Source organism: Mirounga angustirostris, unplaced genomic scaffold (genome assembly GCF_029215605.1).
Source record: "Mirounga angustirostris isolate CCGP_5_RB_7025 unplaced genomic scaffold, mMirAng1.0.hap1 SCAF_4, whole genome shotgun sequence".
In the NCBI taxonomy this organism is placed as follows: Eukaryota; Metazoa; Chordata; class Mammalia; order Carnivora; family Phocidae; genus Mirounga; species Mirounga angustirostris.
The window spans coordinates 125,012,813-125,156,991 of NW_026991712.1; the positions used below are offsets into that span (position 1 = coordinate 125,012,813).

At 36.2% G+C, this 144,179-nt stretch overlaps 1 long non-coding RNA gene across 3 annotated transcripts; it reads left to right on the forward strand.

Annotated features, from left to right (window-relative positions):
• The first annotated feature begins 12,868 nt into the window (after positions 1-12,868).
• LOC129046453 (uncharacterized) lies at positions 12,869-101,447 on the forward strand. Of its 3 annotated transcripts, XR_010410888.1 has the most exons (6): positions 12,869-13,124; positions 13,857-13,967; positions 45,948-46,171; positions 61,325-61,391; positions 100,003-100,152; positions 100,478-101,447. It is a non-coding gene; the product is annotated as an uncharacterized LOC129046453 (long non-coding RNA). The 3 variants fall into 3 exon arrangements; XR_010410887.1 differs by lacking the exons at positions 61,325-61,391; positions 100,003-100,152; positions 100,478-101,447 and adding an exon at positions 46,553-48,649; XR_008507794.2 differs by lacking the exons at positions 61,325-61,391; positions 100,003-100,152; positions 100,478-101,447 and adding an exon at positions 46,553-48,649 and having other exon boundaries at positions 13,857-13,923.
• Positions 101,448-144,179: the final 42,732 nt, after the last annotated feature.

Consider the following 144,179-nt stretch of genomic DNA (forward strand, 5'->3'; position numbering starts at 1 on the left):
AAAGTAAGAGATTTCATCAGCATCTGATTTCCTTAATGCGTTTCATGCAAAATATTTAATACCTGTATGGTTTGGGGTAAAGTAGCTTTGCCACTTTAGGCATCATTTTTTGTCATCGGTAATGTGAGAGGTGGATGTGAAGTGGGCTGAGATGAGAATATACAGCACTGTTGTGATAATTAGCCAAAAGTGTCTCTCTCCTGATACAGGCAAACCCTAAGAGCACAGCTTGGTTACATCAGAAGGCATTCTTTATGCTGGGAAGACATAACCCTACAACAGAGTAAAAGACTTGACCAACAGAGTGGAAATTTGGCTTTACTCATCACTTCTTCCCTTAGCTGGACACACTTGCGCAATGAGCAACCTGCAGAAACGGGTACAGTGGCTCGATAAGTGTTAGAAAAGTAAACAGCCCCTAGTTTCTTCATTTCTCCCACTATTCGCTCTTTCTGTGACTATAATATGGAAACTACGTGTTCAGAACAAGAGAACTTATGATCAGACCAGACATGGAAAACTGGGTACATTTCTGTGTACCTCAGAGTATACTTGGACAGCCTGAAGCATGCATCTACACATGGTGTAAAATAACTACAATGGTGATAGTCACTAAACTATTCCATAGAGAAGAAGTGGGTAATAGGACTGAAAATTCTAGCATGACAAAGGAATAAATAAAGAGAATCAAGGAAGAAGAAACAAAACAAGAAGGTGCATCTTTTTTTCTAGATGTAAATAACAACAAGGCAGATTTTAATATAACATAAGAAAGAAATGTTAATAGAACTCTTCAAGCATGAATTAAGCTAATTCCAGGAATAACAAGCTACAAATGATTAGAAGTGTTCAAAGTAATGATGGCTGGTCACTGGTTTGGAATACTCTAGAAGGACTCTATTTAATCAAAAGAGATCAATTTTTGTGCAAATGCATTAAGATAAACACAAAGCTTTAAGAGATAACAGTTCTACTCCACAGCACTGTTTGAATACATGAATATTCCAAGTTCTCTACCATCTGCTAATAATATGCACATAGATAAGAACAAGTCTTTATTTTTAAGATACAATAGAACATGAAAATAAATATATACAAAATTAAATATGCTATCAATATAAACAATACTATTAGCTCTTATACTATTAGAAGAAAGCAAGAAGGCTTCTTGAAATAGTTAACATTTGGTTGAATCATAGGGACGGCTGGACTAGAGTCTCCCAAAATGGGGAATACTAAAAAAGAAGAGATTGGCTGCACAAAATGAGATGGCTTCCTAGATAGGAACCTACAATTTAACATTTACCTTGACAAGTTCACTGTTATGCAGTGACCAGTGAACAAAACTATTCACTATGTTACTCATTTGACATTAATAGAATACCCTACATAAAAACAGAGAATATACATACTTTTCCAGTGCATACAATATATTTACCAAGACTGATCATATCCCAGACCACAAAAGAGGTCTTTATACATTTAAATCCATTCAAGGTATTAAAAGCATGCCCTGTGACTACAATTGGATAATTTAGAAATAAAAAATGGAAAGATGTCTGATAAATTCCTAAATATTTGCAAATTAAATAGCATACTGTAAATAATCATGGGTCAGAGAAGTGAAAGAGATGTTAAAGATTATTTTGTCTGAGTGAAAATGGAAACACAGTATATCAAAATTTGTGGGGTGCCACTAAAGTGGTACTTAGAGAAAATTTTGTGTCACTGAATTATTAAAATCAAAAAGGATCAAATCAATGATCTCAGCTTTTACTTTAAACTGGAGAAAGAAAAGTAAGTAGGAGAAAGAAAGATAATTGTGAAATCAATGAAATAAATGTTTAAAAAAGAAAAGAAAAAATAGGGAAAATCAATATAACCAAAAGCTGACTTTTTGAGATTAATAAAACTGATAAGCTCTAGCCAGACTGGTCAAGGAAAAAAAAAAAGTTACAATATAAGGAATGTGAAAGGTGATGTTACTGCAGATGCAGATTCTACAGATACTAAGAGGATAAAAAGAAAATATTTTGAACGAACTTATGCCAATAACTTCGACATCTTATAGGAACTGATCCAATTTTTAGAAAGAGACAAGCTACCAGACATCTTTTCCAGGACAAACTACAGAAGAAGCCATATTGGTAGCTTTCTTGGTGAGTACGAAATTAGAAAACATCATCTTAGAATTCAAATGATGGCTTCTCTACAGGAATGGAAAAGCTGCCAGGAGGGTAAAGAAATTTTGTCAGCCTCGGAGATGAGTTTTGCCCCAGGAAGATAATTGGTTGGACACGCAAAACATTTGCCTCTGTGATTCTCTTTTTTTATAAATACCTCTTTTGGAAATCATATTCATTCTTTAGATCTATATGGACTATCAGATTAGGACAAAGTTTCTCAATCTCAGCACTACTGACAGTTTGAGATTAATACTTATTTGTTATGGGGGTTGTTAAGTGCATTTTAGGACGTTTACCAGCCCTCTGGCTTCTGCCTATTAGAGTAACCCTCTCCCAACTTGTGAGAAACAAAAATGGCTGTAGACATTGCCAAATAACCCTTTGAGAGCAAAATTGTATTTTAGGGGGAATCACTACGTTGCACTCAAGTATTGCTGACTTAGGAACTAGTCTCTAAGGTAGCCCTGTATGGCTTTATTATCATGCATTGTGTTGATTTCTGAGTTCAAGCTTGTGAAAACAATATTTTTTTAATCCTTGTTCTCCACATTTCAACAGTAAGTAAGAATTTCCCTTTTAAGGGGCACTAGTAAATAGTTATAAAAGACATTTCCATCAGAAAGATCGAGATGAGCAAAAGAACGTGGAAGCAATGTACAGTTGGAGAAAATCCAGAGCTAAGAGAGATTAGAGTGTATCTGACAGTATTAAATCCTTGATTTAAATATTAACCCTTTCCATTCTGTACTGATAAGTAGCAATAATTAACACTGAAGTTTAGAACATGTGAAGGGAAGTGTCAAGAGTTACATTTATTACATTCAATACTTACCCTATGAAGTAAGTACTATTATTATTCCCATTATGTACATAACGTAAGTTATGTACAAAACGTAAGTAACTTAACCAAATACATATAATAAGTAGCAGAACTAGTTTACAAATTCATCTTGTCTGTTTCTATAATCTGAATTCTAGACAATGTGCTCTACTACAGGGATAAACAAAGACAAATAAGACAATCTTTCAAGAAGCTCATAGTCTAGGAAATCCTCAATAATCCAGTTTTATCTTTATATACTAGTTTATCCTTTTAGAATATCTAACCATTAAATGTCAACTTAAATAAATATTAATTACAAATTACTCTGTATTTTATTCATTTCCTAAGCCTTGACCATAATATAGCCTGAATATTCATGTCTTTGGAAATTTTCATTTCAAATACCATACCCCTGAAATCAATTGCTTCCCATCATGTCTGCAAGAGGTAAAAGTAAACAAACAATGGGGGGAATATGTGGTGATGTGACTACGCCTAGATTTCAAAGACCCAGTGGAATCAGCTACCTCCAGTGCAAAGGCATTGGCCAAGAACATTTTGACTTAGAAAATTATTTGACAAACTTTAAAGGAATGTTTTACTTAGACTGGAAAGCAATGGCAGTAAAGAAAGAATGTGTAACTCTGTATGTGGATGATTTTCTGTTGTTGTTAAAGGTAAGGCATCTTTATGTTTTCTTTTGCATTATTTTGGGAAACAGGTAGACTGAAATTGGAAAACTTTTTTTTTTTTAATTCACATTGATGTGAATGTGTTTTCATCACCCTAAAGTATCTGTTGTTTACAATTTAATCATGTAAGAGAAACAGGAAAAGGCATCCAGCTGAGACAAGTGGTGCTCGGGTCCCCTGTTTGATGAGAAAAAGACTATCTGTTCATACACTCAAAGATTTTTTGATTGGCAGACTCCTCTCAACTGTTTGTATTTGCATCCTAAGTTATGTGCAGGGTTCACCAGATTAGTGCCGGCCTCTGTCATTTCATCCTGTACAAAGTATGTCACTTGCTGTCAGTACTGGTAAATAGGAAGCAATGATTCGAAGGAAAAGGTCACATTTAGTTTTTTTAAAGACAGTATTCTTTAAGGAGAAATTTTCTGTTCTGCAAGATAGCAGGTCCACAAAAATTGTCAGATTTTTTTCCAGAAAAGGGCATGGAGGAATGTGACTAATAAAAAAAGGTAAAGAGACTTTGTGTGTGGTGTGTGTGTGTGCGTGCATGTGTGTATAATTTTATAACTGTCCTCCAAAAATGTTTGAAGAGGCTACCAAAGGAGTTATATCAGATGTGATGGCTTATGGACAAGGACAGACAACATTCTTGTCTTCAGGATCCTTTTGAGAAGACAAAACCTTTTTCTTCACTGATGCTTATGTACTAATTTTCATTTATTTAGTATTTTAAAGTTTTCCCCTACCTCAGAGTAATATCAGTAATAGAAAAAAAAAAAAAAAAAAGAGGACAAGACCTTTCCAAAGATTCTCTAGTGTTTACTATGTGAAACCCACCTGCGGTATTTATTTAAAATATAGGTTCTTGAGTTTCATCTCAGAGGATGCATCTCAGAGGAGTAAGTAGGTCTAGGATGAGGTCCAGGAATATTCATTTTATAAGTCACCCAGTTGATGAGTTGATCCCAGACCACAATTTGAGAAACATTTGTGAAGAGAGCCCAGCAATATGGTATAAGATATATAAACTTTAAATCCTTTAGGAACTAATTATTCACTAAGGCCATAATGAAAGAAAAACATTTACTATTTCTAAACAAAAATTCCAAGTCAAAAAGAACTTATTCTGAAGGCCCAGAGGTCTAGAAAAGCATGCTTGAGGCTAATGTCAGACCTAGAATCTCCTCTGCCACAGCATTCATGAAAAATTCAGCCACCAGATGGTGGACTCAATCAACAGATCAAAGAAAGGCAAGCGTCTGCATGAAATCACAACATATCCAGTGGTAATTTATTATCTTTTTTCCAAAAATCTTAGAAAGGACAATCAAGGCAGTAAGATCCCAAGCTTAATTTGAACATCCCAGTCTGAAATTCTTGCTTCCCCTATGTTCCTTCAACAATAACAAAGGCTGCAGAAATTATTTGAGTGAAGATTATACAGTCCAAATTTACTTTCCCCTCTTCTTTTCAAAGCAAACCATTTTTGGGTCTGTCAACTTAGCTCTCGTCTAGCTGATTTTGATACTTGTCTAAAATGATCTGGGAAAAATAGTCGTATTTTGCTGTTTGTGCAAGTAGAGTTGGTGCATGTATTTTTTAATGGATTGTGTTTGTGACAAGAGCTTTCCTTTACCACTTGATTTTAAGACATTTCCTTAAGTGACAGAGAAGTAGTTCCAGTGGAATCAGCCATTTAAAAGAACACAAGAAGATTGTATGCTCCTGTAACAAGTCCTATATAAAACTGACCAGAACACTCTACAACAGGCTAAAATAAATTAATCCTGAAAGAAATCACGGGACTGGAGAGGCACAGTGGTTAAGGGCACAAACCCCACAGCTGAGCTGCCTGAATGGAATTCTTGTCACTAGCTTGTGACTTTGGTCAAATGACTTAACCTCTATGTGGAGAATCACCTTAGTACCTATTTACTGATGGTTAGGAGGATTACATGACTTAATACATGTTAAAGGGCTTAAAACAATGGCTGACTCAGGACAAACAATATTTTATTTATTTAACAGCACTTCTGTAGTGTTCCATGTGCAAAGGCTGAGGAAAACTGTGAGGGGATGGCTGAGAGAAAAGTTATTATATGGTAACTACAACTAAACATTTGAATGTCTTTATCAACCAAACGCAATAATTACATCATAGCAAATTCCAAATGAAAAATAAAAAAGAGAGAGAGAGAAAAGAAATGTTTTAGTATTTAGATTATCTAACTCCAAAGAACTACTCTTGGTTAAGACAAATGCATGAATAGTATCGAAATACATTCAAAATTTAAATATTTAATCAGACATTTAAAAAATTGAGAGAAAGGAAACCAGTGGGGTTTAAGTGAAGGCAAAAAGAATAATTTGAAGTGCCCTGCTAACGAAGCAGAGCTCACACGTGGTGCTATGCCCACGGTTCTCTGGAATACCTGCCTGTTGCAACCGAGTAAGCCTCAGATCCTATCAAATGGTATCTAACAGGTCCAGTGTCAATGAGTACATGGCACCTTTTCCTGAGGCAACACACTGACAAGCTCCATGTCAGTTTACTATAGTCGAGGGGAATAGTGAGAAAGAGGATACTTACCAGGGAGTAATCAGCCTCTATGAGGTCAAGAGACAGAGGAGAGAGAACAGAGAAGGAGGTAAATGTCATTTCCCACCCCCAAAGAATGCATTCAGATGGCTTTGCTTATGGTTATTGCTAACTAGGGATCGGGGGTAGGTTGAATAAGACATGATTCTCTCCCTGTACTTGACATAATGGCACAGATGGTTCATTGGTAGAGATAGGAAAAAAACCAAAGCACACAATTTTATCAAGTACAGTTGACTTCACTCCTGAATCTGCAAAATTTGGGTTGAAGCCTTGTGAGACTCAAGTTTCTTGTGAGATTTCTCTGCTTTCAGATTCCATTCAAGTGGAAAATGAACAGGCTCCCTCTCAGCAGCATACTGTTTCTGCTCAGGGTAAATCAGAGCCATCTGGGGTTGAGGGTCCACGAACCCGCCAATGCTAGCATACTGTATTTAGTTTTATATACTCTAAGTTCCAAGAAAAATCTGCCTTCCCAACCTTAAAGCTCTTGTTCCCTTTATTTTGCTAGAAATGCCTTCATACCATTTGTTCGACATTGACAGCCATCGTTAGTCCCTTTTGTTCTCAGAGTAGCATTTGCTGTGGAGCGACAGAGAAAGGAGAAGGGCAGTCCACGTAAGAGAAACGGCACGTGCCCAGATGTCACAAGGAAGATTTCTGGATTAAAGGATTTGGAACAAGTGATACTGGATGTGAATAAGAGCACCATCCTGAATCAACATTCAATGTGAAGTACCTAAAAGAAATACTTCTCTTTAAACAGCGATTGTAATATTCATTTTCTTCCATTTCCTTTCCCCATCAATACCTAGTTCTCCCAAAATTGCTGTTGTGAAACAGCAACTAAGTTTTCTCACACCTTCTTCCTTCACCTTCAGGGTTTTAAAGCATCCTTTAGCCACAAGACCAGTCTACTTCTTAACCTAATAGCACAGATGGTCCATTTGTAATGATCACATTAAATACACACACTGGAAAAGAGCGGTGGCTCCTTCAGGAAGATAGTTACTGTGAATACTACTAAGCATAAACAGCTCTGAGCTAGTGACAGACAACTGCATCTCCTTAGGCCCACGAAAAGTCCACGACTGTGCAGTGACTCAGATGAGAATGGAGGTAATAAAGCTGAAGGAGAAAGCAACAGGGATGTTAAGGAAAGGAAAGGGGTGGGGGGATGGTACCTGCCAGACGAATGAGCTTCCCATGTAAATAAAGTCTATGAACAATCCTAACCTTTTTATGTGTCTGTCTGAAAGCCCATTCTGGGTCCCATTTCTAGCTGGGGCCCACAGTTAAAACAAGGCCTTGAATAAAATCGCACTTTATTTTACTAGATAGACCAGTTTGGAATAAGAGCAGCATGTGATCATGAAATTTGTTTTAACAGAATTGCTTGTTCTATGTATCTTTTAAGTTGTAATGGGGAATTACGTTTGTAAAGTGGTGTTTATGAAACGAGTCTCTTTTTCTAAGATTAAGCAGTTTAGTGAAGCAGATCTAACTAGACTGCTGTTTGGTACACCAATGACCAGACCTTAGGAAAATAAGGCTCGCTGACATTTAGAGTTATATGTTAATTGCAAGGAGTTTTTTGTAAGGTTCATTTTGGGAAGGGCTTTTCACTCTTGTAAGTCTTGAATCTATTTCTTGAAAAAAAAAAAAAAAAACTTTCACGAAAAGCTACGTCTGGCAACTGGGGGTTAGGGAAGGATTCTTTTCAAGTTTTCATGTGCACAAGAGAGCTAGGTCATTAACAATGGTTATATACACCTTTCAACCAATTCTACAGAGGCAGATAAATAGTTTAATGTGCATTTTGACAAGACTGCATCTTGAAAGAAATAGATATAAACCAATAAAATATCACTTCTATTTTTCATTAACGAGGTTATGGGAGGAGAACAGGACATGAGAAGGATTGGGGAAGTCATTAACTGTAGATACAAAGAATGGTGGGTGGGTAGTTAAGGATCTGCAAAAGTTTTGTTTTGTATGTCAGTTTTTAAAAAATAGTTAAATTTACTTTTTAAACCATTGCATTATAAAGTTTGTCATAGTAGGCTTTCTTAGAAGTCAATATATAGAGTCGTTTAAACATTTTTTCATATTGGACCAATAATATATAATGGAGTTTCTGAGGAAAATTTGAACTTTTCTCAGCACGTATGATGTGACTTTTAATAGACAATATAAAAATATTTCATTAGAGTTCCTTGGAACATTCTTGTGTTTAAAATGGATTGTCAGAAAAACTAATATTTTTATGGAGACAAGCAGGAAGAGAGTTATTCTGGACTAAAGCCAACACACAACACATCGAAGAGGTGTGGCTTTTGTGATAAAGATAAAAACTGCACACTTGCAAAGGTCATTTTTTTTTCCTTTCTTCCAAAGGTCAAATGGTGTTATATTTATATTGCTCTTTAAAACTGTGATTAAACATTTTTTTTAAAGATTTTATTTATTTATTTGAGAGAGAGAGAATGAGAGAGAGAGAGAGAGAGCGCACATGAGAGGGAAGAGGGTCAGAGGGAGAAGCAGACCCCCTGCTGAGCAGGGAGCCCGATGCGGGACTCGATCCCGGGACTCCAGGATCATGACCTGAGCCGAAGGCAGTCGCCTAACCAACTGAGCCACCCAGGCGCCCTGTGATTAAACATTTTTATTTGTACTGTCTGTAGCTGTTAATCAACATCTGGGTAAAATGTCAGAATCACTTTTCATCTTTCTTAAGTGCTTTTCTTACTACTCAGCAGCTGGGATAAGAGTCACACTGAAGGAATGGTTGTTGTCTCTGCCTTGCAGTGTGGGCTGCCGGGGGTGGGGTGCGGAGGGGGTGCTCAAGGCAGATGGTCTTTGTTTTAAACCCTCATCCATGCAGTTCACCTCAATATGGTCAGTCTGACAGCATGTTCCGAAAGATTGATTCGAAAACAGTCACTTAATGATCAAGGTAAAAGAAAAATACATTTAATACTTAAGGGAGTGATTTTAAGGACTCAGACTTTAATTATGATTCAATTGCATGGTTGTTGACTTTTTTTTTTTCCAGTGTCAGAAACAAGACCAGGATATAAGGAAGTGGTTTAGACGGGAATCATCAACACAGAACAAATCTGCAGTCGAGTCCTATTTCTGCCCTAACCTGTGACTCACCAATGATGAGTGTTCAAATGAATGGATCTTTTGCTTCATGTTGCTCCATGAAAATAACAGCCCAACATAAGAAACGGTAACTCTATTTTTTTTTATTCTAGTAAGAAGCAGAATCGCTTTTATTTAGGCAAATAACACAGAAGGTAAATGGTAACTCTTAAGTGAGTTGCATTCTTTAATTAATGCTCAAAGGATAGTTTAATATATTTAGACACAAACCTTTATGAAAACGCAAGGTAATATGATAATGCGTTTTAATTGGTCAGGCTAAATTAGAAAATTCTAATTTAATTGTAGCAGTTTTCTCAGTGCCCTTTGCTAACACTCACTGATAAATCTATGAGATATCCTTTTATACTTGGGCTGAGCCCGGAGGGGACTGAAATGAGTAAATGACTCCCTTAGCACACAATGTTCAACCATGTGAGGTAGTTTTCTGCTTCCAGTCCTCCAGAGTACTCTCCATCGTGTCAAATGAAATAATTCCTCCGAACTGTTCCTCAGTGGCCTAAAAAAGTGAAATCTTTGCATACATAGGGTAGAGACTCATAAACTTATGGTGAATAGTGGTTGCTCTAAATTTCCAAAGTTAACACTCGATGTTGAAGTTGTGGTCAAATCAAAATAGACACTGAAGAAACATTTACATTTCTGAGAATGCCTAAAACCTTCAGTGCTATTTTCCATCTGGAACAGGACTCCGTGACAGTTCAAGCCTTTTGGACAAAAAGAGGAATTAGCTATTGTTTGCCCTTTAAGCCACAAAGGAATGCCGGACTAGGGTCCTGTTCTCAACCCTCTTCAAGAGGAACCAGGCCATCAGTGCAGTGACTGAAGGTTACAATGATCAAAGGTCTCTCGCACACACAACCAAACGGCTTGTCCTATGGTGGTTCAATGTGCATGTCTTAGAACCTAAAGGAAATGCTTTTCCTTTAAGAAATTATTTTATGAAAATAACAAGTGAGAACATTTTCCTGTCATTTACCTTTTTGGCCTGAATCATGATATATTTTCTCCCATAGAAGTTAAATTTTAGTCAAAATAGGATAAATTATACTTCTCGAGGTGGTCCTAAAACGCAATCCAACATCCCAAATTATTTAAGTTCGCAAAATGTTTCCCACTCTTTCCTCCTACCAAAAGCAAGAAGCGTTAATAGCCTCAAGATTTATGCTATCCACATAAGCATCCTAATTCTGTCTAGATGTCAGCTAATTCCTCTTCATTATGGATGGACCTGTGCTATTCTAAGTAAGTAGTGTAACTAAAATTCCATATAGCACTATTATACTTACAAACTACAAATACCCGAGGAGCTAAGTCCCCAACCAACTCAGTGATTTACCCAGTACCAGCACTAGTTCAATTCATGCCAACTTATTTACACATCAGTCTCGGCTGAGTCAGCACACTCGCTCCATCATGCAAGTGGAAACACATACTCAGCCTACCTGTTCTGTCATGAACCAGAAGATTTAAAAATATTTCTGATTAACATACCTCAATCCGTATTACTTCCACATCATAGCAGGCTTGCCAGAAACTGATCTGGGGTCTTTGAAGCAGAAAGAGTTAGAGACAAAGCTGGAGAAACCATGCCACTTGTGACTTGAGTGGCAATTTACAACACTGAGTTAAAACATCTCGAACTGTCTGCAATCCAGGGTGAACTGGACAAGTTTTGTCTAATGCCATAACAGATCGACACGCATGATGCTAAGCAGGGCCATGTAGCGAAGCCTCAGCTTAGCAATGACTGCCCTTTCATAGACAGATTTAGGACAACTTGCCACCATCGTTCTAAGACTGACTTAACTTTCATTTATTTTAGAGAAGTAAACGCAGACAAGGCACTTCCACCCACTGAATGTGTCCTACTTTGGTGACACTGTTGGGACTCTCTTTCAGTCAGTCAGTTGAATGTTACCTAAAAGCCCCAAGGAGTATCTGCTTTCATCTTCTTTACTGATTCGATCCAATATAATTAAGAAGAGTAATGGATTATTTCTAACATATAAGAAAAGAAGGTTTTTTATTTTTAATATCTAGTTTTTTTTTAATTTGATCATCTTCATTGTTTAAGGAAAAGAATCATAAATGCTACCCTACTAACCACAAGAAAAACTTCAATGAAAATCTAGTCAAAATTAAAGAACTCTGCTGTTTATGACCATGATTCTTGACACCAAAAAGCTTGGAGAGAAGGAAGTGTTAAAGATTAGGGTTTTATTTATTCAGTTGGTTGTTATCCCATATCATCACACATTGATACCTTTCAGGCATGCAGTTACAGAGTTAACCTCTTTCTAGCAAAGAGTGGAATTTAGGTTACTCAGCAGCCACTCCCAGGAATCCATTCACTCTTGTTCTGGAACGGGTCTTCATCCTTTCTATTTTATCCAGAGATTCATCCTTCCCTTTTCGCTCATGACATCAGAAAGGAGACCTGTCAACTCTATGCTCTAGGATGGAGAATGGGATTTGGGCCCAAGTTGATCAGGTCACTGCATTCCACTCATGATGGCAAATGGCTCTAAGGACAGCATATAATATAAGACAGATCAATTAAAATAGTGAATCTTATGACTTTTGGTAAATATATCTAAAACTAAGATCTACCTTTTATACTGCAGTTTCTCCTGGATAAATAGAAAGGGATATGAAGATCTGCAAGAACATTTTTACATGACAAATGGAAGAAGAGGCTCCGAAAGCACCAGTACAAAGGAATGTGCTAAGATACACAGAGAGAATAACCAGAACCTTGTAACCTAGTAACATTGCTTGAACCCTGGATCAAGCTTCCCACGAAGCAGAGTTATTATTACATTTAAGAGTTATGAAAGCCAATAAGTATATTTCCTTTTCTATAAGCTATTTTGAGTTTTTTGTCACTTCTTTGTCACTTCATAATTGACAGTTTTATTTATCTTCACAGCAATTATATGGTGTAGATAGTATTATTCATATTTACAGAAGTGAGGAAACTTAACCTTAGTGAACTTAGGCAAACTGCCAAAGGTCACCCGTTGGTAAATAGCAGAGTTGAGTTTTGAAGCTATATTCACTTCACTGTAAATTATACCTTCTTAAACATTACGAAATAAAGGCTTCTCTGAAAGGGGGGCGGGGATAATGTGATTTCAAAATCAACTCCTTACAACTGATCTGTCACCTGTTTTTACTGGCTTCAAGTATGTGGACAAATAACCCCATAAAGACTGAAATAAATATGATTGAATAACAAAGTCAGAGAGCTTGTGAACAGTTTGTACAACATATGTCATATGATTCACTTGTGCTTGATATAATTTATACTTCTTATAATTGCATAACCTTCCTCCCAATAGTAGAATGAATCCTAAACTGACGCTTTCCTCTCCCCTCTGCCTGGCTCATTCTGAACTGGATATGACTCATTCTGTTGATCTTCGCTTCACCATAAGTCTTCCCAAGGAAAACTTGTTTTGATTAATATTTAAAGTACCTTGGGGATTGTTTCCTGTTTTTCCTCAGCTGTCTACCCCCTTGTCATTATCTCACAGATGATTTGTTAGGTGTGCAGGTTTGTATTGTTTCTGATACTACAAGAAAAACAAGTAGGGCAGTGTTTTTCCAACTGCTATGCCCAGGAAGCTGTGGAGAGGAGTGGATGTTACATGGTAAGTTCCTGAGTACAATTTCAAATTTTTTTCAAAACAGTGCTATGTTTCTTTTTAAAACATTTAAAATTCCTAACTAAAAATTTCCTTTAGAATTACATTACCTGTATGCATGTTATGATTTAGATTTTCTCTGTCCCTTAGATAGTAGCACAACAAGAACAGGGGAACACCAAGCAGTACAATTTAATTTATAGCTTGCTATGCAACCTGGAGTAAACAGCTCAACTTCTCTGATTCTGAGTTTTATTCCTGTAAATTGGAGATAATAACAGAGTGCAGTGTGATAAATTCTGGAATACAGATATGATGATGACATTAAGGGAGAACATTTAATCCCCACCCCAGAAGGAGAAGAAAGATTTCTGAATTGATGTAATAGCTAATATGAATTTTATAATTCAAGTGTAAATTTATCTGAAGGAGGTGGGGGAAAGAGTAGGACAGTTCCAAGTTGAGTGTACCAAGTGCAAAGAACCAATATATTTAAAAATCTTGTGCAAGAAAGAATGTAGGGAAAGTAAATGTCTAAACCCATTGTGCATTAGTAAACTACAAGTAATTCAGTGTAAAAAAGTCAGGAAGTGGATGATAAATCAGGATGGGCAGAAGAATAAAGATTTCTTAGAAATCAGATTAGAGATTTTTATCCTCCATCAAAGAAAGAGGCATGGAAATAGGATAAAGGGTTGAGAAAATTTATTGAATTTACTTTTCTAAAATATTACCCAGGTGGCAGTGTGCAAATGTATTGGATGGACCTCAACTCTTCACGACATGGTGACTTGATGAGACGAAGGTGATTTACAAAAAAGACTGGAGGCTCCTAACTTGGTCCTCAGGGTAAATGATGATGCTATTCATTGAGAAAGTGTCATTCAGGAGAAGCAGTAATATTTGGTTGGTGTGAAGGGACACCTTTCATTCTTTTATTACTTTGGTAGCTAATCACTTTGAGTTTTTTTTTTTTAAAGGTTTTATTTATTTCTTAGAGAGAGAGCACGAGTCCTGGGGAGGGCCAGAGGGAGAAACAGATTCCCCACTGAGCAGGGAGCTGGATGTATGCATGTGAGGCTTGATCCCAGGTCCTTGAAATCATGACCTTACCCAAAGGCAGATACTTTACCGGCTGAGCCACCCAGGTGCCCTGGTAGTTAATCATTTTGTCCTAAGTAAATAGTTCTTCATTTTGAAGATCCCTTACTCAAATAACATATTTTTTCTGTCTCCTGAATTGACCCTTACTGCTATTATATGTTTAATTACATAACTATTAAAAGTATAAACAAAGAAATAATATACAAATAAAAATAAGTAGCTATGATAACTAACAAAATAAGAAAACGTTGTGTTTTAGGAGAACCTTTAAAAAATTATTAAGAACTCATTAACCAAAGAAGAAATCAAAATGGAAATTAAAAAAAAAAAGAACTAAACTAAATGAGGATTCTTTATGTGAAAACTTCCCTATGCTAGAAAGCAAATTCAATATTAATGATCTAAACTTGTAACTTAAATTAGAAAAAAATAGCAAAATAAAAGTAAGATGATGGAATGAATGAAAGGATACAGCAGAAATCAACAAAATAGAATACAACCCACAATAAAGTAGAACAAAGCCAAAAGTTGGTTCTCTGAGACAACTGATAAAAATTATAAATCTCTAGTTAGGTGAGTAAGACAAAAAGGAAGAAGGTACACATGCAAAAGTAGTAATAAAAATAAAATCATAATCATAGTCATTAGTGTTTAAAAATGAAACATAAATATCTTTGTTTTTAAAAAACTGAAAACTTACATGAAATGGATGAATTTCTAGAAATGTAAAACTTAACAGGCGGTGCAGCATGGAAGCTTCAAAGTTTGGATTTTGGAATCAGCTGCCTGGGTTCAAATTCTGCCTTTGCAAGCTGCTGCCAGAGTCCCCTTGAGGAAGTGATAAACTCTCTAAGCCTACATTCTTTAGGTGTAACATGGAGGCAATAATAGTTCCTAAGACCGATAATTCCAAAGCAGATTAAGAAGAATTAAAATATTTGATTGGCCTTATAACCAGCAAAATAAATCAGTAATTTAAAAACTTTCCAAAAAGAAGACTCTCCATCCTAATATCTTCCTGACGAAGTCTATCAAATACAGAAGAAAGAAGTAAATGAAATTTTACACTTTTTTTGTTTGCTTGCTTGTTTTTTAGCTAAGAGAGAAATAAAAACTTTCTCCAATTCAAATTATGAAGCTAGCATAGACGTGATAGCAAAATAAGACAAGGTTAGAATGAGAAAGGAAAATTACATTCATGGATATAGATGCAAAAATCCCAAATAAAATATTAGCAATCTGATTCAGCAATATGTAAAAAGAGAATTCAGCATTGCTTAATTAAAGGCATTCGGGAGAACAGTATTAGTTTAACACTATGAAATCAGTTAACTTGGTCTACAATGTCAACTGATTAAACAAAAATAAAAACATAAATTATGACAAACTGACATAGATAAGGCATTTGATAAAGTTCAACAATATGTTCTAGAGTCAAACGTTTTGGGTTCAAGTTACGGCTCTGTGTTTACTATGTGTAACCTTGCAAAGTAGTTTATCTTTGTCTCTCAGTTTTCTTCTCTGTAAAACAGAGTTCATTATAGAATCTTCTTTGAAGGAATGTTGTGAGGATAAATTTAGATAATTCAGGTAAATCCTTTAGAAAAACACCTGGCAGATTATAAACCAGCATTGTGATTATTTCATCGTTATCAGTATCTGTGGCATTACTACTCCAAGATGATGCCTATCATCAAACTCTAATCTCCCAACATTAAAAAGTTACCTCTTGGGGTGCCTGGGTGGCTCAGTGGGTTAAAGCATCTGGGTCTTGTTTTTGGCTGGGGTCATGATCTCAGGGTCCTGGGATAAAGCCCTGCCTTGGGCTCCCCGCTCGGCAGGGAATCTGCTTGAGGATTCTCTCCATCTTCCTCTGGCCCTCCCCACCCTCTAAAATAAATAAACATCTTAAAAAAAAAAAAAGTTACCTCTTGGGCCACAATTTCTCTTCATCTACTACCCTACCACCAGTTTCTGTTATAGCAACACTAAGAATTTTCTATATTGGGGCACCTGGGTGGCTCAGTCGTTAAGCGTCTGCCTTCGGCTCAGGTCATGGTCCCAGGGTCCTGGGATCGAGCCCCGCATCGGGCTCCCTGCTCGGTGGGAAGCCTGCTTCTCCCTCTCCCACTCCCCCTGCTTGTGTTCCCTCTTTCGCTGTGTCTCTCTCTCTGTCAAATAAATAAATAAAATCTTTAAAAAAAAAAAAAAGAATTTTCTATAAACTCTCCACTCTACCTTTATTCTATTTCAATTTCAATCATGTTTTGTCAAAGTTAGCCATGACCTCTATTTTACTAAATCTGATGACACTTTTTCTGTCTTTGTCTTGTGTATACTCTCAACAGAATCTGATACAGTTGGGTATCTTTCTTTCCTTTCTTTCTTTCTTTCTTTCTTTCTTTCTTTCTTTCTTTCTTTCTTTCTTCTTCCTTCCTTCCTTCCTTCCTTCCTTTTTCTTTTCTTTCTTTCTTTCTTTTTTTTCTTTCTTTCTTTCTTTTATGATATTGCTCTGATGTCACTTTTCATTCTCCAGATCTGTATTAAATGTAACCTTTGATGCTCCTAATCAGGGATCTCCCAGTCATTCTACAGCATTATGCTATCATTTTCCCATAACACTTATGCCATCAAAAATGATCTTAATTTTCCTTTTTCTTTTTAATTTCAACTTTACTAGATTGTAAACCTCACAAGAATAAGATCTCCTCTATCTCAGTCATTGCTGTACTTCCAATGCCTTCAACAGTATGCCTAGTGGATTATAGGCACATGCTGGTTAAATAAATTGATAGAGTAAATGACATAACACATAAACAGATGTCTGACATGAAGTAGACACTTAAGGAATGATAATTTTTTTATCTTTCTAGTTTATATACATCTGAATGAAAGTTATTAATGGCTTGTTTAGTTAAATGATCGTGAGTGGTATGGCTAGATTCTCAAATATAACTCCAAAATAAGCATGGCCCAATGTCCCTATTCTAAACCGCCATCCTGTATGTTCCTTTCTTTTCTCAGTCAGTCAGAAATTGCCATCTCATTTGGATTATCAGCTCTTTTCATTCTCTCCGCAGAGCAGTCGGTTCTTCCTTTATCCTAGCCTTTGCCTCCCAGGGACGCTGTGCCTAGAAACATCACTCCTTCACCTAAGCAGATCTGCTGCTAGCTTAGTCCACTCAGCCAGATGTCTCCTCATGCTCATGATTTTTTTTTTTTCAAAACACCCATTGTTTCTCTGGCAAGCTTCATTTCTTTGAGCAGTGTCCATTCCCTTGCTTAAGTTTGTACTTAAGAAAACTGCAGTAATGGACATGATTCAAGTTCTCATCTATGAAATTCCATAAACCCATGTAAATTTAAAAATATGACCAGGCATGTGCTCCAATGAACATTCTGTGATAGGTCAAGGAATTCTCCAACCATTCTGTAGTAGTTAGGCTTGTCTACCAGCGAACACTGAGGGATGGAAGTAGCTTCATTCCTTCACACGCTAGCCGAAGACTCTCAGCTCTGACCCCCCAAACAGCGTTACTGCTGTACCTTTGCAATATCTTAAAAATCAGTCAATGCAGTAACATGCACAATCGTTTTTATAAGAAGTAAAACTGCTTTGAAAGATTGAATTGAGTACTTGTTTTATTTAACTGATCAATAAGAAAGAACTGACCATCAGATGGCCTGAACTGGACACTTAAACAAAACACTATAATTCAAATTACGGTTACATACATTATTTTATTTCATTTATAGCATTATGAGAAAGTTAGAACTACCAAAAGCTATTATCACCAGAAATGACCTAAGTTGTCATCTACTTCAATTTCTTTATTTCTATAATAGTGGTGATAATGACACCACATTACTGATTTGAGTTATCTTATTCTTTTGTTAAGATGCTTAATATAGTTTTAAAATTAACTTTAAAATCGACTTTGACTAGTCAGTGTTCTTCTGTCTCAGTAATATTGCAACCCATGTCAATTATTCCAGATACGTGATATTCTATCCTATATGGCAGCAGATTTTTAATACTGTTTAAATTAAATATAGGAAGAAAATGTAAATTAGAAAATTTTAAAGATGAAGATGCTGTAACATATTGGCAGTTGTCATACATGTATTATCTTTTATTTGAAGACATGGCAAATGCACAGAACTCGTACCATATTCTGCTAACTCTGATACCAAAGCTTGACATGTGCTAAAATGTTAAATCTACCAATGTCATTTAGTAGTACCTTCTGTGAAAGTGTATTCAATTTTTTTATATCAGTTTTCTTTCTTTACAGATATGATTTTGGAAGTTTCATAAGGTATTCATGACAAAGAGAACTCTATTAATTTATTGTCCTGGTAATTTTTAACATGGCTTTATGGAATCTGTTCAGAAGAATATAAGTACCTGGAAACTTACAAGAAATTTTGTCATTTTTCTGTATACCAATTGCCTATCCATAAAAGAGAGACCGTTAGCTTCCATTAACAGCTACGACCAGGGTAATCATGGAGTCATCCAGTAACCCTAAGATACTATGGCAGATTAGCTTTGCCAGTCTAACTGCCACATCCTTGCTGTGAATCTCTACATGCCAAACAGACCTTTTCTGGGGAAAACTGAAAGGGAGAACAAGGTTAGAATCCATGGGTTCATTTGCTTCCACGATTGTTTTGAGGGCGTGGGGCTGGGCTCAGGTATGTTTCATATTTTAAGCAACTTCCAAGAAATTATTATTTTGTTGAATCATAGATGTTACAGTTTGAAGAGTCCAGAAAAAAAGTTTCTCCATACTGATTGTTCTTACCCAGGTAATAAATCATAATTTCACTTTATGGATGAAGTAGTCGAGTCTCTGAGAGTTCAAATGCTTTGAAAAATAACACACAGTTAATTCAACTAGAAATGGGCACTTAGCACACTGTCATAATTGCCTACTTAGTTCTTATTTGTTGGCCTCCTCAAAAGATCCTAAGCACCAAAAAGTACACATGAAGAGATCACGTTCATACTTACCACTTTTGAATCACTGGCTCCTAGCATTCTGCTTGGCACAAAGGAGTTTGATGTTATTGGGAAAAAACTAATAGAGAATGGTAGCTCCAGGACTGCCCACAATACACTACTCATGGGTGGGTGTGAACAGGTATTTGTTTTAGTTAGGAACTGTGAATGATGCATCTTATTTGCATTTAATAAAATTGTGAAATCAGATAATTTAAAATAGGAGAGGACCATATCATACCATACCCCCCCCCCCAAAAAAAAGAAAAGAAAAAAAAAGTTGTTTTTTAGTCTTTCAAACTATAAAATGGAGTATGGAAATTGAAACAAAAAATGGGCAACAACACTTATTTCATACTGTTCAATGGAGCCCAAATGAGGCTTTATTTCTTAGGGTGATTGATACCCTTTATGAATAGAATTTAAAAAACATTTTGTAACCCCTTCAGGAAGTGTTATGTTTTCCTTCCTCTCACCAGAGGAGTTTCTTTCTGAGCCAGAGTACCCAATAAATTCACATTGAAAATTAACTTCAGAACTATCGTGCCTTCCTACCATCATCATTATTAAAGGCCTCCAGGTGCCCAGTCCTCAGCCTCTTTCAGGCAGGAAAACTGTTCAGGTCTTTTTGAAAGATTTCAAAACAGAGAACCAAAAAATCCATCTGTAACCTCAAAGATCTATCTGTCAGTTGCAGACTGACAGGCCTTTGTTTTCTTTTGTTTTGTTTTGCTTTGCTTTGCTTTCCTTTATCCTGGGGGCACTAATGGCTGCTAATAATTGGGACATAAAGATAATCAAAGAAGAGACACAAACAGCATCATATATTAGAGAATACTATCAGATCGCCCTAAGCATCATTTTTTTTTTCTCATCTCCCACTAACATGCATCGGTTTACATAATGTTTCTTTCAAATACAACTGTCAGAAAACATCAAACCAAATTGATACAATTTAGTATTCAGGTGGTCATTTATTTTGCCAGAGAAGAATGGAAACAACATATGAACAGAGTAACTTTCCTGTAGAAAACACCTACTCTTTTAACATACTCTTATTTACCAGAGTTCTATTATATGAAAAATCTCTTGGGTTTTGAATAATGATTTATCAGATCAACTTTGTAGTGATTTTATTTATCAGCCAACTGGAAATTCATTCATATTCACAAAGTCATTGTTCTGTCAAGTATATTGACTCTAAAAAAAAAAAAAAAAAAAAAAAACAGGAAAAGAAGGAGAAAAAAAGAAAGAGAGATGTTGCTTCATGAAATGTTTTATTCTGATGCACAGATGATTAGGTTATTCTCGGGTCTCTCTTTCTGTGTTCTACAATCCAGAAAATGAGCTTCCTATATTATTCTATTCTTATAATTTAAAAAGTCCTGACTTCTAGAGCAGAAACTTGAGTTGTTTTTAGTTTTGAAGATAATATATAAAGTTTGCATAAATATCTATTTAATTGAAGAAAATTGCTCAGCAATTTAACTTTCTTGAAAACCCTGAGGAAAAATATTGGAGAATAATAATAGAGGGCTGTATTTGATTTTACATTGGTTGGCAGTTCTTCCTTCTTAATTTTAATAAACATGCAAGCATCATGGGTCATCTCATTTCCTTGTTTCTACTCTGTTGCTATAAATTTTAATGCAATAGCTGATCTGAGGGGGCATTCCTATGATCAAAGGCAAAACAAACTTTAAAGAGATTTCTCTTTTTCATTAAAGACGATCGTAAAGGCCTCAGTGGAGTAAGACCATTTTTTTCTTTATCTTACTTGGAGGTTTCTTATTTGAAGCTAACCTAGAGAAACCAACTAAATGAGAAGTTTATCTTCAGATTTCTTGGATTGTCCTACGAAAGGACATCTTTCCTGGTCACACCATGACATCTGAAACAGTCCGTCATTCCCAGTGTCCACCTCTGTAATGCAATGCAGGTGTATGCTTGTCCTTTATGGAAGTTATTGTGAATTGTAATGAGGCTCCATTTACCTGGCTATACCTGACTATTCTAGAGATCAAATTCTGATGTCAACATGGACATGGAGGCAGTGACCTATGATGAATCCTGCCAAGTACAAAAATTTGCTTGTGAGAGGTGCTCTGTACCATACAGTGACTAGTAAATAAATTGTATCTTCTCTCTCAGGGCTTTTAATTATGAGACAGACAGACAGACAAAGACAGTAAAGTGGCTTAGAAGCCAAAAAACATTTGGACTATTATGATTTTGGATGCTGACTGCAGCTAATAAAATACTCTGTCCCAAACTGGATTGAATAATAAGGAAACTATATTTTCTTCCAGAAAAAATCCAGAAGCAGGTGCGGTGTAGGGGAAACATTTTAAGGCTCCAGCCCCACTTCCCAGTGCCTCATGCTCTGTCCATGGCTCTGGTCTCAAGCTGGAAGCAAAATGCATGCAGTGGTTTAACAAGCAAAATTCCAGAGCCAAGAATACCAAAAAAAAAAGTAGATATACCATTTCTTCTAATACTGTGCAAGGAAATACTTCTAATAGTGCAAGGAAACCTTTCCAGAATACCTCCATTCACCCTCCTTCTTATACCCTTCATAGCCCAATCACCAGCAGAGGGAATAGGATTATCATGATTTACCCAGTTTAGAAGATTCATTTGGGGAACATTACCATTTAGGGGATTCAACTTCAAGGAAGAGGGAAATATCAAAAACAGAGAGTAAGAAAAAAGGGTTAGAAGAACAAAGCTGAGTCAGGATAACAATAAGAATTGTTTTGTCTTGAAAACCTATCAGATCTCCCTAAAACCTTGCTGATGGTATATAAATGATTCTATTTTCTAAGCCTACTTCCCTGTGTATCTTTGCAACAAAATTTCATAAGTTGAATTAATTTTAATGTATTCCTATCAACTTCTAAAGACTCCAGCACAGTATCTTACTTACTATAACACCCCAAACTCCAGACCTTTTCTTACTGCTTATCCTGTGTTGTAAAGTACTTTTTCATATCTTATTCCTTTAAGCCTTACTCTTTAATATTTAGAGTAAAATGCCATTAAGTGCCGTAAGTTCTTCCTAGATTCAAAAGGTCCTTGGTCTAATTGGAACCTAAAGATAAGTAGTAAAGGTGTTTGCTTTAGGCCTCTCTACCTTACTGTAAAAGATACTCCCTGTTTCAAACATTCTTTCTTATTTTCTTACTCCTTAGCTGCTGTCTCAGTTTGTTATTGCTTTCCTTCACTCAGTCATTGCTGGAAGGAAATCCATCATCATGCCACCTATGATTCTACTGTTGTTGGTTATTGTTGCAGTTTTCCTGCAACCGCCATCATTGCCATGGCCACCACAAGAAATCCTATAAAGGGAGAGGCTTCTCCTGTGACTACAGTTCTTTCGACCAACTCAACAAACTACAGCTCTTTTAGCAGTGTAGCCTTTAAAAAGTCTATTCCTTTTCTGGTGTTGTGCAATACATTGTTGCAAATGTAACACACTAAAACAATACAAATTTATTATCTCAGAGTTTCTGTGGGTGAGAAGTATAACATAGTTGGCTGGGTCCTGGGCTCAAGGTCTCAGGAGGCAGTAATTAAAGTATTGTCTTGGACTGAGTTCTCTTCTGCATACTCTTCCAAGCTCACAAGATTATTACTAGAATTAATTTCCTTGCAGCTGTCCTTTTCCATGGAGCTTCCTTTTTCAATGACAGCAGGAAAATTTCTCTGACTTTAGGAAAGCCCAGTTCCTTATAAGTGTTACATAATTAGGTAAGTCTCATCCAGGATAATCCCCTTTTTGATTAATTAAAACACAACTGATTTGGGACCTAATCATGGGGGTGATAATCCATTATATTCATGGTCCTATCCAGACTCAATGGGAAAGGATTATAAAAGGTGCACCAGAGGGTGCAAAAATTGAAGAGCAAATTAAAATTCTGCCCATCACAAAAGGCATCCTTCATTTTCACTTTATAGTCTTTATGTTGGGATAAAAAGATGAATGAGAATTTATCTATACTCTTAGAGAGTTTAATACAGAAGGCATATGTAAAGATATTAAATAAAGGCAATGGGATAAGTATTATGATAAAAACAGTCAAGGTATGCAATAATTCAGCAGAGGAGAAATGCTAATCCAGTTTGGGGGAGGAGAAAGAAAGAAGGGTCATGACTTCAAGAGGTGAAAATTCTCTTTAAAATTTGCTGCTCTCAGGGATTGGGTAAGCATTGTTCAGGTTAAAAGTTAGAGAAAGGAGAAAACAAGCAAAAGTAAGAGAAAAGAGAGAGAGAGAGAGAGAAAACAGTCATAGGCCTTGAAGTACATATTGTTAATTAAACAAAGAGGCCATCAGACTGAGGTGCTTTTAGTACCTTAGCAGCCTACTAAGCAAACCAAAGCCTTAGCTTATAAATGCATTAAGATTGAAGCACCTGGGTGGCTCAGTCGGTTGAGCAACCAATTCTTGTTTTTGGCTCAGGTTGTGATTTCAGGGTCATGAGATTGAGCCCTGAGTCAGGCTCTGTGTTCAGTGGGGAATCTGCTGGAGATTCTTTCTCTCCCTCTCCCACTGCCCCCTTCCCTGCCTCTCTCTCTCTCTCTCCAAAATAAATAAATAAATCTTAAAAATGCGTCAAGATTAAAAAATCAAAACCTAAGGACAACAGCCACAGATAACTAGACGTTCCCAAATAATGCAACCTCTTAAGCTATAGCCAAATAACTTTCTTGCTTTGCTTCTGCTCCTTTCTGTTTAAGTCTTTTCCTGAGTTCTTTGTGGTGGAGAGTTAACCACTTCATGTTTGACACTGGTCAATCTGGATCAGTTTACTCAAATAAAACTTAAAAATCTGTAACATGCTCTAGTTTATCTTTTAATGGTATCAACATGTAGCATCCCGTAAAAACAGTAGCCATTTTTCATTTTGCTACAGTTTGAGGTTGGAGGCAGGAAATAGAAACTATTATAAATAGTAACATTACACTGGGAATAGTGAATGCCCCTGTGTAGTGTGACCACATAGCCTATTGTGAACAGGAAACTATTTAAGAGACTTTGCAGGAAATTATTATTGTATTTGTGTTCTTAGTATATCATATCATCTTGCTGATCATATGAAAGATGGCTAGCAGAAAGAAAAGAGGAAAACATGGAGCAATAGATTATTGCAGATTCAGGTCAGAGATATGAAAGTATTACAATAGCATCAGAGCTACGGAAAACAGGAGGAATCGTGGTATGTTGAGGGGCAAAGTTGGGCAAGATTGACAATTGACAATATTGAGGGAAAAATGCAGACAAATTCCCAATTTCGCATCTTGGCAATTAAGTCTTTAGTGGTGTACTATAAATAGTAGAAAGCACAGGAGAAGGATTTATGGGCCTGGAATTGGGGAAGAAAAGACTAGTGCAGTATAAGAAAATTCATTTTGAGGTTCTTATGTGATGTCCAATTGTAATGTCCAAAAAACCATTTTATATACAAACTAAAGCATATATATGAAGCATAGAGGGAATTCAAAGATCTGGACTTTAGAGTCAACAGCATGTAAGTTTTAAATAATCATATTGAAATGCCCAGGAAGAATATATGGAGGGAAAAAAACAATAAGCCAATAACTGAAAAACGGTTAAATGGTGGGAGAAGAAAGATCTTCAAAGCTATTAGAAAAACAATAGCCTAATAGCTAGAGGAAGTTGGACAAAGAAGAATCATAAGAGTCCAAGAAGAAATGTCAATTATGTTATATAAGACTGCATAGAATAAGATAAAGACCAGAAAGCCCTTTCCATTTGATATGGCAACTAGGTCATTGAGTACCTTCCTTAAAGAAATTTAATGGAGTAATGGAGAGAAAAAGCCACTTGAAATTGTCCTAGGGATAACAGGAGGTGACAAAATGGAAATAAAAGAGAAGACTATTTTTTAGAAGTCTACACATGAAGGAAAGAAGTTTAAGAGAAAATCTAGAGGAGATAAAATTTTAAAAAAATGTAAAGTTTGGAGTATTTGTAGGTTGCATGTAATAAATCAACACAAAAAAGTATTAAAGTAAAGGACTCAGAAAAAATGATGAAAATAAATCATGAAAGAGAGAATGGAAATCAGAAGCACTGATAAAGGGGATTGGTCTTGAGAAGCAGAGATGGTATCTCTCCTACTGAGACTAAACAGAAGCAGGAATGGGGGGCGCCTGGGTGGCTTAGTCAGTTAGGCGTCTGCCTTCAGCTCAGGTCCTGATCACAGGGTCCTGGGATCGAGCCCTGCATCGGGCTTCCTACTCAGTGGGCAGTCTGCCTCTCCCTCTGCCCCTCACCTCTGCTTGTACTCTCTCTCTGCCCCTCACCTCTGCTTGTACTCTCTCTCTCTCACTCTCTGTCTCTCTGTCTCTCAAATAAAAAAAGAAAGAAGTAGGAATGGCAGAAATATAACTTATATTAGACAATAATATTTTGTTAATGGAGCTCGGACCACATTACAACTTGTTTTTTGTTTGTTTTACTAAAATAAAAGTGAGATTAGGGTAAAAGATTTGTTTAGGAGACTTGGTTTAGGTAAGTTTTTCAGAGGAACAGGAGAAGAGCTTTAAAAGAGACAGAGAGAAAGAGAGAGAGAGATGCATTGGGGATCCAGGTGTAGATTACATTTAGCATCTTATGATTCCGAACAGAACAAGCCAACAAGATGAGTTATTAAACTAAGGAAATAGATCAAGTAGCGTGAAGGTCCTACTTAAGGTTATGAATGTAAAATTACTCCCGTCGACATGATTGTGTGTTTTTATCCAGCCACATTCAGCCATGTTGGCACAAAATTAAATGGACAGAGACTTCGAATCAACCTTGAGCCTTGATTATCTTATTGACATTTTTACCCTTAGTGCTTAAATAAGATTCCAGTTGCCACCAACAGAGCTGTTGGTATTCAAATGCATTCATCTTTAGAAGCTGGATATCATGTCATACAATTGATCATGACTTCCTTCCTACAACATGTGCTATTGATTCTTTCTCCTAAGTATATCTGGAATCTAATCAAAATACCTTCAGTTCCAAGCTGCCACATTGGTTCAAGGAAGTACTATCTCTCCCATAATCCAATTTGTATCTCTCTTCATGTTCACCCTTCTTTTTCTCACTTTAATTATGAAGTATTTAAACATCCAGAAAGCTGTTGAAAACAATGGTAGGCATTTATTTTGTCATATATACTACAGAGATCTAAAAGGAACATGAGATTAAAATACAGCTAAAATCTTTTCTACTTCTTTCTAATTTTATCCCTAGCTTCTCTTTCCAAGAGTAAGCACTGTCCTGAATTTGAACATATCACTTCCATGTATGTTTTTAAAATAAATTTACCACATGTTCATTATAAATTAAAATATATGAATATTGTTTTTCATATTTTAAAATCTTTTAAATGATATCATACTTCATGCCCATACTAGGTTTCATTTTTTAAAATATGATTTAATTTACAAGAAATTCAAACACATAATTACTCAAGCATTTTTAGCAAAATATGCAAAATATAAGTACATGTTGAAAAGAACTGTTATGTTGGGGCGCCTGGGTGGCTCAGTTGGTTAGGCGACTGCCTTCGGCTCAGGTCATGATCCTGGAGTCCCGGGATCGAGTCCCGCATCGGGCTCCCTGCTTGGCGGGGAGTCTGCTTCTCCCTCTGACCCTCCTCCCTCTCATGCTCTCTCTCTCTCATTCTCTCTCTCGCAAATAAATAAATAAAATCTTTAAAAAAAAAATTAAAAAAAAAGAAAGAAAAGAACTGTTATGTTTATGAATTGGAAAATTCAATATTGCTAAGTGTCAATTCTCTTTGAGCTATAGATTCAACACAATCCTTTTCAAACTTACAGTGTGATTTTTTTTTTCAAATACAAATGGCCAAGGTGAATCTAAAACATATATGAAAATACAAATGATCTGTAATAGCCAAAACAATTTTTAAAAGAAAGGATAACAATAGAGATGATATCATGTTTCAATATTTACTATCTATCTAGATACATTAGTCAAGACTCTGGTATTAAAAAAATAGGATAGACAAAGGAATTAATTCAACAGAATAAAGTCCAGGAATAGATCCACAGTTGTGTGGTCAATCATTAACTCAAAATATATTATAAATCTAATAATAAAAACTAGAAGAAAATCTTTGCAATCTTGGAGTAGGTCAATATTTCTTAGGACACATGCACAAATAATAAAAGAAAAACAATACAATGGATTTTCTCAAAATTATAGACTTTTTCTTTAAAAAATATTCTTAAGGAAATGCAAGACAAGACCCAAAATGATGGAAATATTTCTAATACCTATTTATATTTACATAATATTTAATACATATATCTTTAAAAAGAACTTGTATTGAGAATATTTTAATAATTCATAATACAATAATTAAGACAACTCAATAAAAATGGGCATTGTAAAACATACTTCATAAGAGAAAATATATGAATGGTCAAGGAGCACCTAAAAAGAGATTTAATATCATTAATTAGAAAATGAAATTAAAATTACAGTGAGATTAGAAATTTGTTAGAATTGCTAAAATTAGAAAGATTGACAATAGCAAGAATTGGCAAGCATGTGGAGGTACTGGAATTCTTACTGGAAGGAAAAATGGCATAACCACTTAAGATAACTGTTTGGATTTCCTGAGTCCAATACATCCCCACCATACAACTCAGAAATTCTATTCATTGGCATTCAGACTAATACCAATTATTATATTATTGCTAATAGCCAAGCTCTCAAAACAGCTCAAGGGTCCATGAACAGATGAAAAGATAAACAAAATGTGATATGTTCATATGGAATACTACTTAGCAACAAAAAAGGAAAGAAGTACTAAATTACTCAACATTATAAATGAAATTAAAAATCATTTTGTTAAATAAAAGCAGCCAGACATGAGCACATACTATATTACTCCAGTAGTATAAAATTCAAGACAATGAAAACTGACATATAATGATAGAAAGTAGATTATTGTTTGGGAAAGGGGTTGAAAGGAGTTGTAGTCTGAAAAGGTGCACAAAGAATCCACCAGAAATGATGAAAATGCTCTGTATTTTGATTTTACACTTCAAATGGGTGCAGTTTATTGTATATAAGTTAAATGAAATAATACTGTTACTAAAAATTTTAAAAGAAAGAAATTAGAGACACAACTATACAACTTTACTGAGTTAGCCAACAAAAGAATTTTAAAGCAGTAATAAAGCTTTCAAAAGTGTATTCAGGAAAAGAGGAAATAAGGACTTGAGTGAACAGATCTTCACCTGCATTGCACGTATGAAAATTAACAGACTAAGAAACAAATATGTGTATTTTTCAAAGTTATGGAACAGAAATACCCAAGAGTTTAAAGAAGGGAATATTTCTATGCTCTCCTCTAAGAGCACATTTGGAGTAAATGTTTAACGGAGCAATATATCATACTTATATTATTACTTGTTTGTTTTTAATAAATTCTTCATGACCATTTCACTTTTTTCTCCATGCAAATCTATTATATGATTTTTAAAAGACATTCCTCTCAAATATTGATAGTTTTTCTAGACATAGTACATGTCTTTTCTTTCTTAGCTATAAGCTCTAGACGTTCACCCACACACCTTGTGCCTTGTTTTCTTTACAGAACATTAATCCTGCCTGTCCAGGGAACTGAACAACAACCCCAAAATAACCTTCATCATTTTTCCCAAGAAGCCTTATAATAGATATTTTTATGCAAATAAGATTCCTTGGAGCTTTTTCTCTGTAACCTTGTGTGTATTCGTAAGAGCTATATCACTTTTGTCTCCCAAGCTATGAAATTAGAGCCTCATTCAATACCCAGGTGACATAGAAATTCCCAGGTGGAAATTCCCAGATGACAAAGGCAAAACAGCAGAAGAGGGGCTTTAGGTCAGAGGCAAAAGCAGTGGTTTAGGCTACATGTGCAGAGATATAGTGAGAACATAGAAATATAGTTTAACCAAACATAGGATGCTAGAATTGGAAAGAAACATGTTGGGCCCAACTGATGAAGCTGTCTCAGCTGGTCCTCGGTGATGCCCGTTGCTAAAAAACATCAGCAGGTATTAGAAATTGGCTTTTAGGCCTCAATGTATATTCTCATCTGAATTTCACTATAAAACCCAAGTTTCAAATGTTCAGAAAAAGATGGGTTTAATTCTTTTATTGAGTTTCACAAATATTTTTATTTACCATTTTTGACATCCACAAACCCCTGAGATTATTCCAAAATCCCTAATAATATTGCAAGCATGACAAAATGCTAACAGTTATTTTGTCTGGAGCTAAAAGTGGGGGGTGGAGGAGTGGAATCTAAGGATGTTAAGCTCTAATAAAGTTTTTTAACTCAAAAAACAGTGACTTTAACACAAAAATTTTTAACAATGTATCCACTGGGAAGAATCTATTTCTGTGCTCATTTCTACATTCTAATAGAAACAAATAAACTGATCAGATTGTAAATCCACATTAGAATGAATAACTTCTATGTATAGATATTTAAACATAAATTCCAACTGAATGCTTCATTTTGTCTAAGAATGAACAGATAAAAAGACTTTTAATGTTCAAACTTAGTTATTGATATCCTTTAAAATGATGATAATTAAACCTCAGAGGAAGATTCCTATGTCTTCATTCTGAGTCCATGGTGGTACCTGGGAAAAGTATTTATCAACTAGTATTTAGATTTACTTCTGAGAAAAATGAAAGTTTTTAGTAATATCCATCTCTCTAATTAAATTATGTTTAGGGGTGCCTGGGTGGCCAGTCAGTTAAGCAGCCAATCCTTAATCTCAGTTCAGGTCTTTATCTCAGGGTGGTGAGTTCAAGTCCTGTGTTGGGGCTACTAAAAATAAAAATAAATAAATAAAAATAAAAAATTATACTAAGTTAACCTTTCTTAAAAGCTTTGACTCCCAAGTTCTAGCCAAATGCCTGACACAAAGGTCTAATGACACAATAAATGCCTGATGAATTACTGAGTGAATAAAAGAAAACAAATATATTTAAATTTTTTAAAATGTTTATTTATTTTATTTGAGAGAGAGAGCGGGGAGAGGGGCAGAGGGAAAGAATCTCAAGCAGACTCCCTGCTGAGTGGGGAGCCTGACGTGGGACTCCGTCTCAGGATCCTGAGATCATGACCTGATCCTAAATCAAGAGTCAGCTGCTTGACCAACTGAGCGGAGCACTCCAAACATCTTTAGTTTTTTATTTGGAAGTTCTTCATGCCTAAATTATTCTCTAAAATAATTTAAGCACCATCAGTAGTCACACTAGCTTTCATAGAACTTAGAACATGAAATAAAAAGAACTTCAAAAAAAAATTCCTACATGCCTGAAAAAGTCAGTGGAGCATGTTTCTATTGTCAAAACCCAAGTATTTTAAATCAACCTGTTAATCAGAAATTGCCTTTTGGTTCTTCCTATGGATGAACACAGTGATATTGACAACAATAATACTGTGAAGTAGTTATGCTTTATATTTTGTCTACATTCGCAAATATCCAGATAATTTGAGTGCAAGTCAATGACTATTTTACTTTGCATTTTCAGTGATTTGCCTTTTATAAATAGCCACTGGAAGAGATTTAATCTGATAGAGGTTAGGAAAGGAGAGATTGTTAAATTTTCAGTTTAAAACTTTCTAATCCCTCTATGGAAGAAGCAGCACATTTTTTTATCAGAAGTTTTTAAGGAATTAAATCAAAAGGGGAAAAGTTTCCATTATCTCATATTCAGTATTCAAAATGAAGAAATGATTTATAAATTTTATTACAGAAACTTTGACCACATTTTTAAAAAGTTTCTGAAAGGTGAATCAATTGACTGATAAGAACCTGAGCTTTTCCATAAGGAATATATTTTAAATTAGGGCTTAGATTTATCTACCATATAGCTTTTATATAAAAATGTAAAATTATAGATTTCTTAAAGCTTGTGGAATTAATATTGCTGTAAGAGCATTTTTCTCTCTGGGTATATTTAAATACGTCAATTTCATGTAAATGTCCATCTTGTTTTCATTGTCAGTGGTAGAATGGAGAAATGTAACATTTTACAAAACAACAAATCTCCAAAATAATCACTACTGAGAAGAAATCTGGCATAATATAAATAAGATGTCTGCCTACTAGGTAAAATGATACGGGCTACGATTAAATGTCACCTTTATTTTTGTAGATACAGTCTAAAAATAGGGATCAGAGATGTTCATAAATTGACCCATTGAATATACAAATATCATTGAGAAAACCTTATCAGGCACATTCCATGAAAACCTTCTAAACTTTAATCATACATGGATAATGAAAAATTTGTCATAGAGTTCATGAAGTGAGATTGTGATTTAATTTGAAAACATGTAATGAGAGAGGCTTGCATTAGATAGTCATTAATTCAGGTCCTGAAGATGCATAACCAAAGACACCCCTCTGCAAATTTTCCAAGATGTATACTGTATCTCATTCATTCTGTCCCTGGATGTCTTGCCTAAAGACATGTATGGTTTTTCAGTTCCTCCTTCAACTCTGTGAGCTGCGCCGTTTTTTCCCCATAAATTACTCTTTTCACTTAAGTTATCTTAAAATTTGTTTAAGCTAGCTAGAGTTTGCTTCTGATTGCTATCAAATAACCATAATGAATATCAAAATCAGTAACAAGAGTAGGTTATGGGCAACATAACCTTGGAAATGTGGAGCATTTGGAATTGGTTACTAGGTTGAAATGAACCAAAAGACTGAAATGCTAGTTCATATTCTACTTCCTTTGTTGACCTGAAGCCACATGCCTACCAAATATTTAGCTCCTGGTATCAATTTTTGTATTAGAATCCTTCACTTGCTATTATTAGAGATAAATTATATTGAATTGTAAATAATTGGAAGGAAAAGTATAATTCATAAGACTGGCAGGTGGGGAGACAGTTGACCAACTAGATCAGGGAAGTGACAGGAGCTAACCTTCTGTCTTCACCCAGTAATCATTCTTCTTTTGATATGCACCTCTTGGCTTGACATTGAGAATTTTTGGAGAATGAATGCTTGATAACAAGATGTAGGAAGGAAAGGTTTCCTTGACCCTCTTAGGGTCCCTGGCTGAGTCCGAAAATTAAACTGACAAAGACAGATTAACAGGGAAGAGGCATACATACTTTATTAAAGTTTTACATGTACATGGGAGGCTTCACAAGACAATGAAGACCTGAAGAAATGACCAGAGCAGGAAACTTTTATACCTTTAAGACCAAGAATAAATTTGTGAAGAATAGTCAAGACAAATGGGTTTGGGCTAGAGGTAGTAAATGGTGAAGAAGTAACTAAAAATATAAGGGTTAGTTTAACAAGGTTTGTTTGTACAGATGTCTTGGCCTGAAATTCCCTGTCTCTGATGATAAGAATGTCTTCCCTCTTCCTGGTATAGAGAAAGCACCTTTCACAGGGGAGTTTTATGGCTTGTTTCAGGGAAGAAGGGTGGGTGGTGGAGGGTGGGTATCAGAGTGACCTTCCTTCTTCTGCTGTTTTGTTTTGTTTTGATTTGTTTTAAATTCCTTCAGCTTAAGCTATACAATATGCCATATTTTGAGATAGCATATCCTGAGCCCCATCAAGGACACCAGCAAATGTCCATCATAAACTAGGCACTATCTGATCAACTCCCAATAGTACAACATGTTAGCCCTAAAGGCAGAAATGTGAATGAGGAAGTTGCTCAATCTACATATGTGCTACTATTTTCATATTGTCACCTGTCCCACAGTCCAAAATATGGTCCCATGAAGAATTTCCTATGACTTCATCATTGAGGGTGAAAAACCTCTAGGTTTACAAAAAGCCCAATAAATTGCACCAATTCTAGTTGGAAGTATGCTGCTTAGATCTTGCGACTTCACCAAGGAACGGTCTTCTAAGGACTATGGAAAATGATAGTCTTGCAGTGGGTTTATTTATTTTCTACTTTACTGAAAAGTGATATGACCATGCTCAATTAGATGTTACCAATCTTGGAATAAGCAAGATTGGGGGATTAGTGACAAGACTTGGGAATGGGAAATTGAACCTCCTAGAGTAAGTCTGGAGTTTGAACATGACTGTGTTTGATGTGATCACTCATCAAATCCTTTCTGCCCACATCCCCCATTCTCATTAAAGAAGCCTCTAGGAATCAGGTGACCAGGCACACCCTCTCTGAATGTTGTCATCTTCTTCACTCAACCAGATGACCAATTAATTATTAAAAGGGCACACCACAAAGCAACTATGCAAAAAAAAAAAAAAAAAAAGGCAATGCACAGACTAAACAACATATATTTCCCTTCAACGCTGAGCTGCTTACTTTAATTGCCAAATTTTTTATTTTCTTGGAATAGAAACTAATTTTAAGTTCCTTAAATGTCAAAAAACTTGCAGAATATCTGGTGTCCGTTTGATTAATTGAAGGAGGCAGAAATATACCTTCATTGGAACAATGCCTTAGAGTCACTTAGATTATTCTGAATTTGGATTTGTGTACAGAGTTGAATACTGTACTCTCAATTATAAGGTCACACATAATTAGTAATTAGGACAAGATCATACTGGATTAGGGTAGGCCGTAAATCCAATATGACTAGTATCTTAATAAGAAAATGTGTACACAGAAACGGTAATATTTTGATTTATAATAAAAAATTGTTAAACTGAATCAAAGAAACCTCATTTAACATGGAGTTATTTAGGAGGCCGACAGGGGGCGCTCTCTTCCCGGACAGGAAGAAGCCTACTTTCCTACGCCACCGGGAGGAAGGACGATTCCACCCATACCTGTTCAGGCTAGCCAATGAGAAACCGCCACAACTCAGCCAATCAGAAACAGTCACCATCTGACTCTCACATTTTTCCAATAAATTTTCATTCAAAACAGCCTCTTCCAACTTTCTCCTTTTTTCTCTATAAAGTAATATTCCTCTCCTGTGTTCTCTGGATTTGCCTAGGCTTTGCCATAGCTTGCATGTCCCAAATTGCAATCCCTTTGCCATTTCCCAATAAACCCAATTTGCTGGTAAAATAGCTGGTGGTTTCATTTTTAAGGTCAACAATGTATTTGGTCATCCTCTACTGTTGCTAACATGTAGCTCCTAAAACACTGTAATTCCCTATATAAGAACCATACAGGCATCTTTTGTAATAATACTTAGCTTTGTTCCCAGTTCCTAAAATGGCTCCAGAGCAATAAAGATTAAATGGGTGTCTTGTTTTTCATATAAAAAGCCCCTTTCAACTTCACCTGAGTTTATATTACTGAGGTGAATTTAAAACCCCTAAAGTTGGAGCTGGTTGCCAGGGGAACCAACTGGGTATTTAGAGGGTTGGAAGTTTTAACCCCACCCCTAGAGTTGGGGAGAGGGACTGGAGGTTGACTTAATCACCAATGACCAATGATTTAATCAATCGTGCCTAAGGAATGAAGCTGCCATAAAAATCCCAAAAGGACAGGGTTTGGAGAACTTCTGGGTTGGTGAGGGTGCTGGGAGAGTGGGGAGCCCAGAGAGGGCATGGAAGCTCTAAGTCCCTTTCCCATGTAACTAGCCCTATGCACCTCTTCCATCTGGTTGTTCCTGAGTTACTTCCTTTTATAATAAACCAGTAATTGAGTAAGTTAACAGTTTTCCTCAATTCTGTGAGCTGGTCTAGTATATTAATTGAACCTGAGGAGGGGGTCATAGGAACCTATGATTCATAGCCACACAGAAGTACAGACAACAACCTAGATTTACAATCAGTATCTGAAGTGGGGAAGGGGAAAGGGCGGTCTGTGGGACTAAGCCCTTAACATGTGAGATTTGATGCTAACTGCAAGTAGATAGTGTAGAATTCAGTCAAATTGTAGGACACCCAGCTGGTATCCAAAGAATCTGAGACTTGTTTGGTTTGGGACTCCCCTCCAACACACAGGCACGCATGCATGGGCATGCAGGCTGAGTGGCCCAGTAGCGCTGTGAGTGTAATGTTAAGAGTAGAGGAGACAGACAGAGGAGTGGTTTTCCTTTGTGGGAACACAGACCCAAAGAGAGAACACCATAGGAGAATGGAGACAAAGCCTGAGTGTTGTGTCTACAGCCAAGGAGCGCCAAGTTTTGCTGGCAACCACCAGAAGTTAAGAGAAAGACATGAAGGGGATTCTTCCCTAGAAACTTCAGAGAGCATGGCCCTGCCAACATCTTGATCCCAGACTTCTAGCCTCCAGAAATGTGAGAATAAATTTCTGCTGTTTTAAGCCACCCAGTTAGTGGTACTTTATTATGGCAGCCTAAAAAACTAATAAAGGTTTCTTTACATGTCAGATCTCTGCTCGTATCCCCATCTATGGATCAACAGAATCAAAACAAAATTTCCTCTGAGCAAAACAGTCACTTCAAAATGAAAGAAACACAAAAATTGTTTGATTCTCGGAGGATTTATTGTAGTGGTTGGGTTGTCTCTCACTGGAAAAGGATTGAATGCATTTTCAGTTGTGATGGGTTAATGTGATAAGACTAAAGAAAGGTGCATTAGGGCACGTTCTGTTGTGAAAATTGTAGAAATAAGCATAAAAAAGAAAGGCCTTCAATGTTTATTATAAAATGCTGTGTCCAAAAGGAGAAGAGAATCGGTTTATTTGCTTTCCAGAGATACTTGGATGATTTAGGAATTTAAATATACTGCCTTTTCGGACAAGAGCTGCAATCCCATATTTTCAACTGTACCCCACTGGAATTGCAAAGTTTTGAGGCAGAATGGAGACTTAGCAAGAGAAATAAGTGACAAAACAGATAAGAAAGAAACACGGTAAGCTACAAGAAAGTAGGCATTAGGAAAATGAAAACAAACCTCAAGGAGGTTGTGGGAACAAATAGTAGTCAAAGCAGAATAGAGGCTGTATTTTATACAACACAATATAGGCATTTAATAAATGTGAATATGTTTTCATTATTACTTTTCCCTTGCTATCATTAATGTTATTAATTTATGAATCACTGCAAACTTAGGAAATAGATGGTAATTGTAATGCTTAATTAAACTAGGCAAAGTGCTACCAAAGTAAATGAATAAGTAAAACTTCCAAGTTCATTTAATGAAAACCTCAGCAGTTTTATGTTATTAAAATCCATACTAGTCGGTTCTTTTTTTACAGATAAATTTTCTGATGTTTTTCTACATCAAATATTATATTAGTCTCATAATTTATATAACTGTAATGTAGGTAACCAAAAATATGTATTTTAGCACATTGGTATGTATGTGTCTTAGGTTCTACAGAAATTGAAGCAAATCAAAAATTGTTTGATGAAAATATTTTAGAACAAAAGAAAGAGAATTGGAATTTAAACAACATTCAAGGTTTTCTATGTTTTGTTATGAAACTGTTTTTTAGAAAACACATTTCAAGGGAAACTGGATTATAGGTTTATTTATAATTTAAGATCTCATCCCCCCAAAGATACAACTAGATTGTAGCAAATTACTTATTATAAAAATACTTCATGTCTAATGAGCACTTCCTATGTGCAAGGCCTCATTCTAAACTCTGTTCATATATGTGTGAGCTCACTTACACTCACAGTTCAATGAAAGAATTACTGATATTATCCTTATTTTGCCAGAGGAAACTATGGCATAAAGAGGTTAAAAATAATCTCTCTAAGGTCATAGAAAATTGAAATTTAATATTAACTGCTTAAAACTGTGTAGAAAATTTAATATTAACTGCTTAAAACTGTGTAGAAAATTTAATATTAACTGCTTAAAACTGTGTAGAAAATAAGATTTCCCACAAAACTCATAATCTAACATGGCATTTCTCCAAGTATGTTTTACTTCCCCATTACAAAATAATAGGCAATGTAAAAAAAAGAACTCCATGAACACAAAACACCAAGAGATGTTAGTTTAAACAAAGAGAGTTGTGTGTGTGTGTGTGTCTATTATATATATAGGGGTGTGTGTGTGTATTCGTGTGTGTGTGTGTGTGTGTAAATACATGACGATTCTAGTCCTTTAGTCTTTAATAGACTAATGTATATTGCGATTCATGAAAAGAAAGATATGGACAATTATTTAGCCAAAATATTTATTGAATTCCCACTACATTCTAGGTACTAGGCTAGGAACTAAGGAAGCAAAAATGACAAATATCTATTTATATATATCTATATATAGTATGGACTCCTGGAGAAGTCATGAATGATAAGGGCCATGAAGAAATACAAGGTGTGGTTTAAAGATATAAAAAGCAATCTCAGGGCGCCTGGGCGGCTCAGTCGTTAAGCATATGCCCTTGGCTCAGGTCATGATCCCAGGGTCCTGGGATCGGGCCCCACATCGGGCTCCCTGCTCGGCGGGAAGCCTGCTTCTCCATCTCCCACTCTTTCTGCTTGTGTTCCCTCTCTAGCTGTCTCTCTCTCTCTCTCTCTGCCAAAATAAATAAATAAATCTTTAAAAAAAAAAAAAAGGCAATCTCAGGGAAGTTTTGGTAGGAAATGACATTTAAGGTTTTTGGAATAAAATCAGTAGAAAAATGAGTTACTTAGCTGAAGAGAAGGGAAGATGTTCCGCTCAGAAATACATCACGTGCAAAGACGCTGAGGGTAATAGAATAGATTCAGTAATTATGAAAATTCCAGTATAGCTGGATTTGAAGAATGAAAAAATACTGCCAAAAGGTGAGCCCAATGAACGTGACTTAGGTTCAGAGACTTAGTGAGATCTGATAAGGAATTTTTTAAATTTTATCCCAAGTGTAGTTAGTCATTAAAAAAATTTTATTAAATATATGCTAATATTAATTATCTATTATATAAAGATAAAGAGTAGTAACCACTTACCTCATGGTCTGACTTAATAATAGAGGTCATATTCACTTTGCCTCCAAAGTATATTTTCAGTCTATTTGCTTCTCTCTTTATCTATTGTTACTACCCTAGTCTAAATCACCATCCATCTTTTTTCAACTTTATTACTCCCACTTCCCACCACCCTCAATTTCTTGACTTAACCCAAAGATCATTTCATCACATAAACATTAGATTATATCTCTCCCCTGCTCTAATACCTCCCGTACTGCCCATTGCTGATAAAGTACCAATGTCTCACCATGGCCATCAAGCTCCTTCATGCTTTCATTTTTATCTATGCTTTGATCTTGCCTACTCCTACTTTAGAGCTTTTGTACTTACTGTTTTGTCTTTAGCCAGTCCTTAGTATAGGCATGACAGGGGCACCCAGGCAAAAACAGGAGCAGATCAGAATTCATTTTTCACCCAGTAATATAAGATTTGTAAAGTTGTTGCTTTGTCCAATTGTATCATCTCTTTGATTTCTAGAGCTCTACCAAGAAGAACCAAGGTAACTCAAAATTCTAAATATTTCAGGCAATTTGAACAAAGACTGACACCTGATTTTCCTCAGAGGATAAAACAAAGTTTGGAGTTGGAGAATACATGAAAGTTATAATTACCTCAAACTTCTATTTTCCTTTTTATATGTGGATATATGTGTGGGGAGAAATCTGGCCATTTCTTTTTTAGTGAGAATTAAGAACCTTAATTCCCTGGTTAATGCTGAAACATACTTTCCACTGCTCTTGTTAATTATGATGCCTTACTCTTAGGACTTAAAAAAAAAGGCTTCTGTAAAACAATAGATGGATTGTTCATGTCCTTGAATGTGTCTTTCTACAGTGGGTGCTGGGATCTGGGTGTGGTTCCTGAGTTGATTACTCAGTCTAAGTGAGTAGCGGATTTTTTAAATAGCAAGCTAACACCATCTGCACAGGCTGTGTATTTTGACTGTTCATAAACTACAGGAAATCAACTCTGCCCTAATTTCCTACATGATTCAAAGGGTGGAAGCCAAGGGAATACAAGCTAATGTGACCTTTAAATACATTCCTATGATATTAAGCTTCAGATGAAATATTTTGGGAAGAGGTAGACTGCCCTTTAATATTAGGAATATGCAACTTTGCTGGTATTAGTAAATAAAACTTAGCAATTTTGAAGTCATCAGTCTTAGCCACAGGAATTGCCTCAAATTCACAGAATTTATTTATGCAAATCTTGTAAAGCTTAGAATTGTAAAGAGTATTTAAAAATAATTACAACCTAGTCATCTAGATTGGTGGCCAAATTTAATATAATATGCTTACAGTGTGACTGTTTGCAATATTATTTCTAATTATTCTTTATCTTTACATAGTTCCCAGATACTTCTTAATAGTTTTCTTAGAAGCCCTCGTATTATTAGATCTCTAATATTATTAGAGATGGCTCTCTCTATTATTATTATTCTAAATTTATAAATTTGGTGTAACCATATATTAGTTGCAAGGATTGCCTGATAAAAATGTAAGAAATTCTAAACTAAAGAGTGAATTTTCTAAGAAAATGTTGGTAATATTGATGGATGTCTATGGCAATAATGTTGTTGCTCATCAGAAAAAAATAAAGAAAGAAACAAAAAATTGCCCAAACCACTAAAATGGCAACCACAGACCTTTCAAGCACAGCTGAAACTTCAAAGTAGAAAACACTGGAATGTCACTTACATTTTCAGGTAAACATATCTGAAAAACAGAATGCAAAAGAGGTTGCAAGTCTGAGAGGAAAAATTGGACCATTCCTCTATCTAGATAGAAAGAGGTAATAACACATTTATCCCAATCCTAAAATGAGCACATGGCAATAATCACATATTTCTCCTCTATTAAAAAAATGTCATTTTTTTTAATGTGACTCCAGAAAATTGTTAACCCAGCAAAAAATTTTAAACAACTTTGTTAGAATGCCATCATGGTGCTGGCAAGCCAATTGCCCTTTCTGGTTATGGCAAAGAAATTAAAACCTGAGAAATCCTTATTCAGGAATACAAATACTAGTGAATGCAAGAGAGAGTTGATTTTTCTCCCAATTCATTTATTCAAAAACATTTGAAAGGTATATGCCAAGATTGTGCCAACTGGAGGTTCAACGATACAATATTGTCTCTGGATTCTAATAAAGAGATTCTGTCCAACTTTTACTGTAATAATGGGCGCTCAGCAGTCATGTTTATGTTTTGAGCCCTGGTCCCTGAGTTTGGCTGATTAGAGTAGTGGTGAGTTCTCAGTCTAAGCTGGAATCATCAAATTCTCTCCCCAGCAAATTTGGGAAGGGAGTTCAGAGGTTTACTCCATGGAGCTGGAACTATAATGTATAGACTCTTGAGCTCCAGGTTAGCCATATTGTATTCTGTCATGAGGATGGTTTACAAAGAGAGAAAATACTGAAGGAAATGAAGACCAAGAAACAAAGACAATAGTGAGAAAAACCTCGGTTGACCTTGGTTAGAGTTTCAGATCCTTATGCCTGTTTTTCTTGATGAAAACTTGCTGTACTCCAGCCCTTGGGTTCCATTAAACATTTCTCAATCTTTACATTAGAATCCTCTATTTTCCTCAATCCAGTTTGTATTGCTTCTGTTAATTGCAAGTAAAATCCCCTTGTATAAGTTAACTCTAAGGGCATTTTATTCTAGCGTGGAGCCAGAAAACTAAGCCCATAATTATAATACAGGTGCTAACTGGTAAATAAAGCACATGGAGAGGATTATACACCAAACTAAGCTAGAAGGGATGATGCGTGTTGAAAGCAAGGAAGAACGAAGATAGAGATAAAGACAGAAAAATGCTCCTGAAGTGAAGGTTGCCATAAATTTAATGCATGGTCCATATGCTAATAAATATAGCAGAAAAACAAAGCAGGCACAAGAAAATATATGCAAGATTTGAGAGTGCATATGATTGATATATACTAGATTTGGGTTCTCTCTGTGTCTTTATAATACATGTGTGGGGCAAGACTTCCAGGTAACAATTATCCTGAATCAGAGGGGACTAGTTTTGTTCTAAGGTAAAATGAGGGGGAGCACAGAGAAAACTGTGTACATGCATGTATCTGCACACACACACACACACATGCACACATTCCTGTTTGCCAGGGCATCAAGCCAATATCCAAAACAGTGACTATTAATTCAATATCTCTATTTCTTTGAGATGCAACAGATATTCAAAAGAGTTAGATCAGCATAGGTGTTATCAGTGGAAAATAAAAGGCCTACTGACTTCATTAAGATAAACTTTGCCATTGATGTTAAAGAAGTAAAATCTCTTTTTGAAATAGTTATTAGCCAACCTCTATAAGGAATGCTATTCCTGTACCAGTTTCATACTTAAGAACTTAACCTACTTCAGTTGGCTGTAGATTTCCTTTGCCTCAGGCTTTCTAGTTAGTTGGTTATTGTGACAAAAAGTCTTACTGCAATTTCCCTTCAGAACCTATAAGAAGGACTCAAGTTAAGTTCCATCAGGTCTATTTTAAATGCCTTGATATCATATCAACAAGATCTACTACTTCCCATTTCATTCATAAAAATGTAATACCACAGGGGGACGCCTGGGTGAATCAGTCAATTAAGCATCTGACTCTTGATTTCAGCTCAGGTCATGATCTTAGGGTAGTGAGATCGAGGCCCGTGTCAGGCTTCACACCCAGTGTGGAGACTGCTTAGTATTCTCTCTTTCTCTCTCCCTTTGCCCCTCCCCCTCTCCTCTTTATCTCTCTCTAAAAAAAAAAAAAAAAAAGTAATACCACAGGAACATTGAAAGCAAAACAGGTTGGCTTTTATAATTTTTTCAAATTTCACCACATTTTTTTCCCTTCTGATATGAATATGCTATTTGGGAGCCAAAAGTTTTATTCTCAAAAGAAATATGGATAGTAAAACAAACAATTCAATAAACACACACACAAAACAAAACCAAGGAAAAGAATAAACCTACTGAAATGAATTGAAGAAGTCCACACCTTCCCCACAGTCAACGGAGCTACCAAGTTCCTTTGACCCAAGGAGTCTCAAAATACTGAAACCATCCCTAACACTCCACAAAAGTAACCCGATATGGAGAAATATGCACAGATCCATTATTTGCAGTATTACTAGCTTATCTATCATAAAATTTTAAATCTAAAAAAGTCCTAGAAATTATTTTTAGTCTTCTGATATTACCAGAAATGGACGCCCAAAGAGGTTAAAAGATTCTTGGAATAATCTATGTCTTCTTGTCTGCCAGCAGTCACAACTTAACGTTCCAATGACATCATCTCTGGACCTATAATAACCTCCTTAATATCTGTATTCTTCAATGATCTCCCTCTCCATAAAAAGTATAGAATAATTACCATAAGTTAAAATTAATGTTTTTCTGTCTGTAAAATTTTCTACGATACATCTCTTTTATGGTATGTTACCCAGAAGTGTACGGAACCTATCTTACCTTTGCTTTGATACTGTTTCTTTAGGAGTCTGCACTATTCATGATCACCTCCAACATAAAACTGAAACCACTTTTTTAAGGCTGGAATTAGATTGCTCTCTACATAACCACTCATCCACCTCCGTCTTTAATAGTATCTTTAGTTATTGACTACCCCACTACAACTTATTCCATCTCCAAACATAACAACATTCTTCTGAGCCAGTTAACTGAATAGTTCCTTCAAACCTTTTCATCTAAAGTCCTGATGAAATCTCTCTTTTCTGTTCTTCTAATGTATATTTGATTTATTTATTCTGGGAAGATGACCCATAAAAATCCTTCTGGACACCATTGTTTTATTAGTCCCTTTCTCTGTTCAGCATTTTTTAACAATGCTATTCATATCATTGAACCACAGACAGTCCTTGACTTAGAATTTTTTCCCCAGCAATGGCTGTGGATTACACCACGCAAGGCATAGATGATGGAAATTACTGGTAATACTGCATAATTCATAATTTGTGGAACAGTTTTTCTCTATGCCAAGCAAAAGGGCCAGTACAATAATAGACATCATGACTTTAATGTTATTAACACCATTAACCAAATTCTAGTCAAATAAAAAATATGTTGACCCATTGGCTGGCTTATGTTTACGTTTGTTGTTTTGCCATTGTTTGGTTATGTTTGTTTATTTATCTGGTGGTGTGTGTGTGTGCATGCACGTGCATGTGTGTGTATTTATGTGTTTCAGTTTTAGACATATGGCACACCTAAAAAAAAAAAGTCTGATATTTTTATATCATGCAAATTCTAAATAATCAGATGACCATGCCAAGCATCACTTCAGTAACTGTCTCTAGCCCCTTTGACTATATCAGAACTGGCAATTGTTCTTGTCATGAGATGAGTTAAAAAGCAATGAAGTACACCAATACCAACACCACACCCACCGTCACTCACAAATGTGTGTGTGTGCATGCCTGTGCACATTTATAATCTCATCAGCCTACAGTTAGATCTAACAATTCTGCTCATAGAATTAAAGGCTCTAAGAAAGCAGACTTCCTAGTCTTGTTTTAGGATAACACATAGCTCTGGATATAATCCTCCTTGGCATCTATAATGCAGAGGTCCACCTTGGTTTTTTAATTCTCTCCTTTAATAACTTAGTGTTTTTTAAGTTACTTCCTGCCATCACAGAGAGAACTACGATTGCAAAGTGTCCTTTTCCTTCCCCCTACATGGATCATCTTTAAACATTTATATTAATAAATGATCTCCTACACTCTGAAAAACTTTTAAATTTGATATATTTCAGTCTCACTGAGTTGTAAACAGTTCCATTTTCCTTCAGCATTTAGATTTTATTAGCTTTCAAAAAAATATTAAATTAACATGTTGAATAATAAAAGAGTCAATAAGATGTTTTTTACAAGCTTTGCATACAAATTTAAGGAAAAGATTGTTGAAGAGCTGACAGACTGAAAACAGTAACAGTTAATGGACACATAGTGCAGGATAAATCACGTTCTTTATGGAAATTCGCAGAAAATAATCTTTGAAGACAATTTCTTTTCATCAGGGTAAGCCATGAGCAAAGATTATAAAAACAAAAGAAACTTTTGTGTCGCACTCACATGAAGGATCCAAACAGGGATTTTTAAAAGTCAGACTGTAGTCAAAGTATGATGCATAAAAACATATTTTGTTAATCTGTGGTTTGAAAGAACCACATGAACTTCACTTGCCCTTGAATTTCGGCACCTCATTTTTAACTGTACTTAGTTTACATTTTACTTACAGAGATTAATCTTCTCTTTTGCTAAGTGCATTGGAAATCATGAGCACTCACTATGTAAATGATGTAGGAAATGTATCCCCCAAGTATGAAATAAAGCTCTAAGTAGATAATGCTAATAAATATTAATATGTGAAGATAGCAAAGGAATATTAAATGATTAAGCTGCCCAAAATAAGAATAATAATATACCTAAACTCTCAAGGAAGCCATTCAGTATTTTAGGGTTCTACAAATACTAACAAAAGCAGAACCTGCAGAGAATCGTAGATCCTAAAAGCTTTCTGACTGGAATCACCAGAAGAACAAGAATGGGCAGTGGTTACAACTAACCAGGTGAAGAGTTGACTCAGTTGGTTATGGCTGATAGTTAATTCTCATAGACATGGTCTACTTTATCATGTCTCATAATCAGGTTTTCCTATAGAAATTACCACACGCCAGTCTTTCTCTTAAAAAAAAAAAAAAAGAAAGAAAGTACTTTGTAGGGCTTGGGAGTCTCTGGGGATTTTGGCTCCATCCTAACCATATTACCCATTTTCGGTCTTCAGAAAACTGGATAATGAATACTGAAGTCAAGGGAATAGACCTTGTTTCACAGAGTGTAGAAACCTTTGTCATGCAAAGAAGTGAAGTCCACTGCCCTGTATCAGAGTTCTTTCTAGCACCCTCTGATATTACTATGAAGTGACCTGACTGGTGACTGGGTCAGTAGGGTTTTCTAAGAAAGAATTTGTACCAAGCCATAAAGGTTTTGTTTCCATATTTAAGAAGGGGAGTAGAGTAGATGGAGGATGGTTCCTCGGGACACCACCCCTCCCAAGCCCCATCTCAGTTCCATCAAGGAAAAGACAAAAATTGTATACTGTATATATTAGCAGCCCGCTAACAAGCTCTGAGTGTGGTTGTAAGGTGATTTCTCATCCCTGCAAGATTTGAAAAGGATGCCTGTCTACCCACCCACATTAGCAATGACTCCGTGGTCTGTACGATAAATAAGGGAACTGAGATGGAGATATTAAAAGTCAGTATTCTTAATCACAGAACTTCTGCAGCAGTTTAAATTGCACTTCTTGCTTATGAGGATTATGTAAAACCAATAGTAAGAGAATGACCTGGAAACAACTGAATAGCCGCAGCATGATTGTTACCCTGCTTGCAAAAATCAGAGAAACACAAGAAAGGGAAAAGGGAGTTATGAGAGGAAGCAGTACAAAGCAAATAGCACAACGCAAAGAGTCTATAGATGTGATTTCAAGTAATTCAGTCAGTTTCTATACAGCGCATAGCTTTCAGCCTCAATAAAAAGCCAATTATTAATCCTGCAATTACCCAGCCTTATCGCTACTGCCCACACATGCTGACTATGGCTAGAATTCTAGATGATATTCTTTTCATTAGTGTGGCCAAAGGGAAATTTAATTAGAGACACATCTCTTGAATGGACAAGGGAAAATATAAGGATTAACAAATTAATCCTAATGCTTAATTACATTAAAATGTTTATCATTCCATATAGGAAATATTGACACTCTAGCTAACCTCCTCTTTATCTGTCCTCTCTTATATAACAGTGAACACACTATTTTTGAAGAGGAAAAAAGGTGGGATTTCCTTCCTGCCAGTGTGTGCACTGCACAGGAAGAAATAATCAACCCAGTTTATTCTGGACCCTATCAGTTCCTGACCACATTCCGTAAATGCAGGCATTCGGAAGAAAACAAACTGATACACAGGTAACAGAAACCAAACGATGTACTGATGGAGAGATAGGGAAACTGTGACTAAATGAATTCAGGTAAGTCTAAAATAGAGCAATGGAAAGAAACGGGGTGGGTGGAGGGGGGCTATTTAAAGAGATAGTCATAATTGCATCACAAACCTCTATTATCCAAGCCAATTCCTCTTCCATAAATTGTAATCTCTGCCTGCCCACATCATTCATTCTCAGTTTCCTTTTTCTGGCCTTCTCCCTGTACTGCACGTGTGCGCAGGTAAGATAATGTGTGTGCTTTCTTGGGGGATTTCTCAGCTGTGTAAAAATAAGGCCCAGGTCTACGGTGGTAGGACACCCACTCAAACCTTTACGTGTGTCTGCTGGAACTTTACTGTTATTGTTTTGACATTTAAGAAAGAGATGCATGTTTTTCACTTTGGAAGGTGGACATCTGTTTTTCAGAATTCTCTCCAGAAGCTGGAGCTTTCTAGCAGGAGCATATTAAATTAAAGAGGCTCTGCCATCTTGCCCCCTACTTGAGTCCCTCGATCAAAACTATTTCAAGAAACAGAACAGAGAAACTTATGAATAAGCTTACAAGCACGAAGAGTCTCCTGGCGTTGATTAAAGAAGTCTATACAATGTTCACTCCAAAGTAATCTATGCTAATGCAATTTACTAGGAAGAAGGAAGTTGAGCTCTGAGCTGTGACATATGGAGAGTTGCCTGAGGAGCCAGGTAGCCCAGAACTTCAGAAAAAATTGCGTAATTCCCATGAAAATTAATTCTGTCTCTTTTTATTAAGAAAAATCTAACCTAAAATGCATATAATCATTTGTGTCTGGTTCTGGCATGTTGAACACCATGGTGAAAAGGCAGGACAATGTTTCATGAAACGTGCATAGGAGAAACTCTTTTTGGTGTGTTGTTTCATTTGGGCTTTATTTTAGGAGGGGGTTCTGTTTTGATTTTCCTCTGGAAAGTAGACATTGCCAGCTACATCAAAGTGTAGTTTCCAAAATATGAAATTGCAAAGCCCTCAGAACATATCTAGTTCATCTGGAATTTGTAAATATATTCACTCGCTATTCTCCAGGGGGAAAATGGTTTGTTTTAGATGAATTTTGGATGTAAATTCTAAACAGGTGGACAGAACAGCAGGAGATATCAGGCTTTCCGCAGGGGGGCCGTGCCACATAGTTGCAGAAAATGAATCACGGGGATCAGTGGTAAAAGAAATCAGATTTGCCAAGCCAAATATTTATATATGAAAGGAGCGTGAATGCTCAGTAAAATATAGACCAGGGATTCAAAGCCATGTGTCCACAACCACAATCATGCAGACTCATTGCAAGCCACTGACAGGACTTCACAAAAACAACACGCACATTTTTAATTCAATTTTCCAAATTTTGTGTTATAGCCTGAGTGTTCACATGGTGAAAAACATCTCTTCCTATAGACAGACTGCACGTGCACCTGGGAGTAAAGTTGTTTCTTAATTACAGACATTTGTGAGCTTCCCGCTGACGACACCATTTGTGACACCGACAGGAACAGAGTTCAAATGGAGAGGTGATGAACTTTATATCCCTCCAAGTTAAATAGTACAGAAGAGAGCGAGGGAGTCCCTGTGTCATTTTCTAGCAAGGTACAAATTGTCCCGAGAATAAATAGCGGATGTTGTTTTTGGTGCCATACTCCCAGGGGGACATAGATATTTTTGTGGAATTTCCATTTATTGCTGGCATTCCAAGAAATGGCAGTTTGTTTGTGTTCTTCCTAGTTGGCAATTTGCAGGAAGCTTGAGAATTTTAATGAAAAAAAATGCATTTTAGACCTTTCAAAACATTGGAAGTTCGGTGTTTAGTGGCCTTGGATTACAAGGCTTCTTGAAAAGTCGTGTTCATCTGTGTCTCCCAGCCGTAAATGAGGAAGGCTCCTCGGCAATGTTTGCCTTCTCACAGCCCCCCCTGATTGTCCCAGGTGTTTTGCTCTGCATGACAACCAATATAATGATAATAATGTCATTAAGATTTACTGAGCATTTACTACTTACAAGACACTGGATTAAATGTTTTGTATTCATTATCTCACTTAATCCTCACTCTAACTCTGGGAGTTAAGTAGCATTATTATCCCCTTTACAAAATGGATGAGGAAGCTGTAGTTTGAAGAGGTTAATTAATTTGTCTGAGATTATTCATTCTAATCTTTGGTACCACCAGACTCAAAAGTAGAATTCTCTGACAATAAAGCCATGTGAGGCCTCTCAGTGCAAAGTGACCTGACTATTCTCCAAGTTGATCATTTTAATTTTCACTAATTGCAGTTTTAGAGTATCAGCCTTCAAAAATTACCTCAAAACACTGTGGTAAGCCCATGTTGTTTGACTTGATTGAACTTGCCTTTTCATGGACCCTGCAAAAGATATCTGCTGACTTTTCTCTCCAGCAGTTCTCTTGTCCCAGGTAAATGACGAAGGTGATGGCTTAGTACTCATTCCTCAGCCCTTAGGTGTTTAACTGCCAATTTCTTCTTACTGGAACCTCCACTCTAGGCAGCCCAATGAGATAAGACCTACGAAGACCATGTGCATGGTCTATTTTCCTAGTGGTCCTCATCTAATTGACAATAACTCATTCATCTTTACTTCACCCAAGTCTGGGCTTGTAAGTTCCCCCATAGAACAGTGCTCCGATCAGATTAACCACCAAGGCTGTGAGTCAAGCCACATTTATCCTAGATGTTTGTAGGTGGGAGTTAGACCATCATTTGTCCTTACCTTCTAATGGCGGAGGGTCACATGTAAGTTCTTTGTGGACCTCCATAAAATATCTCCACTATAAGCTTGATGAAAGAGGGCAAGAAATTCTCTTGCAACGGGGATGAAGGAGAGAATGAAACTCAAAACACAGTCTTTACAAATATTATGTCCTCCTAAGAATTATCTCTCATTCACCCTCATGAAATCTCAAAGTGGCTGAGGAAACTCAAAATTCTTAGACCAGATTCTATAGAATTTACATTGTAAACATGCATGTGGTGATAAGGCAAACATTTTAGCATGTTCAATGTCAGTGACTGGTAAAGATTTTAATTTTTTATATCCTGTTATATCTGTAACATTATATTTATGTAGCTATGTTTTTTATTTGTACCAGTTTCCTCAGCTTATTATATATCTTTCAAGGATTGTTCTTTAAATTTACTAAATATTACATTTGCTGGTACACCGTAATTAATTTAATGTCTCCTCTATTGTTGTTCATAAAGTTGTTTACAATTTTTAAAATAATATAAAACAATATTGATTTATAAATATTTAACCAAATCCCTAATCAAAAACTAAGGATAGTCACTTAGAAATGCAACGATTGAGTCTACATGCTTGAATTGTAGGGTTTTGAGCATATAGTATCAAATTTACCTTCTAGTAAGTAGTATGATAGTATCTTTTTTTCTTTTCTGTACCAGTAGGAACATTGGGTATTATAATTTTTAAATATATTTGATATTTTACTAAATTAATTTAAAAATGTACGGACTACCATGGTTATATTTAAGACTTTTGCCTTCCTTCATTATAATTTAAGGTTCACAGTATTCAAATTTAACATATTATTTCAAAAGAAAAAAACATGTTTAATGGCATTAAACTATCACTTATCTTTTTGAATACCATTCTAATATTGGATTATTTTAAATGAATAGGTAAAATGATAGTAAATACTTGTTGTTAAGATAAAATAATCTATAATTACTTATTTCTTACCAAAACAAGGATAAAAAGTGAGATTCTTTGTGCAAAACATAAAATATCTCCCATCCTTTTTAAGAAATTTCCATTCTTTAGACTGGAATTGCCCATTTTATTTCTTTTCTTTATTTTTTTTTTCCCGAAGTGTGCAGGACTTATTCTGCCAGAGTTATTAATGTGTCAGCATTTCCATCCTTTTTGAGAGGTTTATAAATCAGCCATAAAAAATGTGATACTGGCGTAAACTTGGCATATATTCTTAGCCCAGAAGCATTATTTTTTTTCACACTTTTTAAATGAAATAGTTTGGCTGCTATGAACCTACAAAAAGGCAAAATCTAAATGTTTTCTGACTCTATATATGTTATGCCCTTTTCCTAAAAAGATCTGTTCAACAAAGAGGAAAGGAAAATTTAGAGACAGTTCAAGATAACAGCTTCAGGGAAGTCATTACAAGTTTGCCCTGTCAAAGATTTCTGTGTTAATAGCTTCATGTATACATCAATGCATACATAATAATAACTTCAGAACTTGTTTGACTCCCACTTAGGCAGCAGTGGGAAAACATAGTCAAGAGAGAACAGGCAGCATACAAACTGAGGTATTTATTTAAACATTTTAACCACTGAAATTCTTTCTTTTTATCACCCACATTTTTGTAACCAAAGCTCCCTGAATATAGCTAATAGAAGATAACATAGCAGAAGTGGCAACATGTTACAAAAAAGGAAAGTATACAAAGCTCACTTATAGATCTGCTCAACATCTTCTCTCTCTACACAGTGCTCTGGTTTCTTGGAGTCAGGCGGTTGGGGGGAGGTGGGGAAACAAAAGGAAAAGAAAGATTTCATTATTGTTGCTACCTAACGCTTTTTAAATTTCAGAAAAAGTCTGAGGCATTTTTTTATTTGATTATTTTAACATGTGAAGACATTCAAATAATATTAAGAAAAATTGCCTTATATCAAATATTTCTGTAATTATCTCACTTATAAAGCTTTCTTGAAGTAGTAACCACATAATCATTGAAAAGCAATTATGAAGAATTAAAATATACATTTGTTGTTTCTTTTCTTCTTCCTACTTGTAAAATAAACATTGCCCAAATAGTAATAACTAAGAGAAATTTTATAGTCTTACCACATAGCTGATAATCAAAAGTAAGAATAAAGTAAGTCTAGAGTATTTGTTTGAAGTGTATCCTCTATATCTTATATTTCAAAGGGGAAACTGAGGTGAGTGTTAATAGGTAATCATTCCCTAAGGGAACCTATTTTTCAATGAAATATTTAGTGTCTCACACAAAAATCACCAAAAACCTTCTTGACAGAGGTCATTGACCTTGAACAGATGATATTTCACTACCAAAGACTGCCAGGTTGTTTTACCAAGAATATACTCCAAGTAATATCTGATTTTATATTTCTACTCTAGAAAATGTCCTCCCTATTAAAAGCATAGGAAATAAAAAGAAAACCTTGGATGGAGGATAATATTTAAATGTAGAAGCAAAGAAGTTTCCTAGTATGATAAAATATTGCCCAGTTCCTGTATCTCAAAGAACAAATAAGATATTTCACGTCCATATCCAGATGGATTTTGACTCGCTCTCATTTTATAATGATTCAACCATTTTCAAATCACAGATTCTATTCTCAGATCAAAAATTATTCATCACCAATGTCACATAGCTTTTTCTATAATATATACTACAATTCACATAAATCATTTTGGAGGGCCATATGAAAATAACTCTGACTTAAGATTTAATTCATGGTTATTATAATTTATAAAATTTCTGACAAAGAACTTCAATAGCATACTCATCAGCTTTGTTTTCCTCTCTCTATTTCTTCGTAACAGAAATACTCAGGTCTACAGTACAAAAAAAATATTTAACTTGTGTTTCATTTAAAATTAGATCCATTATCAAGATTCTCTTGGGGCTACAGAGCCTAGTAACAGGTCAAGAAATGTTTATCTGCAGGGAGAGCAAGGCTTTGCTCCAAACTCCAAAGGTCCTGTGCTACAACTCACCTACAAGGACATCCCAAGGGCCCCTAAGGGCATCCCTGTCTGCCACCGCCACTGTAAACCTCATTGGATCTGCTGGATCACACCTGGACCTGCTGCAGATCTCTCTTCTGTTCTGGGCCTTACTCAAAACCAGCAGCTCTTTGGGTCTATCAAGAAATGGGCCAGTGGGGCAGCTGGGTGGCTCAGTCGTTAAGCGTCTGCCTTTGGCTCAGGTCGTGATCCCAGAGTCCTGGGATCGAGCCCCACATCAGGCTCCTTGCTCAGCGGGAAGCCTGCGTCTCCCTCTCCCACTCCCCCTGCTTGTGTTCCCTCTCTCGTTGTATCTCTCTCTGCCAAATAAATAAATAAAATCTTTAAAAAAGAAGAAAAAGGGCTGGAGTAACATACCTAGATGAGGAATTTGTTCCTTCCCAAATCCAAAAGGCTCCCTAAGCATTGTCCCTTGTGTGCGTGTGCACACTTACAGTCCTACCTTTAAGAAATAGGATCATCCCTTTCTTTAAGAAGAGGAAAATGGATTTGAGAGTTTAAATAACTTACCCTGAGTCACTTAGATAGGAAAGAGCAGAACTAAAGTTTCAACAAAAGATACATTTCGTCTGTTTGAAAGATTATGTTCTTTCAGTGACATCCTACTCTCCTTCCCTTGTACCCTCTCCCCTCTCTGGCTTTAAGAAAAACTAGGCACTGTTGTTGTAGCAAATACAACAATGATAAGTGCATCCATCCACTCATTTCACATATTTTATTAATAACTTACCATGTGTTAGGCCTACACTTAGTATTGAGAATATAAATATTAAGTTATCATCATTTATATCCTCCAGTAGCTGAATCTAGTGCAGAGACAAATAGTCAGACTAAAATTATATATTAGTTAGTTATACAGATTAGCATAAAAAGAAATGTGGTCCCAGATTTAGTGGTGGGAGAAGAGAGGAAGGAGGGTTTGTGTGTGTGTGTGTGTGTGTGTGTGTTAATTGAAATAAGGCAGGTCTGTATTAAAAGACAAAGAAAAGTGTGTAAAAGTTGCTAACATTATAAGAATTATAAGTACCTTGGTATTGCTAGAGTGTAAGTACATAGAGGAAAGAGATAAAATTAACTAGATAGATAGGCAGTGGCCCCATCATACAGAGCTATATATATGCAGTATGGATTAGAAGGCTTGAAATATTTAAAGCATAGGCATGGGGAGAGAATAACAGAATCTAGATACTAAAAATAATATTCTTTTGGCAATGTGGAGCCTGGTTTTGAAAGCATGTGATCTACTACAGGTGAGCTATGCCCCTTTTGACAATTAAAAAGACATGACTACAGGGGTGCTGGGTGGCTCAGTCACTAAGCATCTGCCTTCGGCTCAGGTCATGATCCCAGGGTCTTGGAATTGAGCCCTGCATTGGGCTCCCTGCTCGGCGGGAAGCCTGCTTCTCCCTCTCCCATCCCCCCTGCTTGTATTTCCTCTCTCACTGTCTCTCTGTCAAATAAATAAATAACATCTTAAAAAAAAAAAAAAAAAAGACATGACTGCAAAATTCTTTGCTACTCTTCTAACCAAGAAGTTCAATCTCTTAAATACAGAGAACAAACTGATGGTTGCCAGACAGGAGGATGGTGGGGGAATGGGTGAAATAGATAAAGGAGATTAAGAGTACATTTAATCTTGATGAGCACTGACAAATGTATAGAATTGTTGAATTATTATACACCTGAAACTAACATAGCACTGTATGTTTATGATAGATAGATAAATGATAGATAGATAATAGAGAATAGATAGATCGATCAATCGATTGATAGATAGATAAAAGAAGTTGAGTCTCTTAATCATCCCTTGTATCTGAGAAAAGAAGGGGAGATAAAAACTTGGTAGGCTAATGTAACCATCCAGTCAAGATTATTGTGAGCCTTATCTAGGACAGTAGCCTTAAAAATGGAAAGGAGGTGTTACATGTGAGAAATGTTTAAGACATAAAATTCTAAAGAAGCATACAATTTGGTGGTGACAGACTTGTAGATAAGAATCTATAATGAAAAGCAGAGTGTAATAAATAGAGTTATAGTAACAGACACTATGCCTTGAAGCATATGCCAGACACTCTTGGTGCATTACTCATATCCTCTAGGTGCTCACCTTTCCAGACTTGCAAATGATGTCCACCCTGCCTGAGGACTTTGGCAGAGCCCTTCTGCTAGAAGCATCCAAGAGTCAGTGCCCCTATGAGCAACCCTCAGCCAACATTAGAATTTCAGGATAAATAAATACTTCATCATCCTCATGCCCTGGGTGTGATAATGCTGAGGACTTTTCTATTCCATCTCCCTCAATTCCTAGAGGAACTGAGGCTCAATAGCCCACAGTGGTGACCAACTCATTAACATACCCTCTTCTCCCTTTTGGGGTCTCCTTACAATAAACTACTCTCACACAAGTCCTTGCCTTAAAATGATCTTTTGAAAATTTCTATAAACCAATAAAAGGTAAAGAGATTGAATTAGTAATTTTGAGACTTCCCACAAAGAAAAGTTCAAGTGCAGATGACTTCATTGGTAAATTCTGCTAAACATTTAAAGAAGACTTAATACCATTTTTTATAAAATCTTCCAAAAAATGAAAGAGGAGGGAAGCCTTCTCAATTCCTTCTATGAGGTCAATCAGTATTACCATGATACCCAAATCAGACAAAGACATCATCAGGAAAGGAAACTATAATATCCCCTATGATTATTGCATAAAAATCCTCAACAAAATATTGCAAAACAAAACCAGCAACATATAAAAAGGAATATAGACCATGAAAAAGTGCGATTTATCGCAGAAATGGAAATTCGCTTAACATCGGCAAAATGATCAATGTAATACACTATGTTAATAGAAAGAACAAAAACCACATGATCACTTCAATAGATGCAGAAAAAGCATCTAACAAAATCTGACACCTTTCAGGATAAACATCCTTAACAAGCTTGCATTTGGAAGGACCTGTGTCAACCTGTTAAAGGACATCTACCAAAAAACCCACACTAACAATCCACTTGACAGTGAAGACTGGATTCTTTTCCCTTTATAGCAGGAACAAGAATGATACCCAGTGTCCTCTGTTTACATGGTACTGGACGTCCTCACTGGGGCAAAAAGTCTGGGGAGTGATTTCTAATGGGCATGGGATTTCAATTCGGGGTGAAGAAGTGATCTGAAATTAGACAGTGAAGGTGATTGCACAACACTGTGGATATACTAAATACCACAGAATTATAAATGTCAACAGCATGAATTTTATTATATGGGGGTTGTATCTCTACAAAGGTCTTATTAAAAAGGAATGATAACGACTTGACAAAATTCAGCATCTCATTTTTTATTTTGAAAAGCTCTCAGCGAACTAAAAATGTCCTCTATCTGAAAAACATTCTTGAATAAACTTAAGCTAACACCATAATTATATATCTAATATTGAAATATTGAATGTTTTCTTCTAAGATTAGAGACAAGCAAGGATGCCCACTGCCACATTTCTATTCAACAATACACTAGAAATAAACTCTTTATTCACAGATAACATGATACTATTTTTCATATAAAATTGTAAGAAATTTACAATCAAGCTGCCAGAAATAAAAAGTGGATTTAGCAAGGCAATATTCCAAAAACAACTGTATTTCCATTACTTCCAGCATAAATTTAAAAAATGTAATTTAAGAAATACCATTTACAATAACATCGAAATCTTAAAATATTACAATTACGTTAAATGATTTAACAAGATACAGAGAAGGTATCTACAGTTAAGATTATAAAATGCTCTTTAGAAAAATTAAAGACCTAAATAAATGGAAAGATATGCCATACTCATGAGTTGGAAATGATTAAGATGTCAATTCTTCCCAATTTAGTCCATACTTTTAATGCAATCCTGATCAATATCCATTTCTTTGTAGGAACTGAAAAATTGATTCTAAAATTCATATGGACATGCAATGACCAAGAATAGCCCATAATATATTTAAAAAGAAAAATGTAGTTGGAGGACTAACACTGATTTCAAGACTCACTCTAATGTGACAATAATATACCAGTTTGACATGAGCTTAAGGATAGGAATAGGTCAGAGGAACAGTATTCTGAGTCTGGAAATAGAACAACACAATCGATTTTTGGCAAAGACTCCAGAACAAGTTATTAAAGAAAGAAAAATATTTTCAACAAATGTTACTGGAACAAGTAGATAGATAGGAGGAAAAAATATACCAAAATATACAAAATCAAAAATCAATTTGAGATGGATCATAAAATTAAAGGTGAATGTTAAAACCATAAAACTTCTTTTAGAAGGAAATATAGGAGAACATCTTTGCAGCTTGTGGGTCCGCAAAATTTCTTAAAGGGAACACCAAAAGTAATAATCATGAAATAAAGCAATGATAAAATATTTTCATCAATTTTTTAAAAAAACATCAACTAAAACCCCAGTAATAGAAAATGAATAGGCAAGCTACATACTGGGAGACACTATTCACACTACCTATACTTGCAAAGAATTTTTTTTTCTTCCTGTGTTTTTGTTTTTTGTTTGTATTTAGAGAGAGAAAGAGAGCATGAGAGGGAGGGCAGGGGAGGAGCAGAGAGAGGGAGAGAGAATCCCAAGCAGTCTCCATGGCCAGTGCAAGGAGTCTGTCAGGGGGCTTGATCTCAGAGCCTGAGATCATGACCTGAGCCAAATCAAGAGCTGGATGCCTAACTGACTGAGACATTCAGGTGCCCCCCCTACAAATGATTTTTATAAAGAAAGTTTACAAATGCTTACATAATAAAAAAAAAAATTTTAAGAAAAAAAATGCTTACAAGTCAGTACCAAAATATAAGCAAAAACAAAGGCAACCCAATCAAATATAGAGACAAAAGATTTGAGCAGGTACTTAACAGAAGAATATAAAGAAATGATTAATAAACGTTAGCATCACTGGAGAAAGGCACACCAAAATCACAAAGTATCACTTTATGCCTGCTAGAATAGCTAAAATTTAGATTCTCGATAACAAACATTGACAAAAATATGGTGCAATTTGGACTTTCCCATATTGCTGGGAATATGAAATGATTCAACTACACTAGAAAATTGTCCATTTCTTATGAAGTTAACTATATACCTCTCCTGTGGTCGGATCATTCCAAATATCATCTCCATAAACAAAGACATGAACTAGAATGTTTAGAGCAGCTTTATTCATAATAACCAAAACCCACAAACAACTCCAAAGTCCAAGAGAATGGATAAAGAAATTCTGAGGTGCTCTAACAATGGAACACTAGTCATCAACAAAATCACATGAACAACACATCCATGATCACAGGCTAGGTCCGTTGGGAAGCAACTACTGAGGATGTAGGACTGCACAAAATTATTGGAGAGTAACACCGGAAGAAAGAGGAAAGAGAAAACTTGATTGGTCAGAACTTTTCATGCCTTTGCAGTCCTGAAGTTCTCCACCAGCTCAGTGGGAAGCTTATGAGCAAAGACTTCCCATAGAGGGGCTCTGCATAGGGTGTAAATGTCTTACATCAAGACTTTACTGCCATTGGCTGGAGGCCACCTCAGTAACAGCATGATCTCACCTACTTCTGCCTTGATGTGCCATTGTATGAGACCAGCCCTCAAAGAAAGTGTAACCCAGACTCAAAGCTGAGGTCGATCATGAAGGAGCTTCAGGTAGAGGTTATCAGCTGACCACAATTCTTGCAGTTGGACAGTGAGTTCTTTCTTGTTGGGGGACTCAGAGCAGAATATTCTATATCTGCTATCCTCAACAAACATAAATGAATCTGAACCTCATTATTTGAGTAAATGAAATTAGACACAAAACCAGATGTACTATATGAGTCCTTTCATATGACAATCAAAATCAGGTATAACTATGTATATAGAAACCAGAATAGTGTTTGTCTTTGGGAGGGTGAGAAATGTCTGGAACGGAGCATGAGAGAATATTCTGGGATGATGAAAATTTTTATCTCATAATTAGTGTACTGAATGTATCACTCTATTTGTCAAAAGGCATCCACTTGTACAATAGAGTTAGACATTTCACTTCAATTTTAAAAATCTCTTTAACCACTGTCCCTCCTTCTTACAGTAAATACAAAAGATATAAGCATCTGAAACTTAAAATAGCCATCAAAATTGCTTATAATTCTCTATTCATTTACAGTTGCCAACCAATGATTAGCTATTAGGATAACTGGGTTTGAACACAGGCAGTTGAATCTTGATTGTCATTTAACTGAGCATGATGTGAGTGTGTGTGTGTGTGTGCACGCCTGTTTTCTAGGTGAGTACTGTTGTATAGTTGTATGTATATAGAGACAAGCCTAGGTCTGCATTACTAATCAACTGCACATTTTAAATAAGTTCAAGTATGACTATATACAGAGTATGTCCAGACCTTATTTTGAAGTCTCCATGAATAGCCAGTGGGGTGGTTATACACATGTGTGCATGCATTCAAATTAATTCTATACTCAAGTTATTTTACTGAAATAATACAAGCGTTAAGGATTCATGTAAAAGAGCAGCTCTGCCCTTCTGTTCTCCCCAAAGGAAAGTATTCCCTTCTACTTGTTCTTGTATTTATCTTAAAATTTGTTTATGATTTTCATATATTGCCACTGATTGATTCTGTATTTTATTTTATTTTTTAAGATTTATTTATTTTAGAGAGAGAGAGGGAGAGAGCATGATCCGGGAGAGGGGAGAGAGAGAAAGAGAGGCAGAGTATCCCAAAGCAGACTTCCAGCTGAGTGTGGAGCCCGTGGTGGGGCTTGATCTCACCACCCACAAGATCATGACCTGAACCATAATCGAAAGCCGATTGCTTAATCGACTGAGCCACCCAGATGCCCTTTGACTCTGTAAATATTATCTAATGACTTGTTTTTATGGTAGATACAAATTTAGTCCTTTTACACCAATAATCCCATTCTGGATTTTTTTTCCACCTATCATTCTAACGTAATCTTCCTACTATTTACTTAATATTCATACTATTTTGAATGTACAAAAATAATACATTACTAAGTCAAGTGACATATTTATTTTTTCTTTCCTGTATGATTAGTAGTTTCTCCTATTACTAAAAATTGCCTTGTATTCATCTATATTAATCTATAGTTTCCAGTAGATATTAAGCGCAATTTCTCAAATGTTCAGGTATCTTCTAGAATTTATCACTTCGATTTATTTGCAAAACTCTTGCTCCTGAATACTTATATCTTCTGCTCCAATATGAATTGGTTATTCTTATGGTCTACACATAGCTCTTATCCTGGAACTTTTTTTTCTTGACCATCTTTTGCCTATCTTTTGGGATGCATTTCCAGTTTCTTTGATCTCATGTTCTTGTCCTTTCTTATTTAACTTTCTCAATTTAGTAAATTCCTGATCACATGTGCAAAGATGGTAATTTTTTGAGAAGTTGCATATCTGATTATGTATTTTTTGTATCTTCACATTGGATTCATAATTTTTCCCAGTATTGAATTCTATGATAAAACCAAGATTTCCTCAGAATTTTTCAATCATTACTCTTTTTGTCTTCTGACTACCATTACTACTGAGAGTCTCTTGACTATGTGTGAACTTCGCTTAATAACAGTCTTATTTTTCTTCTCTCTACAATCTTTGAGCTCTTCATTTACTCCTTTTGATTATGCAAATTTAACAACAAATATGTATTTTAATAATCATTGTTTTAACACATATATTGTAATACTTATTTGATCATTTTCTTCCATCTCTTTTCTCTATTTTCTTTCTGAAATTCATTAGTCAGATTTTTGACCTTCTAAATCAAATCTCTAATCATTTCAAAAAATTTGGTTTTCTCCTATTGTCTCATTGTCTTTTTTGGTTATTCTCTGCAAGATTTCCCTAAATTTATCTCTCATTATTCCCCCTTGAAGTAAATTTTGCATATTACATTTCAGTAATATGATAGAAGTAGACTGATAGGAACACCTGTGTGTTATGATCGACAACTCCACTAACCTACATGCATCTAACCCTATATGCGTTTCTTCCCTCCTGTGACAATGAAGAAATTGTCTGTCCTCCCATCTAAGGCCATACTACTGCTTCATTTGTTTATTTTTGTTTATTTATGTTTTCATTCATTTATTTGTGCCTATGTTTGTTTAACAAATATTTATTATATGCTGGTTTCCTAGCCCTCTTGTAGGTGGGACAAATGAAAAAATGCCTTCATAGAGTCTTATTTGAGGAGCCAAGAAGACAATTAAGAACAACAACAAATTACACTGGATGGTTAATTAGAATATTATAACTCAGTCCTTTGCATGTTTTGAAGGATTTTGCTCCTGCAACCAATCCCCTCATCTCTTGCATCATCAACATCAGTATCTATTGAATCGTTTCTATTAGCGAGTAAATACTCCATAACAAATTCCAAATTAAAAAAAAATTCTTATACTTTGTTGCTCCCCTTTACCTACTGACACATTTCTCTGCTCCTAGAATTTGTTGTCTGTGCTCAGTACCATCGCTTTTCTGTGTCCTTGCTTCTTTCTCACTCCAACACGTTACGAAACTGCTATTTCAAGGTGACACTTTTGCCAACACTAATGGACAATTCTTAATCCTACCATCACCTCCTCTTCACAGTGGAAATAGTTGATCACTCTTTCCTTTTTGAAATATTTTTTGCACCAGATTTTCAGAATACTCTCCTTGTTTCCTCCAATCTTGTCAGCAGTACTTAGTCTCACTTTCTGGCTAAACCTCTAAATACTGTCTGACCACTTACACGTAGTCTTGGCTTACTTCTCTTAGCCCACTTCTCTTCACTAGCCAGACTCCTCCAGTCTCAGGTCTAAATGCCTTTTGTATGATGACAAGCCCAAACACATATAACCAGGTGCCTAGTTTTGATACCTTCACTAGGATAACAACTAATAATAAGAGCCTAACAGTAACTGAGTAATTTTTATGAAACAGAAACTGTTCTAAGAAGAGTTAGAACATTAATTAATACATCTTATTTCCCAACAACTAATTTTACAGATGATGAAGCTTAATATTATATAGCTAATAAATGATTTAACCAAATTTAAACCTAAACAGTCTGGCTCCACCTGCCCATGCTCTTACCTACTACACTGTATTTCTTTTGGCTAATTACCAGCTGGCATTTCAGACTAAATACAGAAAGACACTTAATTTAATTCAAATTTAAATCAGATTTGTTTCTAGTAGAAACCAATGCAATATGTATGCATGTTTATACGTAAATATACAACCCATATTTAAAGATTAAACAATATATGCTCAGGGCAAAAATGAGGTAGAAGCTGATTTCCAAGACAGTCAACAAATGTACACTCTCCTAAAATAATATTTTGTCTGCTTTCTGCTTTCATTCAGCTGAAAATGTGGTCACTCTCAGTATTAACGTCAAGGAATCAGCAGTGAAGAAAACCTAGAGTCTGTGGTAAGGATGTAAGAAATATTTATAAATATGAAGGTAAAAGCCTGTTATATATGTAAATAAATTGATCATCAAATCTAGATTATTTCTATCAGCTTATTGCTGAATGAAACTTAAGATGACAAAAATAGGCTAAGATATTTCTACAGGATAAATGAACATGTTTCTTACTTCACGTGACATTTACTATTGATTTGATATAATGTGGAATGATATCATAACTGAAATAGTAATAGACTATACCAATAACTGAAAGTGGCACAAATTGAGTACAAACAACATGAAAAGAGAGAGTCACCAGTTCACTTAGTCAATAAAGATCACAGCTTTCCAGATCATGCTTGAATTGCTGCTATTAATCACACTACCCACTTACAGCAGACAATATTGTGCAGCCAATGATTGATAATCATTTTGGACATAATGGCAGGTCTTCCATGAACCAGGAAGACTGGGCCACATATTTGAGATCTCACAGATTGTCGGAATCCACCGTTCAATACCTGCTCAAATCAGTTACTTTTTTTTTTTTTATTGTCATTATTGAATATATTGGGAGAAAACAACTGAAGAGCAATTCTTTAGATTTCTTATGTCATTTTTGAAATTCAGGTGAATTTATGACACATTGATCATGAACACAAAAGTTATTAGAAGCAATTGTTCTATAATAAAAATTGAGTGTACATAATGTGGTTATAGCACAAACATCTGCCACTCGTGCAGACATCATTCTGTAAACCCATCTAACTAACTCTATTTTCCTTTCTGATTGTATCAGGGTGGCTTGCGGCATGACAGTGATTTGAGTGACAGGCGTTCACCCTGGCACAGTGTGATGCATACTTATATTTTGTTTGTGGGAATCATCCCTCCTTGAAAAATGTAAATTTTTAAATTGGTTTTTATTGAAAAGAAGTATATAAGGAAGCAATGTTGTTGTCTTCACTCCTTAAAAAGCCGAAGTTATTATAGGCTCCAGCTTTCATAAAAATTTTACTAAGTTTTTAAGTTGACTTTTTGGTTTTGTAATGAAAAAGAGCATGAATTATTAAAAAAGCTCCAGACAGGTTTTCTTTAAATATATATATATATATATATATTAGAACCATACAGTACAAGGGAAAAGACAATGTTCAAGAAAAAGCATAGCACTCACTACATTTAAGAGAGGTTAACATCCTCACATCTACCTCCACAGAAACAGCCAAAATCATTTTCAAATTTTAAAGTTGTGTTGGTGTCAGGTTGACTATATGTCATATACAACTGTGGTAAATATCTGTTATGGAATCCTTATTGAGAAGTTAGCATGTTAGATTTGAAAAGGACTTTTGAGGACACCTAATTTGGTCCTGGAAGCAATGTGGAAATTTCATAATGGTACTCCCATCAGAGGATCTTCCAGCATTTGCTCAAACATTTACTTTTATAGGAAATCTATAACTTCATAAGGCAACATTCTATATTAAAATTCTATATTAGAAATCTACTGTTGTCAGGAGACTTGCTCACATTAAGCCAACATCCATCTGGCCTTGACTTCACAGAGAAGCCCTCCAAGGCTACAGGCACAACAAAAGAACTCACAGAAGAGACCCTTAAAATGTGTGTAAGTATGTGAAATGTTATTTTGGTGTTGAAGTGCAACCAATTATTTCCATCATTCATATAAATATCATAATGAAAACTGTTAACAAATATGAACCTTAATAGCACTTTGGTAAAATAATTGCAATGGCTTTATATACTGAAATTACTTTTATCAGAACAAATCAATTCCCAATTTTGACAAGACTGTGAAAAAGAATCAAACGCGAATGGGGAAAAGATGCGTGAGGATTTGGATTCCTGAGCTTTTCTTTGGTCCCATTTAACCATAGCTTCATTCCTTCACAATGTAGCAGACGTAATGGATCATATATCAAACATTGTAAACAGCTCTCCACCACCAGAGCTGTCATGGAGGGAAAATGTGGTCCCTTGCCAATAAACTCATGCTCTTCTTTCAATTTTATCAATCTGTAAGTTGGCTTTATACATTATGTGTGTATTTGCCAAGCAGTAAATTGATTTGTGAGGGGGAGAGAGAATTTTAAAAGGAGAAAACAATGCCTACAGACTCCAATAGTCATGCATCATTATATCAGTGGGCTGTGCAAAAGAAGAAACAAAGATCTCTTTTGCTGTTTTTCTTTTTTTTTTTTTAAATCCAGTTGCCTCAAAGACAACTTGGCCCTCATGACTGTATTTTGTCTTTGGATATCTGATATTCTCTGAGTATACTTATTAATCAGAAAATATTCTAATGGATAACCTAAAAGAGAAGACAGGGATTTAGCACAAGCATGTCATTTTAATGTGGATTAAACTAAGAAGCCAAACCTCAGTTTTGACTCAGAATTCTGATTATTTGAACAATGTAGAGAAAACAACCGGGGGTTTAATGAAAAATTCCACCAAGTCATGTATATTGTAGCTTTATTCATAGTCGAATAGGTCTTATCTTAAGAAAAAAGGGCAAATTCTGACACATTTCTCCTAAAAAATGTTCTCTCCACTTTGAATTAGGAGGAAGGGGACAGTGGGTAAGGAATGGGTTAAAACCTACCCATTCCTTTGTCAAGCTTGGGTAATTAAAATTTAGCTTTTTTTTTTTTTTTTGCTTGGTTATGTACCCCAAATACTATACTATATTGACCCATGTAAATTATACATCCTAGGCCAGAAAAGAAATACATTACACTCTTCTATCAGAATGAAAACATGAGAAAAAGATGTCAGTAATTTAAGAGTTTATTTTCTAAGAACGACACCCTCATAAATGAAAAACCTGTCAGGGACGTACATAATAGTTACTATGAAATCATTCCAGTTACCTAAAAGAAAGTTCTTTCTGCATTGGATCTGTGTGCTTTCAAGTGATTCAGATAGTCTGACCTATTGTAGGGTGACTAACCATCCTGGTTTGCCAGGAGCCAAGGGATTTCACTGGACACAGAACTTGCGGCGTGAAAACTGGGAAAAGTCCTGGGAAAACTTGGACAGTTGGTCACCCCAATGGATCCACAATTACCAAGGAATCTCTAAATTTAACCCATAAAAGTCAGTGGAAGAAAAGAAAGATACAATTCCATTCCTGAAAAGCCCCAAAATTGATCATTTCCCAGCTTACCTCATAGATGAAATAGAATAAGGAGTAACTATTTTTAAAAATAGGAGCTACCTTAGGGGGAGTGTTTTGTTTTGTTTTAGTTCCTGGTAGTACTCCAGTTAAAAAATAATTATTATCCTTTCAGAATGATGGGCTTTTTTGAACGAAAATAAATACTGTTTTTTTTCTAGGCAGAGAATTAATTAAGAGAAATCTAGAGCCAACCTATCCATTATGCTGCAATTTGTTAGTTCAGAAAACAAAAACTTAACAGACTAAAACATAAAAATAGAAGAAAAAAATTAAAAGTGCAAATTTGAATTCAGGGAGAGAAGGCAGCTAAAGAAGCATTGTGCATTATGCTGTGACCGAGAATATTTGCTGACTGAAAGGAAAAAAAAAAAAGTGTTTTAACAGAGAGAAGGAGAGAAGTTGAAAAATATCCAAAGAAGAGTGAGAAAAAATATAGTAACTCCTATAAAATTTGAGAGCTAAGGTAAGCAAGTGAGTAGAAAGAAAGGTTGTTTATAATTATTTCAGGAAAGAAAGCAAAGATACAGAAAAATAGAAATAATTTGGAACTTAGTCACTGTTAATAGAGACCCATAGTTCTGAAATCCCTAAACTATATGGAGTACAGAAGAGTTTTTTAAGTGGCAGTGGACCAAGAATGTAGATGTGTTTATTAAGAACTTGCAAGTTTTAAGGAATAGACACATGCACTCTTCATAAAGGATCTTATCAAATCTTTTGGCCTTAAATAGCATCTGTATGCTGACAATGACCAAATTCATATCTACAGAAAAGACCTCTCCTCTGAATTCCATACCTGGTTTAAAACAAATACTGACCTTAACGTCATGGCCCAGTGTCCATCCCCACGAGCCTGGCCCCCTTCCACCATTTTCCATCTCCTTTAAACTTTCACTCTCTGAAGACAAGAGTAGAAAGGAGAAAGCTAAAGAATCCCAAATGTAATATTTTCAAGAAGGAAAACCTGCTTTCCACTCTCCCCCTCACCAGCTCTCCACTGCTTCTTCTCTCTTTTAATGGTCCCACTATCCACATACTTGATGACAACCAACATGGGAGTCTTTCTCCTTTTTTCCCTCAGATATAACCTTCAGTTTATCATCAAGCTGGTTGTATCTCCAAAATATATACAGGATATGACCTCTTTCCACCATACCCACTTCTAGTCCCCTCTCTCCTGCTTTGCTCCCAGGGTCTACTTCAACTGCCTCTGCATAGTCAGGACCTCAGCAGGAAAGAGATGGCATCCTCAAGCTAATTGAGAAGACTATTTGCAAAGGCGTGGGGAGGGTTTAGGGAAGTAACAAGGAATGGGATAGTGACAGTGATAGGGACAGTGGGAGATTTTATCACTTTGGGCCTGAAAGAGTAAGAAGAGAAGGAAAGCAAAGTGGTTAGGGCCAGCTGATGGGACTTTTGACTTTTTATAGTAGGATAAAGCCAGCTCACATAGACCCATCAGGAAAAAACAAAGCCCCTATATGTCAGTCTCCCACTTTACTCTGATCTCCTGCTAGTACTCCCCATTGGCTAAACACTGGATGTCAGAGGGCAACGTGCTTCCTGATACAGTCTATGCCAATCTCCCAAAGCACACATCAGGTGAGAAGGGGTGGACACAGGGTAAAGAAGAGTAGCACACCTTCTGACATGGTTTCCTAATCCTATCTTGCCTCACTCCAATCAATTCATCATCCTTCACCTCTTCAGAAAAACCTTCCTCCGTGCCCTGTTGTCATTAGCCAACCCACTATTCTTACTTTTCGTCTTATTATCCAGTTCATTCTCTACCATCATGGTCACATGTAACTAAATTCATTGTACACATGGAAGGATGGATGGATGGATGGATGCACAGAGAGGCATATGGACAGATGAATGAATCAATAATGATGGGTTAATGTTCTGTCCCCTTCCACAGGAATGACTATAAATTCCATCAGAACAAAGACTTTGTATGGCCTGTTCACTGCTGAATCCCTTGTATCTGAAACAATGGTTCACTCAATAAATACTTGTTGAATTAATTGAAGGAATATTTGGATTATTTTGGATAACAAAATTGAATAATGAGACTCAGCATATTTGGGAAGTAAAATAAAAGAGAATACTTGTGAAGAAAGGGAACTCAGACTAACAGAGACCTGTGACCCATTGTTAAAAATGCACAAAAATGCTCAGCATAACAATTTTAAAAATTTTTATAACCTGACCACTCTTTTTGTTTGCTCAAAACTAAGCATCCCCTGCTTTGCCATCATGGCAGCTCATCTATTTTTATGTCTTAACTGTTTAATGACCTCAGTTCATTTATGTGCAGATATATAAAACTTCTCTTCTATGATTACTGACTATATCAATCTTAAGGAAGGGATTATTTCATATTATGGGTTGTTTATCAGACATTTACATGAATTATTTAATTTTGTTCTTACATTGGTAAATATAATTATCTCAATTGTATAAATCATTAATCTTGAAACTCAATGAAATAACTGGACCAAAGACATAGGCCTATATATAATAAAGCTAAGATCATCCCAACAAATTTTTTTTTTTAAGATTTTATTTATTTATTTGACAGAGAGAGAGATAGCGAGAGCAGGAATACAAGCAGGGGGAATGGGCAAGGGAGAAGCAGGCTTCCCACTGAGCAGGGAGCCCAATGTGGGACTCGATCCCAGGATGCTGGGATCATGACCTGAGCCGAAGGCAGACGCTTAACGACTGAGCCACCCAGGCGCTCCCCAACAAATCTTTTTTTAAGATTATTATAAAATATACCTTGCATCCTAAAAAAAAAGTAAAGAAAAACACAATTTCCAGAAAGATTAACATCAAGCACAAAGGATGCCTGGGTGGCTCAGTCGGTTAAGGGTCTGCCTTAGGCTCAGGTCATGATCCCAAACTCCTGGGATCGAGTCCCGCATGGGGCACCCTGCTCAGCAGGGAGTCTGCTTCTCCCTCTACCCATCCCCCCTGCTCTTGATCTCTCTCTCTCTCAAATAAATAAATAAAATACTTAAAAATAATAAAAATAAAATAAAAATAAAGCACACAAACAACAAAAAGAAAAATCAAGAAAACACTTGTGTATGTGGGCCCATCTCAGGTTGAAAATTCTCTTGTTATTTATAACTTATAATAATTATACATCCATAAAGAATATATTGTTTAATTTTGAATGTTTTGAACCTTATAGAAATAGTATCATGCCTTATATATTCTTCTATGACTTGTTTCTTCACCTCAATATCATATTTGGGAGATTCATTAATGTTGATACCTATAGTTGTTAATCATTAATTTACACTACTGTATAATATTGTTTTATAATATTCACAATATATTTATCCATTCTTCCATTGATGAGCATTTGGATTTTTTCTACTTTGGGGCTATTAAAACAATTCTGCTAAAAAGATTCTGTACATGTCTCCCTATGAATATGTGAAAGAATTTCTTAGGGTATATACCTAGAAGTAAAATGTCTAAGTCTTAGAACATGTGCTTGTTGAACTCTTCTAGGTAATGCAAATTGTTTTTTCATAATTCTGTTAATTAATGTTCCCCTCAGTGGTAGGCATAATAATGCTCCTCACACCCCAGAGATATCCATGTCCTAATCACTGGAACTTGTAAATGTTTACCTTACATGACAAAAAGAATTTGCAAATGTATGAATAAGAACATTGAGACTGGGAGATTATCCTGGGTTATCCCTACAGTGGACTCAACAAAAAAGGGCCCTTGAAAGTAGAAGAGGGAGACAGAAGAGTTGATTCAACATGGGAAGGATTTAACCTACTTTTGCTGGTTTTGAAGAAGGACGACAACACGCAGCCATGAGCCAAGGAATTTACCCTTTAGAAGGTGGAAAAGACAAGGGAACAGATTCTTCCGTTCAGCCTCCAGGAGGGAAAGCAGCCCTGCCAACAACTGCATTTTAGGCCAGTGAGACCCTGTTGGACTTATAACCCACAAAATTGTGAAATAATAAATTTATGTCCTTTTAAGTTTGTGAGAATCTGTTATAGCAGCAAAATAACTCTAATACAATGAGCAATCATTTCTGTTATACTTTATCCTTACCAGTACTGTGGTTTGTCTTGGCCAGTTTGCTGGGAATGTCATCCCATTGTGGTTTTATTCTACATTTATATAAATGTAGGTGTAAATGTAGATGTAGATAGATAGATACAGAGGCTGGCTGAATTCCTTGGCTCCTGGAGCCATCCTCCATCTGTAAAACCAGCAATGTGTATTCTCAACACTCACTACCATCTAACATGTTTTATTTTTTTTAAGTAGCTTTATTCTTTTTGAAAAACAGAAATCCATTACAATTTACATAATACAGAAAAGTTCAGTAAAAAAAGTCAAAATCACCCCATATTCTGCTACCAAGAGTTAACTATTAGTAATGTTTGGTATACATCCCTCTAGACATCTGTCTGATGGTAAAAGTAATGTATACTTATCATTGAGAATTTGGAAAGTACAGAAAAAAACCACAAGAAATAAATAAGCAACTCATAATTTCACTACCTAGAAATAAACATTAATTATATTATAGTAAATATCCTCTTAGTCTTAGGTATATGTATGTGTGTGTGTTTGTATACAATATTCTATGTTATATAATAGGATGTGAGGGCGATCTGGCTGCGACATCTGTCACCCCATTGATCGCCAGGGTTGATTCGGCTCATCTGGCTGGCTAGGCGGGTGTCCCCTTCCTCCCTCACCGCTCCATGTGCGTCCCTCCCGAAGCTGCGCGCTCGGTCGAAGAGGACGACCTTCCCCGATAGCGGAGGACCGTTCTTGGGTCAAGGGTACACGAGTAGCTGCGCTCCCCTGCTAGAACCTCCAAACAAGCTCTATGTTATATAATAGATCTCTAAATATACATTAATAATAAAATAATACATATATAATATTTATTTTATAGTGATTTGCTTCCTATAAATACCATTTTTAGTTTGATAAGGTATGAACATATCTCTACAACATTAAATATTCCTCTCCAGAATGAGCTTTTCTTTGTTTATTGCCTTTCCCCTCCATGAGAACTACGACCTTACTTGTCTTATTTACTGCAGTATTCCTAATGCCTAAAACAAGTACCTGACACATATAATGTACTAAGAAATAATTTGTTGAATGATGAATGAATGAAGTCAATGTCTGTCCTGTTGGCCTGGGATCTTTCTCTTTGTCTATCTCTGCTCTGATCCTTTATATGTTTTATAATATAACCATCAGAGAGCATTTTTAGTTCTCTCTATATATTTTTTAGTTCTCTATTTTTTTAAGAAAAGTTTACTGAAGCTTTTACATAGAGTAAAATTCACCCTGCTATAGAAAGAAATGGAATGTTCCTAAAAAATTATTTGTATATGTATTTTGTGAAATAATTCTTGTTTTTTTCTCATGTCTGTTTTTATTTATTTAACATTTTTTTATTTAAATTCAATTAACTAACATATAATGTATTACTGGCTTCAGAGGTACAGGTCTGCAATTCATTAGTCTTATATAGTACCCAGTTCTCATTACATCACATGCCCTCCTTAATGTCTATCACCCAGTTACCCCTTCTCTCCACCCCCTCCCCTCCTGCAACCATCAGTTTGTCTCCTATGATTAAGTCTCTTATGTTTTGTCTCCCTTAGTTTGGTCTTGTTTTATTTTGTTCTCTTGTTCTTTCTCCCCACTTGAATGTAAACACCGTAACAATAAGGATTTTCAACTATTTTCTTCACTGCCGAATGCCTGATATATAGCACATGTTCAATAACTACTTATTGAACAAATTAATGAATAAATTGACCTTGTTCTTAGATGTACTTACTAAGTTTTAATTGCAAGTTGCACATTTTCCATGAGGCACATTGTAAATGTGAGTTCCCCTGGAGAGGATTTACACTTTCTCCTGGGAGGTGGCTCAAGGCACTACCATTCTGAGACCACTTTAGCATAACTGCTCACTCTCTTTAGCATAATTGCCCAGTCTCTTCAGATATGTTCTGGGTATTTCAGATACTCTAACTATAGGCTACAAATCTATGAGGTCCTCCTTACTGTTACAATTTTTCAGATACTTCTGTTGCTCAATACCAAGACTCAAGTACTAGTTCATCTTCTGGGTGAGATGGTGCTAAGGGGATAGATAATTCTTAGTCACTGGTATACTGAGGATGACAGTGTAGCTTTTTAGGATAAATCATTTATAATGATGTTTTCCTAATAGACATCCTGTTGTGATTAGGTGCTGAGCATTATCTCCTGTCCCCTGTGTCCCACAAATCCATGACAATCAAAGTTTGAGTTCATCAAATTTAGCAAATGCCCTCAAGGCTAACCTCCAGCTTCAGTGCTTAAGGTGTTGAGTTGGGCTTAGTCTTCCCTTAATCCTAAATCTATGTATTTTTTATTTTCTTGTTAGTACACATCAAGTGCTTCTGAGGGAATGTTCTCCCCTTTTTTGTGTGGTATGTGTTGACAGAAATGGAAATCCTCAGCCCCCAAATGATTTCATCAAAACCACTATCCACCTGAGAGAGAGAGGGCAATGTTGCATGACTGGACCCCAAATGGAGGTAATTACACAGCTACCAATTAGAGGTAATTGCAAAATACTTCAAATTGGCTAAGCTTATTAAATCTTCTAGTAAAAAATTCTGCTATATTCCTATAAAATCGACTAGAACCACTTTTAGTGCTGCAATCACTTTCATGCTTTTCCATGTCAGTGGAATGTGAAAAGGAATGCGTGTTCTGTTTATCATTATATCCCCAATGCCTAGAATGGTGATTAGCACATTCTAGGTGTTCTAATAGTATTTGAACAGATTTTGTGTATGAATGAATAATCTAAATGAATAAACTGTTGTCTGTGTCTAAGCTGATTGTTTTCTCCACATGTTGGTGGAGTTGTTTCAGGTTCTAAGAGTCTCTAACTCTGTAATAAACACTGACTTCAGAGGAGCTCATTTTGTTAATAAAGATGATGTAGGAGCAAAACCAATTTATATCCAAGTATAGAAAGCATGTTATCTGACATTTTACTAGTAGAAAGCTTTGAAATTTATAATTTTAAGTCTTTCAATAATAATACTTTAGTCGTGAGGAAGTTACAAAGAGTTTTTGATAAGCAGTACCACGCTGTAGACCATTTACATCCTTGTGAACTATGAAAGGGAAGAAACTTTTGCTCAGAATTTAGGCAAGAAAATCTAATACTTTATGGCTGATTAGTGGCATTGCCAGGATCATATATTAGTTCTTCTATGTCCTATCGCAGGTTCTTTCCTCCCTTGTTTCAATATTGCTTCACTACAAATATTAAACTCAGATCCCTGGTGATACAGAGATACTAATGAATTAATTATGTAGGTTCTAGCTTAGGATTAATAAAAAATTATCAATTAACAATGGCAATGTGTTATATTTGGAAAACATTACAAATATCTCCTTTCTGAAAAGAATACTGTCATTTCTAAAACCTAAAGATTCTTTTGTTCCCCCCAAAGAATAGTAATTTACATGTTGGAATCAATTGCAATGTGTTATTTCACAGAAGACTTTCAAAGATAAATTAAATTAGCCATTCATCAGAATTTCTGATTATAGGTACATGAACTCTGATATGTTGGATATCAAATAATTTGCTTCAATCTATATTCTTGGGGAGACATTATTACTGAACTTATTCAAATCCTTTCTATAACAAAAGAGGTTTAGTCATGTAAAATGAGATAACAAATTAACTGTTTATCTTTGTTCAAAAGTTTATGTTCTAAAAGAAATAAAATGAGTAAAAAAGGATGTGAAGGTCTTATACCACAATAATTTAAAATAACAGATACTTAAACATTAAGTACTTAAATATTAAAATAATAAATCCTTAAACATTAATACTTAAATATTTAAAGTAATAAATACTTAAACATCAAGGTATTAAATAATTTACAAATTATTTAATTATTTACAAAGTAAACAATTTACAACTTGTTCACAGTCTTTGGACTCAGGTATTGATTTCTAGGAATATATCCTGAAGAAAAGACTTACAGGAAATAGTTACATTGCAACATCTTTACCTAGTAATAAGAGAATATTTAAATAAAGCATGACCATTCATTTAGTGGAATATTTTATAACAGATATAAACTAGAATAAGACTATGTGGTAGTGTGGAATATAGTTAAAAATGTAAAAACACTATGGGTGTTCATCATAAGTATAACAATATACACACACAGAGTTTTATTTTCAATGATTTATATGTACATTATTAGAAAATGTAGTGTTTAATGCTACCTTTGAAATAAATTGATAGATTAGCCAGCCAAGCCTGAAAGTTCAAATTTGTAACACTTTGAAAGAAAAACAGATAGTATTTGAAGCTTGATTGAGTTCCACATCAGAGGGCAAAAGAGTAAACATTGATTATTGGTCAATCATTCCTGTAGATGGATGGATGGATGGATGGATGGATAGATGATTGATAGATGATAGATAGATAGATAGATAGATAGATAGATAGATAGATAGATAGATGATAGATGGATAGATAGATGATAGATTCCTTTCTCTAGGCCAAATCCTATGGAAACACAAAAATAGGTATGTTACAAGTTCTCAAAGAGCTTACATTTTAGTGGGGAACACAGAATTAATTAGATAATAATACAAAAACAGTAAGACCTATACTAAATGTGATTATGGGAACTTTTTTTTGGTAATGTACTTACTTATTCATTAATTTATTCACTGGTATAGCTCTACAGTAGCAAGGTTGAAATTTAGATTCAGAGATCTTTGGTGGGCAAATTAGTTATCTGGGGTTATTGTTGGACAAATTACTTAGATTTTCTAAACTTTGGTCCCCCCACCTGATAAATGTGTTCAATAATACTATCGTCAAATTTTAAGGTGAGAATTAAATAGGACATATGCAAAAGGCACCCGGCACCAAGGTGCATATAGCTGCCCCCAAATTACTAATTCCCTCCATCTTTTTCCCTTGATTGCTCGGTCATCTTGAAAAGGGATTAAAGTTTCTGTAATAAAATACACATTTTTATTTATGGATTTATTTTTTATATTAAGAACACTTAAATTTTAAAGATTCTAACAAATATTTTCTTCAGTAAAATACAATCTTTTTTTTTTTTCACTAGGTGAAGGCTTTACTAGGTCTCTTCAGTCTTCTTAAATATCAAAACGTAACAGTTTTAAGAATTCAGTATAAGGGTGCCTGGATGGCTCAATCAGTTAAAGGTCTGCCTTTGGCTCAGGTCATGACCTCAGGATCCTGGAATCCAGGCTCCTTGCTCAGCTGGAGGTCTGCTTCTCCCTCTCCCTCTGCCTCCTGCTTGTGCTCTCTCTCTCTCGCTCATAAATACATAAAATCTTAAAAAAAAGAAACAATTCAGTATAAATGAATCCAAGCATATTAAACTTTCTTTGAAATACACTAAACATCTAGAGCTAACGAAAAAATATTAAAGACAAAGGAGATTTTCAAAATACATGCTAAAGCCTCAATTTGATACCAAAAAAGAGGATGAAGAGTTAGCAAATAACTACCCTTTTGAACATTATGCCAATGAAATCAATATATTCATTCTTCAAAGGGAAGTCTACTCTAGGATCCGTACTGATTTCTAGCCCTGAGTATTATTAAGGAGCACTGCATTAACTTCCAATTCCAATAACGGATAAGCTTTAGTTGTCTCTTTCTTGCACTGAAAGGAACAAATCCTTACTTTTCTCATTGGATGACTTCCAACAGAGTCAGAGAAAGAGAGAAAGGGAAAAAGATGACATTAGCCATATCACACACTCTAGGGATTTTAATATTACTAAGGGTATTATATTTCTTCTGAATGAAAACACCCAAAGAGCATGACACGTTATTTCTTCAAAGAAGCTTTTCCTTTAACCTTCAATTGACATGGCTGAGAAATTATCTTATAATTCCTCATAAGTGGATATGTATCCTGACCCGAATGTACATATAAATTAATATTTTCACAAAATGTACATATCTTATCTGTAATTTGTTTGGAATATTATATTGTTCGCTGCAAAAACCCCTTGACAAGGACTGAATCGGTTGTCAGGTTAAATGTTTAAGTGATCAACAAGACAATTCTAAGTTTTTCAACTTATATTTGCATTTTTATAACTAAAGAAAAAAATCCTAGGAGGAGAAAAGGACTCTTCCTGGTCCTCAAAGAAGCTAGGAGTCATTTGCTTTCATATACTTATAACGTCTCCATTATTCCTGCAAATAGAAGAAGTAAATTCATGCATAATTCAAAAGTATGAATAATAACAAATTGTATTATATTTGGCTTTGTGCTACATAATTTGGGGGCAGAGACTTTACCTTCCTGACATGTAGGCTGCAACCAGAATGATGAGCAGGACTTGGGTGGGTTAAAGTGATGGCACTTGGTACAACCTGGAAATGAAGTAGTTGAATAAATCTTATATAAAGTCCAACAGCCAAGCTTTCTATTATATTGGTAGCTAAATCAAATACATTTTATTCCTGCTTGCATGAAAAAAAATTAAAATTATAACCTAGCTGACCTTTTCAGTAAGATATAAATAACCTTGAATTAAGATTCAGAAAATTTCGATTTCAGTCTGGCTCTCATTAACTCATAAGCTTTATGTTCTCATGCAACTAGTGTTATTTTCCTGGGTCTCAAGTATTTCATGGGCAAAATGATGGAATTGCATTAATTCATCTTTAGGGTGCTTTCTAGATTTTAAAATCTGTATATGTGCAATTACTTCTAACGCTGAAACTCTCTATCAAGGAAAGAAAATGGGCCAGAGCACCAACTTAAACTTGTTTCCACTAGACACACATTAAATGAGATGTTTCTATGGTTGTTGTCCCCCACCCCCAACTTCTCTCTTTCCCATCTTCTTTGCATCTACCCCACTACTCCACCAAAACTACCTATTGAGGACACCAATGACTTCCACGTTGATGATACAATAATCAGTACTTTGTCCTTACCTTACTATACCCTTCAGCAGCATTTGACACAATGAATCACCTGCTTTCTTCACCTGGCTCCTGGAAGATCATTCTGTCTTAAACCTCTTCCTACCTCAGTATACTTGATCCTCTTTTTCTTGACCTTTAATAGTTGCAGTGTTTCAAGCATTAGTTCTCAGATCTTAATACTTCATCTACATTCACCACCTGCGTGATCTTCTCCAGCTGTATGGCTTTACATATGTAGTAGCAACTTATAATAGTACTGTTAGTCCAGAACTGTCCCTCTAACAACAATCTCAAAATTCAACTGCTTACCTGATATATTTATTTTGGTTTTGAATAAGCATTTTAGACTTCACCTATGGAAAACCAGTATCTCGATTCCCGCCATCAACCTGTTTCCAAATTTTCTTTCCTTCTAATCTTCCCACCTAAGTAAAAGACATCATTCTTCCAGTGGCTCAAAACAAAATTTATGACTATCCTTAACTCATCTCTTAAACAGAAACTCTATTTTATAATTAGAAAATCTTATTTCTTTAATCTTATAGGTGCCCAGAATTTTAATAATCCTATTTATTGATTGATTACACTCTCACTCATACAGAGACATTTTAAAATTTATTTACATTTTACTCATTTGTTGGTTTTGATAGTGTAATAAGCTCATGAATTTATCATTCAGTATAAAAACTGGCACTCAGTGGATATTTTAGATATGTGCTCCCCATCCTCCATCCCATCCTCCAGCCACTCTTAAGCCAAAGTAACAACTATCAAGAGGTGTTGTTCATCACTTCCTTTCTATAGTTTTATATATTTTTAAACTCATCAATATGCATTATTCTATATTTTAATTATTTATTAACTTGATAAAGGGTTTTTCGGTATATGCAAATTTATTTTTTACTTGATATTTATGTTGCTGAAATTTATCCAGATTGTTGCATGAGGCTGCGGTTAATTCATTCTGACAACTGCATAATATTCCATTATGTGAATATCCTACAGTTGATATATCTGCTCTCATATCAATAAACCCAGAGATTGCTTCCGGTTTTTGGCCACTGTGAGCAATGCATGTATGAGCAATCTTGTACATGTGGAAAGTTTCTCTCAGGTCGTGGGAGATGCTGTGACTGCCTTACCCTGATTTTCAGGGATTCCTTTTACTGGTTGTGGCCAAAAGCTTAGACCTGCAACCTGCCCTGGAGAATTGCTCTTGGAAAATAGATGCAGCATCAGCTGAGTTGCCTGGATTGTGCCCCTTCCCCAACCCCATCTGCACCCAAGACAGCTGGGAGTCAATGAAAGTGTACAAATACGAGCTACCTTGCGTTTAGGCAAGAAAGACTGCAGAGACATCACCTCTATTACATCCTTGTTCGGTTCCCCAGCTTTCCCTATTCTGCATCCCAATTCCCTTATAAGCTTCTCCTAGGTGCACAGGCTTAACAAAGCAGCATTGCTCCAGAACCCCTGCCTCCTCCTGTCGAGGGAATTTGACCCAAAACAAACCTAGGGTTGTAGGGTGTAAAAAAAAGTACAATTTTACAAGATGGTGTCTGCGTTTCCAAAGAGGGTGTATTAATTTACATTCCCACTAAAATACGGAAGTTAGTGGATCCATATCTCCATCACCTAGGATTGTCAGATTTTTAGAAAATTTTTCAGTAGAATAAATATAAGCTAGTATTTAACAGTTATTTTGATATATTTTTTCATAATCACACATTTTTTATAACATGCTGGCATGTCTTTTTCACGCAGTTTTTAGTTGGTTCTTAAACCTCAAATCCACAAAGTTCTTTGTATGTTACTGGTATTAATAATTTTTTAAAAGATTTTATTTATTTATTTATTTATTTAGAAAACCAAATTATTTCTCTTTATTTTCTAGTTAAAAATACTAGAAAAAGTAAAACTGACAAGTTAAAACTAGGAAATACTTACAATGCCTACGAATAAAAACAGATTGTTACTATCAGGGGCATCTGGGTGGCTCAGTAGGTTAAGCCTCCAACTCTTGGTTTCTGCTCAGGTCAGGATCTCAGGGTCCTGGGATCCAGACTCATGTGGGGCTCCATGCTCAGCGCAGAGCCTGTTGGAGATGCTCTCTCTCCCTCTTGGTTCTAAATAAATAAATAGATAGATAAATAAATAAATAAATAAATAAATAAATAAATAAAATCTTTTTTAAAAAATATTAATACTAGTAACATACAAAGAACCTTGTGGATTTGAGGTTTAAGAACCAACTAAAAAATACGTGCAAAAGACATGAACCAATCATATTATAAAATAATTTTAACATTGTAAAATGTAATTTTTTTTAACAGCCACATAATTTTGTTTTGATTTTAAAAAGCTTTGCCTACCTTGGTCTAAATTTTGATATGTAGTGTGTTTTTTATTATTTACTTCTGGGTAATTTTAAATTCCCATTAGGATTTCTTCTTCAGTTATGATTTATTTAAATATTGGTGTGTAATTTCTAAGTATTCAGGAAATTTTCATGTATCTTTTGCTATGTACTTCTAACTTAATCATTTTGTAATCATACAATATGATCTGCATATACCTATCCCATACCTATCTTAACTCAGAGTTTTCTGAGGTCTGCTTTTTGGCCTATTTACACAATCGGTATTTGTAAATGTTCCATGTAGGTTCGAGAAAAATTTTCTAGTTGTTAGATGCAGAATTTTTTTTTATGTCCCTCAGATAAATTTTGTTGTCCTGATTTTTTGTCTGTTTCTGGGTGAGTGTTTTTTTTTTTTTAAGGTTTTATTTATTTGAGAGGGAGAGAGAGAGATTGAGAGAACAAGTGGGAGGAGGGGCAGAGGGAGAAACAGACTCCTCACTGAGCAGGCAGCCCAACATGAGGCAGGACCCTGGGGTCATGACCTGAGCCCGAAGGCAGACGCTTAACCGACTGAGCCACCCGGGCTCCCTTTTCTGTTTCTTTGAAATAAAAAAAAAAAAAAAAAAATTGTACTGAAATTCCCTAAATTATACTAATCTTTCTAATTTGTCCTGGAATTTTTGTTTCATATTTTGCAAAGCCTTTGTATTAATTACATATATGTTTAGAATTTTTATATTTTCTTGGTGAATTGGACATTCTGCTCTTATATAGTGACCCTCCCTGATGCTTATGATGCTCTATCCTTAATATCTCCTTCAGTCCATTTACCACATAGCAGCCAGAGTGATCCTTTTAAAATCAGAGCATGTTGCTCTTCTGTGGGAAATTGTAATGTTTGCCCTTTGACTCAGAATAAAATTCAAGACCTTATAGGAGAATCTCCCTGCTTACCCTGACAACAGCTGCCCCATTTAGCTCTTCTCTTACCACTATCCCCATTGCTCATTCCATCCAACTTACAGAAGCTTCTTCACTTTTCTCTGACTAGACTAAACATGTGCTTAGTTCAAGAGCCTTGATTGCCTGGATGACTCCTCCACGCACAACTGCGCATTTCTTTCTTTCACTTCAATCCCCTTACTGGAGCACCCTCTATAAAAAGACCGCTCACTAACAAACACACCCTTTCTCTTTGGCCTTTACTCTAGTTATTGTGTTTTTAAAGAACTTTCATCATCATTTGCTTTTCTACTAATACCATAAAAGTAAGGCTTGTTATTTTCCCCTCTGATGCATTTTCTGGTCTGAATCCGTCATTTTCTTCACCCATATGTATTCCTCCTTGCCTTCTAGCCCTTATTTTTGCTGAGACCATTGTTACCATTGTTACACCTAGTATAATCCACGAACAGCAGAATTAAGAGTGTGTGATTGAATGTTGGGTTTGCCCCATGGGAGAGAAGAGAATGAACAGAGAGTATAACAGATCGATATCGTCTTTAAGACATCAGAGAACAAAATGGACATAAATTCAGGAAACTCAATGGATCAAAAACCCTATATTGAATAATTAAATATTTTGGAGGACACAAACTGTGGCTGTCATAGGAGTGTGTCAGTCTCTCCTGAAGGGAGAACCCATTATGAGGAATACTGTCAGAGGACAGCCTCCATCTGCCATACCTTTGGGATCTACCACAATGTTCAGGATGAGGCACATTCTTGCTGGCCACTCTCATAAATTGAACATGGTGGGGGAACCAAAGCTAAGGCATTCCTGCCAATGCAGTTAAACTCTAATGAGAAATCATTGCTCTGGGACTCCCCAACAGGCTGGTCAAGATTTCCTCAGAGCTCCTTATAGTTTAGGGCTCTTCCTATCCAATCTTTTTCTTTGCCCTCACTCCTTCACAGATATCACACCCACATTACAGGCTCTCTCTGCCTACTCCTTTTGTACCTCTCCTATATATTTAATAGCTATTCCCACCCCCACCAAACCCCCCACCCCAGAATTTATTTCACTTTTAATTACATCTTGGTGTCTGCTTCATGGAGAACCCAAACCAACAACAAACAATAATCCTTGCTTGTGGCTGTTAAAATATAAAGCAACAGAAGTTTATTTATTTATCAAAATCTGCTGGTTATCCATTTATTCAACAAATATTTAAGAACCATTATGCATGCATATGGTTGTCTTAAGAACTACCCTGATGTTATAATTTTGAAACTGAATTAGAGCATTTCTATTTCCTGTTCATATATATGCAGTTTGTTTTGGAATCCAGAGAAAACATCTCCTATTTTTCCATTGTTTGGACCATGATTGTAAATTATCAGAATGTTACTTTATCTCTTGTGAAATGGAAGAACTTTCATTTTAAATTACCAGGCTTCGTTGACTAGTCAGGTGTGCCAGATAAAAAGAGGCCATAAAAAAATAAAGAGAATCAAGTACCTAACTGTGCAATTGAAGAGTAAAATCGTAACAATGTCAAAGTAGCAGGTTATATTTCTGGAATGCTAGATTCTCCAAATAATTAGAATCTGAATAAAAACACAAATCACATACCAAACTATGATCAAGGGTTTAGAATAGATTCATTAATAAAATAAAGCTTACCTTCCTTTTATGCAATAGATGTGTCCTGGAAAGTTTTATGCAAATTGAATTTGTCTAATCAAATCATGTACTAATGCTTTTTATTAAGGGAAATTATGAATCTCTTACCAAAGAATTGTCTGGAGTTTTATACTGGCTTTGCTTAAATCAAGGTGAATTCTCAAGATGGCATATTTAAATATACTACACATGACAAATAATTAGAAAGGAAATATCTAATAATTAAATGTAAAAGTTATATCTTAGAGTCTGGACTAGTACAAATTGAAGGGGGAAAATGTCCTTAGTTCAACTCAATTTCAGTAAATTTGTAAAATAATCAGTTCTTTTAAATGAGTACTTCACTCATTAAGATATCTTGGCTCTTTTTCAAGTTACCTTTCCTTTCAAGTACCCAGAAAACCAAGTAAGAACAAATTTTCTTTCTATAGCATATATTAGTAGTCCCTTCTTTCCCAAGAATATTGTTATTGCAAATATATATTCCTACATGCAAAAATCAAAATACTCTGTCACCTTAACTACCATTAATATGATGCTTTAACTTATAATAATCCTAAATTAGATCTCATCTAAAAAAGATCCCTGAAAGAGTAAAAGATAATGAAGCATGGTAATAGTTAGCTAGTCACTGCAGAAGAAACATGATCTTTTAGGTAATTGCCACAATTTCTAAATGCCAGAATCTGTTATTAGGTAAAATCACACTCCCCCCAACACTTCCACTGCCAAAAGAAATTAACACGTTAATTCTGTTGAATAACTTGTTTTCTATGCAATTCATTCTTATTTTCATAACAGAAACTGAACATATTACTATGGCGATTAGATGTATTCAGTCCATAAACACACCGATACGTTGATTTCATGAATAATTTTACATCTGGATAAAGATTGAAGGAAACTTTGTCCGCCCTCAGAATTTAGGAACACCAAATGGCAGCTAACAATGTCCAGACAGTGGTTTTGAAATTTCAGTTTTATAGAGGGTCTCCCAAATGGCTCTTTTTGATTTTGCAATCAGATTGCTTCAAAGGGGCAACTATTTCTCCCGAGTTCACTAAAGTACCTGTGAGCATGATCTTAATGGATCATCTCTTTATGTCTACTAATTATTCAGTTAGTTTCCCCAGGACACTGTAGCCAAGGGGTTATACTAGCTTTCCATTCAAAACCAGGGTTAATACAGAATGCACGGCAGAACTACTTTGAATTTGAAGTCACTGTTAGCCTTTCTAGCATGAAATATCATGTACCATAGACTTTGAAGTTATAGTAGCTGAATCCACATGCCTTAGTTTTCAAACAAAATAAAAATGTAGAACTGTACAATATCACAATTCTTCTACGTAGGGCTGAAACTCAGAAAGCCTTACAAAGAAATAATAATTAACACAAATGATTTAAAAAACTCAGCAGTATTCCAGCTGCACAGCTGCAATCGGATGGCAGAGACCCGAATTTAACTTCATATATATTCCAGAAGTTGTTCTTCATAATCCAGTCTTGACGACTGAAATTATATTAAGAATTGTTTTGATTCTTCTTTGAATATTTAATGCCTTGAGTTGATTATGTATTTATTCTTGCACATTCTATTAGAGGAAACATCGTTCTGAATCACCATTAGGAGTTTCAACCATAATGTCATTGAGTACTTGATATATCCCCATTCTGACTGGGTATGACCCATTCATCGCTTCTCTTCAAGGTAGAGCCTAGAAGTTGGTTTTAGTTTGTTTAGTTTGTTTTGTTTCCTCAAAAGGGGGGTGGTGGTGAGGGCAGCCACAAATGTCTACTTGAAAATAGCAATTCAGAAAAGATATATTTGGCTATTCTAATGTTGCTTGGTGATTTAAGATAGAAAATGAATATCTGCAGGACTTACTTGCAAATAAAACTTATTATGATCCCTGGAGCACTCTCAGAGGTATCAACAACCAATTCTATTCAGGAACTCAAAGAAGCTTCCTCTTCTCTCCAACCACCTGCTTAGTCCCCTTTCCTCCATTTTCAATAACTCAAGAAACAAAATTCTTTACTTATTATTTTTCTCATTACTCTTCTCTGTTTCTTCTTAATGCTGATTAAGTAATTCCTGCTTTCAACTCATTTCCCTGACTTTCTACATGCCCAAATTGTAGCATTCTAATCTACATATAAATGCATAAGATGCTCTCTCCTAATTTTAAAGATGTTTTGATATTAGGAAAAAAATATGTTTCACACAGTTTATGTAATGATCTCCCCTTTTGTTGCAAGCATTATTTCATGCATTTCTGTAACATACATTTTAGGAAGAGCACAGAAGCCAACAATTGTGGTCCTATGCAATAAGTACTAAAATGGTAGAGATTTGAAGTGTTGGCATCTCCAAAGAGAGCACAGAGGAGGGAACAAGTAATGTCTTCTAGGGAAATTTACAAATGATACCATCCTGAAAGCAGGCAATATTCCTGTTTACTTTTCTGTGTAGGATTTTGTAACTCCTAAAATATAAGAGTTAGAAATTAAAGAACCCAAAGAGTTCAAAATCACTTAGAGGGTGATTATAATTTCAGAGAAATATAAATGGTTTAATTCTGAAGGACTTTGGGTAGGATATTCTTTTTCTTGGTTATACTGGACATGAAGATTTAATGTAATAGAATGTGTATTAGAGTTTTGAATGTGCTAATATTATAATTCATGGGCCTGTGGAGAGCCTATGCCTAGGGAATTAAGTACAGCTGATTTGTGTTAAAGACAACTTGTAGAGTTGAGAGCTTCAGGCCAAAATGGCTGTGAAATATAATGCAATATTTCTTTTCTTTGAAAGAGGAGAAACTTCACTAAATAAGATGTGATTCTATCTTCCTCTATTCCTTCAATAACACAGTGATATCTATAAAAATCTGTTGAAAATTTAGAATGTCCCTGAGTTAGTTTCACTTTCTTATTTCATCTTTAAACATATATCCTGGTTTGAATTGACTTACTCTTTTGTATGATTTGCATTCTGCATCAGTCACCTATTACTTACTTAAAAATCACTCCAACATTTAAAGTTGACAAATATAACAAATTTTGTTATATTTTTGATCGTTCAACAATCTGAACAAGGCTCAATTGCAAGATTTTTCTGCTCCACATAGTGTTGAATATAGTTACAGGATGCTATTCATTTGGCAGATGGGCTGATCTTGAGGGTTCACAATAGCTTCACTCACATGTCTGGAGCCTTTGCAGAGATGACTGGAAGACTGGGCATACCTGGGACTGTCCACTAAAGCATCTACCCATGACCTCACCTGCATATATATTCTCAGGATCGTCAAACTTCCCGTATCGCTCTGGACTGCTTAAGGAACTATTCCATGAGAGATGGGTGGAGGATAAATTCTTCTTACAATCTAACCTTGAAAATTGCAGATTGTCACTTTTGCTACATTCTACTAGGGAATTAGACTCTGTCTCTCAATAGGAAGAGTAACAAAGAATTTGCAACCATGTCTAGTCTACCACAGTCTGATGACTGGCATTGCAATTATTTATATTTCTCCCATTTTCAAAATATACTCAGTGCCCTTTCAAAACCCCCAAAACTATCATCTCATTATAATACTGAGCTCAAGTTCAAATTCCAGGATTTTGATATCTAAATCGAGTCCAGCTTAGAATGTATCTAAATTCTGTTCCAGCCATATACTTCTGCTTAAAATCTATCCCAAAGTAGGGTTGCATGGGTGACTCAGTTGGTTAAGCATCTGCCTTCAGCTCAGATCATGATCTCAGGGTCTTGGAATTAAGCCCCACGTTGGGCTCCCTGCTCACTGGGGAGTCTGCTTCTCCTTCTTACTCTCCCTCTGCCCCTCCCTCCTGCTTATGTGCTCTCTCTCACACACAAAAAATAAATAAAATCTTTTAAAAAATAAAATAAAATAAAATCTATTCCAAAACATAATGACTTAAAAATATAATTATTAGTTCTCATGATTCTATAGATTTCCTGGGCCCAGTTGTGTGTTTCTCATTCAATATTTTTACGCTATAACATTCAGACAGGACCTGGGAACAGAGTTACCTAAGACCTCTTTATTCACAATTTGGTGCTTGGCTGGGAGGCTTTGAAAAACTGGGAAATGGTGACCCATATTTTTCATGTGGTCTCTTACAATGGCTTACTTGGGTGTTCTCATGGCAGAATAGTTGGACTTCTTATGTAATGGCTGACATTCCATAGAGAGAGCATTCCAAGAGACAGAGAGTAGAAAATGCCAGTCCTTTAAGACTCAGAACTGAAACCAACGCAGTGTCAACCCACCATAATCTATTGCTCAGAAGCTGCCCAGATTCAATGGAAAGGAAATACATACCACACCCACAAGATAAGTGTCAAATAATTTGTAGCCATGTCTAATCTGTCACAGTCCCAGCTCTGGTTACAAATTATTTACATTTCTTTAAATACCAAAATATGCTCATGTCCTCCAAAGACATCCTAAAGTCTTACCAAATTATAGTATAATGCTCAGGCTCAAGAATCTTGTCATCTAAATGGCTTTAAGTGTGGATGAGGCTCCCTGGGTGTGCTTTCCCTAGTACATCCCCTCATAGACTTCCACCCAATCTAAAGCCTAGTGAACTAATGAGATAAGTTATCTGACCCTCTCACACATACATCCAACAAACATTGATGAGATAGCATAGGATAACTACAATAAATACTCCATTTCTTGGGAGCAGAGAGAGAACAAGAACCAGGGGTTCATAGAAATTCTGAAATACAACTGTGCACATGTTGACAATGTATCTATTAGGAACCTCCTAATGGAACCTGAAAGTGATTCTTTGGTTCTGCTCTCTGGGTTCTTTATAATGTCCTTGAATTCACCCTTTCTTTTCCATTAAAAAAAAAAAAATGGCCAGTAATTTACACTATGTAGCCTTTTCATCCTGCTCTGTCTTTGTAGAAGTTTGGAATCCTAAAGCCACTTTTCTTATTGTACTATCAGTGTCTCTTTCAGTCCAAGCTGGTGATATAATTCTCTTAAAGATTCTGTGGGTTTTCTACAAGCTTTATTGGAATTCACTCAAAAAATATACCCACACATTGCCTTGAGACAAGCCACTCTCCATCACTGGCCACCTGGGAGACCATTGTGAAATCACATCTTTAAGTTTACTAGAAATCTTTTTGTCTAAAAAAAAAGGGTCTATAAATCATACCCTTAAATCTTGTGATTATTTATAAAGAGGTTTTCATCCCCACTCTTAATTTTTTTCTTTATCCAAAGATCACATTTTACTTTGAGAATATTTTACTAAAAGAAATAGAGAATGAGAGACAGTTTTAATTTCAGATCTAGCGTGTCCCAGCTCCTTTATGTTTCCTCTAAATTCTGCTGGAAAACTGAAATATTTTATCTATAGGTTACTCCTCTTTTCATATTTTATCTTAAGGACCTATAAGAAGTCAGTGGCACTTTCTATATTCTGCCTGGAAATCTCTCCAGTGAGATCAATGAGTTGATTTAGTGACTTTTCTATTTTCCATCTTACTGTAGATAACAGAGCTGCCAAATTTTTGCTGCTACATAAAAGGTGTGTTTTTTGCTCTGACCTCTAAATGTTTTACTTATGGTCCTTCAATCCGTCACTAATAGTCTTTTCAAGGCTCTTCCAACTTTCAAAAAATTTCTTCCAATTTTTTCCAGCTTCTAATTGTCACCTGTGCTCAAAGCTTCCTACTTCCTGCTGCTAAATTCTGATCTGGTTATCCATTACTGCAAAAAATAAAAATAAAAAATAAAAAACAAAAAAAAACACAAAAATTAGATTAAAACAATAGTCATTCTATCATATCTCATGGTTTCATGGGTCAAGAATTAGATCAGGACTCAGAAAATTCTTCATTTACATTGCCTGAAGTTACTTGGTGCTATTCAGCTGGCAAAAGGTGGTATAAGTGGTCAAATATAGTTACCCACATGTCCGGAGTCTTCACGGGGATGTTTGGAAGGCTGGCTTCTTGTGGGACTGTCTACTAAAGTACCTACAAGTGGTCTATCTAGCTTAGCAATCTTAGGATAGAAGGACTTCTTACATAGTGTCTTAGGGCTCCAGAGAGAGTACACTATAGAAGATCTGGATGGAGGGGCACCTGGGTGGCTCAGTAGATTGAGCATCTGACTCTTGCTTTCAGCTCAGGCTGTGATCTCAGGGTCTTGTGATGAAGCCCCTGATCAAGCCCTGGATGGAGCCCCAGGTCAGGCTCCATGCTCAGTGGGGAGTCTGCTTCTCTCCCTCTCTGTCTGCCCCCAACCCCTGCTTGCAGGCAGCACAGATGCACACAGGCTCTCTCTCTTCTTTTTTCTCTCTCTCTGAAATAAATAAATAAATCTTTAAAAAATATATCTGGATAGAAATTAAAGGCTTCTAATAGCATAGCCCTAAAAATCCCAGAATGTCACTTTTATTTCACTCAATTGGTCCAAGAAGTCACTACAAACTAGATTTAAGGTGATGAAAATTATACTCCACCTCTTCATGAGAGGAGTAGTAAATAGCTTGCAGACATTTTTAATGTACTACACATTTCTACAACGCAGAACCATTTCAGAAAAAGTACATTTTGATATGGGCTTTTGGGTGTCTTTTACATGAAGGTTGTTTTGAAACTAGCAGTTAATTCTCCAAGAAATAATTCTGTTGTGTTTAAGATTCATATCATTACCTTTCATGGGGAAATTTTTTGAGTTGTAAAGTAACTAGTCTACAAATGCATTTTTAAAATCCTATCTAAATGTTTCGAGTGTGTTCAGTTATGATTCTGTTCTGAAATACAGATAATTCTTTGGAAAGATAAAATGTTATGTAGGAGTAAGTGTAATGGTTTTGTTTAAAATTAAATTTGGAAAAGCTTTCCCCACTACAAAAGTAATTCATATAAGCACTGTCAAGGTAAATCTATAAATTAGTTTTGATGATAAGACTATGTTATATGTGATAGAATGTGGAAACAGCCCCAAATTTTACCTTTGCCAAGTCCCTGCTCTTGCCAAGTAACTTCATAGTTACTTCATAATTACTCGGTTTGGGCCAATACAATTAGAAATGACAGTGTGTCAGTTCTGTCTGGGTCTCATGAGTCTTTGCACGCTTGTATTTCTGTCACTGCCTTGAGAACATGCTCAGATTAGCTTGTCAGAGGATAAGTGACATGTGGAATCTAGCTGAATTGCCCGAGTCACTCCAGCCAGAGCCAACCTAGATTAGCCAACAGTCAGCACACCCTCAGCCATGGGAGTGAGTCTGAAACCTAAAGAACTCCAAGCAGAGTCAAATCTAAATCACCAGCACACAGCCTCATCAGCTAAATAGTAAGATTGTTACTGTCACTTACTTTTGGAACAGTTGCCCATTGAGTATTATTGTAGTAAGAAAACCTGATGTAGGAATTTGTACGAGGAGTAGGGTGATGCTGCAGCAAAAATCTTAATATGTGACACCGGTTTAGGGACAGAGGGGCAGGTGAAGGCTGTAAGTACAATGAAGAGACTTTAAAAGGAAGGTGGAAAAATGCTAAGAGAGATGCCAAGGAAAGCTAAAATATGGTGGTGTGTTATGTAGTTGCAAAAACATGCGGTAAATCTCTTACCTGCTTTAACTTACAAGATTAAAAATGTAAGTAATAAGTATTTAACCTTGAACACAAAGATTTCCGGTCAAAAAGTTGAAAAGAGTAGTTGTTTCTTATTAACTATATATGAAAATGTACTCCAAGAGATGAGCTCAAAGTGATACTGGAAGTGTGCAAATAGAAGGAAGGTAGAAGGGCCAGAATTTGCTAAATTGGAAGATAAAACTGTTTCTCATCTCTAACCTTTCATGCTGGACATGGCATAAGTGATTAAGCCAAATCAATGCTATGGGTCCCTTTATTATGACCTCAGAGAGGATTAAGCAGTTAATCACCCTTTCACCTGGCAAAAGAGCTTCTAAGAAATGAATGTCCTAGTTCCATAACAGCCTGTACAACCCGAGCACTATAAACAAGTCTAGAGAGAGATGCAAGTCTCAGAAAGAATAGGGAATGTGGCTTTGGATCATGAAGTGTACTGGACTAACTATTTAAAATCCACTCAACATTTTTGACAGAGATGAATTGGTGGAAGGACAATCCAGCTGATCGAAACCGGACTGAGATTTTGCAAAATGTAAATAGATCTTTAGAACCCTAAATGTATATGACCCGAAAACAAGCTTTGGATGATCTTCATAGAGTAAATTTCCCAACTGTCTTTAGATGTACCAAAGGAGCTCATGGAAAATAAAAAAATATCCCAGAGAGTAGAGCTAAAGGCTGTAGAGAATAACAGAATGAAAAGCTTTTCTTAGGTATCAGAACTGACCTAAGAACATTCTCCAAGCCCAAAATAGAGGGCCTGGCTATCTTTACACAGTGCAATTTCAGAATTTTGAGATGAGTGACCCCTAAAGAGCCTCAGATTCTTTGTCTTTGCAAAGAGAAGCATTTATTGTTATCACCCTGCTGCTGTTTCACCACCTGTATGCTGGGTGTGTGTGAAACAGAAAACTTGTCTTCTTTGTTTCATAAGACACCAGATTAAAAGTAGCTACATTCAAATTGATGTAGATCACAAAATCCTGGAGTTGGAGCTTACGTGTGATCAGATGAGGGCTAAGTATATTTTGGCTAAGTATAAGGGACAGATATGAATAATTGTGGCATTAAGAGCAGACTGGGGCCTTGAATAATGGCTCAAATCCTTCAGCTCTCTGGACTTTTACTCTTTGACATATGAATTTGTGGTGATCTTTCTCTCTGACTCTTGGCTCACCCACGTCACCTGTTTTGACCAACAGAACTGTAAGACCAAAACTCAAGAGGCCTTACAGGTTTCTATTTTCTCTCTTGAACTGCTACCATCACCCCGAAGACATGCTCAGTAAGACCAGAGATACATGGAGGAGAGCTGAGTCCCCCTAGTCTCACAAACTGAGACCGGCCTATACCAGCAGGTAACATCAAGCTCATCCCCAAACACCTGAATGAGCCCAGCTGGGACCTGACAATTGCCTAGATAAGCCAAATAGGAATGATATTCTGAGTTTGTACACTTAGTAAATGCTTATTGTTTTAAGACATTGAGATTTAAGGTTGTTCTTTAGTGTTTTATGTCAGTAGATATTTGATACATTACCTTTAAAACTGTTTATAAAATATTTCAGGCAAACATAAAAGTACTGGCAATTGTAAAATTAAGAGCTGTATATCTAACCAACCAACATAAGAAATAAATATTCCAAATACATTTGAAGCTTCTGTGTATAACTTACTATCAAATTCCTTTTTTCTATACTCGAGATAACAATCTCACTTTTTATTATCCTTAAACATTCTCATAATTCTACTATGAAAGTATTTTTCTGTAAACAAAATATAGCATTGTTTCTCATTTTTTAAAAATATTATGTGATGGTAACATTCTTTATCATCTGCAGTGGCTTTTTATACTCAACATTATATATTTTTAGTGTTTACCATTTTAAAACACATTGCCCCAGTTCAAACATTTTCATTGTTGTATTCCTTTATATGGCTATGCTACAATTTATTAAAGCATTTCCTCTATATGGATATTATGTTATTTTAGGCCATTGGACACCATTTTGAATACTGGCTGGATATAGGAATTCGGTTTCAAATTTTATATCCTACTGTTCTGAGTTACTAAAGCAATGAAAAGTCCTTACATCATATATTTTATTCACGCTTCAGAATTTGTCTCATGTATTCAGCTAACAAACACCAAATGTAATACTGTTTATGTTGACATATTCCATACTTCACAACTCTGTAAAACTAGCAAAGTTCTTATAAACATAGATTGGCTTCAACCACCAGGAACATTCAGAAACATTTTTAAATAATATATAACTATTTTGTATAGACTTACTCAATGTGCTATCAATCCTGAAAAACAATTTGCATTATTTGCTCACAAGAAGAATCAAAACAGACTCTTTAGCATTTCACTTTTTCATCTTGGCCTGGGATCATTGCTTTAGGTGTGAATTAGAACACAGAGAAGTATCTATGTGAGATTGGCTAACATCCTGGACTAAGAAGGCATTATTGGCGATTTCAAGTGCACAACAAAAACCTCTTAAATGGATAATCGTAAAGATCTATAAATAAAATTAAATTAAACATTTATTTTATTATTCAGAATATCTCAGTAATTCTACATGGCGCTTGCTTCTCCTAAGTAGATACAAATATGTTATTTTTACAAAGCGATTCATGTGTACTGAAGGAAGCTATTATTTCAATAAGCTCAGGAACAGTAAAGGCAATATATTCAAATGAAATTTTGTGACCCATGCTCCTGACGATGCCAGTGCTGCAGATTGTTGACTTATCTTAATACCAAAAATACTTATGTTAAAAATATTTGCATTCCATTTCATTCACTACTAAGTTTGATTTTCAAACATGAGAAAATCTAAAATGTCTAGACAGCCCTATACTAATGAATTCTATAGATTACCTCCTTTGTCTCAAGATAATACTATTAGAAAGGATTCAGACTCTTATTTTTTAACAGACCAAAGACTGACCTAATTTAACTGTCCTTATTTTTCATTGTAACAACAGTTCTTATTTCCATCATCGTAGTATCATTTTTAAGACTTGAGGACTCAGAAGAACTGAGGAAAGAGTTTACATTAATTATCAAGAATTTCTTTAGAAAACATGTAAAAAGCAATGAGAATGTGTTCACTTTTTGATTAAAAGGGTTTAAAAATAGATTTTACACTACTTGAATCATGCTTAATTGTGTCAATTTGCTACACTCTGTCTCAACTCAGTTTTAGAGCTATGCCATCTATTTCACTTTTGCTTTTTGTTCTTTTTAAATTATAACAATTTTAAAGCAATGCCATTTTCTCTCATTCATTTGGCTATTAAATAATATTGTATAAAGATTTTTTCCTAGTGCTATTTGAACTCCTATTTCTATAAAAACTTCATATTTAAAAAAAAATCTATGTAAACACCACTACAAGTAGGTGTTACCTGCAAATTTCGGTATAATGATGTGTCTGAATCACATTGCAAATCATCAAGCATTAAGTCAGACCACCGATCCACAAGTTGAAGTCTATGGATTTTTAGTCTCTACGTATTCTCCATTCAAAAACAAAACTTAAAGCAACCACTTACTGTTTAGTTTGATTTCACAAGTAATGCATTAATATTGGTTAGCAAAACAGAATTTAAGGGTTTAATGTGGTGAAAAATTGTCTTCGTATTTTAATTCAAATCTATTCTCCTAAAGTTATACATGTTCCTACGGTGACTATTTGAGACTCGGTTATGCAACAAACCACCCCAAATTTACTGGCTTAATACAAACTTAATTTCTTATTGCTCACAACTGCCTGGGTTGGCGGAACAATATTTCTGTGGTCCCACCTGGACTCATTCATGCAGCTGCATTCAACTCTGAGTCAACCAGCAGCTGAGCTCCGCTGGGATCGCTGAAACAGGTGAATCTTTCTTCCCAGGTGGTCTTTCAAGGAGGCTCCATTGATTCCTTCAGATCACAGTCATCTCGGAGCTTCAAAAAGGCTAGGCTGGCTAGGCAACTGGCGGGGTCCAGTGAAAGTGAAAATTTGGGGCCTCTGGTTTAAAATTTTTTAAGAGTTTAAAGATGACAGCAGCAGAGCATTGAACCAAGGGCGGGCCCTTCTGAGTAGGGACTAATCACATAGATGATTAGTACAAAGATAGATATTAGATAGATAGATGATAGATGATAGATAGATGATAGTGATAGGTAGATGATAGAGATGTTAGATAGACCTTTATTTTTTGTTGTTATTTTATATATTTATTTTTTATATATTTATTTTATATATTTAATGCTGCATGCCCAGAAGCCAGCCCTGAAAGGGGCAACGGTGGGAGCTACGAAATGACCTGGGGCCCGGGATGTTAGGCCACGTGACTCACACGGGCCGGATTCTATGCGCCAAGAAGCAGCCCAGCACCAGCCCATACTCAAAGGGTGGACAGGAATGGGGAGAATGTGTGATTATATTTTGCAGTCTACCACGAGAGAGGTTTTAATTCTGCCCCTTCTTAAATCATCTAGTCGTTCTCAGCATTTTTGTCCATTTAAACAAAGATAATCAATCTTTAAAATTTTTAAATTATTTAATAAAGTCAGATGCAGTCTGCTATTTCCAACCCTGTTTACTTAATTTTCAGAATTTGATTAACTAGGAGGTAAGGTTGAAAATAAATAAGGAAATACAATCATTAAAAACATCTATAGACTGAAAAGAAAAAATATATTTGGAAGGAAAAAGGGGAATTTTAAGGAATCATCAAGGATTAGTATTATAGAGATGTATGCGAGATAGTGTACTATGTACAAACGCACCTGGGTGGGTGGGTACGGCGCTATCACATTTCAACAAAACAGACCCATGGAGTCCCCAGGTCCAGTGTAAGCCCCTGGAAAGCACTGGAGTACTCTATAGCTCAAATGAGAATTATCCTCCAATTGCGCAAAATAAATCAGGCTGTGAACACGCATTTCTGACCTATAGTGGAAAGGAACTAGTTTGCTTTAAAGATAACAAAGAAAGACTTCATAAGCCAAGAACTTTAAATCTAAGGAAGAAAGGGGACCAGGGTGCTGTCATTTTCACTGTGGGCCACCCATGTCCTTAGAGCAGCAGTGCTAAGGTCACTGGGCTAGGATTAGCAATAAAAGTCTGCTTTATAACCTTGAGAGATTCATTTTCCCACCAACGCTTGGGTGTTTTCGTTATTTTAATAGTGTCTTCTGATTTTATTAACTTCTCTTGAAATGCAGCCTTCCCTTTGAAGGAAATGGGTCGAATTTCTCCATCAATTCTGATCTTTCAGTGACATTCTATTATAACGTCTCTATGTTCTCGTTCTAAACTTGCATTGTCTTCCTTTACCGATGCCTGAAAACATTTGGGAGGATGGTTGTTTTTAGCCCTTATAATGCCGTCTTCGTCTTATTTGTATGAGATCAAAACATTTGTTTAACAGAAAGGAAATGGACATGATATATTTGGTTGTAAAATGCGATCACCGTAGAGAACTTGCTGGCCCTATTCCTAGGATGGAGTCAAAAAGTTTAGTAACTGAAAGCTGCAGGTTTCCTGGTGTCTTCCAATAAGCTTTTTGTTGTTACTGCAATTTTTCCACTTGAGAAAGACACATGAAAGAGGAAAGGAGAGCAGTGATGTGTGTTTCCAACTTCAGGGTAATTGAGGGACTGGATTATTCTGCTGAGAGTGCATCAAAGAGAAGAAAACCCATTACCTGATGGGGGCGAAGAACCCAGGGAGAGGCCAGATTGCCAGAAGTATGGTGCTCACAGCACTGAACGCGGTCGTGAGACAGGGCCCCCCGCAGCTGCAGACAGAAGGATCCTTCCCTGCCCCTGCGCTGAGCATGAGTGAGGTTGAGGACATGGAACAGGCCAGGCTTCACGGGAATTTTCAGCTTTCCATATGCTATCGACTACTGCCAGGCTGCATTATATTAATTAAACCTCTTCCTCCAAAGCGGTTATTACAAAAGAGGTCTGCCGGTGTCCAGCTTAGTGTGCAAGCCCAGGAAGAGAGGATGGGGGCTCTGCCAAGAGATGAGGGCCAGCCCAACCACCAGGACCTGGGCATTTGCAGGAAAGTATACTCAAAACAAGATGAACAGGTTTCTGTACTCTTAAATGAGACAGTGAGCTCAGTCCCCAAAATAGCACCGTGAGTAGTAGATACCTTGGAGCCAAATTTCCTAATTACAATAGTCTCAGATGACCCTGCATCTCCTGCCAAGGACACCAGTGGAAAAGAGTAGATGAGTGCTTTCCTCTGTGGGGCTACTGTGCCTTTATATTCCTCTTTCCCCCGTAGTGTTGTCTGAAATGGCAGTTTTCACACTGGCACTGAGAGAAGAGAGTAAGATTCTGAAGAGTCTTTATGAGATCCCAACTCGGTAAAATAATGACAAAGATAACTTCTCTACATGACTGCACCTAGATGATTAGTACAAAGATAGATATTAGATAGATAGATAGATAGATAGATAGATAGATAGATAGATGATAGATGAGAGATGATAGATGTTAAATAGATGATAGTGATAGATAGGTAGATGATAGAGATGTTATATGGACCTTTATTTTTTGTTGTTATTTTATAAGCCTGGAGGAACATGAACTTGTGAACATGAGTTGTGGTAGTGGGTCAGAGGTGATACAAAAAAGGAGAGAAGAAAAACAGAGGTGAAAGAGAAAACAAAACACTCCTTTTTCAAAGTTCCAAGCATGTATATAATTTGCTCTAAGTGTTGTATTTACATAAAATTATGTTAGCATGTATCTTCAAGGACAAAATGTAAAGAACCTCATGTAGTCTGAAACATTGATTCTTAGAAGAATGCAAAGTTATTTCTAGACTCTTTCATGTTGATTTCTGAACAGGTGAAAATCTGAACAGCCATTAATAGTTACATTTATCGGGGCCAAATAAATGTCAGGCGCCATTGAAATCGTGAGGCCCAGCAGCCTCTTTCCCCATTACTTCTCTCACCACAGCATGAAAGCAAGAGAATAGTTTGCGGCACCATGGGGGAAAGACAAGAGGTTTTTCACGGTGGACCCAACCCTATCAAATAATGTGTATCAGCAGTGGGAATGGGGGACACTTTCCTAGTAGAGATGAAGGATGGAGATGTTCATGGATCCACACTTCAAACATGAAAGATAGAAGTTTCTAACCATGTCCTGGACACACATACACATCCACACATTCGCATCCTTGCTTTTCTAGATAGAACGGTCTCAAAAAAGTCATGATTTTTAAAATATAAAATAATTCAGGTATTATTTGATTCTCATAACTTTTCATTTTCTTAACACATTTATTTCTGGGCAATGCAAAGTAGGATTGCCTTTTTACAGAAATTTATTAATTGCCCAGAATATCATTCTTCTCAAATATGTACCCACTTTGTTTTTATTCTCTCTCTAGTCTCCACGATGCTGCTGAAGATGGTAATCTGACTCTTGGCTATTCTGTAAAAAATTAGTTTGATGTCGGGAACCCAATACTATTGTCCTTTCCCTGGCAAAGCTCCTAATGAGATCAATCAGAGCTTTCCTTCTGACCTAAGGAGAGAGCAGTTGGGTCCCAATGCAAGAGAAAATGTGGGCAAACACAGCAGCTGTTTGATCACCATCGATTGCTCAAACATGGTTAGGAGCATTTGAGTCCCTTTAAGTCCCACTGGGAAGCTGACCTTAAATTCAGGCTGCAGAGAGCATCAGGAAGAGAGACCTGCTTTGGAAATATTCCACATCCTTTTTACTTCAGTATTTCTGCAGCCACTTTTTTTTTTTTTTAATTTCTCATGAATTCTTCTGATTCTATCATGAGGATGAAATTTAGATACATTCGCTGGGTAGATGAAGATGGCACTCAGGATGGCTAGAATTGATGGAAAGCAGGCAGGGGGCGGAGGGGGTAGTGAGCATTTACATGGGGAGATGAAAAAACTTTCCCATGAATATTTTGTCCTAGGATCCATAATTACCACAATCAATAGAGAAACTACAACAACATAATCTAGTAAATTATGGGTTTAATCTCCAAAGCATTTTTTAATATTTTCCAAGTAAACAAACCAAGCCTACCTGACTTGGAATTTTCTCTATCATATGCTATTATAGAACAAAAATATTTACCAGAAACAAAGTTTCAAATGTAATATTTGAATTATGGCTTGAATCATTTTTCTTTAGTCATGTAAAAGCACCATCAGGAGCAACTATATTATAAAGTATTCCAAGAGTGAAAGCTTGCTTTCTCTTTAATATATAACATATACATATAGATATTTCTCTTTAATATATTTAATATATATTATTGTTGATGATGATACTTTATTCACTTTGATTCACTTTGCATTACAGAAGTTGTTATTTATCAACAGGATTTTCTGTGGATATTTTTCTCTAAGGTTGACTAAAAGAACAGGCTTAAATTTCTGTGTTTAATGAGCTTCTGTTGAAATGTAAGGGGTTTATGGAATTTTATTTTTTATTGTAGTAACAGCACTTAACATGGTATTTACCCTTTTAACAGATTTTTCAGTGTATGATACAGTATTGTTATCTATAAAAACATGTTGAATAGCAAATCTTCAGAATTTACTTATCTTGCATAACTGAAATTGTATACCTGTAGATTAGTAACTCCATACTTTGCCCTCACTCCAGCACCTGGCAACCACTTTCAATTCATTGCTTCTATGAGTTTGACTATTTCAGATACTGCATAGATGTGGAATCATTCTGTTTGTCCTTTTGTGACCAGATTGTTTCACTTAGCATCATGTCCTCCAGATCCATCCATGTGGTTGCCCTCTTGCAGGATTTTTTTTTCTTGAGGCTGAATTCTAGACAGAGGTTTGAATAATGATGGAGAAACAGTAAAGGTAACAATTATTGATTAAGAAACGGTCAGGAACATTACACAAAGATTGACAGAAGGACAAATAAAATACTCTGGGGGCATAGATCAAAGGTGTCTGAACAGAAAGGAGCTCTCTCTTGACTTCAGGACCGGTTCTTCAAGCAGTTTGGGTTTTTGCTAGATTTTGTGGTTTGTCAGCCTGAGGTCTATGGCTTTGAAGTCTGTTATTCTTGAGTCTTGATGAACACATGGTGTTGCTGGGAAATACCTTACCGGAGAAAGGGCACAGCACACATGCAAGTACTGGGAAAGATATGGTTCTGAGATGGAATATAATGATTCATTAATAATCACAGAAAATGAATCTGAGGCATCCAGTTCATCTCCTTGCCATTTCAAGATTTTTCTCTCCATTAAGATACTCATAGTAGGGCGCCTGGGTGGCTCAGTTGGTTGAGCGACTGCCTTCGGCTCAGGTCATGATCCTGGAGTCCCGGGATCGAGTCCCGCATCAGGTTCCCTGTTCGGCGGGGAGTCTGCTTCTCCCTCTGACCCTCCTCCCTCTCATGCTCTCTGTCTCTCATTAAAAAAAAAAAAAGATACTCATAGTAATATAAACAAGTAATATTGCGTTTTAGTAGTTCACATTTTAATACATTTATATTCCATTTTCTATTTCACTAGTTGTCATGTATATTCCTATTGTTTTCATATTTCCCTCTCTGCCAATAGTGTTTTTTTAATAAGATTTTTCTTATAAAGTCAATTCTAAAAAGTTTTGGTATTCTATATAATCAATTTTCCGTAGTTCTGTAATGGTTGCTTCACAACATCCTATGGCTGGTTTTATTGCCTTTGTTTTCATTTGTAAAACTATCATAGGAATTGAAAATATAAATGCACATGTAGAGTTTTTCATATCACTGCAAAGATTTAAATTTGGAATTTTTGCAGAGTATTTTATAAAAGCATGGCAATATAATCAGAGAGTTAAAGGATGGTGGTTTTCTGACGGAGTATTGTTTTTGTAAAGCAAACTTATAAATGGGTAGTCGATGACCTGAGTGATATTTCTGGTTAATAATCAGGTTTCTGGTTTTCCCAGCATCATCATTGCCTGCTGGAGCTAGTCACAAACGTAGTATCTAATAGTATTCTCAAATTATCTAAAAAATTAAGAAAATATCAATCAATGAAATATTCTAGTATTTTGGTATTTTTATCAGTTTATTTTTAAAGACAGAAAAAACAGAACACGTGAATACAATAAATTAAATTAGTGAAATCTTTAACTTCCTCACTGATTTTCTATCATTGGAAATGCACACACACACACATACACACACACGCAAACAAATGAAAATTAGAGACAAGAAAAGTCTGGAACATACAAATGTTGCAGAAAAAAATACATTACAGACAGAACTGTTCTTAGAAACTTTTAGTATGTGGCACTATCCTTTTGGGTACAAGATTACAGGCCATTGGTTCTTGACCCTACCAATTCAATACCTCTCTTACATAACAAATATTTTTATAGTACCACTTTTACTCTCCCAATATGAAATTCAGTTATTATCATCTATCAACACACAATTCAAAAACATAAATCATTAATGGAGAAAAGTTAATTTATAACAAAATATTATACATTCAATCTGTACATTTTAGACATGACTGTGCAATCAGTCATAATGAAATAGGTAAATGCTCACTCCTATAGGTATCATCGCTGTGAATGCTACCGATAAAAATGCAAAAAAGCGCCTGGGTGGCTCAGTTGGTTAAGCGAATGCCTTCGGCTCAGGTCATGATCCAGGAGTCCTGGGATCGAGTCCCACATCGGGCTCCCGGCTCAGCGGGGAGCCTGCTTCTCCCTCTGACCCTCTCCCCTCTCATGCTGTTTCTCTCTCTCTCAAATAAATAAAATCTTTTAAAAAATGATTCATTTTGCATGTTGTACCGTTGCTTCAGAAACCAGAGAAACACAATGCCATTGGTGATGTGATTGTGAGAAATGGCGAACCACTCTTGGTAAAGTTTTTAACATAACCAAGTACCATCTTTCCTCAATTTAAACAGTAGTTGCAAGATGAAAAAAATCTGCGTGTACTAAAACGATTCACAAAAATACTTGATTTTCTTAGGCTTGGTTATTAACAGGTCTTTCCCTTCCGTGAAGACTCAGTGGAGCATTAAAGAAAGTCAGACAGGGCCATTCGACCAGTCCTTGTGCAGGACTTTTCTGTACACCTCCAGAGCTTCCGGCATCCCTGGCAATTGCCTACTAAATGATAAGAGGTATCCTTCCACTTGCCATAAGAGCAAAATGCCCTACCACATTTTCCGAACAACCTCCAAGGGATGGTACGTCCGGTTAAGAACCACTACTCTAAGTAAATCACACTGTATCTGTTTGCTACTAAGACCAAAGCATCGGGCGCCTGGGTGGCTCAGTTGGTTGACTGCCTTCGGCTCAGGTCACGATCCTCGAGTCCCACATCGGGCTCCCTGCTCAGCGGGGGGCCTGCTTCTCCCTCTGACCCTCTTCCCTCTTGTGCTGTCTCTCATTCTCTCTCTCAAATAAATAAATAAAATCTTAAAAAAAAAAAAAAAAAAGACCGAAGCATCATTCTAAACAATGGCAACAACAAAGTGAAATCACTGTAAAAGAGAATCTCCGAACCTCCCTGTTTTTCTCTTGCTCTTAGTCCAAGAGCCTCAGGTAAGATGGAGAGAAGCGCATCTACACTCACATTCTACTTCCTTTGACTTCGGAGAGGTGAGTGCTTGCTATCACTGGACCCAAACGTCTTGCCTACGACAATCACGGTTCCTCCTTTTTTTTTTTTTTTTCCATTTTTTCAGAGCTCAGCTAGCCACAGGAGGGGTTTATGGATAATCAGAAAATTTGAACCTGGAGATAAACTTACCCCCATTAACTGTGTGACTTCAATAACAAAAGCTAACGCTGAAAGGAGCTACGGACCACTGTGCCAGGCGCTGTTCTAAGCAGAGGTATAGATATTCATGCGTTTTATTCTCACAACCCTATGAGGAAGGTGCAGCCGGCACCATTTTATAAATGAGGAAACTGAGGCATAGCCTAAAATCACATGGCTGGAAAGTGGTAAAGCAGGGCTGAAAATCTGGCAGTCTGGTGCCAGAGCCCACATGCTTCACTACTTGTGTTGTCCTCTTTCTGATGCACATGGGGAAAGGAGTGAAACGGATAGTTATGAACTAGTTGTTTGTCTACAATTTTTAGAGTTTTATTGTTGTTGTTATTTTCTTTCTTTTTTTTAATGTCCGATGATGTAATTACTCCCTTCTTCTGTTTCAGCTGCCTCCTCAAATTACGACTGTTGTTCTAAGATAATATCAGAAGCCCCTAAAGCATAGGTCCCTGGAAGTTAAGTCTGAGCTTGCTGGTCCTGGGGATGACTGATTTTATACTTATGGAGACTTCCAGAATATGCATTGGCACATTGTGTTTCTGCTCATAAATCTTGGCTCTCCACTTTTCCAGCTTTAATTAAATTGTCTAAGGAACATTTTTATTTCCCTGATGCACCCTAGCACAGTAAATTTATAGGTATTTAGCAAGTCCAGAAATATCATGGCTCAGAAATTATAGTAGTCCAGGTTATAAGTTCTATGAGGGCAGATAATGGGTTTGTTCTAGTTAGCACTTTGTCTCCTAGCATGGTGCTTAAAACCAAGTAGGAGTTCAATACTGATTGTTAAATAAATGAATTTAAAAAATGAACTGTAGGGGTGCCTGGCTGGCTCAGTCAGTAGAATGTGAGGCTCTGGATCTCAGAGTCATGAGTTCAAGCCCCATGTTGGGTGTAGAGATTACTTAAATAAATAAACTTAAAAAAAATGAATTGTATATAAGATTTGAGAAAATAACTTGGTTTGAATTTACTTATCCTGATACTATTGTTATGGCCACTCTCTCTTCCGGATCCAATTCTTTCACCTTTTACCATTATTATCATTCTAACTGGTCAACATTCTATGGTTCTCTGTCATATGTGATCCAACTTATCCTGGCCCACAGCTCCTTGAATTAAATATTGCATTGAATTTGTATGGAAATCACCCTTTAAAAAATCTGCAAGACTGTTTTCATTATACAGAATTATTGTTGGCTGCATATTTATCATGGAAATCAAACTATATAATAATCATGCTGTATTCTAAGCATATTTTTTTACTACAATAAGGCTCTGCATTTGGAGAAGTTATTCTACAACCACTGAAAGAAAAAAAAAAAGGAACATTTATATATATAAAGGTCAAAATTGTAAGCCAAGTATTCAAAAACTATTTCTTTCATTTATATAATTTTTATATGAAAACCAGAACAGAAAACACTTAGAGTCTATAAAACATTCCTTGCATCATTAAATTGGCATACATTTGTAAAGGTTCACCTTTCATTGCGGTGATATTTAATGTGGGATGATGTGGCATGCAGCCCCAACAGAGATTGTCCTCCACAGCATGCATTTTGTCAGAAAGCATAAAGATGTAAAGTGACAAAAAATTTGGTTATAAAATATGTACATACAACAGTAAAATAAAGTGAATTAATCTTTTAACTATTGTAAAAAAACAATTCCTCAAAAAAATATGAAATAAGCCTAGAAACACAACATTTTAAATACTGTCCTGAAGTATATGCACAAATTGGAGCAGACCTTTTAGTGAAACACTTCATTCTCCCCCCCTGCCGCCCCATTCTGATTGTTACTACATTTTATCTTTTTAAAGGGAAATCCAAATTCTGCAAGGAAAAAAAAAAAAAAACAACTCAAATTAACTGCAAAGACCAATTGAAAGTCCCACCTAGGAACAGACCCTAAATTAATTCTCTGAAAATAGTTAATGGAAGTGAATATGAACTACAATTTCCAACATAAAAATGCATAAAAATATTCCTATCAAAGGAAATAGAGTAAAACCAAAAATTGGCTCTGGTACAAGGAGTTTCGGAATGGCATATGGAGCAGGAGATCAGAATGCCTAAAATCTTCAGGAGAAATAAGTATTTAAAAATGAAAAAAAATTTAAATGATATGTATGATTTTTAGATATTTGCAAGAGTATTTTTAAAAGGTAACATGAGAATGAAAATAATAGAAACAAGTCATTTTAGTATAGTAGACCATGGCTAGAACATAGCTGTCACCTTCGTCTAACTCAAAATTACAACATAAAACATGTATTTGGATCTGTGTCCTGGTAGGAAGAGTTGGAGAGAATGTTAACCTTTTGTTGATACAGTCTAAAATTCTCTAGGGGAGGCCTGGGTTGCTCAGTTGGTTAAGCGGCTGACTTTGGCTCATGTCATTATCTCAGGGTCCTGGGATTGAGCTCAGAGTCATGGGCTCCAAGCTTGGCAGGGAGTCTGCTTCTCCCTCTCCCTCTACCCCACCCCCCTTGCTCTCTGTCCCTCTGTCTCTCTCTCAAATAAATAAATAAAATCTTTAAAAAATAAAAATAAAAAATAACATAAAATAAAATAAAATTCTCCCATACCTGCTTTGTCACACTGGGAGTCATTTTCCCTTTATCAGTATTCTCTGAGAACATTTGCATCTATTCTCCTTCCAATGTATATTCTCTCCTTACCTCTTAAAGTGTACTCAAAGCCAAAATACCCTGTCCATAACCCCCTTTATTATTAACATAGAATAGACAGGTGCTGCTATGTCCACAGAAATACTTGCAGTCTGTCATCACATCCTTCAAGGATTGCAGACATAGTTTCTATTAGTAGACAGTGTATTTTCTTACAGCACTTCCGGTTAGTCAGTTCCCACCTCTGTGACCAATTCTTTCATGTACCTATGGAAAATGAATTCAATCGCTGTGTGCAGAATAGAAAGAAGGTACCGTGTCTACAGATGCTGCCATGTCCTAATATTCAATACAGTGATTTCTTTCTTTATTGTATCTAAAGTCAAACCAGATGAGACTCTGCAAAACAAACTGAGGCTTGTGGAAAGGGAGGTGGGTGGAGGAATGGGATAACTGGGTGATGCTTTCTTTATTTTTAAGTAACTTGGGGAAGATTTAAAATGTTGGCCACGAATCTGCCAACTGCCTCTAACCAGTAAGGTGACAATTATACCCTTTTTCTAAATTCTACCCCCACCCCCCAAAAAAACTCAGCTATCTGGTCTTTATATATATATATATACACACACAACCAAAAAAAACGGTTGAATGACTACAGAAGGAACTTCCCAGGTAAAATATTTTCCTGCTAAATTGGAAGAATGCTTTACTTAGCCTTTTTGTTTTCAACTTCTTAGAATCAAGTAACTTTTTGAAAAGATGGTTTGATATAGAAGAACAAAGATCTGGGTGACACCACACTAGTTGAATGACCTTGAGATGGCTCCTCTTCTGGGTCTCAGCCAACTCTTCCTTCATAAATGATGAAACTGATCATACTCCTTTCATTAGGGTTGGAGAGAGAATTAAAATGAGTTAATAGATGTAAAGAGCTTTGTATATTCAGTGTCTGTCATATAGTAAGGGCTATATAAACATTTACTGTCATGAAGATGCCCATAGTGATTCTTCAACCCAGAAATAAATGATGCAATTTCAGAAACAATTCTAACATGACAAATGCGAATAGACATATATTTCTATATTTCTAGTGAAGCCTTTTTAAAAGACTTCTTGTCAAGAATTCATGACATGAGGCACATATGTGTACTTTTTCCCAATATAACAAATATCTACTATTATTTTCTTCATTTGCTCTCTAGACAGGGTGATCTGAGGACATATCTCTTCAACTTTATCAAATGGGGGTTACCGTTGGGAGAGTCCTGATGGAGTGTTTCTGTAAAGATGGCCCCATCTAGCTGAGGGCAGAGTTCCAATGTCCTGAACTGATTTCCCCAGGGAGGTCTTACTGGATATGAAGTTTCACTGAAATCCACACCCAATAGCAAAGTGCAGGGAGGGTCACCATTAACCACAATGTGTTCAATTTTTCAGGTCAGCTCTTTAAGAGACAGCTATATTTAACCTGGATGTTCCTTCTGTATCCACCATTGATGCATATTAGTTCAAAATAAAAGCCAGGGAACTCTTGGATATGGTCTAATAACTGAAGGAATTTCATAAGTCTTTGTGTTGTTTACCTATATAGACACAGCTGGGAAAAGATTACTCATGGGAGTCAAGACAATTCCTGACCAATAGGATACATTTGAAAGCATGCTTATTCCAGTGGGGACAAAAATAGAATAAAAGCCACTTTGCTGCTCAGAAATCCACTCTTGAACAGTTAGAAATGAATAAGACTGTTTTCCCTATTTAATTATTTGGCATGGTTTTTAAAAGCTATTTATCCACAAACAGTTTTATTTATCTTAATAGGAAAAAAAGTATTTTGCAAAATTTTCTTTATAGTTGGTTTATATATTTTTTTCTTTTTCCTTTATTGGGAGAGTGAGGACTACATTTGTTTATCAAGTGCATCTGATGTTATGATCAGTATAGTACATACTTATTTAAGGCTTCTAACAAGTAAGTATTATATTTTCCAACTTTACTGCTGAGGAAAGTGAAGGTCTGTAAGTCATGTCCCACAAAAGTAGTGCTGTGGGTGGGGGGCGGGGCAGGAATTTAAGCTTAATTCTGTTCCACTTTAAATTTTATGCTATTTACACTACACTGCTCAGTTACCAGACATGACTATTTGGGCTAAATTATGGGTTTTTTCCAACTGTTTGTTTTAGCAGTGTGGTAAATAAGACAAGGTGTTTTTTTTGACTTCCCTTTAAACAGCTCAGCAACTATACTTTTCTGTTTCTTCCTTTCCGTTGAAGAATCATTTCTCTGTTTCATCTTCTGCATTAGTGGATGTTATTGCGGAAGCGAAGATGCAGATTGAATCATTAGTACAAAAGATTTGCGGGACCAGATCTGTGGCTACCAAGTGTTCATTAGAGTATCAGGATACCTTCCACTGTGCTTTCAGGAAATCCTACTATTGGAATGTTTCTTCCACCCTTATTCCAAGAAAGCTAAATTTGTATAGCTTTTGAAAAAATTTAGCAAAGTAGCTAGGAAGCTATTAAGAACCACTTCAAGAATAATCAGTTCCTGTGCCCAAACAGCTACTTCTTGTCAGAGGAGGAATATGTCCACAAAAGTTTAGGCTAAACATGCTTTCAAAATTTGCCAGGGCTCACACCAAGATCTCATTTCCACAGGTAGATCCTGAGATACACTCAAATAGAAGAAAAACAAACTACTCAGTGCTCTTGTTACTAAGTTGAGTTTTTGAGATGATTCTTGAATGCTGACAAGATATTATTGGTTTTCAAAAACTACTGGGTTTAAAAACTGTTAATGGAAAATGAGATGATATAAGACAGTTGCCCAAATCTAACAAAACACAATAGTTGTGAAGTTTAGAGCTAAAGGCCAACATAACATCCACAGAATCAGGAAGCTCACTCATAAAGCAAGACTCATCACTTTTCACACTTTGGGATGAATGAAAAGTATAATTACTTTGGAACTAGGAGGGAGACTATCTCAGAGTATTGAAATTAATCTTGTCTTTAATTAATTAATTAATTAAAATTAATCCTGTTTCTGAATCTGTGAGGGCAGGGACCCTATCTCATTAATCATTCTACCCCCAGTACCTGCTGTTATGTATGAAAGATGTGGGTGCTTAAAATATATTGGGAAAAAGAATTAGTGAAATAATAAACAGATAACTTGATAGGGGCTCCAGGCAGAGAACACTACATGATTCCACCATAGGATAAGAAACTGTGTTTGGAAGCTGAGAAGAACGTCAGGTATCTCTTATGATATACAAACCCAAGTGGAAGTGTTAGCAAGAGCTTTGTTGGTGCTCATTCCCTATGTCCCAACCCCAGAGAAATTGTATCTCTGCCAGATTTGGGTTCATTTCTCCATCTCCTTCTATGGGTTACTCTGTCATCCTTCCTAATATTACACTGAGTGCAGAGCACACATTGCAATGTTCCCCTACCCTAACAATCCTGTATTAACTTTTAAAAAGAAAAAAACTTAACATTATAAAGGTCACACCAAGCAAAGAACATCAGTCATCTTAGGATCTCTTTCCTAAATATGCACTTAAATTCCTTAATCAATAAATTCAAGTCACCAGTGTCATTAATACTCTTATTCAGGGGGGAAAAGAGCTGTAAAATTGATGGGTTAAGTAATTCATCAACTACTCCACATGGGTGCCCCAGAACCTTACCTCCATAACTTATTGTGTCCTTTTACTACACATTCTCAAGTAAGTGGTATTCAATCACAATAACATAGTAAAATCCCAAATAGTGTTTTTTCTCATATAAATTATGCAACTACAACTAAAGGAAATTGCAGGACATCCAATTTAAAATTTAGTAACATATGATTCAATTCTAATGTCTTGTAGAGGAATATTTTTCACTCAATTCAAAGTAGTTTTACAATCCAGTCCCTGCAATGAATAAGCTTTTGTTTTGAGGATTCAAAAAATATATAATTTGAAGGTTCAAAAACGGGTAAGAAACAGTTTCTTGACCTTAAGATCTTACTAATTAAAAGAGATAAGATTAGTATACAAACAGTATTACCATGAAGCAGAAAACACAGGAATTATTTTTTTAAGATTATTTATTTATCTAGCTAGCTAGCTAGCTATCAGAGAGAGAGAGAGAGAGCACAAGCAGGGTAACAGGCAAGCAGAGGGAGAGGGAGAAGCAAGCTCCCCACTGAGCAGGGAGCCCAATGCGGGACTTGATCCCAGGAACCTGAGATCATGACCTGAGCCAAAGGCAGATGCTTAACTGAACCACCCGGGCATCCCAAAAATACAGGAATTATTATATATGTTGAGGGTAAAGAAGAAAAATTCTTATCTGTTAGATGTAGTTGCAGCAGATTGTTCGATGTTTGAGAATGATGATTAGAGTTTCATGATGATCAGGTGATCAGACAAGCAGAAATATAAGGGACAGGAGCCTAATTCCATCCTGGTGCAAATACGGAGCGTATACTTCTAGAACAGCAAATAAAAGTGTTTACTGCAACACAAACTATCTTTACAGTGCTAACTACATGCTATGCACAATCCTAAGAACTATACATATATTATAAAAATGTATATATTTTTATTGAGATATAACTGGCCAGTACCATCATATAATTACATTTGTAGAGCATAATGATTCAATATTTGTAGGTATTGCAAAACGATCATCACAATAACATCCATCACCATAAATAGTCATAATTTTTTGTGTGCGATGAGAACTTTCAAGGTCCACTCTCTCAGCAACTTTCAGATATACAATACAGTATCATTAACTGTAAAATTTCATCTGTACCACAGCAACGTGGGATTAAGGTATTAAGTTACTTTATTATTCCAGTGAGAGCTGGGTTGGACCTGAGCAGACTTCCCCCCATAAAGCTTGCTCTTAAACCCTGCACCGTACTTCTCTCGCTTCTTATAACTGTCTAACTGGGAGAGTGGCATGAATGCTACAGTCCTTAACAAAAACCTCGATGTCAGAAGGAAACACTCTGGGCAGAGAAGAAGATGAGTTCTTATTTCTATATTTCCAGTTACAAGACCCATAATCTCATGGAGTTGGTTTTGAGAGTTGGAGAAAACTCCAATTTTGGTTTGGAGATGAGCTCCAGAGAGTTGAGATGAGAATTAATGAGTTTACCACAGAAGGAAGAAATGTGAGAGAGAAGAGGGTAGAGAACAGAGCCTTGAGAAAAGTCTTCACTTAAAGAGAAAGTGGCCTCGACCAAAAGTAGGCACAGTTGCTATTATTGTCCAGCAGCTGGTGGTGCCCTCCGGTGCCAGGCTCTGCAGGGACCCGTCGCTCTGAGTGGACCACACCCTCACCTGTCCTACCCACACTGCCAGGCTTTGTGTCTGGCACGTAGGAGACTTTCAAGTCTTTTCAAATGAAATTGGGAAGAACTCACATTTTTGCGTGTATATGGTATGAGCCATGGGTTTTAATAACTCTGCCTCATTGAATACCCATGGTTCCTTTTCTCCCTTCTTAGAATTGACGAGCTTCCGCCATTCAGTAAATGGGGAAACATCGAGCCAACTTCAGGTTTCTCGGATTCCAAATTGGTTTCTATTTCTAAACTGTGCATAAGAGATGTCTGCCCTTTGTTCATTGAGTTGCTTTTAGTGTAGTTAGTTTTCATTTTTATGGGGATGATGGTTGGTGTTTAAAGAAATGAGAAGGGTTTATTTCACATGAAATAATGAGCTGTCATTCTTACAGTCATGCTCATACTATCATGAAACAAAGCAGAGAGAAAACAACACAGGGGCTCAGATTTGTGTTTAAACTAATTATTACTCTGTCTAAATGAAATGAACCAAGTAGTTAGCAATATATGACATGGTTGAGGAGACAGTTTTGTAATACCACGATAGTTGTCCTAGGCAAACATCATCCACCTATCAAGAGATACAAAGGAATCAAGACTCGCTCTCTCTCTCTCTCTTTCCCACTCTCTCCCTCCCTCCCTCTCTCTCTCTCTCACACACACACACACAAACACACACACACTTTTTGTCTTCATAATCAGACAAAAGCTCATTCTCTTACTAAGGTTTTGTTGTTGTTTTTCATTTGTTTGTGTATGAAGAATTTCTTTTTGTCATTAGGACTCTCAGATTTATTCTAGACAAAAATCTTTTGATTTGGACCCTGAGGAAATAGATTTAAATCTTCCTTAAAGGGTTATCAGTGAGTCCAAGAGGCATATTAATTTATGGATAGAAAACACCATGGCCAGACAGATGAGCTGTGTGTTGTGAACCCTTATTTCTCTGCAACTCCCAGGAGGAGAGGAGCAGGTCATGCATTTTCAGAGGAAGGGGTGGGAAAGTGGCATTTCCTCTTTTGTAAGAGGAAAAAGGAAACTCATCCATTTAGGGTGTTTGAGTTTGATCTTCATCTTTCTGATCTAGAGTCATCATTTGTTTGTTAGATAAGAAAGAAAGTTGTGCACTGACCCAAAGGAAAACATAACATCTGAATTATGACCCTACTCCTCCCACCAGCAGCCACATAAAAGAACTTTCTGCATTACTAACTATTCAAGTTGACAGGGAAAGTTTGAAAGAAAACGTAACATAATGTCATAATGTAAAAGGTGGAAGGAAAAGACAAAAAAAAAAAAATGCCACTTTATTCTCTATTAAGAGTTCTCATTCATAGGAGACCTTGAGGAAAGAATAACAACACAAAAGGCAGTATCAAAAGTATACTCAACTTTGGGCGCCTGGGTGGCTCAGTTGGTTAAGCGACTGCCTTCGGCTCAGGTCATGATCCTGGAGTCCCGGGATCGAGTCCCGCATCGGGCTCCCTGCTTGGCGGAGAGTCTGCTTCTCCCTCTGACCCTCACCCCTCTCATGTGCTCTCTGTCTCTCTCATTCTCTCTGTCTCAAATAAATAAATAAAATCTTAAAAAAAAAAAAAGTATACTCAACTTTTATTCTAGCCACTCACCCTTTGGCACTGTACCCCATCTCTTAAATTTTTTTGTGGTTTTCAACAAATTTGATGTATTTTAGAAAGCCAAAGTAGAAAGGAGAGAGAAACTAGAATTGAAGTTTCCTCTTTTTTTAAGTTATTTGGATGTTAATGCTTCATAATGAAAATAGTTGTATTTCCTCCTCAAATTAGAGTGGCTTTTTCTTTTTTTTTTTGAGAGAGAGAGAGAGACAGCAAGTGAGAGACAGCACAAGCAGAGGGGAGGGGCAGAAGGGGAGGGAGAAGCAGACTTCCCACTGAGCAGGGAGCCTGACGCGGGGCTCAATCCCAGGACCCCAGGATCATGACCTGAGCCGAAGACAGACGCTTAACCGACTGAGCCACCCAGACAACCCTGGAGTTGGTTTTGATATTTCATCCTGATGTCTTCAACATTAGTGACCCACTGTATGATTAAACCCCACCAAGGACATTATATCATGTATTTCTTAAATAAAAATGTTATTTTCTATAGTGTGACCTCTGTCTCTATGAACTAACCTACCCATTCATGCAACATAATAAAAATCAATCGAATATAAAGGTACCAGTAATGATATGTAATATGTTTGCAACAGATGTGATATTCCACGTGACTGAGTTCACTGAGCTTACTGCTTCATTCAAGCTTGGCCAACATGGCAGATCAATGCTACAAAAGATATTTTTTACAAAGCATCCAGCCCTCCAGACTCATTATTTCAATATTCATGTGTAATTTTACATTGTCGTTTTAAAACACCTGTCTGCCCTTGTTAGTATTACAGGTCTTTAAACAAAAATGGCACAACTATTGTTGCAAAAACAGAAGGAGAATCAATGTTCATGTTCCTTTTGCTTGGAGATGTTACTTTTTATGCTATTTAAATGAATGTACATTTTATCATCTTTTCTACTTTTTTATGTATCACTATAATTTCATCATACAGAATATGAAAATATTATTCTATTGGATTCTATAAAACCAGAGCTGAATGATTAAGTCTAAAGCCCAAAGTAAGTGTTTAATAAACATTTGTTACATTAACTAAAAGTTCTGATTCTGATTCTTATTTCTATTAATTAGCTATTTGAAGTTTGAAAGTTATAGACATATAATCAAATAGAATGGAGCACAAAAAAGAGAGTGGGAATTATTGACTTCATAAAACGCTGAAGTCCCAAAGTTTACTTTTAGGTATGGTTGTATCCAGGGGCTCAAAAAGTCATCAGGACTTTTTTGTTTTTGTTTTTGCCCCACCCCACCCCCCCACCAGGACCATGCTTTTCTCCATGTTAGCTTTATTTTCAGGTAGGTACCTTCTTCCTAGTGGCCCTGGCATTTTCCACATTCCATCCTGCTACCCAAGTAACCATGGTAGAGGAAAATCCCTCTTTTCCAATAATTTTCCAATAATTCTCTGGTTGTACTTCAAGGGTCAGGCATGAATCCCATGGCTTCTCCTAGATCTCAGAACTGAAGACATCCTACATAAAGATGTGGACTAAGAGTGAAAGAGTGATTTCCCAAAAGAAAATACAAACATTATTTACATAACATATACCTACTACATAATCTCACCAGAGATAAAACCAATATTTCAATAATGGAATTTCACCAATATTACAATTCTGCAAGCGGTGTCTAAACTATTTCTAAAGGTCATTAATGGTCTTAAAGATTATTATTTTAGCCTTTTAGTATTTAATTTTATCTAATTCAAAGGAGTAGTTTATGTGGAGAAAGTATTATTTATTATCATACCTCCCCCCCTGAAATTAGGGCCACAAGCCACTATTTTGAGAACAAGTTCAACAACATGATTTTAAGAATATTTATTTCATTGAAAATGATAATTCCATGTGAAAAATGACTTTAATTTTCTAAAGAGTCTGATCAGGTTTCCCTATAAATGAAATTGGTGCCAACAAAGTGATGATAGTACACTTGAGTTGGTTTTCCAGGACTAAGAGGAATTTTTGTGTTATTGTGTATATAGTAACTTGTCCAGTCTCTTATGAGTGGCTCATATGTGCAAGACACCTGGCTAGCCAGGGTTAAATATGCAGTCGGTGATCCCTGCACAGAGGTAATTGGCCCATCCAGGGCTTGAGCCGCTGACCTCAGCCTCATTATGTGCAGAACTGAATCAACTGTGCTTACCAGTCACAGACATGCAGGAGTGTCCTTCCGTCCCCCAAATTTCCTGACATAGGCTTCTTCCCTACCATACCACAACACAGTTTGGTGATGACTCATCTAAGAAGCAGCCATGCATATCTCAGCTTCCTGAGGAAGGAACCAGAACAACAGACCAAACAATCTTTAAGAGGCTGATAAGGTTTAAGTCAGCACCTTCTTCATCAACATCTCCCAGCCCCTTCCACTGACTCCTTTTCCTTGGCATACTGATGCATAATAGTGACATCATTTCTCAGGAAATGGAGTCCAGAGCCCAATGTTCTCTATAGAATTGTGATTATTGCTATTATTTTTGTAAGTGAAAGTCTAAGTCATTCTTTGTAAAAAATCTCTTAGAGTATGATAAATCCCACTAGATGCATCTCTGGTTTCAAGCATATCAAGACTTAAATCTTAATTACTAGATTTCAAGTTTACTTACGGTAATTTGGACATACTCTTTTTCACATTTTCCATACTCTAAAATTAGATTGCAAAAGTGTAAGTACTTTTCCTTCAACACCTAACGAATGTGCCCCAACTCTCCATCATCACAGCTTTTGGTTTCTACTTATAGGAGAGATTGTTTTTAGCCCTTGATCTATATGATTAAAAAAACATAGTTCATATTTCATACATTTGTTAAAATGCATTTCGTTCAATTTCAAAGTACAACAACTGACTAAATGCACTTACAGTATTTACTTATATATAGTTAAAATACTTGAAAAGGCTTTTTACCACAGCTTTTCCAATACATGATGCCTATAATTATATTGACATCAAATCATCACTTATTAAATGTCTTTGATAATAAGCATCATGATAAGAATTCATAGACTGAGCCTATCTTTTTAAAATAAATGTATTATTTTATAGGTTTTGATGCTCCCTTCTTTTATCTATTATTCTATTCTATGGTGATTCTAGGGTTCAAATTTTCTGGAGATTGAATCAGAGGTGCTGCCATTAAGTACCTGATTTGAGCTGCAGACATTTGGATAAATAAAACTTCAGATGATAGGGTCTATGTTATTAACTGTTATTTTAAGCTAAGAAGGAAGGAAGAAAGAAGTAGAGGAAGGAAAGAAGAGAGGATGGAAGGAAGAAAGGGAGAAAGAGGGAAAAATAAAACAAAAATCACTTACAGATTTTTCACATACCTTTAATAGTATGATTATGTATGCTAGTTCATTCTAACCCTAAAAAAAAAAACACAATTGGAACATGAAAAGTACAGACAACTTTGCTAAAGCCAGTAGGATATGAAAACATAGCTTTATATGCAGTTGATATCAAATGAATATGTGTCAAAAAACTCAGATGAAATGGCTGAAACATTTCTAAAATAGATTTCTTTCTTTTCTCCTTTAAGCCAAAATACACTAGAAGGAAAGCATGAGTCCATAAAGGAAAGAGAAGAGAAGTGACCATTTTGTTTAAAAAGATTTGGCAAGTCACTTTCTTCGTCGTGTTTGGAAGGACTCTTTATGTGAGTTCAGAAAGCTGTGAAAATATTGTATATTGTACAACTGAAAACATTACAGACATCCTGAAAAATAACAACGGTGAAATACAATGCCATTTCAATCGCAAAACTTTAAACATAAGGATTTACAATAATGTAACTTATATGATCAGTTATAAGCATATAATTCTAGACACATATAAGAACCAGCATAAAATTCTGTAATTAAAACATCCATTAAAACACATATGGACTTAAGAGTCTCACTGAAATTCCCCTATTAACTTTTAAAGGGTCTTAAAGCTGCCAGTTCAGCTGTTTAAATAATAGGAAGACTTGTAATAGGAACATATTAGGTCATTGTATTAGAGAAGCCTACATTTTATACCTCTTTAATGTTAGTCTTTCTGCGATATTCCCTACATATTTTATTAGTGGCAAAGCCCTGCCTGGGTATTATTTCAGCTACAGAAAGTCTTTCTAGAACCTGTGTGAATGTGTTTGGTTGGGTGAGCAATACAAATGAAAACATTTTAAATATCCTTAAGTCTGGTGAGCAGGAAGTACACTTATAATGGCAATTTTCTCTCTCAATCAGAATTTCATAAGTAGTCATTATCCTACAGTGTCAGTGCTTAGAAGCTCTCTTGGAAGGGAAAAGTTGGGTTGCAATGAATTTATAGAAGAACAGATGAAACCTCAAAGTATTTGTGACTGTTGAGAAGTGGAATCCTAGGAGATTTATTTAGATCGTCTTAAAATTAGTTCCACTTGGAAGGTCACTTCTCAAAACTATCTCAAAAGGTACTGAAGTATAGCTAATGAATTATCCATGGTAATGAAGCCACATTATCTGTGGAGCCAGAGGAGGGAAAATAGATACTGTATACAACAGAGAGCGCAAGGTAAATATGGATCAAGAGCCGCACAATGGCTCTAGATTTCATTTTGTTTACATTTACCTAACATGTATTCCACACTGATTGCATTCGCCTCCTGAATATCCCTGCAAACTCCAGCATTCATATCTTCAGTCTTATTGCTCTCCTCCTCTGGACTGCCCATTGCCTACCCGTGTCTATCCATTATTCAAGGATTCAACTGAAAGATCACTCTTGCTCCCCTATCCTGTTCAAAAGATCTCCCAACCCTTCCCCATCTCCCTGCCAGTCTGCCTTCTTTCCTCTCTCCTTTTCTTCCCTCTTCCTTTTGGTAGCAGTGTTAAACATCTGTTTTGTTTTTAGAGGTGACACTTTTCCTTTACATACTTTTCTCTTGGTAATCCTTTAAAAATGTGAAATGTTGAGTCCAGCTTTTGATCAGTTAGTAGCAGCTTTCTCAAACATCCATGGATATATTCAAAACAACATAAACCTTACCCTTTCAATAAAGAGCCTCGCAGAAATGGGATAAAAATCTCATATATTAAATTATTCCTGGTTTAAAGACTATGCTAGACACTCTTACAAATTCACTGAAAATTTGCAACAGTCTACTCCATCCAACACCGCCTGGGTCCACATTATGTGGGAGAAAGAATACCTACCCAGAAGCCATAGGCTGGGTCCTGACCCTTCTCCATTGTTTACCAGCTGTTCAATCATGAGCACCTCACTCTATTTTGGTATTAAAATCAACTGAAGATAAAAATGGCCAAAGTTCACACTTGGCAGTAGATATGAAAATTATCTTTACATTTCAAAGCTCTATTCAAGGAGCAGGTATTATAATCTCCTACAAAATTGCACAAAAGACTACCTTCGAATTTTCACATAATTAACTTTTTATAGTGTAAATTAGAGCCACTCGAAACTTTTCCCTATAACAAGGTCACTTCGGTTTCTCATGTATTCTTATGTGGGAGAAAACGTGGTTGACGCAGGGGTAGAAGGATTAGAATTATACATTATTAGTCAATATCCTTAAGCTTCTTCCCTGCAATTTTTAAAGCTACTGAGAATCAAGCTCTTACTCTGTGCTAAGTCAAATGTTTTATATATGTCTCAAAGAGAAAAGACAAATTCCTCCTGGGAATATAACTTTTTTTTTTTTTTAAGATTTTATTTATTTATTTGACAGAGAGAGAGACAGTGAGAGAGGGAACACAAGTGGGGGGAGTGGGAGAGGGAGAAGCAGGCTTCCCGTTGAGCAGGGAGCCCGATGCGGGGCTCAATCCCAAGACACTGGGATCATGACCTGAGCCAAAGGCAGATGCTTAACGACTGAGCCACGCAGGCGCCCCGGAATATAACTTTTTAAAAACCATGATGAACACGGCTTCAATATTCTGGAGGAGAAAGGAAAAAGAAGAAAAAGAAAAATCAAGGCTGAATTGACCTGTTGGTAAAGGTTTTGGGAACTGGGGACCAGCGAAGTGCTGGAAAGTGAGGCTGAAAAAGAAGAGCCCAGAGCCTAATTCAGTTTTGAGTCAAGGCAAGCTAGTGATGAGTTCCTGGTTGGGGAAATGGCTGAGGAACATTTGAAAATGGTATCACTTCAGCATGTTTTATTGAAACACCTGCAAATCTTTGAACTTTAGCAAAGCCTGCCCCCCACCCCCTACACACATATACACTCTTATGGTGATAGAACTCTTGGGAGGGCTTAAGAATCAAGACAGCATTGGATATATGGTAATGTGGTAGGGAAAAGGAGACTAGACAGCGTGGGAACCAGCAGAAAGCAGAAATGAAAGGGGCTGGTATACATGTGTGCGTTACTAGGGGGCCTTAGAAACGGAATTAAATCCAGTACCTTGCAATTATAATGGTGTAATATTGGGAAACTCCTTTTTCCTTTCTGAGACACTGATTCATCAGGAATAATTGAGTATGACCATTTCTGCCAGGAATGGCAAGCACTCCCTGTACCGACGAATGAAAGATGACTCCAAACTTTGCCATGAAAGAGAGAAGGCAAGGGGGTCAACACTCAGAAACAAAGACCCTTTGCTCTTCTTTGCTCCCATTTTTATTGTTCCTTCAGGATAATCACAAATCCTTATCACTGTTTCTCAAGCACCTGATGTGTGATAAGGGGTCTTACCAAAACTGAGAGGATTTATGGGGAAACATCGCCTAGGGGACAATGCATACATCTCTTAGATCACAGAGGGGCTGTTTGGGCTAAGAAAGCTTGGGGGGGGGGGCGGGGGAAGGCAACTCCCCGTGGCATTCCAACAGCAGAGTGGTCACCATTCCAAAGGTCTACGCCCTTCTCCAAAACCTCCCTTGCCCCCAGAGGCCTGTGTTTCATTTTAGCAAGCCAGGTATTATGGCTGATTTCATGCTCTACATTAAGCCCAACAAATTTCCACCTTGAGAGATTGTTGTCTAGATTAAATATGAAAAAATATATCTAAGACCAATGATGAGCTATATGGATCTACTCAATGGACTCTAGTCTCTTTGAGCCTTTCTGAACTCTGAGTTAGATAAATGTTAAAACTCCACCCTTCCTTCTTTGATTGTCTCCAGTATCAATGAGGATATTTCCAGGAATAAAAATTAAGGACCTTGCTGCAGAGAACCAGGTGGTAACTTTGACTCCATGGTATACAGACTCCTTCCATGTGTAAACTCTTCATGCCTATGTATGCTGTGGATTTCACCGTAACACTGAACTAGGTGGCTGCATCACGTGACAATACAAGAAGCAAACGCTAACTATCTCCATCTTAGCAATAAGTAAGATTCTGCATCCTGGCTTATTTCAAGACGGGAAGTCATCTGATAAACCGGTTTACACTGAGGTGCTATTGAATGATAGTCTAATGTGTAAACTTCTCTGAGGGATACGTATGCATTAAAAAATATCAATTATAGGGGCGGAGCAAGATGGCGGAGGAGTAGGAGACCTGGATTTCGTCTCCTCTCAGGAATTCAGCTGGATAGGGATCAAACCACTCTGAACACCTACAAACCCAACAGGAGATCAAAGAAAGGAATAGCAACAACTCTCTGGACAGAAAAGCGACCACTTTCTGGAAGGTAGGACGTGCGGAGAAGTGAATCCGAGGCGATATTCGGGAGGATAGACGGCGGGGGAGGGGCCTCCGTCAGCCGCTTCTGGCAAGTGATAGAACCACGGAGCACAAAATCAGAACTTCTAAAAGTCTGCTCCACTGAGGGCCGTCACTCTGGTGGCTAAGTGGGGGGTGGAACCCTCCGGGACAGTGTGGTCTCAGGACCCTCGGGGTCACAGAAAGACCGGGGGTGCCTGAGTGTGGCAGAGCTCCCAGGTATCGGAGCGGGGAAGCCGGCTGCAGAGGCGGAGCCCAGGCGCGGGCTCTCAGCTCGGGGTGGCCATAAACCGTGATCCGCGGCACAGTCAGGCCACTACTCCTCCAGCAGGGACCCAACAAGCGGCAGATCCGGGGAGACTCACCTTCTCCCCCGGGAGGAGCCGCGCAGGAGTGCACCGCAGGGATCTGCTGGGTTTGGAGACTCCACCCGGGGTCGGGTGCCAGAGATAGAAACGCGCGGTCACAGGCCGGTTGAGCACCGAGTGCAGCTGCAGACCGGGGAGACGGGAGTGACTGACGGCTTTTCTCTGGGGGCTCAATGAGGAGCGGGGCCCCGAGTTCTCGGCTCCACCGGGGCGGAGATTGGGAGGCCGCCATTTTCACTCTCCGCCTCCAAAGCTGTACGGAAAGCTCGCAGGGACCAAAAGCCTCGGAGAGCAAACCCGAGCAGATTACTTAGCCGGGAGGGGGCAAGGGTGGGGCAATTTCACCTTCGGCAGAGACATTTGGAAACCACAGCAACAGGCTCCTCCCCAGAAGATCAGCGAGACCACCCAGCCAAGACCAAGTTTACCCATCAATGAGAACGGCAGAACTCCAGCGCTAGGGGAATACTGCATAGAAATCATGGCTTTTTTTACCATGATTCTTTAGTCTTTCAAAGTTAATTTTTTTTTAACTGTCTTTTTTTCTTTTTTTTTCTTTTCGAATTTTTCTTTTTCCCTTTTTCAACCAACATCTTATCAATCCCTTTTTTTAAAAAAAAAAATTTATTTTTCATTTTTAGAGTCATATTCTATCCCTTCTTAGTAGCTACCCATATTTTTGGCTTATATATATAAGTTGTTCTCTCTTTAAAATTTTGAGATAGTTTCTTCTAACAGATTAAAATATACCCTAAATCTCTAGTATATGGTGTTTTCTATTCCCCTGCCTGATCACATCCTCTCCCTTATTTTTTTCTTTTTTCTTTTTTTAATCCTCTTCTTTCTTTTTTCAAACAACTTCTTATCAATTCCTTTTATAAAATTTTTTATAATTTCCATCTTTACAGTCATATTCCATCCCTTCATCATATCAACCCTTATTTTTGTACATATATAAGTTTTTCTTTCTTTAAAATTTTGGGAGGCACTTTCTTCTAAAAGACCAAAATACACCCCAAATCTAGTGTGTGGCACTGATCTATATACCAGCCTGATCATATTTGATCACATTCTGTTTTTTTTTTGTTTGTTTGTTGTTGTTGTTTTGTTTTGTTTTTGTTTTTATCTTTATCTTTTTCTTTTTCTTTTTTTTTCTTTCTCTTTTTTCTCTTTCCCTTTCTTTTCCCACTGCTTCAGGTCTTTTCTGATTTGTTTAGTATATTTTCTGGGGACCTTGTTACTCTGCTAGCATTTTGTTCTCTCATTAATCTATTCTCCTCTGCGCAAAAATGACAAGACGGAAAAAAATCACCTCAACAAAAAGAACAAGAGGTAGTACCGACTGCCAGGGACCTACTCAATACGGACATTAGTACGATGTCAGATCTAGAGTTCAGAATCATCACTTTAAAGATACTAGCTGGGCTTGAAAAAAATATGGAAGTTATTAGAGAAACCCTTTCTGGAGAAGTAAAAGAGCTAAAATCCAACCAAGTAGAAATCAAAAAGGCTATTAATGAGGTGCAATAAAAAATGCGGGCACTAACTGCTAGAATAAATGAGGCAGAAGAGAGAATCAGTAATATAGAAGATGAAATGATGGAAAATAAAGAAGCTGAGAAAAAGAGATAAACAACTACTGGATCATGAGGGCAGAATTCGAGAGATAAGCGATACCATAAGACGAAACAACATTAGAATAATTGGGATCCCAGAAGAAGAAGAAAGAGAGAGGGGGGAAGAAGGTATAATGGAGCAAATTATAGCAGAGAACTTCCCTAATTTGGGGAAGGAAACAGGCATGAAAATCCAGGAAGCACAGAGAACCCCTCTCAAAATCAATAAAAATAGGTCAACACCCCGACATCTAATAGTAAAACTTACGAGTCTCATAGACAAAGAGAAAATCCTGAAAGCAGCTCGGGAGAAGAGATATGTAACCTACAAGGGTAGAAACATTAGATTGGCAACAGACCTATCCACAGAGACCTGGCAGGCCAGAAAGGACTGGCAGGATATATTCAGAGCACTAAATGAGAAAAATATGCAGCCAAGAATACTCTATCCAGCTAGGCTGTCATTGAAAATTGAAGGAGAGATAAAAAACTTCCAGGACAAACAAAAACTAAAGGAATTTGCAAACACAAAACCAGCCCTACAGGAGATTTTGAAAGGGGTCCTCTAAGCAAAGAGAGAGCCTAAAAGCAACATAGACCAGAAAGGAACACAGACAATATACGGTAACAGTCACCTTACAGGCAATACAGTGGCACTAAATTCCTATCTTTCAATAGTTACCCTGAATGTAAATGGGCTAAATGCCCCAATCAAAAGACACAGGCTATCAGACTGGATTAAAAAACAAGACCCACCGATATGCTGTCTGCAAGAGACTCATTTTAGAACCAAAGACACCTCCAGATTGAAAGTGAGGGGGTGGAAAACCATTTACCATGCTAATGGACACCAAAAGAAAGCTGGGGTGGCAATCCTTATATCAGACAAATTAGATTTTAAACCAAAGACTGTAATAAGAGATGAGGAAGGACACTATATCATACTTAAAGGATCTATCCAACAAGAAGATCTACAGTTGTAAATATCTATGCCCCTAACATGGGAGCAGCCAATTATATAAGGCAATTAATAACAAAAGCAAAGAAACACATCGACAACAATACAATAATAGTGGGGGACTTTAACACCCCCCTCACTGAAATGGACAGATCATCTAAGCAAAAGATCAACAAGGAAATAAAGACTTGAAATGACACACTGCACCAAATGGACTTCACAGACATATTCAGAACATTCCACCCCAAAGCAACGGAATACACATTCTTCTCTAGTGCCCATGGAACATTCTCCAGAATAGATCACATCCTAGGTCATAAATCAGGTCTCAACCGGTACCAAAAGATTGGGATCATTCCCTGCCTATTTTCAGACCACAATGCTTTGAAACTAGAACTCAATTACAAGAGGAAAGTCGGAAAGAACGCAAATATATGGAAGCTAAAGAGCATCCTACTGAAGAATGAATGGGTCAACGAGGAAATTAAAGAAGAATTAAAAAAATACATGGAAACCAATGAAAATGAAAACACAACTGTTCAAAATCTTTGGGATGCAGCAAAGGCAGTCCTAAGAGGAAAGTATATAGCAATACAAGCCTTTCTCAAGAAACAAGAAAGGTCTCAAGTACACAACCTAACCCTACACCTAAAGGAGCTGGAGAAAGAACAGCAAATAAAGCCTAAATCCAGCAGGAGAAGAGAAATAATAAAGATCAGAGCAGAAATCAATGAAATAGAAACTAAAAGAACAGTAGAACAGATCAACGAAACTAGGAGCTGGTTCTTTGAAAGAATTAACAAGATTGATAAACCCCTGGCCAGACTGATCAAAAAGAGAAGAGAAATGACCCAAATCAACAAAATCATGAATGAAAGAGGAGAGATCACAACCAACACCAAAGAAATACAAACAATTATAAGAACATATTATGAGCAACTCTATGGCAGCAAATTAGATAACCTGGAAGAAATGGAGGCATTCCTAGAGATGTATCAACTACCAAAACTGAACCAGGATGAAATAGAAAACCTGAACAGACCTATAACCACTAAGGAAATTGAAGCAGTCATCAAAAATCTCCCAATAAACAAAAGCCCAGGGCCAGATGGCTTCCCAGGGGAATTCTACCAAACATTTCAAGAATTAATACCTATTCTTCTGAAACTGTTCCAAAAAATAGAAATGGAAGGAAAACTTCCAAACTCATTTTCTGAGGCCAGCATTACCTTGATCCCAAAACCAGACAAAGACCCCATCAAAAAGGAGAATTACAGACCAATATCCCTGATGAACATGGATGCAAAAATTCTCACCAAAATACTAGCCAATAGGATCCAACAGTACATTAAAAGGATTATTCACCATGACCAAGTGGGATTTATCCCTGGGCTGCAAGGTTGGTTCAACATCCGCAGATCAATCAATGTGATACAATACATTAACAGAAGAAAGAACAAGAATCATATGATCCTCTCGATAGATGCAGAAAAAGCTTTTGACAAAGTACAGCATCCTTTCTTGATCAAAACTCTTCAGAGTATAGGGATCGAGGGTACATACCTCAATACCATAAAAGCCATCTATGAAAAACCTACAGCGAATATCATTCTCAATGGGGAAAAACTGAGAGCTTTCCCCCTAAGGTCAGGAACGCGGCAGGGATGTCCACTATCACCACTGCTATTCAACATAGTATTGGAAGTCCTAGCCACAGCAATCAAACAACAAAAAGAAATCAAAGGCATCCAAATTGGCAAAGAAGAAGTCAAACTCTCACTCTTTGCAGATGATATGATACTTTATGTGGAAAACCCAAAAGACTCCACCCCAAAACTGCTAGAACTCATACAGGAATTCAGTAACGTGGCAGGATATAAAATCAATGCACAGAAGTCAGTGGCATTCCTATACACCAACAACAAGACAGAAGAAAGAGAAATTAAGGAGTCGATCCCATTTACAATTGCACCCAAAACCATAAGATACCTAGGAATAAATCTAACCAAAGAGACAAAGGATCTTTACTTAGAAAACTATAAAATACTCATGAAAGAAATTGAGGAAGACACAAAGAAATGGAAAAACGTTCCATGCTCATGGATTGGAAGAACAAATATTGTGAAGATGTCAATGCTACCTAGAGCAATCTACACATTCAATGCAATCCCCATCAAAATACCATGCACTTTTTTCAAAGAAATGGAACAAATAATCCTAAAATTTGTGTGGAACCAGAAAAGACCCCGCATAGCCAGAGGAATGTTGAAAAAGAAAAGCAAAGCCAGAGATATCACAATTCCGGACTTCCAGCTCTATTACAAAGCTGTCATCATCAAGACAGCATGGTACTGGCACAAAAACAGACACATAGATCAATGGAACAGAATAGAGAGCCCAGAAATGGACCCTCAACTCTATGGTCAACTCATCTTTGACAAAGCAGGAAAGAATGTCCAATGGAACAAAGACAGTCTCTTCAACAAATGGTGTTGGGAAAATTGGATAGCCACATGCAGAAGAATGAAACTGGACCATTTCCTTACACCACACACAAAAATAGACTCCAAATGGTTGAAAGACCTCAATGTGAGACAGGAGTCCATCAAAATCCTAAAGGAGAACACAGGCAGCAACCTCTTCGACCTCAGCCGAAGCAACTTCTTCCTAGAAACATCGCCAAAGGCAAGGGAAGCAAGGGCAAAAATGAACTATTGGGACTTCATCAAGATAAAAAGCTTTTGCAAAGCAAAGGAAACAGTCAACAAAACCAAAAGACAACCGACAGAATGGGAGAAGATATTTGCAAATGACATATCAGATAAAGGGCTAGTATCCAAAATCTATAAAGAACTCATCAAACTCAACACCCAAAGAACAAAGAATCCAATCAAGAAATGGGCAGAAGACATGAACAGACATTTTTCCAAAGAAGACATCCAAATGACCAACAGACACATGAAAAAGTGTTCAATATCGCTCGGCATCAGGGAAATCCAAATCAAAACCTCAATGAGATACCACCTCACACCAGTCAGAATGGCTAAAATTAACAAGTCAGGAAACGACAGATGTTGGCGGGGATGCGGAGAAAGGGGAACCCTCCTACACTGTTGGTGGGAATGCAAGCTGGTGCAGCCACTCTGGAAAACTGTATGGAGGTTCCTCAAAAAGTTGAAAATAGAGCTACCCTATGACTCAGCAATTGCACTACTGGGTATTTACCCCAAAGATACAAAAGTAGGGATCCGAAAGGGTACATGCACCCCGATGTTTATAGCAGCAATGTCCACAATAGCCAAACTGTGGAAAGAGCCAAGATGTCCATCGACAGATGAATGGATAAAGAAGATGTGGTATATATACAATGGAATATTATGCAGCCATCAAAAGGAATGAGATCTTGCCATTTGCAATGACGTGGATGGAACTGGAGGGTATTATGTTGAGTGAAATAAGTCAAACAGAGAAAGACATGTATCATATGATCTCATTGATATGAGGAATTCTTAATCGCAGGAAACAAACTGAGGGTTGTTGGAGTGGGGGGTGGGGTGGGAGGGATGGGGTGACTGGGTGATAGACACTGGGGAGGGTATGTGCTCTGGTAAGCGCTGTGAATTGTGCAAGACTGTTGAATCTCAGATCTGTACCTCTGAAACAAATAATGCAATATATGTTAAGAAAAAAAAAGAAGAAGAAGGTAGCGGGAGGGGAAGAATGAAGCAGAGGAAATCGGAGGGGTAGACGAACCATGAGAGACGATGGACTCTGAAAAACAAACAGGGTTCTAGAGGGGAGGGGGGTGGGAGGATGGGTTAGCCTGGTGGTGGGTATTGAGGAGGGCACATTCTGCATGGAGCACTGGGTGTTATGCACAAACAATGAATCATGGAACACTTCATCTAAAATTAATGATGTAATGTATGGGGATTAACATAAGAATAAAAAAAAAAAACCTGAACCACTCTAAAAAATATATTATATATATATCAATTATAGAGAACATAGACTGAGCTCCTCCTATGTTAACAGGCACTTTCTAAGCACTTTTTATGTATTATATACAGCTGTTAATGTCACACAAGCACATAACAAAGCTGCTTTTAATAAACCTGTTTTGAAAACAAAAATAACTAAACTTTAATAACTTAAAGAATTTAGCTAACTACCTCATCACCATTAAATAGTTAGACCAAGATTCAAACATAATTTTCTATAGATAATAAATATTAGCTATCCCTATTAGTACATGTAGTTTTTAATATTGATATTATGATACTAATATTAATATGTTTATCATTGGTATTCTGCTTGGATGGATTTTATCACCTCATAACATTACATCTCAAGGCAATATAGAAAACCATATGCTTTCTCGCATAAAAAAGAGAATCTGGGGCACCTGGGTGGCTCAGTCTGTTGAGCATCTGACTCAACTTTGGCTCAGGTCATGATCACAGGGTCATGGGATTGAGCCCCACAACAGGCTCTGTGCTGGGCATGGAGCCTGCTTAAGATTCTCTTTCTCCCTCCCCACCCCCCGTGTGTGCTCTCTCTCTTAATCTCTCTCTGAAAGAAAGGAAGAAAAAAAGAGAGAGGAAGGAAGGAAGAAAAGAAAAAGAAAGACGAAAGAAAGAAAGAAAGAGAAAGAAGAAAGAAGAAAGAAAGAAAGAAAGAAAGAAAAGAAAGAAAGAAAGAAAGAAAGAAAGAAAGAAAGAAAGAAAGAAAGAAAGAAAGAAAGAAAGAAAGAAAGAAAGGATGAAGGAAGGAAAGAAGGAAGGAAGGAAAAGAAAATAAAAAAAGAAAGAAGAGAGAGAATCTTACCTTATTGTCCTGGAAATATTTTCGAACAATCTAATTCTACCCATATGACCTTGAACTGTTAATATTTCTGAGCTCTAAACCTCTATAACATGTCACTTTCTTCTTGAATTCCCTCCAAGTTTTCTCATAGTTCTTAGAACTCAGTCCATGTTTCTATAAGACCAGGGTGATTAGTCTGTCCATCCATATTTATTTCGTGAACGTGTCAAAGTTGCTTCTACCTCTGTGTGAAGCTATCCCTACATCCTTCATCACCTTGCCAACTTCCATTCACCTCCAGGGCCAAACTAGGTATAACTGTCACAGTGAAGAGTTCTGACACCCTGTGCTTCAGGCTAGGTTAAGTCTACCCAATGGAACCTTTTATTACATATTCTACTTCCCTATGCAACACTAGGATGGCACTAACACTAATTTTTTATAATTGTTTGCCCTGTATTTTCCCATAGGTAGTGAACTGCATGAAGGAAAGAACATGTCTGTATGGTTTTGCTTTTCTTGTTTCACCATTTCATCCCATTTCCTATTATACCATAAACTGTATCCAGGACCTTCCAGACATTTTCTAATATTCATACAGGTGCATCAAACTTAAAATGTCCAAGACTCAGCTTTTTAATCTTTCCCCAAAACCATCTTGAGAATCTAAGCAATGATTGTCCATCTACTTATATTCAGTCATCCAGGGAGTTATTCTTCACTGTCCCTTCTCTCCCTCTGCTCACCCACAGTCATTAAGTTCTATGGATTCTGCTTCTTAAACTCTTTTCCTCCTCTCCATTTGCAAAACCCAACACTCAATCTGTCCTGAGATATTTTCAGAACTTGTCTGGCGCACTTGTCTCAAATCTGTCCCTCAAACAGATTTTTTTCCCCAAAAAACATACAGCTGGTCAAATTAATGTTCTGCTGAAAGCCTTTCAGTGAACTATTTAACAGTCTTCAAAATATTGTCCCATATTTTTCTGTTGTCCTCTCCTGTTCCCCACATTCACCCTCCCCTTCAACCATGCTATACAAATATCCCTACAAATACCATGGCTTTCATGTGCCTTCCCTACCCACCCCCCATCCCACCCCCCCACCCTTGGATTACTTTTCATCCTTGGAGAACATAGCTAACCTTTATTTAAGAATCACTTGTTAATTCCTCTGGGAAGCTTTTTCTTACTTATTATTACCCATTACTCTGTCCTCCAGGGTTGGATACTTCCATAGTGACCTATAATCAAATATAAAAGTTTCATATTGTATATTCATTGTTTATTAATACTGAAATAAGGAAGGTCAGATTTGCTTAGAACAATTCCAAAATTCAAAATGATTAGAAAGAATACAATTTTTTTACAGTTTCTGTTTTGTTCCATATTCAATATTTCATTCCTATTCCAATTCCAATTTGAGAGAAACTCCAGACAGCACAAAAGAACCCACTAAAGTTTGTGGATTTGTTTTAGTTTCCTAATCTAACATTTGGAAGGAAACCTTTCTAATGATACCATGAAGCCTACAGGAACTGTAAAAACACTCAGGTCCTTAGGGTGAGTTTTGTTTTGTTTGTTGGTTTGTGTTTGTTTTGGGTTTTTTTGTTTGTTTGTTTGTTTTTGGTAGCTTTAGATTGTTGGTTTTTGAAATAAAAGCTTTAAAATCTTCAAAAATGACTTGGGGTACTTTCTGCTTTTTTAGAACTACAAAGACAATATTCTAACCAAAGTGTGGTTTTCTACATTAAGAGAATCTCAAAGGAATCTCCACAAAACTGAGCAGTGGTTTGTGAGATACCAAACCTGATCCTTCAGACTTTTGCAGAAATCATATGATGATTTCAAAGAATTGGTGTCCTCTTCTCTCCTGTCCTACTTGCTTGTGTTTTAGAGAAAGGTAAAGAAAGGAAGGGAGGAAGAGAGGTAGTTTGATGCTTCTTTCCAGCTGCATGATTTTCTATTTATCCTCTACATTTTTATTATTTATAAAGTTAAATGTTTGAAATGTGAAAGGAAGACATATGGGGGGTTTTGCTTTTTGTTTTTGTATTTGTTTTTAGCTCAGCCACTGCATCTTTTCAATGTTATCATGAGCATTGTGATTGAAATTACTATTAAACCTATTATTTTATTTTTTAAATATAAGAGGTGATTAGATGAGTTTGAGTGTATATCAAACATGGTTAAATTAAGAAAATTCACAAATATTATTACAAAATAAAAATTTAAATTGACTGTGGAATATATATATATGTGTGTGTATCTATGTGGAATATCTCTTTATATGCATCATTCACAGAAACTATTGGCAAGATGGAAATCTATTGGCAGGATAAATAAATTCTGAAATAAAAAGGCCTCGGAAAAAATTTTTTAAGTCTATCTTTATTAACTTGACTCAAGTTCTTAATCTGTTTTGTTCTCAGCTTTTTGCAGTAAACGATAATACTATTTCTTTCAGATTTCTGTGTGAGTCAAATAAAATAATACACTTGAAGTTCCTGGCACAAACTCAGCACAAAGAAAACCCTTGGTAAATGTAAGTATTCTCCCTTCAGATTTTTTAAATCCTAAATGTTCTAAATGTTTAATAGTTGTTTTATGTTTTCAGTCATGGTCATGTAATATTTTAAATTATCAGAAAAGAAAATGTAACTCTTAGACTGCAGTCATGTTCTTGTTTAGATACAATGTTTTATATGCTATGAGCATATCTTTTAATTTAATCCACCCACTATTTAGCATGGCAAATGGTAAAATTAATGTCTTTGTTCATATTATAGATACATTATCTAGGGCACAAAGTGTGACATTTGTGCCCCACAGGAAGAAAAGACAGCATTCTGGTTTCCTGACAGGGAATATTTCTTGTGACCTTCGAAACCTTGATATGAAATTTTTCCTTGCAAAATTCAGTGATTCCATTTTCTAACCTGTACAGGGAGACAATAAATACAATTCAGTAAGTAACCCAAAACAAGGAGTTTGCAGGATTGTTTTTGTTTTAAACGGTTTTATTGAGGTAAATTTGAAATAATACACTGAACATACTTAAAGTCATAATTCAGTAAGTTTTGACATATATACATATATATGTTTTGACATATATTATATATATATATATAATCTGAGAAACCATCACCACAACCAAGATAGTGAACATATCACCCCCCCACACAAGGTTTCTTCCTGCTCCTTTGTAGTCCCTCCCTCCTGTCTCCTGCCCTTCCCAGTCCCCACGTAACCACTAATCTGCTTTTTGAAACCATAGGTTATTTTGCATCTCCTAAAGCTTTATGTAAAGGTAATCCTGCAATATGTACTCTGTTTTTTTCTGACTCGGTTTAATCATTTTGATTCACCTATGTTACTGCATACATCAATAGTTTGTTCACTTTTATTGCTAAGCAGTATTCCTTTGTATGAATATTCCAGAATCTGTTTATCCTTTCACTTATTGTAGGACATGTGGTTTCTCAGAACAAATACGCTGCTATAAACATTCTTGAACAAACCTTCATACGGATATATGCTTGAATAAATACCTAGGTATTTCTTCGTTGATATTTTTTCATTTGTTCAAAAGAATTTGTAATTGCTTGGTGAAGCACCTTTTGATGGCTGCTTTAAAAAGTGTGTCAGATAATATCAACATCTGATTCATCTCCATGTTGGCATCTGTCGATTGTATTTCCTCCTGGGTGATTTTCCTGGTTCTTAGTATGAAGAATAGTTTTATGTTTTTACTCTTTTCTAGCTATATTTGACATTAGGCTATGAGACTTTAAATCTTATTTAACTTTTTTTTAGTAGGCAGTCCCCAGGTGAGTTGTAACATGAGGCCAGTTGTGTGTTCATTCCCATCTTCCCACATGCCTGGCTGGCATTCCTCCCACACAAGTGGGGTGCTGACTCCCACCACACATCGCACATAGCTGGGATGGACGGTTAGCTTCCCCTTGATCTTCCTGTTCCTTCCTATTAAATATAGGACATCTATTCCCACCACCTCCTTACCTCTGAGCAGAGGGGTAGATCAGATTTTCCCTGATCTCAGCTACCACCAAGGAGGTGAGAAGTGAAGGACTCAAGCCCCAAAACTGCTTTATGGGTGCAAGATGGAGAAGCTCACCTCTGCATTGGCCCCCTCTGCTATCACCCCCACCCCCAGAAACCATGAGAAGGGAGGTGGGACAAGTGGAGAATCAACTGCTTCTTCTACTTCCTTGCACCTCCTGAAATGGATTCTCAACAACCATGCTGGAGATGGGGGAGTTCTGTAGAGAAACAAGAGTGTGGCTAGCCCTGCTTCAGACCACTTTATCAGAGTATCATAGTGTGGCTGGTGGACAAAGAAGTTCAGCTCTCCAGTGGGCCCTAATGACACCAGGGAGGGGGAGAAAGGGAACTACTTATTAGCACCTACTTACACCACCTTGTTCCATTTTTTTGATGCCAAGTAGGATGGAGGCTCTTCTTCCCACTAACATGGAGGAGAGGGATGTAAATTCTAATGGTGACCAGTTACACCTGCACCGCCTCTCAAGTCTCTTTGCTTCTGGGTGTAACATGGACGCTCAGCTGGCCTCTAGACCCCCTAATACTCTCCTGGTAAGGAAATGGGAACACCACCTGCATTTGCCAGGCAGATGATGAAAGATGAGCTCCCTGCTCTGCCTGCCAATGCTGAAATCAGTTCTATAGGCAAGGAGTTGGGGATGGAAGATCAACACCTCTTGCTGAAACACAGTGTCTTGAAAAGCAATGTCTCATATATTTTACCCAGTTTTCGGTTATTTCAGGCAGAAGGGTAAACCTGCTCACTGGGACTTCATCTTGGCTGGAAGCAGAAGTCTGAAATAATTCTGTTAAACTAATTATCAAACTTTTTGAAAAGATGGACTTGAAAGGAGCTGAATTGGTCACAGTATCCAACATTGCAATCAAATGTAATAAGCTGGAATACATCAGATCAAAGGACCAGAAAATGAGTCACCATGGTATTCTCTCCAAAACAACTTCAGATTTTAAAAAAGGAGTGTTCCTTGGTAAGTTCCGATCAATTGCAAACTGATGTCTTAACATCTATAGTCTGTTAAGCATTCCTCAGTGTTTTATTTTAATGCAAACAAAAATAAAAAATGGGGATGGAGAGATACTTATTCAAATAATTAACTGAGATTATCACTTACGAACATTTATGAATGTTATTTATAGTTTCCTTAACAGTATTGCAACAATATAAATTTCTTAGTTTTGATAATTGCACTATGTAAGATGTTAATTAGAGGAAGCTAGGTGAAGGGAATACAGAAATAGTACTATCTTTGCAAATCCTCCGTTAAGTCTAATTCATGTCAAAGCAAACAGTTAAGTCAAAAAAAAAAAAAAAAGTTCCCTACATTCCTATAATCATAGACAATGACTTGAAATATCAGTCTTTTTCATCCTTAATTCCATTCCATTCCTCCAGTCACCAAAACTTGCATTTTTTATCTCCACACCATCTTTTGTCTTCTGCAACACACTCTTGCTCAAGTCCTCATTATTTCTAACTTGGATCATTGCAATGGCCCTCATATTAATCTTCCTATTTCTATGCCCGAGAAGGAACAAGGAATGTAAGTAGGTCCTTTAACTCTTCTGGACCACAAATGTCTTCAACTGTAAAATGGGAATAACTACGAAGTGATAGTGAGACACAAATTACATATATTTATATCTCCTGAAATTGGCAAAGCACCTGCATTTTAAAATGCTAATGCATAATTACTTGCTAGATGCAACCAGTCATAAACAATTGCTTCCAGGAAAATCATTTTACTCACATGTTTCAGGTTCACAGGCTTCCTGTGATCTGCTTGCACAAAAACAGCCTCTAGCAGTGACACTAAAACCCAAAGCACATTGGGCTCCCTGCTCAGCAGGGGGTCTGCTTCTCCCTCTGCCCTCTTCCCTCTCGTGCTCTCTGTCTCTCATTCTCTCTCTCTCTCAAATAAATAAATAAAATCTTTAAAAAAAAAAAAAAAAAAAAAACAAAGCACACTGACATGCCTCAAGCCAAGTCTATCCTGGGGATTGCAATGGCCTCCTATTTCCACTTTGTTCAATTTCAGCTATGAATATAGCCATACAGGGCTAAAGCTGTTAATTTTCATTTTGTCACCTTCAGTAACTTCTTAAAGCCATATAGCTCTAGAGCAGCCTACAAATTAACCTCCAGTAAAATAAGTCACCCTCAAATGATTGAATCTCTTTCCTGGATACATGTAATAACATCCATTGATGAATGCACCTGTAAGTACATGGGTAAAGCTAAAGTAATAAATGGTTCAAAAGAAATAAATTTTTGCAAGTTCAATTGCAGGAAACAATAGGATATTCTTTTAAAATTATTCATGCCATTTAAAAACCATCATCACCTTTATAATTTGTCGCATTTAAATATTCTTCATGAGAATGAACACAAACATTAGCATGGTTAACAGCCTTTAAAATTTAACAATATTTTGTAGGAGAGTTGTGCTTTACAAGTCACTGACTCAACCCAGCCTTTCCAGATCTCCAACTTCTCATTTTTCTTGCCATTATGTAGAAGAAATAATCCAAAATTTCTTAATGATAAATAGCAATGAGATATCTTAAACTTTTGATACTGGACCAGGCATATTTTTAAGTTAGCATAGTTATTTGCAAAGAGTTTAAAAACAAAAGCAAGCTCTGTATTTTCATAAAATTTTCCAGTTCTTAATAAAAATAACACCCACACGACCCCATATGTCGACTGGGTAAAAGGGGGAAGGGTAATGAATAATTCAGAATTGCCGCCAGACCCTTAACATCATAATGGTTTTCATATTGCTTGGTTATTTCGTGCTGGACTCACTTAACTGCCATAGTCCACATTTCCACACAGCTTTATTCAGTGAAGAAAATCTCTGCTGAGATGCTAAGCCTTAACAAATTGCCAAGAGATGAGGCTGGAGATGACTGGGGATCTCTGTATATTTAAATATTCAGGAAAAAAACCTGGTAAATATGGAGGGTAAGGCAGAAATTTAAGTAAAAAAAAGATTCCTCTTTGCATCCCCGGTCATTTGCCATTTCACTATGATGTTAAATGAGAATCTTGGCTTTCAATATTGACAGATGAATGATCTGACTCTTGAGGAAGAGTTATTATCCAGTAAGGGCTCTGTGTTATACAAGCAATTCTGTGTTAGTTCTGGGGGCCCTTGGCATAAGGACCCTCCGCCATTATCTACAGCTTGAGAATGCAAAGCTGGAATGGCAATGGATTTGTTATTTGTAAAATATCCATGAATTTCACCACAGGCCTCTACCAATGTGGAAGCATCTGTGAGTCAAACTGTTCCCCAGCTGTTCATTCACTACCTGCAGATTCTTGTAGGACCAAGTCCCTATTAATACTGCTGGTTACACTGCACCCCTGATGAGTTCCTACAAAATCGTTCCTCTTATACTACAGTTTAATGCATGAAATCCCTCAAGATAAATCCCTGAAGATTCTTAAAAAAAAAAAAAAAAATCATGTCTTTTTGGAATTACTGCCAGGGTTTCTGGAACAACTCTCCACATTTTCATCTGAACCCTTTTAGTTTCCTAAGTTTTTGTAAAAGGTCCTCCCCTCCAGGCAGATACCTCCTTGGTGTTTCTCCACACAAAGAATAGAGAAAATTTCCATGAAAGCAAGATTCAAAAGCTGAATAGGAAAAAAAAAAAAAAAAAAAATGCCAGAGTGAAGCTGTTTTAGGTCTTATCTTCAAAAGCACAATTGCTTCAGGACCCCTTAACAAATAGCTTTTCTTATTAAGGCTCTGGAAATTTTAACTTCTTTAACAGTGACACACATATTTTAGGTTTTAATTAAAAGCTTTAGTGATAATAATTTGTATCATTGTACCACTGTACTTTTATTTAAAAACAAATTGCATTTATAAATCATTTGGTAAAGGGTATTTAACAGCTTTACTTCAGGAAATAGAAAAAGGAGTAGACTTTCATATTAAAAGCAAAACAATAATATATAATGTTTAAATTTGCAAAGAACACTTATTTTACATTCAACCGCAACTAATAATTATGGTAAATGAATGATTACAAGATTTAACAATTCAACAAAGTTTTACAAATGTTTATGAAATAAACACGTGATGACTTGTTTTAAAATACAGATATCTTTGATGATTATATTTTGTTTCATAGCTGCAATGTTCCAATCGGATCAGGCTAACTGTTGTAATACATAAACCTTCCCAATAGCAGCCTGCCATCTTCACAGCTAGACTTTTGACATCAGTTTGGGTATTCTCTGCAGTACTCACGTTTGGCTTTCTGTGAATTTACGTTTCTCTGGATCCAGAAATTATGAACTCGGTTTAATAAGAATCTAGTCACATGAGTATAAAGTGTAGTAGTTTAAACCTGAGATCATGTCATTCATTAACAAAGCAATATCCACAGTTTCATTTGCGAGTGGATTTCTAGATTTGATTCTGATTTTCAGATTTCAGATATTGATCTTTGTTTTTAGACTTTTGATATTAGATTTGTTTGTACTCATAGGTGGACTTAAATATAATAAGCTTTTTAAAATAAAATTCTTGGTGTATAGGCCACTTTAAAATAGGAAATTGTAGGGCACCTGGGTGGCTCAGTTGGTTAAGCGACTGCCTTCGGCTCAGGTCATGATCCAAGGGTCCTGGGATCGAGTCCCGCATCGGGCTCCTGGCTCAGCAGGAAGCCTGCTTCTCCCTCTCCCACTCCCCCTGCTTGTGTTCCTGCTCTCACTGTCTCTGCCTCTGTCAAATAAATAAATAAAATCTTTAAAAAATAAATAAATAAAATAAAATAAAATGGGAAATTGTATATTTGACTGTGTACTGGAAGAAAGAAAATAAATCAAATATTGTCTGCCTGCTGACATTAAAAGAAATATATTGCCAGTTCATAACTAGAAGAATAATTGATAGTATATATCGTGTGTGCACACAGCAAAGGATCGGCTCATCAGCTTCTGATCTGTGGCCTGGTTTCCCATACTAAGCAATATTTCTCTAAAAAAATAACCACTCTCTTTTTCCATGTATTACCCTTCTCCATATCCTTGCTTTACATACCTCCTTCTCAAACCCAATTTCCATCCAGGCACTTACCAGGCAGTGTCTTCTAGCCATCTACTTCATGGTCACAGAGAATTTCATCATAATTCATGACACTTTGGCAACATTGGTCAAGCTCAAGACTGACATGTGATCGTATACTAGGTCTTCCCTCTGATTAGAATGCTTTTTCATATATTTTATATTTTTATGGCCATGGACACTTCTTATCACATTTATGTACCAGTAATGCCTTCCCTAACTATCCAGTATATATTAATCACTGCCCATCATTTCTGTATAAAGTATGAATCACATCTGTCCACAACTAACAGAAAACTCAATCAAAGAGTAGCTTAAATGAATTAAGACTTTATTTTTCTCCTGCATGAGACAAACATAGGCAATTGGTGAAGTTAATTCAGGGCATTGTCCTGTCTTTCTCACATGGTCACAGCATGGCTTCTCGTATCAGCCATCCGTCCCTTCTGCTTTCCACCAAGAAGTAAATGGCAAAGGAGGGGACACACCTGTATAAGGAAAGCAAAACTGTCCCAGAAATCCAAAAGTCTTCTTAAATTTCACTATTCAGAACGGTGTCATGACTACCATTAGCTGCAAAGGATGTCTAAACAGGTAAAATTCTTGCCACTTTGAACAGCATTGATATTCTTTCAGCAGTGAAGGAAGAGTGAATAAGCAACTAGCAGCATCTGTCAAACTTCCATGCACACCTTGTGTTTTATTTTCTTTGCTGCCCTTATTAACTGATTTATTGGGTTATTTACTTAAGTATCTAATGTCTCTCTTACTAGAAAATAAGCTCCAGGAGAACAGAAGTCCTGACTGTCTTGTTCACTCCTGCATGCCCACAATCTAGAAAACTCTATGGCCCACAGAATAAGTTACAAATATTTTCTTAGTGAAAGAATACTGGATTAGTGGAAGTTCGATTAAAGAGTAACTTTGACTTTTGCAATCCAAATACTTCCTGTCTTAAATTGTCAAAAAATGACTTGCTATTTTCAGTTGATTGTGTCGATGATTATTTAAATTTTTGATGCAAAGACCTACCACGTAAGAGCTCCTGGGTGGCTCAGCCGGTTAAGCAGCCGACTCTTGATTTCAGCTGAGGTCATGATCTCAGTGTTGTGAGATGGAGCCCAGCATCGGGCTCCAGTCAGGGCAAAGAGTCTGCTTGGGGGTTCTCTCTCTCTCCCTCTGCTCCTCCCCCCACTCACATGCTCTCTCTATCACTCTCTTTCTCAAATAAATACATAAATACATAAAATCTTCAAAGAATTACCATGTAAAATAGGACTGCAAGGGTTTTCTCAGTCATCACTTGGTTTTGATTTGAAAGAATTCTAATACTTGAAGTCCAACGCTATCTTTTTTGTAGAGCTAATAATTCCAATCACATCGCCATCCTCTTCCCACGCCCAACCCTCACCAAAAACAAAAAGTAAGAAGCGACATAATTTTGAACAAGTACTATCTGCCAAAAACTCTGCTATATATCACATATATAAATATTTCAGACACTAAGAAAGTCATTTGCTTATTTAGGCTCTGTAATACTATAAATGAATGAAAGATTATTATTGGCTTTCGTTATAAAGCCTCATAATTTAATTTATAAAATACAACATTTCATAAATGGCTATCTACTATATGCAAATTAAGACTAGGTTACTTCTTTAATGGGTTTAAAATGAAATAAACATGTAACCTGCTAAATATAGTATGCCTATAAATAGTTTGGTTGGAAGATGTTTAAGTACTTTTTTAAAAGACTACCTTAAACAAGCATAGCTGGGATGTAGTAGATTTCTAGGAACAAGCACCTACAGGCGGAATGGGAAAGTTTCCATACACATCTCCCATCATTTCTAGCACCTGTCATCAAATGCCATCCTTACTGGAAGTAGGCTGCCTGGAAAATCATTAACCTTTTTTATTTCCTGGCCTTTGATACTGTTGAAGCAAAGGAAAAATCGTTCATTGTTCAACTCTTTTTCAGTCCATTTGAGACTAGTATAAGCAGTCAGAGCCATGTACCTAAGTCTTACCACCTGGAAAGGAAATTTCAAGGTAATAAAGACCAAGCAGTTCCTGTTGGTTCACCGGGAATTCTCTGGTAGTTTCTTTACAGAAAAATCACAGAGGGGCGCCTGGGTGGCTCAGTTGGTTAAGCGACTGCCTTCGGCTCAGGTCATGATCCTGGAGTCCCGGGATCGAGTCCCGCATCGGGCTCCCTGCTCGGCAGGGGGTCTGCTTCTCCCTCTGACCCTCTTCCCTCTCGCGCTGTCTCTCATTCTCTCTCTCAAATAAATAAATAAAAAATCTTAAAAAAAAAAAATCACAGAAAACTGATGCAATCCTTTTTATGTCCCATTACTATACAATAATTATTGAAGGATATTAGTTTAAATTACACAAGCAATTGCTTTTCCCATGAGAGGACTAAAGAAAAGAGATACTATCACTTCACGGAGTTATTCAGAATTACAGAATCACCTTAAAAGTGGTGTTAAAACTAAATTCAATTTTCCTGACTCCCAAGCCTGTGTTTGGACCATTCTTTCACTAGAGTCCCCAATATATTGTTAACTGAAGAGGATCATTAACTCAGGGCACGAGGATATTATTAAAATATTCAGGAAGAAGCTACTTGCCCATTGTTACACTGACTCCCTGAAACAGTTTTAAGAAATGAAGAGTTACACCCACAAGGAATTTTATAGACCTTGGCTCATTCTAGAATCAGAAGTTATCTTTAGCTTTTATCTTTCAAAAAAATTTAACTTTAATTGCATGTCTATATTTGTTTGTTGTTTGCTTAGGAATCCAGGCAAAGCATTGTAACCTGAGGTGCGCCATTCCCACTCCTGCTGATCTATATGAATTTTCGAGGAAGGAATAACACAACAGTGACAGCAATGACAAATAAAATTGCAATTGAGAGTTTCAAGTTTGGGGGTTTTTTTGTTTTTTGTTTTTTTACTTTAGATTACATTATGTATCTATTACTGAAGACTAAATTTCAGTATTCAAAACTTCTCTAAAAATGATAAAATTGGAATTTCCAGTACTATAGCTAATAAAAATTTGGCAGGTAAATACATTCTTATATCATTAACTGTTTTTGCAATCAAAATGAATATCTGAACTCAGCTTTAGTGCCATTATTTAAATGACTCAGTTGCAACCACCTATGTTCTTAAAGCAAATTTTATTTAGCTCTTATATAAATTTTATTCATGTGTTACTGATATTCTGATAAAGTTAATTTTTTGCATATGACAAGATCAAAAACCAAGTAAGATGTGCTGGCCTTTTAAAAACAATTCTTAATAGTAATATTACTAAGAATACAAAGCCTATAATTATTGCCGGCTAATTTCAAAAGACAAAGTTTATTCTAGAGCTTTAATTATAAATTCTACTTCTCTGAGTTTGAAGGATATGCCAGAGAAAATATAAGGAGAATGAGGGTGGGAGGGCAAAGGAAAAGAATGAGAGAGAAAGAAGAAGAGGAAGAAGAAAAAGGAGGGCGAAGACCAGGAGAAGGGAGAGCAGAAAGAGGCAGTGGGAGAGAGAGGAGGAGGAGGGGGAAGAGGGGAAGGAAACAGAAGGGAAGGAAGAGGAGGGGGAGGAGAAGAAGGAGAAAAAAGGGGATGAGACAAGATAGGAAGTAGAGGTAGATTTGAGGAGATCACCAGGGAAAGCACAAGGTCCCCTCCTGCTGTATTCTGTTTTGGCTAGAGGAAGAAAGCTAAGCAAGGTACAATTATGTAGTATTAAGGAATTTATTTCCAAGGAACTTGGCATATAACACATATAACTTCTAACTCCCAGTAGGTAAAGGCAGGATTCCTTCTCCTTCTTTCATATCTCTTTCTTCGTTTCTCTTGGTTTTCTCCTCTCTCTTCCTTCAACATCTCCATTTCTGATCAAATGCAATCTACTCACCCGAAGCAGGATGTCGCGCTGACTTAAGTCTTTCTGCTTCTTTATCTTTCAGAAGAAAAAAAAAAATCCACTCTATAGTTGAAATCCCAAATTACAGTAAGAAATACGCAAGGCATCAGTGATTCAGATTTTGATCACCAATACAAAGTAGTAGTCTTTTTTCTTCTTTGAAGTGAAATGTTTATCTTGTATAGATTGATAGTAGAACTAATAGTAATGAGAACACTTTACATCAGAACATTTATAACTAAATTTGGTTCTAGAATTTGTAGGTGACTTAGGAAATATTTTTTCTTGTTAAAATGTTGTAGTATTATAACCAAAACAAAGTGGGAGTTTTTATTACTGCATTTCAGGTTTGGGAGAATATTAAAGAATATTTATGTATCTAACTTTGGGAATAGAAATTTTTTCTTTTGAAATGCTTCAGGGCTACAACAGTCTCATCTGTCTATTTTTTCTTATGAAATATTTCTAGTACATCTGCTGATTTTTAAGTATATTAAGAGATTTTTAATATTGCAAGAGATGGATGACTTATCCTTGAGGTAACTGTAGCTGCTTCTTTTTTACTCAATATTGGAATCTATTATCATTGTGTTAATTCAACCATTCAAAATGTTATCTGTTCATATGAATACAACTGATAATTTGTATATATCTGAAAGGTATATTCAAATTTATTTTATGCAGCATGTTTTCCAAACATATTTCACCCTTTATGTACAGACCACAAGTAAAAGTCCTTCAGTGTTGTTTTCCATCAAGAGAAGGTAAGTGGAAGGAATATTTGCCACTAGATCTGTTTGATTCTTCCATTTTAATTTTGGGAAGAAATTGAAGTTGTTTAAAAATTTGTCTTTTGACGTATCGCAGCTAGAGTTCTTCAACGTATGCCTTTAGTTTGCAAACATTGAGGGGAAGTGCCCATAAATACTCAGCTGCCTGAATAAATTCAGACCAAATATACTTGAAGAAAGATGATTTGATAATATACCTTTCTGAAAGATGTTCTCACCAATTTACACACAAGAATGAATCTATATCATTTAAACTAATTTTCAGCATGTTTGACAAAAAGCAGCATTTTTTTTTTTCTGCTCAAAAGCTGCTTCTCTAAAAGCAATTACATTGTTCATGGAAATCAAGCTGCTGGGCTGCCTTTTATTCCTTTGAAGGTTTTTGATCCTTATATGGAATCAGACTCCATTTTGCAGGTATTGTTAGACAAAAACCATGAATATTAAGCCATTATTTTTCCATTAGCAAGTTTTCCCATGGTGGGTTTTTATCATTTTAAGACATTTTGTTTTGTGTGTTACTCCCTTTTTGTCTAATCACCTCTAAAATTATGAACTCTACAAGAATAATACATACTGAATAACAAAACAGCTTGAAATATTCATAACTAAGAAAGCAACTGTTAAATGTTCATAAACAAAGTTGTTTGGAGACTCCTTTATTAATTTTTAATTTATTTTCAGTCAATTCCTTATTACTTCCAAATTCCTGTAGGGGATTCTGTTAATTAGTCATGTGTAAAATATTCATTAAAACCAGCTTCCTATTTTCTTCTTTTATTGCAAATTTACATTTCTAATCTTATAACCAAAATAAATGCCACTGGGTAGAAGAACCACATTAATTTTGATCAGTCACTTAAAATAGAAGCTCATACAACAAAAGATGTGGTGATATAGACTGGAATAATACTGATTTTGTACTTTTATACCTTTGCACATTAAGGACATTTCAGAAACAACATATACTTCATATAACTTAGTTAAAGATTGCAGCCATCAAAAGGAATGAGATCTTGCCATTTGCAACAACGTGGATGGAACTGGAGGGTGTTATGCTGAGCGAAATGACTTAATTTCTACTCAGGTCATGATCTTGGGGTCGTGAGATCAAACCCATGTCAGGGTCCACACTCATTGGGGAGTCTACTTGAAGATTCTCTCCCTCTGCCCCTTCCCCCACTCTTTCTCTCTAAAATAAATAATTTTTTTTAAAAAAATTAAATAACTACTTACTTGGGAAAAAACCAAAAATAATATTTTGAGGGGGGAAGAAAATTATAATCAAATAAATGGAATATTTTGTTTGCTTTGGGGGAGAGCAGTAAATTTACTACCAAATTAAAGTCATGGTTAGTGACAACACATTTACACCATAGGAAGATTTAGCAATATTAATCAGAAGTCTCTCAGAGTCCTAACTTTGTCTTCTGACATGGAGCCATACGGAGGCAATAACGTAGGTAGCACAATTTATTGGTTGTTTTAAAGAGAAAATAGTGGTTCAATAACAAAAACTACTCATCAGGATGCCTGGGATGTATAGACCAACAGTTTAAAAGATTATTTCTTCATTAAATGGGAAGGCCTAGCATAAGCCTGAATTTTTGGCAGACATAATAGCAATATTAAAAGAGATCTATAAGTAATAGACAAAAATACATACTAAAAAAAAATGTTAATGACAGTAGCACTTGGCCGATCATTAGAGATCATTTACCAGGCTAATTTGAACTATCAGTCAATACTCTTTAGGATTGCTTATTCTCCTAAAAGTCAACCTACCTGATTATGATCTAACCTGTATTGATTTCGTCATCTTGACCACAGGATATGAAGAAAGTTTTTCTATGGTGACATACACACATAAACTAATCGACCAGTCTCATATTGTAATTTTTTAAAGTTAATTTAACATGCCTACTGGTAAAGAATTCATGTTTGTCCCTTATCACTGCCTTCTTTTCTAAATATTCACAAAACATGAACTCTCCAGCAATATTTCTCAGAATCAACCAACTTAGAGTTTTCTATATCTCATTTTGACCATAAGGTCATTTGTCCTCAATATTTTGCAACTCTCATTCTCCAAGAGTTTTCTAAGAATTATCAAGCAGTCATGACTTTACACCTCCATTACTCCATTATTTTTTTAGGCTTGAGCAATGTGATTCTTTAAGACCATGACCCTCTAACTTACGTAAAGCCCTTTAGAAGATCTCAGAGACTCCTCTATATCTTGTATCTGCAAGTTCCTTGATCATACATGTGTGCCTTCTGGGTTGAAAGTCATTTTTACATTTTATTTTTTTTAAGTTTTCTTTTTTTAAAAATTTTTTATTGTTATGTTAATCACCATACATTACATCTTTAGTTTTTTATGTAGTGTTCCATGATTCATTGTTTGTGTATAACACCCAGGGCTCCATTCAGTACATGCCCTCTTTAATACCCATCACCAGGCTAACCCATCCCCCCACACCCCTCCCCTCTAGAACCCTCAGTTTGTTTTTCAGAGTCATTTTCACATTTTAGGTGGGAGAGTGGGGAGTGGCTAAAGAAGAACATGACATTCAATCATCTCTTTTACAAATGAGGATCCTAAGATCAAGCACAGGTTTCTCGTTGAACAGAGGACCAGTGGGACCTGGGGTCACTGCTCATGCTCATTCTCCATGGAAAGAACTTGAAAGCAAAATGAGAATAGTGTGTGTGAGTGTACTATGAGGAAAAAACATACTCGGTTCTGATTTGGGGTTTAAGTTCCAGCTTAACCCTTAGGCAAAATTTTGAACATAGTTTCCTCATCTGAAGCAGGCAAAAAATTCCCTGCTTTGTTTTATATAGCACTACCATGAGATGCCTAATTGAGAAACAAAGCAGGAAAACCATAATGGAGTATACAAGCATAAGTTATTATAATTATATAGTAAATTATACCATCTGTCCTTATTCTTGCTATAAATTTTAACAAAAATTTTAACATAGTCTGCCCTTGCTGCTTCTCAAAATGTTTTAAAACTGTCAGATTGTTCCTATCTTTCTAGACTTTATTCCAGAGAAAAGATCTTAAGTTTTTGTATAACCCGACAATAGTTTTTCTCAAACATATTTTTTTATGATGATCAGCATTTAAAGTTTTTAAATTGTGTGTGTGCGCATGTGTTCTACGTGAATAGTTTGATGAGTTTAATTCCATTTAGAGTTGGGATGGTAGCTCTTCCAAAGATCTAGTAACAATGCTTTCTCAGAACTGTAAGACTGATATATTTCTGAAAATATCCTCAGCTATGTCTGGGAGAGTTCTAAATGCAAGCTGTGGCTCTTTTTTAGAAACATCTCCGCAACGAGAGAGTTTCCCATTTAAGGCACTGCCATATGCAACATTTTCTTGCTCACTCAGAAATTGTAATCTCTAAGGAAATCTCTACAAAAATATATTGTGTTCTTTTGAAAGTAACGAAACTTTGCGTAACAGCAGTGTCTTTTAATAAAGAACACCTAAATTTTGCACTACTCTAAAAATGTTTTCTGTCTCATTCTTCAGTAGCTGATACGTAGCTAAGTATTATAAAAGTAAAACAAAACAAAAATACACTCTAAAACCTAGATAAATGATAAAAATATAATTTGTCTTTACTGGATACACTATGAAAATTGGCTAAAGCAAATCACTTAATTGTTGTCGCTAATATATTTGGTCCTTCCAACAGATAAATATGAAATAATTCCTCATAAAGTTATTGTATCCAATTTTTAAAATGCCCACTATCTCAAATAGTTTTTTTAATGAAGTGATTAATGATCAAATTCATGTAAAAAGGGGGCAAATGGGTGCCTCAGTCAGTTGAGCGTCTGCCTTCAGCTCAGGTCATGATCCCAGGGTGCTGAGATCGAGCCCCATGTTGGGCTCCCTGCTCAGTGGAGAGCCTGCTTCTCCTTCTCCCTCTGCCTCTCCCCCTCATCATGATCTTTCATTCGCTCACTCTATCTCAAATAAATAAACAAAATCTTTTTTAAAAATTCATGGAAAAAATGTAGAAAGGGCAGTTTTTATAAAAAAGATAGTTATTTTTGTTTAAAGAATTAATTAAGCAATTATTTTAAACATAGCCCCAAAACTTATTCACAGTTGAGCAAAGCAATTAAATATAATGTAATATTATGAGGTTACACTGCTGGTATCATAACAAATAATCTTATTTTTACTTCACTATGCTATAGAAAAGAGAAAATTATTTTCCACCCTCATTTTGGTCTCTAAAAACAACTTATGCTCAGAAAATCATGTGTAAAACGTAGACCCTGATAATACATTTGAACACATTTTTGTTCGCATTCAAAAATCTCTTTAAGTTAAAATTCAGGTTGAAAGGGAAGGGATTTAGAAAGACTCAAAGATTAAGAAATCATCGTTGCAGAATGACATTTCTTTTGACAACATAACTTCATTGCTACTCATAACTAAATCATTTAGGATTCAAATGCTGTGAATATTTATTTAGTGTCATACCTGTCATTTGTTGGGCGCTTTCCCCCATGGATAGAGGAGAACAACTGTGTATCTCTTATTACACAGCCAAAACCGTTCCTGGTAGCAAAAATCCACAAATGTTGTGTACCTTAAAGAGGACAGCGAATTTTTCAGCTGTTCTAATAAATCACAAGAAGAACCAATATAATTCTCATAACAACACTCCACTTGTCCTAAAGCTAACACTTCATAAAACATCATTCAAATGCAACAGTGGAGAAATCTGCCCACGCTATTTGAGAGGATGATATAAGTATTAAATTTAATAAGAGAATAAAAGCAGAAAGTGTCAAGTTCCCAGCCTTTTCCAAATTAAGTTCCTGTGGGGTCAAACAGTATCTTCATTTTCATAATGTCATGTCTGTGCCAAAATTTTCTTTAGGAACTACCCATAATGCTGACTGTAGGGTCCAACACGGCATGATGGAACTGAGAATAGGTAGGAACTAAGAACAACTTGCAGGAAATTGTTAGACAAGAGACTATTGGATTCTGGGCAAGAATTAGTCATATTTTAATTATATTACAATGCACCTATAAAATATTGTTTCAACATTTTAATTTGCTTTGAAACTACTCAGCTTCTAATTTTTTATGTTGTTGGAGAGCAGTAAATTT